Source organism: Vitis riparia, unplaced genomic scaffold (assembly GCF_004353265.1).
Source record: "Vitis riparia cultivar Riparia Gloire de Montpellier isolate 1030 unplaced genomic scaffold, EGFV_Vit.rip_1.0 scaffold548_pilon_pilon, whole genome shotgun sequence".
Classification (NCBI taxonomy): Eukaryota; Viridiplantae; Streptophyta; class Magnoliopsida; order Vitales; family Vitaceae; genus Vitis; species Vitis riparia.
The window spans coordinates 85001-217782 of record NW_023269700.1 but is presented as its reverse complement, the minus strand read 5'-3'; the positions used below and the strand labels follow the sequence as shown (position 1 = coordinate 217782).

At 34.8% G+C, this 132782-nt stretch overlaps 3 protein-coding genes and 2 long non-coding RNA genes across 27 annotated transcripts; 4 read left to right on the top strand and 1 right to left on the bottom strand.

Moving 5' to 3' along the window:
• Positions 1 to 144: 144 nt before the first annotated feature.
• On the bottom strand, positions 145 to 40308 carry LOC117910041 (chromosome transmission fidelity protein 18 homolog). 4 transcript variants are annotated; one of them, XM_034824093.1, is made up of 16 exons: positions 40252 to 40308; positions 33886 to 33947; positions 32474 to 32611; positions 32068 to 32341; positions 16348 to 16421; positions 16019 to 16086; positions 15148 to 15216; positions 14958 to 15058; positions 14791 to 14872; positions 14593 to 14671; positions 14420 to 14507; positions 14186 to 14339; positions 2913 to 3104; positions 2773 to 2832; positions 605 to 897; positions 145 to 310 (listed from the first exon to the last, which is right to left on the bottom strand). In XM_034824093.1, exons 4-16 carry the CDS (start codon positions 32085 to 32087, stop codon positions 160 to 162), a joined length of 1431 nt encoding a protein of 476 aa, XP_034679984.1. In that variant the 5' UTR covers positions 32088 to 32341; positions 32474 to 32611; positions 33886 to 33947; positions 40252 to 40308; the 3' UTR covers positions 145 to 159. The 4 variants fall into 4 exon arrangements, with proteins under 4 accessions (XP_034679984.1, XP_034679985.1, XP_034679986.1 ...); XM_034824096.1 differs by lacking the exon at positions 145 to 310 and having other exon boundaries at positions 791 to 872; XM_034824094.1 differs by lacking the exons at positions 16348 to 16421; positions 32068 to 32341; positions 32474 to 32611; positions 33886 to 33947; positions 40252 to 40308 and having other exon boundaries at positions 15949 to 16020.
• Positions 40309 to 56563: 16255 nt separating this feature from the next.
• On the top strand, positions 56564 to 57481 carry LOC117910042. The gene is made up of 2 exons (XR_004650536.1): positions 56564 to 57131; positions 57287 to 57481. It is a non-coding gene; the product is annotated as an uncharacterized LOC117910042 (long non-coding RNA).
• Positions 57482 to 58355: 874 nt separating this feature from the next.
• Positions 58356 to 65183, top strand: LOC117910039. Of its 9 annotated transcripts, none has more exons than XR_004650533.1 (10): positions 58356 to 58421; positions 58976 to 59010; positions 59106 to 59230; positions 60717 to 60836; positions 60922 to 61002; positions 62671 to 63064; positions 63854 to 63975; positions 64055 to 64114; positions 64224 to 64454; positions 64763 to 64999. XR_004650533.1 is itself a non-coding variant. In XM_034824091.1 (5 exons), the coding sequence occupies exons 1-5, from the start codon at positions 58762 to 58764 to the stop codon at positions 62394 to 62396; spliced, it is 306 nt and encodes a 101-aa protein (XP_034679982.1). In that variant the 5' UTR covers positions 58475 to 58761; the 3' UTR covers positions 62397 to 62493. The 9 variants fall into 9 exon arrangements, 2 of the variants coding, with proteins under 2 accessions (XP_034679982.1, XP_034679981.1); XR_004650530.1 differs by having other exon boundaries at positions 58357 to 58421; positions 58894 to 59010; positions 64763 to 65001; XR_004650531.1 differs by lacking the exon at positions 58356 to 58421 and adding an exon at positions 58681 to 58822 and having other exon boundaries at positions 58894 to 59010; positions 64763 to 65001.
• A 123-nt stretch (positions 65184 to 65306) lies between these two features.
• LOC117910038 (probable LRR receptor-like serine/threonine-protein kinase At1g53420) lies at positions 65307 to 88568 on the top strand. Of its 12 annotated transcripts, XM_034824088.1 has the most exons (14): positions 79415 to 80016; positions 80489 to 80605; positions 80701 to 80825; positions 83453 to 83521; positions 84068 to 84133; positions 84698 to 84733; positions 84847 to 84887; positions 85390 to 85457; positions 85534 to 85729; positions 86765 to 86871; positions 86955 to 87151; positions 88107 to 88203; positions 88306 to 88412; positions 88496 to 88568. In XM_034824088.1, exons 3-10 carry the CDS (start codon positions 80782 to 80784, stop codon positions 86776 to 86778), a joined length of 534 nt encoding a protein of 177 aa, XP_034679979.1. In that variant the 5' UTR covers positions 79415 to 80016; positions 80489 to 80605; positions 80701 to 80781; the 3' UTR covers positions 86779 to 86871; positions 86955 to 87151; positions 88107 to 88203; positions 88306 to 88412; positions 88496 to 88568. The 12 variants fall into 12 exon arrangements, 1 of the variants encoding a protein (XP_034679979.1); XR_004650524.1 differs by lacking the exons at positions 83453 to 83521; positions 84068 to 84133; positions 84698 to 84733; ... (6 more) ...; positions 88306 to 88412; positions 88496 to 88568 and adding exons at positions 65307 to 75061; positions 75584 to 75645; positions 77485 to 77581; ... (1 more) ...; positions 78249 to 78983; positions 82225 to 82284 and having other exon boundaries at positions 79982 to 80016; XR_004650522.1 differs by lacking the exons at positions 83453 to 83521; positions 84068 to 84133; positions 84698 to 84733; ... (6 more) ...; positions 88306 to 88412; positions 88496 to 88568 and adding exons at positions 65307 to 75061; positions 75214 to 75645; positions 77485 to 77581; ... (1 more) ...; positions 78249 to 78983; positions 82225 to 82284 and having other exon boundaries at positions 79982 to 80016.
• Positions 88569 to 90738: 2170 nt separating this feature from the next.
• Positions 90739 to 122797, top strand: LOC117910040. The gene is made up of 4 exons (XR_004650535.1): positions 90739 to 90775; positions 92611 to 92702; positions 118826 to 118935; positions 122540 to 122797. It is a non-coding gene; the product is annotated as an uncharacterized LOC117910040 (long non-coding RNA).
• Positions 122798 to 132782: the final 9985 nt, after the last annotated feature.

Here is a 132782-nt window from a genome sequence, read left to right as displayed (position 1 = left end):
TCCAGTACCTAAGGAAGTATCACTTGGATACTATCAGCATCTAACAACTCACTTCCAGTGCAAAAACTGTTTATTCTCAGAATATTTTGCTCAGTACCCTTTTTTGGTCATTTTAAAATGCACATAATTTTGAAAAATAAATAAAAAATAAAAACCTAACTACTTAAAGGTAATGATTAAATCGAAGGACCATGAACAGTTATTTACCTCCTTAAACTTAAATAGCAGAGGACGTGAATCTCTCTCCAGTGTTACTGGCTCTTGGATGAGGTTAGTAGTTTGAGAACCTTTGCTGCTCAACTTTTTGAACCTGGATCGGAATGAATAAGAAAAATCAGGAACCAAAAGGGATTATCTGAAACAAATTACATTACCATGAAATCTTGCTTAATATTCAACCTGGCATGGAACATCTCTTTTTTTAAGGAAACAAAAATCAAATCTCAAAGCACAAAAATAGACATGAGCAAAATCAATATTGATAAAAGTTATCATGATGACATGATCGTAAAGTTAACATTCAAGTTGACTTTCAATTCCAACTCACTAATAACAGTGGCAATCGGGTATGAAAACAAAAATGATCTCAAGAACAAGATAATACCTATCAAAGAAAGTAGAGCCCCTAGGAGGCTTCTTCACATCTCTAGAAGATTTTAGTTTTACACTGGCTTCTGCACTTCCACTAGAACCAGAGGCTGACGAAACGATGGAAGTACTGGCCTTACTCTTTGCTGTTTCTATGTTGTTCTCAGCACATCCAGCTGCATGACTAACATTGCCAGATTGAGCTCGGCTCTTTTCCTCCGTTGTCATTGCCCAGTTCTCTCTGCGTTTTCCATCAGTTGAATGCATAGTTTTGCTCATGCTTCCTTGCAAAAATTTTTTCTTTTCTATCTGAAATACAGAATTTGATTTGAGGTGAAATTCCAGTTTGCAAGCAGCTAAGGAGAGCAGACATGCCAATGACAGGTTTGCATACAGCAGATACATCAAACAATTATAATTATTATAATTATTTCATTTGAGGTGAATTCCAGCATGGAAACATAGATTTTCTTTTTTCCTTTTATTTTCTTCTGCTACATGGAACTGAATCTAGCAGCTTCCTCATCCCCACACCAAATCCTTGCCATAATTACAATAATTTAGAAGCATGTATGTTATAATATAAATGCCCAATAGACGATAACAAAGGATATCGAAGTAGAATGAGGAAAACTTTGAGAAACATTTGTTTATATTTGATATGGTTACCAAGGGTGCCTATGGCATTTCAAACAGAGCATGAAATAATACCACATAAAACCCAGCAAGCAAGGCAGTCCAAGCTACTAAAGCAGACAAGCTAAGAAGGCTACATAAAGCTCATTGAAACAGTCAAGATACTTTGCTAATACTAATGAAGGGAAAGAAAGGAAGCCAATGGATGGCTGGTCAAGCAAAGTTGAACATAACAGCACTAGCTGAAGAAAGGAAAGACAAAAGAGACAGATCCACAACAGCTAGTGGAGTAAGAAGAAGAGAGACATTTACTTAACTACCATCAAAGAATCTACTTAACCATGATAACCTAAATCCAAAGCTGATTTCAAAAGGTTAACTTTTTTGCTCTTTACCTTAAAGTAAAGCTTGAAAGTAAACAAAAAAAATCTGTAAACAAAAGAGTAGGTTGCATTACTGCTATAGCCAATTATTGACCCTCCTTGGGCCCCTTTCTTTAGCGAACTAGTGAACCAGTGCTCCACCCCACTAAGTCTGCAAAATATCTATTTCTCACTGTCTTTGGCAGAGCAGCCATGTTTTATGAGCCCTAGGAGTTCTTGGTGGTTTAAGGATCTGTATTACAACCGTAAGTGTTTGGTAGGTTCTATTGTTTTTAAATTTCTAGAATTCAGGCTCTTGCAAGAGCCTTTGTTTGAGATAAGAAAACAGCAGGAACACAAACCACAAAATAAAGGATCTCCTAATATGCTTCTAGTTGCAGTTTCATTGAAGAGAAACTGGTGCCTCAATGTGTATCTTTATAAGAAACTCAAGGAATATGCACTTAGACAGCTTTAAGAGCTCAAGGCCATTGAAGTCCAACACTCAAAGTGATCCCATCCCTTGACATTTAGGTAAGGTTTTATGCCAAAATTTCACACATTGAAATTTGCATCAGAAAACCTGTCAAAATATTCAAAAATCTTATGTACCAAGGACATTGACACAGGTATGGTGTCTGACATGGATATCAATCTCAAGTAACTGAAACATAGTATCCTCCCCCACACTCATCCAACAAGCACACACATCAAGTGCTGAGCTTAAAAGGAAAAAAAAAAAAAAGCTAATGAGACTGCCCTTATTGATGTTTAATGCATTTGGCTTCCCATCATTCTTGAGGTTTTCTTTCAAACCAAGGCATGTTGTAACATATATTAGAAACCTACAATTTTAACCATATTGTAAGGTGTCAATGGTACAACATTATGAATTTGTTACAGAAAGTTTCTATTTGGGAATAAAATTACATATAAAGAAAAAAAGCATAAAGCATTTATATTTTGTTTTCACTCATCTCATTGCATAAACTGTTCAAAAAGAACTCCTTACAATTTTCCTTATGAAAAGATAGAAGGCTTTTCTCTTTTTCCTTACAGCCCAAACCAAGCCCCTTACAGACCAAGATATCTTTGTTTTCCCCAAGCCAACTTACTTTGACTTAAGGAGATGAAACTATTAAATATGATCAACAAGAACCCCAGCTTCAAGAAATTAATTACTCACCTCATGCATCAAAAGCTGTTTGACAGCTACACCAAGAGCATAATGACCCAAACTAAATCCCTGTTCAATGCCAAAGTAAAGACATTAGGACAAGATAATGAATGTCATTAAAACCATGAAGATTAAACAACGACTCAAACCTTGAAGGTGACAAAGTCAGCAATTGGGGGATCAAAGGAAAGTGACAAGCCATCTGAAGCTGCTTCATGTAGCTGGGTACCAGGTAGAGGATCAGATTTCATGTTCTTGTATGTTATTGAATAGGACACCATAGCATTAATTAACTGAGCTAGGTCATTCCTTTCTCTTTCTGATAGTAAGTGCAATGCCACCTGAAAATTAATCAAACCGTTTTAGAAATCATAATGAAAAGCAAACCCACATTTGTCACTGCAAAATGAGAGAGATATGCTATCCTTGTAATAAAAAAATTAGAAAAAGTAATTTTAGCTGCTTGTCCTTAAACAGAGGATAATACAACTGCTTCTGTAAGCCAATCAGCTAAAAGAACCGATGCTACTGACAACAGTCTCTTCTAAAAATTCATGGTTTATCAATTCAAGTTCAAAATATGATCAGCATTTCATAGTTCTCAGCACTGTTCTTCAGAATCTCTGTAACTGTACAGGTTTCTGAAATATGACAAATGCCAGGGTCTTCAGCATCACAACACAATACCATACTTAACAACTTACATGTGTATCTGCATTTTTTACAAAAAGACATCAAATTGATCTATTGTTTTCATCACAACAACCAAGGGCATAGCAGCTGATATTGACAAATACATCAAGATCTTAAGGAAGGTATATTCATTTTCAGAAATCCATGTCAAACAGGGCAATAAACTTGAGGAAGTTCTAACAGAATGTGAAATAATTTCAATGGAAGTCAAAAGCATGATAAAAAAAAATGTAGATATTAAACACCCAAATGACCATCATCTCCAGATTCTCTTCAATTGTTTAGCCAGAATCTCACCAAGTATCCATTGCTCAGCAGATAATGGCATGTCCTTTAAGGAATGAGCAACTTTTGATATTAAAATATGCAAAAAAAAACTAGTGTCAGTGGGACTAGAACAGTATGTCAACCAACCATAAAAAACAGGCCATATTTTTATGCAATACTGAATCTTCAAAAGCTACCCCTCCTTTCAACTTAACCTTCACCACCATTTTTCTGACAGTTTGAACTGATCGAACAGGCTCTAGGCACTTCCCAACCCAAATTGAAAAATTAGTTCTATTAGTCTAAAACACGAAAGAAGATTTTTAGAACATAGCTGATGAAAACTCTCCAATTTGCTGAAGTGTTTGAAGAACTTGTAAATCCTTTGGAATTTCTCTCTGTGGACAATATCGTGTTAAAGATTCCCTGCATTCATATGTCCATATGGAAATACCTATCAAAAAATATTTCCGTATGGAAATAGGTTCTATAGTTGAGTTAGGAAGATCATTATAGACACTCTTAGGTCATGAAAAAAAAAAGTCATGAGATGATTTGATGAGATAAGACAGATATTACTGAGAAAAAGGAGACACATAGAGAATGGAAACATGGATTTATTTCATGACTAATAGAAAAAGTGAATAATGTATGCTGTTTAGAAACCTTTCTTCTCTAAGATGCTCCCATGTACCAAAAAGAATAAATAAAAAAAGTTAAACAAAATAAATCCATTTTTTAAATATATAAAATTCACAAAGAAATATTTTCATCCCTGATATTTTGATTTTGGTCAGAAAGCTAAATGCCTCATGTCTATGTCAGGAAATACTACTGTCTGTATCCACAGTCATTACTTCAATGCCAAATACAAAATTAGTTTCACTCAAGAACTTCTTAAATTAATCATTAGAAATTTTAATAGTTTGTATAGGAAAGTATTAATGATTTTGAAAGGAATGACATAAAAGCTTTAATAATATATGTAGAATAGTCACAAGCTAACAATAAATTTCCTCAAAAAACTTAAGATTTCTTCAAATCTCTTAAAATGGTTCCACTTTGTGTGTTACCAAAAAAGAGGGGGAGAAAGAAACATGTTCTGATTAGGGAATCATAAAATGGTTGCATTTTCTGTTACATTTTATTCTTTCCTTCAAAAAAGAAATCAGTTTGTTAGGGAATCATATTTGGAACCCAGCACTTAGACCAAGAGAACACTAAAAAAAACGAGCTCTAAATCAAGCAGGACAAACTGTAGACGTTCCAACCACAATTCATATTGAATATGGATCCAAGAAAGATTATGATGCATGAGTTAGAAAAGAACTAGATAGCAGACAAAAATGCAAAGATGAAATTAGGTTTCATAAGAATATAATAATTCACAAAACTTAAGTCCAAAACTAAATGAAATAACAGCATGAAGTTAATCAAGAGCGTCACCACTAAATAGATTAACAAGATTGTGTTCATGGATCACATGGAAGATTACTAGTAGAGATAATGATTAAGTTAAACCTAATTATATTATTTTATATGCCAAAATGTATTAATAAGGTCAATTTGAATAGTATAGGATAACATCCTATCCAATAAATTGGTGGAAAGAGGCAATCTCTATCTGATTGTTTTTTACCTGATTGGTTTAACCTCCTATATTTATAGTTGTTGTACTTTCAATAAAACACATGAAAAGCTCTACCCATATATGCTATTAGAGCAGGATAAGAGTAAATATTTTATTCAGTTGCTAAAATCTTCATCTGTCTCTTGCTCCAATGCCAACTCTTCCTCCTCTATTATTGTTCAACGTATTTTTTCCATTCTTCCCAATATCACACCAACACGATTCCCACCAAGCTTGGACATAATATCTATCACCTATGGCTTTTCAAAATTTTGCCACAACTTTGTACCATTGAGCTTCTTTGTTGTGTTGATAACTTGATAGATCTCTTCCATGCCCTCTTAAGTTGCTACTAAACTCCACCTTGAATCCCAAATTCACTCATTGGCAATGCTAAGATCAACTTCTCTATTGGCTACTATTCTCCCTCTCCAAAAAGTCCATCCTGAAGTCATTGGATGTAATACCCTCAACAAGTTTGGACTAGTCTAGAAACCTCTTTCCTATTACACTCCCATGCATGCATTCTCCAATTGCTCATGGACTTATACAATTTCAAAAAGAAAGGTTTTGAGCTTGTCAATAAGTACTTCACTCATCAACTAGCATTTGTCAATTATACTTTCTTTGATGAATCTTTCTTCTTTATATTCATAATGGTCTTTCTTTTGAAAGCAAACCATTCAAAACTTCAATCTCAACCCAGGTTAAAACTAGCATCCTACCAATTTACCTCCTTTCTCTATTAAATAAGGAATTTCGCATCAACTAGGATTTTCAAAGTGATCTTATTACTTCTACCAATATTGCTAATCCACCAATCATCAACAATCCAACACTCTAGTGGTTAGCCTTCTTCTCATGGTCACCCTTCTTCTTGAGGTCAACCTTCTTCAGATGATGCTCAAAGGTCATGGCAATGATCATAACTCTAATGACCCTTGCATACTTTGCAAGTGTGCATCCACAAGGTATATAGCCCCCCAATGTCACAACCAATTTAACGAGTCAATATACCCCATCACTAGCAATATTGCTCACTTCTTTAGGTACACATTGTCACAACCTGCTCAAAATGACCCTCGTTTAAGCTTATATAAGAGAGTAGGAAGTTTTTGGAACCACCTAGAGATGTCCACACATCTCTACACGAGGATGGAAGACAACGGAAGTGTGTGGAGAAATCTAAAGTGTTCCAGAGATGTCTTGTACTACATAGGATTTGTATAGGTTATTCTAGAGAATTCTAGAGATGTAAGGAACCTTCGAGGGTTCCAGAGAGTTCTTTGGGTGCTTATAAATAGAGGATTGCCTCTTAGCCAAGGCACCAAACACTTGAGAGAAATCTAGCCTTGTAAAGCATTTTAGTGCAATATAAGTTCCATTCTTCCAAAAGTCTCCAAGTGTTGCTTCCTTCATGTCCCTAGCTTCCGAGTTGTGTGCATTACTTAGCATAGCTAACTAAGTATGTGGGGAAAGCTAACTTAGCAACAAGTGGCTTGTGTTGTCTAAGTGTCGCACGTGTGCTTAGGAAAGGCCTAAGTCCATGACAAGTGGTATCAGAGTACGGTTATGAAGTGGGCATTGCAACAAGAAAAGAAAGCATATCGATTAAGACTTGTAAGGTCAGGGGTAGAGGGGGAGAAGGGGAAAAAATCTCCCATTTGTTGTTCGTCGATGATACCCTGATTTTCTGCAAGGCCAACGAGGACCAAGTGACTTTTTTGAGCTGGACACTTATGTGGTTTGAGGCAATATAAGGGTTGAAAGTTAATTTAGATAAAAATGAGCTGATCCCAGTGGGAAATGTTGAGAATGTGGAGGAGTTAGCTTCCGAGCTTGGTTGTAAGGTGGGTAGTTTACCCTCCACTTACTTAGGGATGTCGTTGGGTGCTCCTTTCAAGTCTGTGGCAGTTTGGGATGGAGTGGAGGAGAGATTCTGTAAGAGATTGGCTATGTGGAAACGCCAATATATCTCCAAGGGAGGGAGAATTACTTTGATTAGAAGCACACTATCCAACTTACCTATTTACTTCATGTCTATTCTACAAATGCCAAGGGGGTCAAATTAAGGTTGGAGAAGATTTAGAGAGATTTTTTGTGAGGAGGTGGGGCCCTAGACCGGAGACCTCACTTAGTAAGATGGGCAATAGTGCGTCTTGATAAGATAAAAGGGGGATTGGGGGTTAAGAGCCTTTCTACGCTTAATAAGGGCCTCCTTTGCAAATGGAGTTGGCACTTTCGATTGGGAGGCATCTTGGGGCAAAGTTCTAACCTTGGACCAAGTTAAAAAGAGAGGTCGGGCCTTAGCAAATAGATGTTATCTTTGTCAAGCGGAAGAGGAATCCATTGACCATCTCCTTCTTCATTGTGAGAAGAAAAGGGCAGTGTGGGAGTTGTTTTTCACTCTTTTTAGAGTGTCTTGGGTGTTTTTGTCTTCGGTTAGGGAAACCCTATTGGGTTGGAACGGTTTCTTTAAGTTAGTTTGGAGAGCGGGTCCCGTTTGCATTTTTTGGATAGTTTGGAAGACAAAGAATAAAATTGCCTTTAAAGATGAGGTGTTGTCCATCCAAAGGTTGAAAACTTCTTTTCTTAACTCACTTTGGTTGGAGACTAAATTGTTTACAAAAGATGGTCCATCGACTTTTTTGGAACTTTTAGATTGGGTGGGTCCACATTAAGGGAGGGGTTGTTTTTTGTATATCTTTGTGAACAGGTTTTTGTTTTCTCTTGTAAGGGGGTGAGTTTTACTTCTCTTTACTGTACATTTTGAGTCGCTATTTTAGCGTCTCCCGTAATACAATACTTATCTTATCAAAAAAAGACTTGTAAGGAGTGTAGACTGTAGGAAATTAGAGGAGAAATTGATGTTTCTATAAAATTGATAAAAAAAAAATGAAATACAACCAAGGCCTAAATAAATAGAAATTGAAAGTCGGTTCAAATTGGAATCTAACCAGATTTCTTTCCTACTTCTACGCTACTAACTTTGAAAGACTCAAAGTTTACAATTATTCAAATTTGGATGATAATAATTGAAATTGAATAAACTTTAAACTAAAAACAAGATAATCTCTTAAAAGATTATTCAAATGGAGACAATGTGGGATCATCTCCAGATTTGATTTTCCACATAGACCTTTTTCCAAAAAATAAAATTGAGCTCAATTAGAAAGAATGAGAAGGATGGATTAGGTTAAAAGGAAACCAAGCTTGGCAAGTTCTCTATCAAATGTTTTTGCATTTCCTTAGCCCAAGGAAGAATTGAGCCATTCCCCACAAGCATAGTGTGAAACCAATGAATACCAACAAAGGTGGATTTCTTCGTAAGGAAAGTTGTTTGGGGAAGGATTTTAACATTTGATCAACTCAGAAGAAATTGATGGATTATAAGGAATAGACATTACCATTACCCCTCTAAAAGGGAAAAAGAGTCGGTTGATCACATGCTTCTTCACCGTTCTTAAGCGAGAATCATGTGGGAGTGGTCTTTCCTTTGTTTGGAGTGACATAGGTAATGCACTCCTTGTAAAAGGAATCTCTTGAGTAAGCATGGTTCCTTTATGGGAAGAAACAGAAGAAAATTGGAAGGTTGCTCTTTTGTGCCTATTTTGGGCGTTATGGAATGAAAGAAATAGGTTATTTGAAGATGCAAAATGGTTAGTTCAAGCAATCAAATTTTTCCATTATGTATCTTTTTGATTGGGCCAAAGTGTACTTAGATGATTGTTCTATGACATGAAAGTATTTGTAGATTGGTTGAGTTCCAAGGAAAGAGATGTTATTTTTGTTGTCTCTTATATACATTGTGTACTCTGCTTGGGGGTCCTTTTACCTGGAGTGGAGGGGTGAACAATCAATCATTGTCAAGGCTAAATCGCTTTTTGGTAAATGAGTGGGACTACCATTTTAGCGGGTCAAGGTAGTGTGTCCTCTCGAGACCTGTGTCTGACCATTTCCCAATTCTTTTAGATGGAGGGGTCTAAGAAGAGGCCCCTCCCCTTTCAGATTTGAGAATATGTGGCTAAAAGTGGAGGGTTTTAAGGATATTATGAAGTCTTGGTGGGAGGAGGACAACTTTAGTGGCTCTTCAAGTTTTATTTTGGCGGAAAAATTAAAGGTCTTGAAGTTTAAATTGAAGGAGTGGAATAGAGATATTTTTGGAAGGGTTGAATTCAAGAAGGATTTGGCTCTGAATCAGGTGGAATTTTGGGATGCTAAGGAGAAGACTAGCAAACTATCTTTGGAGGAGTTGGAAGCTAGAAAGAAGCGAGGGAGAATATAAAAATGGGTTTTGCTAGAAGAGAAAACTTGGAGGCAAAAATCTAGGAAAGTGTGGCTGAAAGAGGATGACAGAAATATGGGTTTCTTTCACAAGATAGTCAATGCTCACAGAAGAAAGAATAATGTGGACAAAATTAGGATTAATGGTGTTTAGCTTTCGGAGGAGACTGAAATCAAGGAAGGGGTGGTCAATGCTTTTCAATCTTTGCTGTCCAACCCGAGGGACTGGTGTCCTCCTTTATCCGGGCTGCAGTGTGAGACTTTGGAGAATTTGGATGCTTTTGCTTTGGAGGTGCCGTTCACGAAAGAGGAGGAAGAGGAGGTGCTTGGTGCGCTGCTGGGATGTAGTGGGGACAAAGCTCTGGGGCCTAATGGCTTCTCTATGGCTTTCTGGCAGTTTGCTTGGGACTTTGTGAAAGATGATATGATGAGTTTTTTAAGGGAATTCTATGAATATGGTAAATTTGTTAAAAGTCTAAATGCAAATTTTCTGGTTTTAATCCCAAAAAAAGCGGGGGCTGAAGATTTAAGGGATTTTAGGCCTATAGGTTTGTTGGGAAGTCTGTACAAGCGGTTGGCCAAGGTTTTAGCCAATAGGCTAAAAAAGGTGGTTGGAAAGGTGGTCTCTAAGGCCCAAGGGGCTTTTGTGAAGGGAAGACAAATCCTAAATGCAGTGTTGATAGCTAATGAAGCCATTGATTCGATCCTGAAGAATAATGAGAATGGTATTTTGTGCAAACTTGACATAAAGAAGGCATACGACAATGTGGACTGGTCTTTTCTTCTCACAGTTATGCATAAAATGGGTTTTAGGGAGAAATGGATTAGGTAGATCATGTGATGCATTTCCAATGCAAGCTTTTCTATGCTGGTTAATAGCACCTATACTGGTTTCTTTCAAAGTTGAAGGGGATTGAGGCAGGGCGATCCACTTTCGCCTTATTTATTTGTGATTGCTATGGAAGTGTTTAGTTGTTTTCTTAAAAGGGTTGTGGATGGAGGTTTTCTGTCGGCTTGTATGGTGAAGGGTACGAGTGAAGAAGGGGTTCGGATTTCTCATTTGTTGTTTGTAGATGATACCTTGGTGTTCTGTCAAGCTTCTCAAGATCATTTGACCTATCTTAGTTGGTTACTTATGTGGTTTGAGGTCATGTCGAGGTTGAGAATAAACTTGGAAAAGAGTGAACTATTCCATAGGTAGGGTGGAGAATATTGATGATCTTGCTTTGGATTTTGGTTGTAGAGTGGGTAGCCTACCGTCCACTTATTTGGGCCTTCCTTTGAGTGCTCCGTTTAAGTCAGTGTCAGTGTGGGATGGAGTGGAAGAGCGGTTCCGTAGAAGGTTGGCTATGTGGAAGAGACAATACATATCCAAGAGAGGGAGGGCGACTCTAATTTGAAGCACTTTGTCGAATTTACCCATTTATTTTATGTCCTTGTTGCGCTTGCCAAGCTCAGTTAGACGGAGACTAGAGCAAATTCAAAAGGATTTCCTTTTAAGAGGTGGTAATTTGGAGCGAAAGCCACATTAGTAATATGGGAGTTAGTGTGCTTAAGTAAGGAGAAAGGGGGTTTAGGGGTCAAATGTCTATCCAATCTCAGTAAGGCTCTTCTTTGTAAATGGAATTGGCGTTTCGCAAATGAGAGAGAGGCCTTGTGGAATCAAGTAATTAGAGGGAAGTATGGGGAAGAAAGAGGGGGATGGTGCTCTCGGGAAGTGAGAGAGGTGCATGGTGTGGGCTTTGGAAAGGAATAAGGATGGATTGGGATTTTGTGGGCTCTAGGATTTTATTCCTTATAGGTAATGGGCGGAGGGTGAATTTTGGAGGGATAGATGGTGCGAGGATTCCACTTTGTGTGTGTCATTCCCTTCTTTGTTTGCTTTGTCTGTTGATAAGGAAGCATGGGTGGCCAATATTTGGGACCCCTTGGCTCAGGGGGGTTGGGGGGGTTGGAATCCCTATTTTTCAAGAGCCTTCAATGATTGGGAGGTGGAGGAGGCAGAAAGATTCTTGGAGCGGCTTCATGGGAAGAGAGTGCATAGAGATGTGGATGATATGGTGTTTTGGACCGAAACAAAGAGTGGAAAGTTCTCGGTCAAGTCCCTATACCTTGCTCTAGAAGTAGGTTGCCCTTCTTTGTTTCCTTCTAGTTGCATTTGGAATGTGTGGGGTGCAACATAAGATTAGCTTTTTTGCGTGGGAGGCTACGTGGGGCAAAGCCTTAACCCTGGATCGTATTCAAAAAAGAGGATGGGCCTTGGGAAATAAATGTTTTATGTGCCTTGAGAAAGAGGAGACCATAGACCATCTTCTTCTACATTGTACAAAAACAAGGGTCTTATGGGATTTGCTCTTTAGTTTGTTTGGGCTGTCATGGGTGCTGCCTTCATCAGTTAGAGAGACTCTCCTTAGTTGGCATGGTTCTTTTGTGGGCAAAAAGCGCAAAAAGGTGTGGAGAGCAGCTCGTCTTTACATTTTTTGGATGGTTTGGAAGGCGAGAAATAGATTGGCCTTCAAAGATGATGTGTTGTCAATCCCGAGACTCAAATACTCTTTTGTTCTTTCTCTTTGGTCAGAGGCCTAGTTGTATTTAGTTGATTGCCCTCTAACTATAGTTAGTTTTATTGATTGGTTGGGTTCTAGCTAAGGTTGTTTGTCGGGCCAACTGGGTGTTTCTCTTCTTTTTTGGCCGTTTTGGTGGTGGGTGTATAGGTATTGTATACCGTGAGTCGCTTTTTTGGCGCCTCTTTTTATATTAGATCTTTTCTTACCTATCAAAAAAAGAAAAAACATTGTGTACTTTGGTGTGTCACTTTTCAAGTGCTTTTAATATATTTTCTTGTCTACCTATCAGAAAAAAGGCAGAACAAAACCAAGTACTAGGAATATATAAGGTAACAAAATAACAATCAATTAGATCCCTAAAATTAAGGAATTCACATATTTCTAACATCAATTCCTTTTTCCATGTAGAAAAACTAAAGTATGAGCCCAAGCAACATAATTAACACCATTAAATTTTTAAATGTTGACTTTGGTATTCCATCATACCTGAGAAGGTATTACTTATCATTAGCCATGAAAAATTTTAAATTTTAAGGGATCCAAACACTTTGAAGCATAAAAAGTTGAACTCCCTTTCATCCTAAATATCAAAAACAATTTGAACTAAACCAAGCACACCACTACTAATCAACCCTCAATAGTCCAGAAACAGAATATTATAAACCTTCTTAGACCAAAAGAGAACATTCCCAAATGCACAAAAAAATAAATAAATAAACATATAATAAAATAACTAATAAAATAAATTAGGAAATCAGCAGGACCAACTTGAACTAAAAACATCCGTCCAAACAGTGCTAAATTTCAAATCCAAGAATAAGGGCCAAAATATCGAAAATAAAAAATAAAAAAATCAAAATTTCAATCAAATAACCTCAAAACCAGTTCCAAAACATCAGTTATCAGAAATATAACAGATCGGCCTGCAAATTTCCACTCAAGATGATGATATCAACATGACACCATCATGTTGCAAGCATGCTGACAGGTTTTTTTTTTTCTAATTCCTTTAATTGTCTTGAAAATCTAGGGGAAATACTATGATCGTGCACTAATACCATGTTGAAACTATAAGTTTGTGATTCTAGCGTTTGGACAAATGAGGGAAAAGAGAAGAAAGAAGAGATGGAAGAGGTTTAGGCTTTTGTCTTGTTAACTCCCCCATGCCTTTCCACCTATTTATGCTATTGAGTCTAAAAAGAGAAAATCACAACACCCTAATATGATATTGCAATAACATACTCTAACATGTAGCAATTCTCTGGAGATTATACAATATATTTTGTCCAACTCATCATTTCATGGTCCTATTGCAAACAATGGTCAATGGCTCGCGGAAGTGCAGAATCTCAATGCCATGCATATGCTGATGTAACCGCAATACTTAGCTATAATGTATACTTGTGGATTTGCCTGTTCCCTAACCGCAATGTGCAAATTTTTGGTGATAATGTTGGAGCCACATATCTAACAGCAAATCTTGTTTTCCTTAGCCCATGAAACAATCGAAGTTGCATAGCACATGAAACAATTGAAGTTGCATGTCACTTTTTTCTAGATAAAGCTACCAAGAACACACTTCAAGTTCAGTATCCCTGGACTTAGGATCAAACAGTTGACATTCTCACAAGCTATCGTAAACCACACATCTCACTGATCCTTCACAACAAAATAATTATTTATCTATTGCCACTTACTTGCAAGGGCATATTGGAGATGACGTTTTAGTTTAAACCTAAAAACCTTTTCTCACATACATCAAATTTTATTGATAAGATCAGTATGAAAAAGAGAATCTCTATTCATTTTCTTTTACCTTTTATAACAAAACATATGCAAATTTTCAACACCGGTTACCTCATGTGTTTACTATATTTCTAGTATTTATGCATGTATGTGTCATAATGTCAAAATTTTTATGAGAGAAATTTAAGCTCAGCTGAACCTATAGAAAAAGATAGAAGAAATGTGAGTAAATTACCGGTCTTAGAGTTGGTGGTGATAGAATATGCAATAATGGAGAAACCGAATCTTCTACAAAAGATTTAATAGACAAATGCCTTGAAATATATGGTGCAATTTTGTTGTGCCAAGACCTCAAAATATCCCTCTTTTCCATGAATGTCGTTCGGTATCTGAATGTTTGTATTAAGATAGGGTAGTAAGAAATAATAATCCTTCCATGAATGACATCAGGTTCTAGTCTTGGACATACCTCATAAAAGACTTCGGCCATTCAATAATTGGTTTTTGAACTTGGGCTATTAAACGATGTAAACTAATTGCAGTAAGAGGCTGATAAACTGCAGAAAAGAACAAATGGGAAATGGTTTAAAATTATCATCAAACATTGGAAAGTCAAAGTTGACAGCTACTACAATCATTTACCATTAAGGGACATCTGCTGTGTACCCATAACATATTGGTGCACTAGATCAGAAATGCCAAGAGTGTTTAAGCACTTGACCTTCAAGCCCACATGATTCAATAGTCAATTGCCTTGTGATAACAGATTTACTTGATGCCCTAAGATTAAATATAATTATATGAAGTATACATCTGCAGTAGAATGTGCTTGAGGCTTACTGTCTTCTGCATTATTGGGTCATGATAATGAAGCTGGAAAATATTTTCATGGATGCCCTCCAAAATTAAATCATAGTCACCACTGCAGTCATTGAACACTAAAAGATAAATGAGCCATCCCTCGAAAAATGATAAGAAAGCTATGTTCACTAGAATTTACAACCTACCGATTAGATATGAGAGGGTACAGAAAGTCAAATCCATTGGACATACCACTGTAGCAATTATCAGATCTTTTTGCTCGCTTCATTTTTCTGTTCTGAAAAATCTAAAAACAGTCCTCAAAGGTAAGAATGCTGGAAATGAATGCCAAAGTAGTAAAGATGCAGAGTGCTTGATACTTTCACTTTAAGTTACCTCTTTCCAGATATCAAAGATGCTTCTAGACATGTCCTTTTGACCTACCACTTGGGAACTGATCTCAAACTGACACCATGAAAAGCATATTAATAAATCAAGTTGGCATGATATCACATAAAGAGAAGAAACATGGATTAGAAATTCTCTAGAAATATGACTACTGCCACTCACACATCATTGGTTTCTTCCTGTGAAATGGATTACTCCATTCCTGGAAGCCCTAAACTAAAAGCAAGATGGTAGCTGAACAGGCATTCTCAAAGGTGAATGACCAACAGCAGGACCAGGATTCTTAGGTAAACTTTTACAACGAAAGCCTTCTGAATAAATATGGCCTTTAAATGGTTGCAATTGATTTGAGGATGTCAAAGGGAGCCTTTCAGAAAGTCACAAAATTTTGTTGAAGACAATTTGTAACAGTAGAGATACACAAATCTCTTTAAATGGGTAGTAAAATTCAACCAAGCATGCATTTATTAATAAGGCATAACCCCTGTGCTAAACATGTCCTCATTCCAATTTAACTGAGATTCTATAATGTAACTGAAGTCACACTGTATTTTTTTTTTTCCCTCTTTCTTTACACGTATAAGCCAGGGTATTCCCACATGAAATAAAAAGATAATAATTGATGAGAACAACTAGGGTAGAGGTGTAGCAGTTTCTTTATACTCCATGCTTCAACTCTAGAAAGTGATTCCATTCCTCCATGGCTAAGTTATGTGTCTCAACCCGCAAATCACCAGCAAATAAATTAGTACATCTATTTTAACTGAAAAATGGAGACTTTTTCCAGACCTTCTATTTCATCTGGGAGATTAGTTGAATAATGAATATTTCACAAGACCACAGCAGCATCATTTCTTACCACATTGAGGGCTTGATTCTTCTTGTTGAGAAACTGTAGTGTGTTCAAGCACGAACGGATGTCACATTCTGGAAAATAGAAACAAAGTTCTACAGAAATTAAACAAAATTCACAATGCAGATAGGAAAAAGATAATGTAAAACAAACATATGAAGAAGCAATCCTAATTTTTAGAATCACAAATACAACATTTCCAACACCAAAGGGAAGGTTAAAAATCTCAGAATAACCCATCAAGCATATAAAATGTCAATGTTTTGGCCATATCAATACCTTGATTGGCTAAATCAGATAATAGAAACCCAGAATGGAAGTAGATACTAACTCACCAGTATACTCTGCAAGTGCAGCAAGTGCCGTGGAATTTGTCTTTAGGCCTTCCATATTACATATATATTTGAGTCTAAAACACCATTTCTCAACAAATCAAAATTGATAGTAAGAATGAGAAATAGACAACACTAAAAACACATAGATTATGGAGTATGAGCTAATACCAAGATGGTTTGCCTAACTCATATTGGTATTAACCAGATCTGATTTAGATTTACAGTATATATAAAATAAGAAGAAAGAAGAGATAGAGAGAGAGAGAGAGCATGCCTCAAGCAAGTTGTCAATACTTAAAGGCCATAATACTTTATGCAAATACCAGTATTATCCACTAACGCATTACTAATGCATGGCAAAACCAAACAAATATTGGGAGCACTAGATAATTTGTGAGCAGCAATAGAAATCAAATCAACTCATCAATGATTTAACCCCAAGTGCCTGAAGTAAGTAAGTAAGATTCTATTCCCCCCCCCCCCCCCCAAAAAAAAAAAAAAAACAATTACAAAAGAAAAGAAATCGAATAATAGAATTCTTTGAGAGAATTGAACATCACTCTTTCAGAATGATCTCCTATCTTCAAATAAAAAATTAGTTAAGACCAAAAAAAGAACAAAAAGACAAGATGCTTGTGATAATGAAGGAAAGTCAATTCAGTTTTTAAAATCAGATGCCACACATAAGAAAATATTCTGATAAGAGCTAGTCCCCAAAGGTGTAGCTCAGCCATAGTGCCCTCTGGCAATGAACCAGAGGTCCTGAATTCGAACCTCCCAAATATTTAGATGGTGTAGAGCAAAGGGGTGAGCCAATGTCACCCAAAGTTTATTCACCAGCAGTCAAGATAAATGTCTTGCCATCAGGGTGGATTCCCCGTTATTAAAGAAAATAACAACTAATATTTGTTATTTAAATATTATATGTTAGCGTGATTATATTGGAAAACCGAAACTGATATGGAAAGAAATAACTTTGTAAAGCTGTAAATTATTTATTAGTTGTCAATCTTTGTATTTTTAGGAAAGTAATTATCAGGAGTTATTTATTAGTTGTCAATCTTTGTATTTTTAGGAAAGTAATTGTTAGGAGTTATTCTTTCCTTTTAATCAGTGATTTAGTTTCCTAATTTGAAGGATTTGTATATGCTGTAAACTCTATAAAAGAATAATCTCAATGAAAGAAAACTATTCCCATGAAACCCTATTCTTCAACTTGGTATCAGAGCTAGCAATTTGCTTGCCGAAATCCTCCTTCTTCCTCTCTTTCAATCCCTGTTCTCTGAAACCATGTCGGATATTTCAAACAAGTCCACTACTATTCCTCAACCTTCTCTGAACAATCCTATCATCACTGATTCTTCAAAAATCAGTCCTACCACCTCGGAATCTCACTCTGTCCAAATCACCACGATTCGCTTGAATGGTGACCACTTTCTGAGATGGTCTCAATCAGTTTGAATGTACATCAGAGGACGTGGAAAGATGGGCTACTTGACGAGTGAAAAAAAGGCTCCTGCAGTGGATGATCCGAACTATGCTATATGGGATGCTGAGAATTCCATGGTGATGACATGGCTTGTGAATTCTATGGAAGAAGACATTAGCTCTAATTACATGTGCTATCCAACAGCACAAGAGCTTTGGGAGAATGTAAATCAAATGTATTCTGATTTAGGGAATCAACCACAGATCTTTGAATTAACCCTCAAACTTGGTGAGATACAACAAGGGGAGGACAACGTCACAAAGTACTTCAACTCCTTGAAGCGGATCTGGCAAGACCTTGACCTCTTCAACACCTATGAGTAGAAATCTGCCGATGATGGACTTCATCATAAGAAGACCATGGAAGACAATCGGATCTTCAAGTTCTTGGCTGGCCTTAATGTCGAGTTTGATGAGGTAAGGGGGAGAAACATTGGAAGACAACCCCTGCCTTCAATTGGTGAAGTTTTATTAGAAGTTAGAAGAGAAGAGAGTCGGAGGAATGTGATGCTGGGCAAGAAGGGACCTGGAGTTGCTATTGAAGGTTCAACCTTGGTTACCACGGGTGGAGGTTGTAATAAAGCTGCTGCGTTTCAACGCAAATCAGATGAAAGACCACGGATTTGGTGTGATTTTTGCAACAAACCTCGCCATACTCGTGAGAACTGTTGGAAAATCCATGGGAAACCTGCAAATTGGAAAGGAAAAATAGGTGACAAACTAGGCCGAACCATTATTCCTACTGCTAATGAGGCTGAGACCAGCCCCTTCACCACTGAGCAAATGGAGCATCTTCTTGCACTGCTGAAATCCAACTTGACATCCGGTACTTCTAGTGTTTCTTTGGCACACACAGGTAATGAATTATATGTTCTATCTTGTCGTTTTAAATCTACTCCATGGATAATCAATTCTGGAGCATCCGACCACATGACCAATTCCTCAAACATGTTTGAATCCTATTCACCGTGTCCTGGAAATAAAAAGGTTCGGATGGCTGATGGTAATTTCTCACCTATTGCAGGAAAAGGTCTAATAAAAATCTCTGAGGGAATAGATCTTAAATCTATTCTCCATGTTCCTAAACTTACTTGTAATCTCTTGTCTGTTAGCAAATTATCTAGAGATTCTAATTATTGTGTTATCTTCTATGAATCCCATTGTATTTTTCAGGACCAGAGCTCGGGGAAGAAGATTGGCAGTGCTAGGATGATCAATGGTCTCTATTATTTCGAGGATAATTTACCTAGTAATAAAATTGCTCAAGGACTAAGTAGTATTAGTTCTCTTTCTATTCATGATCAAATAATGGTTTGGCATTGCAGATTAGGTCATCCTAGTTTTTCTTATTTAAAACATTTATTTCCAATGTTATTTCAAAAGGTTGATCCTTTATCATTTCAATGTGAAGTTGTTTATTGGCAAAGAGCCAACGAAAAACTTACATTCCAAAACCCTACCATGCATCAAAACCATTTTATCTTTTTCACAGTGATGTTTAGGGACTTTCAAAAGTAACCACAATTTCAGGAAAAAAATGGTTTGTGACCTTTATAGACGACCATACACGTATTTGTTGGGTATATTTAATGAGGGAAAAATCTGAAGTCAAAAGGATTTTTAAAGAATTTTGCAGAATGATTGAAAACCAATTTCAAACAAAAATCAGTATTTTGAGATCTGATAATGGGACTGAGTACTTTATTAAAGTTTTGGAAACCTTTTCAAACGAGAAAGGAATTTTACATCAATCCTCGTGTTCTGATACCCCTGGACAGAATGGAATAGCTGAACGTAAAAATAAACACTTGTTAGAAGTAGCACGAGCTATGATGTTTTACATGAATATTCCAAAATAGTTATGGGGGGATGCCATACTAACTGCTTCATATCTAATCAACAGGATGCCTACAAAAATTTTGTAATAAACCACTCCTTTAGAGTGCTTGAAAAAGGTATTTCCAGAATCTCGAATAAATTCTGAATTACCCTTGAAAATATTTGGTTGCACTGCATATGTACACATTCCAAAAAGCTCAACATCTAAGTTAGACCCAAGAGCAGAAAAATGTGTTTTTGTAGGATATACTCCTAATAAAAAGGGTTACAAATGTTTTAATCCCCTTACAAAACATTTTTACACAACTATGGATGTTTCCTTTATGGAAAATGTCCCATATTTTACCAAAAATTTACTTCAGGGGGAGAAATTAGTGGAACCAAATTTTTGGGAAATTGTTGAACCTTTGCCTAGTGTAATTCTTGATATCTCTCTTGAAAAAGAAAATAAGGAAACTAAGCCTACTGAATCCGAATCTAAAATTGGTCTGTCAGAAAAAGAAATACTATGAATGAAAAAAAAATAGAAACAATCTTGAGTCTGTGGTTTATTCAAGGAAAAAAACCCCTGGAAGAAGTAAAGACCAGTCGATCATCCCAGCACATGGTCAACCGAAAGCCCTGGGCAATGGCTCTCTAAATGTCTCAGGTAACCCTCCTTCTATTCCTACTCATATACATGCTTCTTCTTCTTCTGTTACTGATCTAAGTTTACCATCACACTTTGGTCCAAGTCCAAAAATATCTGCACCCGAACCTGGTTTAGGATCAGCCCCAATTGTTCCTGCACAGGACCTTGACCTTAATCTCCCTATTGCTCTTAGAAAGGGAACCCGAGCCTGCACTAAACATCCCATTGCCAAATATATCTCCTATAGTAACCTTTCTAACAACTATAGAGCATTCACTACAAATATTTCAAAACTTGTGATACCTAGAAATATTCAAGAAGCACTAGATGAACTGGGTTGGAAATTGGCAGTGTTTGAGAAAATGAATGCCTTAAAAAAGAATGGCACTTGGGAGGTTGTAGATTTACCAAGGGAAAAAAAAAAGTTATAGGGTGCAAATGGGTGTTTACAATAAAGAGTAAAGCAGATGGAAGTGTTGAGAGATACAAAGCCAGACTTGTGGCAAAGGGTTTTACTCAAACCTATGGGATAGACTACCAAGAGACTTTTGCCCCCGTAGCTAAAATAAACTCGATTAGAGTTTTGTTGTCTCTTGCAGTAAATTCCAATTGGCCTTTACACCAATTGGATGTTAAAAATGTCTTTCTTAATGGAGACCTAGAGGAGGAAGTGTTCATGAGTCCTCCACCAGGTTTTGAAGAAAGTTATGCAGACAAAAAGAGAAGGCCCTTGGAGTTTGAGGAAGGGGATTGGGTGTTTGTAAAAGTGTCCCCTCGAAGAGGCATATTTCGATTTGGGAAGAAAGGGAAGTTAGCCCCTAGGTTTGTGGGACCATTTCAGATTGATAAGAGAGTTGGCCCGGTGGCATACAAGTTAATTTTGCCTCAACAGTTGTCCCTTGTGCATGATGTTTTCCATGTGTCGATGCTAAGGAAGTGTACTCCAGATCCAACTTGGGTAGTGGACTTGCAAGATGTTTAGATTAGTGAAGATACTTCTTATGTGGAGGAATCTTTACGAATTCTGGAAGTTGGAGAGCATAGGTTCAGGAACAAGGTGATTCCTGCAGTCAAAGTGTAGTGGCAACACCATGAGATAGAAGAAGCCACTTGGGAACCTGAGGAAAAAATGAGACGACACTATCCGCAACTCTTCTACGAATTTTAAGGTAAGCTAGTTTAAATTTCGGGACGAAATTTCTTTGAGGGGGGTAGGATGTAATGACCGGGTATTTTATGCCACGTTAGCATTTTTAGTTTGAAAAGTCTTATTTTGTGTGATGGTTGAAAAGTCAAAAAGAAAAGTGTTTGGAGAACACGTGTCAATTTCGGATTGGTGAATTTCGTTTTATTGTGTTGGTCAATTAAACGAATTGAAATTTTATGTCATGTCAGCCTTAGGGTAGAAAATTTCTTAGGATTTTAGAAATTGAAATTTTTCGGAAAATTAAAAAACAAAAATGAATTAATTAAAAAAAATTAATTATAATTAATTAAGAAAAATTAAATTAAATTGATGAATAATAAAATTGAGAAAAATTAGTTTTAGATTGGTGTTAATAAATAAATTGTGTGTTAAAAAAAATGAAAAAAAAATGAATTGGAAATCAAATAAAACAATTAGAATAAAGAAAAGAAAATAAAATAAAAGAAATAAAATAAAAATATTCATTGGGCTTTGAATATTGGCCGTTTAAGGTAATGGGTTGTAAAAGAAAAAAAAATAATAATAATGGAGTTGGGCTTTTGGTTTTGGGCTTAAGTGGGTGATGTCTTAAAAAAATATATATATATATGAAATGGATTGGGCTTAGATATGGATTGGGCTTAGATATGAGCTGGTGGTAGGAAGCCTTTGTTGTTAAAAAAAAACAAAAGGAAAAGGGGGAGAATTAGAAACTGGCAGCACGCGGGGAGAGAGAGAGAAGGGCACTGTGCAGAAATTTGGTCACTCGCCGGATCTTTGACCGGCTGTTTGGACGGCCAAACGACCTTCGTTTCAGCCCAAATTCAGAGGAAGTGCTCTATTCGACTAGAGGAACAAGTCTACGGTGGCTGATTTCATTTTTAACGGTCAACTTCTCAGATTTGTGGTAAAGGAAAACTAACCTTAAAACTCAAATTTAATGTATTTTTCATTGGAAAAAAATTATAAATCTGATAATTATGAGTTAATTAGGTAATTTTGATGTTGTGTGAATTTTCTGGAATGATTTGGGATTTTTTCTGGATTTTTTTGTAATTTCCGGAATTCTTTGTAATTAATAAATAATTATTTTAAGTTGTTAAAAATTGCTAGAAATGTAGGAAAATTCCGGAATTAGGGCAAGATTTCAAATCTAGTGATATATGAATTTTTGAAAATTGATTGGAATATTTGCGGTAATTTTATTGTGGAAAATTAGTTATTTTCAAATATTGGGAATTATTAAAATTATTGAAAAATTCTGAAATTGTGATATAAATTCAAGTATATTGATGTTGAATTTCTGAAAATTTGTTGGTGTATTTTTGGGAATTTTAAGGTGGAAATTTTATTTTATTGGGTTATTGAGAATGTTGGAATTATTGGAATGGTAGAAATTATTGAGGAATTTTGGAGTTTGTGGCATTCACTTGCATCATGGTTGTATGGAAAAAAAATTGTGAAAAGTGTATGAAATGGAAAAAAATAAAATAGGGATGAAAAGTGAAAGCCCGTGTGAGGCGAATTAAGAAGGGAGAGAGATCTCTAGGGTGAAAGACCCAAAAGTTTACCCCGGGAAGACTCCAAATGGGGAGTATATTTGAGTGTGGACGCGTATCCTTCGGTGAAAGCCCGAGAACGATAGTGCATTGTATGATTGTGTGTCACACGTTTATATGCATTCATTTAATGAGTGGATGTTGTGGAATTAAGTATAGTGTTGTATGTTAAATTGTGTGACTTGATTTATATTGGTGAATTGTTGCGTTTGGGTTCTTAAAATATAGTAATCCCTCATTAACCCTTTGGGTGTTAGGCACCCTACTGAGCAATGTGGAAATGTTCACCCCTTCCTTTTTATATATTTTTAGATGCAGATATTACTCCTGAGGATCCACAGATGGGACAGGGAGAACTTCAGGATGCCCCTGGAGCGGTTTAGAGGAAAAGTTTTATTTTTTTATTGTGTTGTGGTATTGAGACCTTGTAATAAGTGAATTATGGATAATGTAATAAGACCTTAGTTTGATTAAGGGGATTTTTATGAAATTTTATTTTGGGATGCAATGATGTTTATTAAATCTTGATGTGTTTAAGTAAGGTTTAAAATATTGTTAGTTGGTGAGAACCCTAGTGGGACTTATATGAAAAAAAAAATTCAAAGTGTTTTAGTTGACTGCCAACATGGAATAGGAGAAGAAACCCTTAGGGTCAAACCTTTGACCTGGGGTCACGGGCCAAATTTTGGGTCGTCCGGAATTTGGGTTATGACAAGTTCACATGTTGCCAGAGTCATAGCTCGATACTCGGCTTCAGCACTAGATCCGGCCACTACATCTTGTTTCTTACTCTTGCAGGATATTAGGTTACCTCCAATAAAAACACAATACCCGAAAGTGGAACATCTATCTGTGGGTGAGCCAACCCAATCTGCATCTGTGTAACCAACAACCTGGGTATAACCTCTGTTCTCGTACAACACACCTTGGCCTGGTCTGCTTTTGATATATCGAAGAATGCGGATTACAACATCCCAATGGCTATCACATGGTGACTGTAGGAATTGACTAACAACACTCACAGGAAAAGAAATGTCTGGACGAGTAATGGTGAGGTAGTTCAGCTTACCTACAAGTCGCCGATATCTCCCAGGATCTCCTAAAGGCTCCCCCTATCCTAGTATAAGTTTGACATTTGAATTCATAAGAGTGTCTACCGGTTTACAGTCTAACATACCGGTTTCTTCCAAGATGTCTAAAGCATACTTCCTTTGGGAAAGAACCACACCAGAACTGGATTGAGCTATCTCAATCCCTAAGAAATACTTGAGTTTCCCCAAATCTTTAATCTGAAAGTGGGTGGAAAGGTGTTGCTTTAGTTTCTGAATACCATTCTTATCACTGCCTGTAATGACGATGTCGTCCACATAAACTACCAGATAAATACACTGCCCTGAAGAGTTATGATGATAGAAAACAGAATGGTCTGCTGTACTGCGGAACATGCCAAACTCCTGAACAACAGAACTAAAACGGCTAAACCATGCTCGAGGAGATTGTTTCAAGCCATATAAAGAACAGTGTAACCTGCACACTAAACCAGACTCCCCCTAAGCAACAAAACCAGATGGTTGCTCCATATAAACTTCCTCAGCAAGATCCCCATGAAGGAAAGCATTTTTAATATCTAACTGATAAAAAGGCCAAGAACGCATAATAGCCATGGAGAGCAATAGACGAACAGAAGCTATCTTGGCCACAGGAGAGAAAGTGTCACCATAATCAGAACCATAAACCTGAGTATAGCCTTTAGCAACTAAGCGGGCCTTAAGGCGATCAACCTGACCATCAGGGCCAACCTTAACTGTGTAGACCCAACGACAACCAACTGTAGATTTACTAGAGGGTAAAACAACAAGATCCCAAGTGTCATTGGAGTGTAAAGCAGTCATTTCATCTACCATTGCCTAGCGGCAGCCTGGATGGAAAAGAGCCTCAGGGGTGCTCTTGGGAAGAGAGACAAAAGATATAGTAGAAACAAATGCAGAATAAGGTGAAGATAATCGATGGTAACTCAAAAAATTGTAAATGGGATGAGGATTACGAGTCGATCGATTACCTTTCCGAAGAGCAATGGGTAAGTCAACAGAAGGAGGCAAAGCCGGGGCAGGAGAAGCCAAAGGGATAGGAAGTGAGTCAACAGGTACCTCGGTCAAAGAAGGAGGAACAGCGACACGATGACGGCGATGATAAACCTAAAATGGGCGAAAGGCACTGCATCAAGTGGGGAGATAATGGGAAGGGGTAAGACTTCAAAAACAGGAAGAGACTCAGAGGTGGAGAAGAATGGTGAGTCCTCAAAGAAAGTGACATCAGCGGAGAGAAAGTAGCCATGAGTCTCAGAGGAATAACAACGATAACCCTTTTGAAGTCTGGAATATCCCAAGAAGATGCATTTTGTGGTTTTGGCAGAAAGTTTGTCCTATCTTGGAGTGAGAATATGAACAAAGCAAGTACAACCAAAAACACGAGGAGGAAGGAAATAAAGTGGTTAGTCAAGGAAAAGAAGAGAATGAGGAATCCGATCATGTAATATAGATGAGGGCATACGATTAATCAAATAACATGCTGTAAGAACAGCATCCCCCCAAAAACGAAAAGGAACATTACTATGGAGAAGGAGAGTACGAGCTGTCTCAACAAGATGTCGATTCTTACATTCAGCTACCCCATTTTGTTAAGGAGTATGAGCACAAAAAGACTAATGAAGGATCCCATGTTGGGACATAAATGAAGTAAATGGTACAAAAAAATATTCCCTGACATTGTCACTGCGTAACACACGAATAGAAATATTGAACTAGGTTTGGATTTCAGCATAAAATTTCTGGAAAATAAAGAATAACTCAGCTTGATTTTTTATTAAAAATAACTAAGTACATCGAGAATAGTCATCAATGAAAGTGACAAAATACTGAAATCCTAAAGTAGACGCGGTCCGACAAGGACCCCAAACATCAGTGTGGACAAGTTCAAAAGGAGACTTTGCCCGATTATTCAAACGCTTTGGGAACGAGACACGAGTATGTTTCCCAAGCTGACAAGACTCACACGCAAGCGACGACAAAGATGAAAAACGAGGGACCATTTTCTGGAACTTGGATAGACTAGGGTGGCCTAGGCGACTGTGGATGAGGAGGGGAACATCAGTGGAAATGCAAACTGCAGGAGTTGAAGGCGAGGTGAGGTGATAGAGGCCTTAAGACTCACGTCCTATGCCAATCGTCTTCCCCGTACTCCGGTCCTGCAAGGTCACAAATTTATCAGAAAAAGTGATACAACAATTAAGAGTGCGAGTTATTTTGCTGATGGAAATAAGATTAAAAGAACACTCAGGGGCGTAAAGGATAGAATGGAGAGGTAGGGAAGGGAGAGGCTGAGTTAAACCAAAACCTTTAGCCATAGTTTGGGAACCATTAGCTAAAGTAACAGTAGGTAAGGCAGAGGTAGTAGTAATAGAAGAGAAAAGATCCTTATTACCAGATATGTGATCGGAAGCGCCAGAATCTAGAATCCAAGGTCCAAGAGAAGATGTGTGGGTAAGACAAGTAGAAGCATTACCAGTCTGTGCATCAGAAGCAACAGAAGCTGACTTGGTGGCCTGATAGCGGAGATAGTCATCATACTCATTGTCAGTGAGGGAAATACCCTGAGATGTGGAGGAACTGAGAGGCTAAGGCGGCTGAGGATCAGATGACTGGGCCACCTGGGCAGTGCGGGGAGGCCGCCCATGTAACTAATAACACCAATCACGAGTGTGGCCAAGCTTATTGCAATAGGTGCAATGAGGACGTTGGCCTCTACCTCGGTTACCACTGCGTCCTCCTCGAGAGTTAGTTTGAGAAACTAACATAGAAGAATCTGAAGTGTTATCAGATGGCAAAGTTTGAGTGGAGGAGATACGGAGGAGGCGAGCAAACACATTATCCAAGGATGGAACGGAGGAACTGCCAAGAATCTGATCGCAGACGATCTCAAGATCTGGACAGAAGCCAATAAGCGTAAAAACCATGAAGAACTTGTCAATCTGTGTTCGTTGATCCCCAACATCAGTAGAAAGAGGCAATTTGGCCAATATAAGTAGATAAATCCATGTCTTGTTGTCTGACATTGACAATAGAAGAAGCCACCTTATAAAGACGTTGGATATCATTCGTGTATAGCCCTTTTGCCTGATTCCAAAATTTAAAGCATGTTTTGTAGGCCCGAAGATGAAGTAGAATCTTAGGATCAACTGATTGCCATAACACACTACATAAATGTGCATCTATCTTCCTCCATTGTACTCTATCAACCTCAGGGATATTCACCTCCTGCGTAACAAGGTGACCCTCATAACCTTGACCCATAAACCAAAGCTCCACAGAGATAGACCAGGACAAATAATTTTCACTGCCAACCAATTTCTCCAAAGTAATCATAGGAGATCAAGATATGACAGAGGAAAAAATGGAACTTTTAGTAGTCATATCTACTTATCTGGAGAACGAAATATGTTTGGATCCAACAGAGCCCTAATACGACTTCAAATCGCGGCTGAAAGAAGAAAAAAAAACTGAGGATCCGCGGTTGTGAGAGACCAAATAGTAAAGAAAAACAAATGTGGCACTACTGAAAGGGTAGAAGAACACTTCCTAAGACACGTGTAGGGCTTGGGGTGGAGAGGAGGTCACCGGAGGTCGCCGGAAAGACTATTTAGAGGGCCGGCGGAAACAAAAAAACCCCAAAAAATGCACTTGTAGGGCTCGGAAGGGACAAGCACAGATGGAGGGTGGCTAGACGACATCAGGTGAGGCTGGAGGTGGAAGCGTGTGGCCGGAAAGTGCTCACGCACCCTCACTCGCCGGCGCGTGAGGTTAAGGACGTCGGAGAAGAAACGCGCGTGGCTGGCGCGTGGATGAGAATCTCCCTCTAGTGCTTTGACAAAACTTGAAGATCTCCTCCTTGCGCACCTGATGGTATGGTCGGTGTCGGAAAAGGACGTCGCCGGAAAAAGTCGCCGGCGGTGAGGGTTTTATGACGGCGAGAAGGTTGATCGGAAAGCTTTAGGAGATGGGAAAGGTGACCGGAATAAAACACGGTCACTGAAAAGTTTCCCGGAATTGATTCATGGATAAACCGGAAATAATTAGGTTTTTTTTTTCTCCCTAGGCTCTGATACCATGTGAAAAGAGAGAAAAGGGAGAATCTTTAATTTTTGTTATTAAAAAACTGTTAATAATACACATTGGACTTGGGTATATATATACATGTTAGTGGGACCCACAATACAATAAGGAAATAAAAGGAAAAGTAAATAACTGAAATAACTATACACTATCTAACACTAACAATTTCCTTTTGTTATACAAGATGTCATCTTCAATGGCATTACAGAAATGCAACTGGATTTCCTTTAGTCAGGGTATAGGGACAGAAAGAGAGATCATCTTATTAGATGAATCCAAGTGTTCAAGACTAAGGAAGTAGGAGGGTTGGGGTTCAAAAGAATATCTTTAAGGAATAAGACCCTCTTAGGAAAGTGCCTTTGAAGGTATCCTAGGGAGAGCAAAGCTCTTAGGCACATAGTTATCTTGAGAATCTAAGGAACAAATCCAAATGGTTAGGATGCAAAAATTGTAGTTATGTGGTCACATCATCGCCCTTGGAAGTCCATTGCTCAAGTTTGCTAGGAATTCTACAATCACCCTTTTTTGATAGGTAATGAGACAAAGATCCTTTTTTTATTTTAGAGTTATGGCACAATCTATTCAAACCAGCCAAATTGAATTGGGTTCCTCTTAGAAGTATTAGTGACATGTTGACCATTCCCTTTAGTGGTTTAGGAAATACTACTAGAAGCAAAGTTTTATGACAAATCGCTTGTCTTACATTGATTTTGATAGTATGGCGAGAAAGAAATACAAGAATTCTTGAGGATAGGTGGAGAACTTTAGAGATGATATGGGTTTTAGTCTATTTCTATTCATCTTTTTAGGTCTCCACTATTACAGTTTTTAAGGGCATTCACTTCCACATTATTCAATTTGATTGAATTTTGATATATAAATTAAAAGCGTTAAAATAGCAATGTTGAGTTGTTTTTATGTCTATTGGAGTGTAATTCTTTTCCTCTATTTCTTATTTGTTTTTGTAATTTAGGGAAGGATTTCTGATCCTTCTTTTGTAATATCATATTTTTTGTGAATTATGGTTTTGTTCCCAATTAAAAATAAAATAAGAACCAAACAAATAAAAATAAATAAATAAACTTGCTAAAAAGGTGATCTTTTATGATTTGATCAAATCCAATCACTTGGAAAACCATAGAAGTAAGGAAATAAACCACCCGGTTTCGTGCATCTGATTGTCAATTCAACCTTGTGCTTAAGAACAAAAGAATATTCATGTAAACAAGAAATTCATTTTTCATGTCAATGATTTAAATTCTTTTAAGAGTTTGGTGCTTCATGATCTAAATATAAAACAAAATCTTTATAAATAAGATAAAATTGCCAATAAAGAAGTGTTTGTACCAACACATAGAATTCCTCGTTATAAATTGAATATTGTAGGCATATGTGAGAATAATTGTATATATTGATTTGAGGAAAAATTGTATATCTATAGGCAGCTATACGATGAGGAAAAAAATGGAAAAACTCCTAAAAATCTGTCCCAAAACTCATGGAAATTTTAATTCTAACTTCATAATTTAAATTGTTATATACAACTATTGACTATCTATTAAGAGGTTCATGCAACTATTGACTATCCTATTGAGAGGTTCAATACTAGCCACTTGAAACTTCATCCATAGGTTTGTGTCATGTGAAAACCTAGTAGACAGATGATTAGCCTTGTGTTTATTCAATGCCCTAGCACCTTACTCTTTGGCAAAGACTTCTTTAATAAATCGCCATATATTGTGTGGCTCCTAGTGAGATTCAAAGGATGTTAAAGATCCATTTCAAGGTTTGGCTATAGTAGAAAGAAGTGTGTCCTATGGTTCAATGCTATATTGACTATTATGTGGATAAAATAGACAAGAATAATTGAAACAACTTTCCTTAATAGTATAACTTCCCAAGATCATTAATGTGATAGGTGTGTTTTATTAAACTCCCTAGGTTCTAACCATGCTTTGAAATATCGATAAATATGGATATATCGGTACTTGGATTTTACGGATATATCGGAAATATCAGAGAAATATCAGTGGATATTTTGACAAAAATATAAGTAAGGCGAAAATTATTCAAAATTCATGGAAATATTTGGAGAAACTCCAAAAATGATCAAATAAATAAAAATACACATGTTAAAGTTATTTTCTAAGTATAATTGACATAGGTGTAGCTAAACAAAAAAATATCAGATCAGTATTAATAATTTATTATTTATTTAATCAAATTATTTTTAATTTATAAAATATTAGAATTTAATTATTATTTTTCTATATTTTCGTATTTTTAGAATAATTTATATTTTTAATATTTTAAAATAAAAACATTCAAAATTAAATAAAATTAAAAAGATAAATATAAAAAAAATTTAAAGTGAAGTGATAGTAATTTTTTAAAATAGGATTAATGAGATAAATGATGATACATCTAATATTAAAACTATAATTTATTTAATTCAAATGCATTCAATAATGTAAAATAAATGATGATGCATATATGATTTTTTAATATTTATATTTTTTAATATTTATATTTTTTTATATTAATGATCATATAAATGATATTAAAATACTTGTTAAGAAATTTATAATGGTGGTTTTATATATTTATTAATTAATTAAATAAAAATTTTAAATAGAACAATAAGAATTTATTTATTTATTTTTTAATAATAAACTTTAACATATTTATTATCTACATATATTAACAAGAAGAAGTTGGCCCAACCGCCCAGCGGTAACTAGGCTTGAACCTAAGCCTTTTGGCCTAGGCTTGAATCTTGGCAGTAGCGGCAACAGGGCAAAAATATTTGAAATTTGACTGGTTTGACGCGCTAAGCCCACCAACTCCATGTTTACCAAAGTTTGACTTCCCGAAAAATCAGCAAAAAGCCAATAAATGCCGATATTTTGACAAAATTCTAGAAAAATCGATCAAACGACTTTCGATATTGAATATAGCGTCGGCCTCACCCGATAAGCAAAATTTCGCCGATATTTTGGTGAAAAATCGCGACATTTCAAACCATGGTTCTAACAAGGAGTTTTAAGGCGTTCACAATGAGGAGTATATCGTTAGATTCACTTGTTGTTTGTAATTTTACAAATACAAATGCTGCATTCATTGATATATGGAGGTTTCCTTCCCTAGCATCTTTTAAGCTAAATCTTGCCAATAGTTTGCTAGGGCATCTTGGTCAAACGGGGATTGGCCATATGTTTAAAAACCATTTCAAATGACAATATCTTAGCCCTCTCAAAACCAGCTAGTAGAGACTTGGCTATTGAGGTAAAGATTTGATCTCCTGTAGAGGCCATAAAGGGGGGAAAGGTTTAGGCTTACAATGTTTTTTGGATTGAAGGTAACTCCACTATCATGATCCAAGGACAACAAAGAAAAATGCCTCATTTGGAGATATGCCCATTTAATAAAGGAGACACCACATTATTCTAGAGAATTCTAGCGGAATATAAGCAAAGAGGAGTATCATAATTAATACACAAATTTCCTAGCCATGAGAGGGCATCTACTTCAAAAGTCCTTTAAGGTCATTTAGCATGTGTATAGAGCTACTATACTATGATTACTTATCTTTCAATTTAATGTCATGAAAGACACATCCTTTCTTTTCCAAGTCCTTACTATTCCAGAATTAATTTTTTGTTGCTTCTTACCAATATATGGAGTGCATTAGTTAGACATTTTAAAATTAAAAGATTAGCAAATTTCAAACAAAAGTGTATCTGCATGCAAATTATTTGAAGTGAAAGGCAAACTAAACATCTATCAACTACAAAAAAGAAATAAATAAATAAATAAATAATTGTTTTATGAAATAAGTACACAACAAACCTTTTGTTCTGGAGGACCATACCCCTGACTTTTTATTCCACAACTCCTGAAGGCCTTTCAAATTCCCATTTTCTTGATCCAAATTATTAGAGTATCTGGAGTTTCCATCACTCAATCGCTGTCCTTTATTCTTCCTAAGAAAGCTCATACTAGAGGGCCTTTGATGTTGAGCAATGGAAGAATGTCGTCTCAAAGCAAACAAGACCTCCTCCGTCGTGCTCCTAATTTCAGATCCAAAAACACAGGAATCCCACTGTTTCAACCACAAGAGGACCTACAGAACAACAATACAAGGTTAATTAATCATGAAAAAAATCAAACAAACAGAAACTCCAAATGTAAATAAGCCTTCTAAGGTTTTGGCTTTGTAGGAACTTCAAACTAATACTATGAACAATATGTTCACCTCACGATTTGTCTGTTCATCACTGAGAAGCTCTGTAAATGAACTTGGAGCATATTTATCCACCCAAAGCTGTTCATTGACCACTTGTGTTTCAGGGAGGATTGCATCATTCTGCAATTCAGAACTTGCTTGCAAAGCCTAAGCATGACAACAATATTCATAAGAAACATTATAATGTGTAGAAAATATTTTCTAAAAGGGAAACAACTTCAATGTTCCTACCCCTAAAAATTAATATTGTACATCACATAGCATGATAAAATTTAAGATAATTTCTAACTTTATATATGAATTGAGACAAGGGTTAATTTTTGGATTTCTTTAGTGAAAATTTGGTGGTTCATATGGCCTTTTGCATAAAACTTCATAAGATCTTCTAATAATAAAAGTCATCAGAGAGTCCCAGTTATGCAGCAGACACTTCAAAAGGAGTTGCGCTAGCTTGAGCACAATACTCTCAAACATGTTTCAGACATTTCTCAGATGTGTCCAAAATTTTGAATAATTTTTTCATGGCCTAAATAAATCAAACATTCAATGGAAAAGTATAAGGTATTTCCTAAATAAAGAAAAATAATATAGTTTGGAAGAGAGACTACTGAAGAGGAGTAATACACTACCAAATTCCCCAAGCTTTTTCTTCCTGGTAATGCAATTGTGAGTTTGGAAATTTAAATAAATTTACTAATATTTGTATTATTATATAAAATATAGAAATAGTATCTTTTTTTCTAATAGTTAAATAAGAATCACAATAATATATTTTTCATGTATAAGTCCTTCAAAATTTATCATGTCATAAATTGATGTCATATTGGACTTGTGTCTCATGTCCAAATCCTATTCAAACTTAACCTCTTCCAAGGGTGATGTACTCATGTCTCATGTCTATGTCCATGCTATATAGTATCAAAATTAACCACTTCCAAGGTTCTCAATTACCAGAAGAGCTTCAAGGCCCCAATGGATCATTCTGGTTTTATCAAGTAGCTGCCATCCACTAAATTTTCTTAGGACCCTCATAGGATTCAAATCATAAGATGATGTGTTACCCATATAGACAAAATGGAAGCTTCTATATTGGTAACCTGATTTTGTGAAACAGTGATATGAACAAAAGCAGTTCATGAATCTGATCAGAACAAAAAAACAAGAATAAATTGATATTCTGCAATAAAGGTGACCAGTTAGGAAAGCTTCGATGCTACTTACAGCATATTAATGAATTTTTTATACACAAAACCAAGTGATTTTCTTTAATTCATCAAGTTAAATATCTGTTCACTAAAAGAAAAGAAAAAAGAGCATTGACATCAAACATGAATTATTACAAGTTGTTTTCACAAATAGAACACTAAATAATACCATTGCCCAAAAAAAAAAAAAAAAAACCAAGAAAAAAAACGATATACCTTTGTGAAAGCATCTTGTTCCACTCTTTGCATTAGAACACTAATGGGTTCCAAAATAAGACCTGTAAAGTGGATAGATTGGGAAAAGATCAAAGGCCTGGAATCAACTAATTCAAATATTAATTTTGTGCAAAAATAATATCATATACAAATGAATAAGGATGCCCACAAAATCTTGGAATTATACAAAATGAGCAATGTCACAAGGACTCAATCTGTGAAAAAAATGCCCTTGACTCGCATTCATGGCAGGTAGAGTACCACAGAAATCACTCCATGTAACAGATAAAAGAAAACAGAACTGTAACACATCAAGATCTAGTCAAAGTCTTTTGACATTTTGATCGATCAAGTTGGAGGTAGGGTGCTGGCAAGATCACAAAGAGGATCAAAGGATTCTCAGAGTGGATTAAGTTTGGAGCTAAGCATTTGTCTTTGTTGCTGCAAGGGGTGAAGTATGTTGTCAGGATGTAAATCTGAATAGCTTCAGAAAGGCCTAGACAGACAGGAGGAAGAAGTTTCAACTTGGAGCTCAGGAGCAATGTAGCTGGCACATTCTCCTCATGTGTTATGTTTGCTCAGTGGAGGCAAAGAGATTTTCCCTTGTGTTCCCAAAAGGAAGGAGAGTATTAAGGGGGTGGGTGGTGCTAGCCAGAAAGTTAAGAGCCCTTGATGTAGAGCTTCCCCTTGGATTTTTTGAGGTACTCAAAGCCAACAATTCCCTTGCTCCAGGTTGTATAGCCAAGAGCATCAAAGAAGGAACACCTTTTAGTAATGCAGTAAAAGATGGTTGGAGGGGTGTGGGCAAGGTTGTGTGGTTTCAATTTGGAGGTTTGGATTTTTTCAACAAAATGCAGGCCATAAATCAATGTTTAGTGGGAAAATGGGGTAAGGTCTCAGGTGAGACACTATTTCTTCCATCCTGAAAGTCTTGGGTTAAGTATAATTGGAGAATGAGAGTGGATATCCATCTTGCCTTCATAGGTGGCTTTCCTATTTTATTTGAGTTTGGATTTAGTTATGAAGTCAAAAGGTCCTTAGAAAAGAGTGACAATGTTCAAGAGGAAGAGGCTATTGTAAAAAAAAAAGGGTTCTAAAGGTTGGCTAACTTAGGGAAGGAGATAAGGTGGCTGAATCTTAGGTGATGATTATGGGTCTTCCTTTGTTTTTGTGGCACAGAGGCTTTTTTAAGCAATTAGGTGAAGCTTGTGGAGGCTTCATAGTTGTAGATGAAGACACTGCAGTGCGCTGAAATTTATAGTGGGAGAGGTAGTAGTAAAAACAGATGGAAGGAAGGTCCCAAGAAGTTTGCAAGTTATGGTAGGAAAGCTTTACTTCGCCATTCAACTGTGGTGGGAGATTCCACCATGGATGTTGGTGGTGAAGCCGCTCAAGCTTAGGTAGGGGCTGGAGGTTGGAGGTTGGAGGTTGGAGAGGACTTGGACGGTGCTTTACACATCGCAGCGAGACTAGGGTTGGTGGACCATATGCAAACAAACATGGGGATGTTTGCATGTCACCCCATGAAATGAAGGGGGTTGCATTAGGTATAGGCGTGGATGGAGGCTTTTAGGCACTATGGATGTGTGTTGTGTTTCTTTTAAAGGGGAAGGTCTAGGCCTAATGGAGATGATTGGCCCTTTAGCATTACGAGAGCCTTATGCAATCTCTCATCAGGCTAAAACCATGAGCTCTAGCAATCATGAGGGTTTCGAAGGTTCATTACTCTCTGACATGATTGTGAGTGTCAAGGATGATCTCAAACCCACGGTTGAGAAGAGATTTCTAGTTAAGGTTGTGTTGTTGACTCCTATGGATGTAATCCTAGTGAAGGAGGCCTCCTACTTCCCAAGTAAGCTTCCTTACTCCATACTCTATTAGGGCACGGGCATTCTCTCCTTTTTCAATCTCAAATGGCAATCTTCCAATGGAAAAGACAATAGGAGTATGGTTCACTGGGATAACCCTCTTAATGGGTCTTTTCCAAAGGCTGAAAATTTAATGGTTGGAACTTTCTGCTTTATTCTGAAAAATGGAATGATGGTGGAGATGTTAGCAAGCACTATGAGAGGTGGTTGTAGTGATCAAGAAGAAGGATTCATTGAGGAGCCTTCCTCATTATGTGATTCCCCTCCATGTAGAGCGAGCCAAATCTTCAACTGCTCCACGGATACCTTCAAAAATTAGCAACTTTCAACATATTTGAGGGAATGTCAATTGAGGATCTTAAGGAAGAAAATAATGGCTTCTTAAAAGGGTTGGAGAACAGAAAGAGGAGCAAAGATTTAAGTCGAGTAATAAAAAAGAATTTGGCACTTGGATCCAGATTTAAGAGGAGACTTCGCAAAGTGGAGTGCTCCATTAACCATAATTCAGCTTCAAGAAAAGGGAGGAGGAATAGAAGCTATTTAGAGATATGCAAAGTTTAGTGAAGAAGATTTGAATCCTTTTGTCCTCTTTGCATCTTGAGAAGGAAATCCAAAGCCTCGAGTGCTCAGTCAATTATAATAGTGTTTCAACCACAGTAAAAGGAAAGGGGAGAGGGGTGCGGAGTTAGTGGCAGGGGTCTCTGTTGACCACTAGTGGTTCGACTAGGGGTTCTTTGTTCATTCTAGGTAAGGTTTTTTATGTTTTTCTCTTTTTTGGTTTTTCGCTAAGGGGTTTCCAGCCCTTGTTGGAGCTAGGTGTTGGTGGGACGGTGGGTTTTAATCTTTCTCTCTTCTTTTATTGCTTGCCTATAGGTCATATTTGTATACTCCGTGTGTACTTTGTTGCACCTTTTTGCAAGCGTTTTTAATATATTTTGCTTATTTACCTATCAAAAAGAAAATATTTGAATCCTTTTGTGAAAGATTTGAAAGTCATATTAATGATATAGAAAAGTGGAAAGTAGCAAAGGTTTTGATCACATTGTAGAGGGTAAACCTAGTTCATCTAGAAGAGACCAAGGTGTAATAAATGTCGAGTTAATTGGTGAGGAATTTAGGAGTACATAGAATATAAATTGGGGTAATGTGGAGGCCAGAGGGCAAGTAGGGGGTATTTTAGTTTTTTTGGGACAATAAGGTCATGAAGCTTCTGGAGGTAGAAATGGGGTGCCTTCTCTTTCATGTTGGTTTAAGAACTGCAAGGATAATTTTATTTAGATGCTTTTAGGAGTGTATAGGTCAATTCATAATGGAGAGAGAGAGAGAGAGGATCTATGGTCAAAATTGGGAGATATTAGAGCATTGTGGAGCAACCCTTGTTGCATTGGAAGGGATCTTAATGTTTGTCAAATTCCTAGGGGAAAGAAGAAATTTGAAGATCATAGATGAGCTTCAATTGAGGGATCGTCCCCTTGCGGCGGGTCCTTTTACTTAGTGTGGTGATCTAAATATTCATCCTTTTCTAGACTGGATAGCTACCTTGATTCAAAAGAGTGGGAAAGTCACTTCAATTGTTTGACCCAAAGTGTGTTGCCTAAACTTGTTTTTGATCCTGCTCCTATTTTATTGATGAAAGAGAGATGAGGAAGGGCAAAATGCCTTTTGGGTTTGAAAATATGAAGCTAAATGTAGAAGGTTTTAAAGACCTAGTTAGAAATTGGTGGGAAGGCTACAATGTTAATGGCTCTTATAGCCACATTTTAGCTAGCAAACTAAAGGCTTTGAAGCAGGATCCACAAGTCTAGAATAGAGAGGTGGTAGGGAATTTGTCTACTAATAAAGTTGCAACTCTCAACAAGATTGGTTTCGGGGATGCAAAAACAAAGGAGACCGCCCTTTCAATGGAGGAAAGTGAGGTTAAGAGGGGATAATGGAGGAGTTCAGAATGTAGGTAGTAATACAATAGATCTCCTAGAGGTAGAAACCACGAGAATTATGGCTAAAAGAAAGAGAAAAAAAATTCTAAAGTTCTTCCACAAAATGTCAAATTCCCATAGAAGGACTTATTTGGTTACAATTAAAGTGAACTTTAAGCGGGAGGAGAGCTTCAAAGAAGGCCTTATTTGATGAATTAGTTGATAGTCCATATGGAGAAAAAAGGTGAAGGCTTAGGCATCAAAAATTTGTCTATTCTAAACAAGGCCTTCCTTGGAAAATGGTGTTAGAGATTGCAACTAAGAATAATCCCTTTGGAAGCAAGTCATTATAGGGAAGAGTGGGGAGGAAGAGGACGGATGGTGCTCGAGAGCATCGAAGGAAAGGATATGGGGTGGAGTTGTGGAAGGCTATTAAGAGCAAGTGAGAGGAGTTTCATAATAAGATTGGGTATAGGGTGGGAAACGGTAGGAGGGTAAAATTTTGGAAGGATAGATGGTACAACAATGATTCCCTAGAAGAGGCTTTTCCTAAGTTGTTCTCTATGGTCCCTGCTAAAGATGTACAATTGACTAATTTGTGGGAGTAGAGTAGGTAGAGAGGTTGTTGGAATCCCTTGTTTACAAGACAAAACATCGACTAAGAGTGAGGAGAGGTGTAGGTTTTTTAAGAGATTGCAAGGGCAAATAATTAGAAGGGATGTAGAGGATATCATAATTTAGTTGGATATCAAAGAGTGGCAAATTTATAGTTAAATCGCTTTATTCCTTAAGAAATCATAGAATGGAGGCATTTCCATCTGGCATTATATGGACCATGGGTTCCAATGATAGTTGACTTTTTTGTTTGGAAGCTTTATGGGGAACATTCTAACTTCAAATCAACTCAAAAGGAGGGGTTCACAGTTGTCAAGTAAGTGTTATTTGTGTAAAGTAAAGGAAGAAACGATGGACCATATCCTCCTTCATTGTTCCAAAGCAGTCATGCTTTGGCAATTAATTTATGCTCTATTAGGTGTTCAGTAAGTGGTGATCTCCTTAGTTCAAGATGTCCTTCTAAGCTGGCACATACCCTTTGTAGGAAAACAGTGTGGAGAGCAGCTCCTTTATATTGATTTTTGGAGTAGAGAAATAAGAGAGCTTTCGAGAACACTAAAAATGCAGATCGAGCAATTAAACAACTATTTATGTACAATTTTTTAGAATAGGTTAGGGTACACACAAGAGACAGCTCTTTGTCAATGATCAACGCTATCGATAGTTGAACTCTAAGAGTCTAAGTAAGGCAAGGGTGTTGTTTTTTGTGTTTCCCTCTACCATGTTTCACCTTAGCTCTTGAATACACCATGTATACTTTTGTGTGCCCTTTTGATAAGCACTTTTAATACAATTGATCCTTACCTATCAAAAAGACCATGCCAAATTGTTGCAAATTTCTTTCATTTAGAACATCTGATAACTTGGTACCTTCTTTCCAAAAGAATAAACATAAAAGAAATCCAAAAAGAGTATTCATTCTATCATGTCCCTAAATTGTCTTGCATTCAAAGGAACAACACTTATAACCATAACGTTCGAATGCTAGTTAGTGAATTCAAGACATGTGTCAAGGCAAATCTCAAGAAACACTCATAACACCATAAACCTAATTTGCAAGAGTCATGTGGGGCATAGCTTAATACACAAGGATCACTTCATGACTGACTGCAGATTCGACATAATTTTCAGAAATAAGTCTCTCACAACATAATAAAAATATCAAAATCATACTAAACTCAATTCAGTGAAACCTTAGTCCTAACAATTAGGGGTGTTAGGTAAATCCTATTTTGCCACTTGCCCCTACTTGAGGTAATATCCTCCCTTTAAAATCATGTGACCTTCTCAAAATTCCAGTTTGTCAACCCTTGAAGCCAAAATTCCAGTTTGTTAACACTTGAAGCTGGAACTTGGTTGTCTGGACAAATGTGATGAAACTATTTTGATACACTTCAGGTCAAGCTATAACCTAAACTTCCAAACAAAATAGAAATATGATTATTTGGTTTGCTAGTGACTAATATACTTTGGCTGGAGGTTCCTCGATAAAAATCTAATCAAAAATCAGAGTTCAAGCTAATATTTCACAGAAATAATAAAAAGAAGAACAACGATGAATTCTTCAACAAATTAATATGATAGGGCAAATGCAGTTCCCTTCTATATCATCAACATCCAAGCAATTATGGCAGTGATTCCACAATTGAACTTCATTTGGTTGCCAAGAAGATGAGGAAAATAAAAGGAAAAAGAAAGGAAAATAAAAAGGTAAAACTCAAAACACCACTTTCAACTAAACAATTGCCGCATTGAACTAAGTGGAGCTCTGGTGATTATGTTGTTTTTCAGGATCCAGACATAGCAAAATTAAAGACATGTTTGGTTCTGTTACCAGAAAACGGTTTCAAAAACCAAAATTGTGTTGTGGTCAGTTGATAAATACGCCTAGAATTCATAGATTGCATTTACTGTTCTTTTCCTCCATTCTCTCGGTAACCAAACAGCTACCACAAAACTAGACTCACCCTTGGTGCGTCCCTCTAAATCAAGTTTCTTCAACCTCCCGTCGCTCCCAGTCGCGCAATCTTCAAGTAAACCCTGTCGCCACCTGGTCCAGTCACCGGAATACAATCACCGTCAATCTCTGACGCGTATCGCGAAACGATTCTCTCCTCATCAACAACCATAGGCTCCAAATCACCGTCACTGTCCTGTGGCAGCGAGTACCGCAGCCAATCTTCCTCAGCTCCGGTCTCAGACAGATCAGCTTTGCTACGCTTTCCAAATCGGGGGCATCTGGTCCGTCGGATAGGGGGCGTTTCTGGCCATTGGCTTGAGGTTGTGAGAGTGGTGAAGGAGTTCAGGGAGCTTTCTTTTCTTCTTCAGGGTAGGGTTCTGGGGTTCTTGGTCTTCGTAGTCTTCGAGGTCTTGGGGAGGTGAGAATTGGCTTCCAGCCATTCGAGCTCTTCTGGAGGGAATGTACATGTTGGCGTCCATTGATGGGTGAAGGTGGGCAGGAGAATGGTTGCAGAGAAGTGATTGAGATTCTGGCACTCGTTTGGCGGAAAGTGAAGAGAAAGCGACAAAGCCGGGTTAAGTGGATTGGTGGTACTCAAGGGAAGGAGAAAAATAAATGTTTAAGAGAAATAATTTTCTTGCATTTGATTTTATTATGAAAAATAGGGGAGAAAATCTAGTATAATTAAAATTATTATTAGTTAATATATTTCAAAATATTAATCTTTATAAAAAATAAAATAAATATCTTAGTGACTTTAAAATTATTCTAGCATTTTCTGTTTTACTATTTTTTTTCTCCTCCATTTTTCTCTATCATTTTTTTGATAATCAAATATAGTCTATAAGGGTATTTAATAAATTAATCTAATCACTCCATAACTTAATTTAAATTCATTAATTAGATATATTTAATCAAATAATTTAATATTATAAATGAATTTTAAGTAATAAGTCAAAAAAATTAACTTATTTTTAATCTTTTTTTTTTTTTTTGCATCATTTAATAATATATGGTAATGGTATATTTTACAAGTATAGTTCTACATCTACTACATATCTTTTATAATATATGTTCATAATTATCTCATATATTTATCATACTGTAAATAGATGTTTAACAAATAAAGTTATTATTTAAGCTTAATAAAAATAAATACGAGTTAAAATTAATGAAGATAAATATTAATTAAAATCAGTGAAGATAAATATATTAATTAGATTATTTATATTAAAATTTAAATTAACTTTATTAAACAACCTTAAATCTTAAAGTTTAAAATAAATAATAAGTTTTAAATAATAGTTTAAGAATAATTTAATTTAAAGTCAACTTAACTTATCAAGTAATAAGTATTAAATTTTACAAAACACCCTTTTAAGTGGTTAAAATTTTAATACCAAAATTATAGGTGCTCAATTTTATAAATAAAAAGTGTTTTGTATTATTTTAATTCAAAGTAGTAAATTTAATTTGAATATTCGATAATAGAAATAATGAAAGTTCGTTTTATTATTTACAAATTTAAGAAATATTTGGTAAACTTAATACTTATTACTTAATGACTTAAGTTGACTTTAAGTTAAATCATACTTCAGTCATTGATTTAAAACTTATTACTTTAAGTATCAAGGTTGTTTGATAAAATTAATTTAAAATTCATTATAAATCATCAAATTGATATATTTATTCTCATAAATTATTATTTGGGTAAAGGAGATCAAATAACAATGGAGGTCATGAAGTAGCAAAAGAGATTATAAGAAATTATGACAAATGATGGTAAAAAAGTAAAATAAAGATGTAAATTTAAAAATGAGTTAATTGTTTTTACTTATTACTTAAAGTTGTTTTGTTGAATTTCTTTTTCAATGATGTACTTTTTTTTTATACTTATCAACAAGATAAAAAAAAATTGAATTTAAAACAGAATAGGCACATCATGGAGGTAATGGAGTAGCAAAAGAGATTATGAGAAATTATGACAAATGATGGTAAAAAAGTAAAATAAAAAAAAAAAATTAAAAAAAATAAAAATGAGATAAATAGTAAAAAAAAAAGAAAATTATACAAATGATGTAAAGTAAAATAAAGATGTAAATTTAAAAATGAGTTAATTGTTTTTACTTATTACCTAAAATTGTTTTTTACTTTAAGTTATTTTACCAAATATACTTAATTTACTTAACAACTTAAATTAAGTCATTAAGTCACTTTGAGTTATTAAATTGGTTTACTAAACACACATTTAATTTCATACTTATCATATGCTATTCATAAATTTTTAAACATTGTGCATAATATTTCATGGAAATAAAATTATATTGTTTAAGTGAAATGGATAAATTTTTATCAATAATAAAATTTTACATATCATCGTTAAAATTAATATATATAATTAATGATTATATTTTAGCCATCATTTATTTGGAAAGACTATATATTTATTAGTAAATTTTTCATGAAGAAAATAATTGGTATGAAACACTCATGCGGCACTTCATTTTCACTTTAAAATTTTAGCTATAAGAATAAAATTAAGTAAAAAGAGTTTTTATTTATAGTTTAAATTATATTTTATGGACCCCGCATTTCGGCTCATGCGCTTCTACTAGATGGCGAGCTCGATTTTTATTTTGAAAATGATTTTATTGATTAGAAAATGACTTGGAGTCACCACTTATTTTTTTATTTTTTTAAAGGGTAAACAAAATAAGAAAGAAAACTATAAGTGTGACTCCTTATTTTGGAAAAAGTGGTATGTGAAAAACCGGATCGAGTTCGAGGGTCAGGCTACTTATCGGAAAGGTACGATAACGATTGTAGCACCCTCTAAGTCCCTAAAGTTGGGTCTCTACTAATAAAATGAAGTTGACATGACAATTGATGGATGAATCAATGAATACCCTAAATGATCATGCACATATGAGAATTAGAACATGCAGAGAGAATGACCAAGACGCGAGTAAATACATACCTTGGCAATGAACCACCATGCACTATCAAGAAATGGGGTTAGTGCACAATTAATGAATACAAAATATAGCTCGTGTGTCACTAAACAGATAAAGAACCATCAACAGCACACATGACATTCATTTCAAATTCACTTTTATTTTGGTGAAAATTTATTTGATGTTGGGTCCCCACCAAAGCCCAATTTATTTTGCATGGATCAATTCTCATAACTCCATTATTTGTAATTACGGGATTTGATTTCTTGCTTATTTTAAAATATTTTTTAAAAAGGGATGGAGAGTTGTGAATTAAATCATTTGGAAATCAGGTTATTCAGAAAAAATAGTTTCAAATGCATGCATGCAGATATGGACTGTGAAAATAAGCCAAGGTAAGTGACTGTGCATGGCCCTGTAAGGATGGGACCTGCATTTTGTGATGCATACTCAATGGCTTCTCACTATAATCATAAAGTGCATAACTCACAATGATAGAATTCCATCTTACTATGGTCTTCTCTGGCATCTAATCATAGACTCACTAAACATCTCCAATGCTCCCACATTTACCATACATGTTCATTAGTGCTCAAGCCATAAAGCATCTCCATCTACATTGGTCTTCAAAGAATAAGAGTGTAACTGTTCTCTAGCAAAACTGAGCCTCAATTCAGAAGATACCTGAACCATGGCTACAAATGTCTAAAACCCAACATTAGAAGATTCTTGTCATGTCGTTAGAAACAACCACAAAGCCTTGAAACAATCTCCAACATTCGCAAGTCTCCCAATTGTCATTAACTTAACAACCAGAAAATATGAAAATTCATTAACTTAAGAATACCAAAATATATTCTAAACCAAAAATAAAAAAACATAAAATACATAAAAGAAATTAAATAAATAATCCCCATGGCCTTAGGGATTTTGTTGCATATTTGGTAACTAAAACTTGGATAAAATCCAAATTACCAAAATAGTCCTACAACCAAAGATAGGGTTAGTGAAAAAAGAAAAACCCAACATGCCCAATTGCCATTAAAAAAAAAAGGGCCCAAAAAGAGGCTAAAAAATTGAGCCCAATCAACAAAAAACAATTTGGTCCAAACTCAATCTTATAATTGCACGCCCTTTGCGTAACCTTACTTCAATCAACCATATCTCCCTCGTTTCAACTTTCAATTGAAATCCGTTTGAAGCACTGGATTTCTGACTTCCTAAGATTCAAAATCATATTTGATTTGCCCTAAAAAGATTATAGGATGTAGCCCCGATTTTGAGTTGAAGTCAATGTCGCTGTCATGCTCTTTGCACAACCTTGATTCAATTGGTTATAACTCTCTCGTTTCAACTCCGAAATATGATCCATTTGAAGCGTTGGATTCATGATTTCCTAGGCTCCAAAACCATAAGTGGTTTGACCCAAGAAAATCATGGGATGTCATTCCAATTTTAAGTTAAAAATGACAAAACTATGCTGCCAATGATCTAAAAGCAAGAACTTACAAGATTCTTTATTTTCCCTTAAATCACCATACGAACTCATGAAAGAAACTCCAAGAAGCCTTCTTTTCTCTTTTCCAGCAAGGAAATGTGCGCGAACACTCTGTGATGCTTTGCACTACTTCCATACTCTCCATAGGTTACAAAGAATGATAAAAAAAAAAAAAAAATGAATTTTTACAACAAAATCCTATACTCCAAAGTTTTAGAGTTTACATATCATTCTAAGATAAAAGCGGGATTTTTACAAAATAACAAAAATCATATGCCTCTTATAAGGCTTACAACCCATATAGGAAAAGTAAACAACAATCTAAATAATTATTACATCCCAATAAAAGTAATCACAATTATAGCCATCATATTATAATAAGATCATAATAAAGAACGCACATTAATTATCCTCGGGGCCATGGGATAAACAAAAACCCTGCAAAACCAAGTTAACACACCCTACAATGGTTCTAGCACGATTACTAACCTATGGCTCTTATACCAGGATGGGAAAAACCTGAATCTCTCTATTTCCAAAGTCCGAATTGGGTTAGGAACATGCATAACTATCCTACGCTTTTTCTAAATCCTATGCACAACGGAAAAATAACATTTTTATACTTTACAAGGATTCAAAAAGTTCTTACAAACCATACCTTATATTTGGATGTTCTCGAATCAAATCCACATGGTGAAAATGAAGATCGAAATCGTAAAAGTCTCGTAAACCCAAAGTCTTCTTCTTGATGACTTGAACCTTGATCTTGGCACACTAGAGGGAGGGGGAAGAAGAGGGTGGAGACAATGGCTCTCTATCTCTCTGGATGGTGGAAGACAAAAGCTATAGAAACTCTAACCCCAATGGGGTATTTACAGGGTTCCTATGTGGGCTTAAGTAGCTTGAGCCCACATGGGCTTGGGTCACTTAATTTAGCCCAAATGGGTTCTAATTGATTAATTAACTAAACTTTAGTATCCTATGTAAATAACAATGAGACAGCAAGTGCTCATGTCCTTGACCTACTATTCATTGTGTCCGGTCTCCCTATGAATTGGTATTTGTAGTTTAATAAAGTGAAAGCTATCAACCTTTCAAGACTACCTCTATTATCCTTAAGTTATAGATCCTTCTATTGTGTGTTCAATTGATATATCTTAGCTCTCAAAGAACCTATGTCAAGTTCCACTTAAGAAACTACTATGGCCATAGTTTCCATGAACACACCTCCTTAGGATCACTCAAAGGGACACACTGTCTCAATCCCAAAAGATATCAAGGTGTATCTATTAAGAATACCTATTGCTACCGATTTCCATCAACAATGACCCAATCCATAAGGAATATATAATCAACTTATGGTCTCACCCGTAAGACAAAGTCATTGCTAACTTTAGCACAAGTTCAATATTCTCTCAAGTTTGACAGACAACACAATGAAGCAACTTAGTGAGGTCATGACTCCTTGATAGCCTTAAGTTATAACTCACCATAGGCATTGTCCAATGTGCAACCATACATACTAGTGCACTCATCATGGAAACCCATCCCAAAAGCCAAGACCAACCATCCCTCTAAATAGGAGGTGGTGCACTACAACCTTTAAAGGGTTGCCTAGGCTCATGACCCGACTATGAACAAGTCATCTATTTGCAAGGAACCCATGACTTAGATCTTCTGTGCAACTGCAAATGCACCTAAGTCACGTACAATGAAAAATGTGCAGACAAGAATGCTCATAAAGTATAATACATTGAATAAGGATAGATAAAAGTGAAATTGGAACATCATTAAATAAATAATGAATTCCAAAGTTATTACATCATGTCATGCTTTTAAGGGCTCTATCCTAACAAGAAGGCCCCTATTCTTTACTATTGATTTATTAGGTTTTATTTAACTTCTATTATGATTGGTTAATTTGCATACATCTATATTCCTCTCAAGCTTTGCTTTGTACCTTGGTATGACTACATGAATATGTTATTTTTCATGATTTCACAAGCCATCAAGCAAAACCTCCAACTATCCTATTTTTCTTTCACGACATTATTTTATCTCTCATACCATTTTACCTTTGGTATAGTTTTCTATATGTGTGCAGGTTACAAGGTTAGAAGATAAGTACTAAAAAGTGATGCAAAGCATTCCCTTAGTTTAGTTTTAATTGAGCATTAATGTGTGTTATGTAAACTCCAATATGAGAGTTTAGGTTGGTTTATGTAATGACATTTTGTCACAAAATTCCCAAAGGGGGAGATTTTTAGGACATTGACTCTTGTTTATATGTTGGAAATTTTGTTTCTTGTAATGTTTGTCTATAGAAGTCTTTTTAGATAATGAATTGATTTCCATTAAAGATCAAGGGTTTGTGTTCGTCTAACCAGGAAGTCACAAGTATGTTTAAAAAGGTTTTGCTTGTGACATATTAGGCTCTTTTGAGGTATAAAAAGGTTCAATATCATTTTTCGACTTAAAATGTATTAAAATGTTTTTTCAAAAGAAGTAGGGGTTGCTCAAGCGATTAAGCTCACTCAAGTAGACCACTTAAGTGATGTAAGTCCGCTCAAGCACACTTGATAGTCCTACCTAGTTTAGAAACGAATTTTGGATTAATTTCACTCAAACTCTATCTGGAAACTTAAGATACTGAAATTCTTTGTGGTATTCACCTATAAATACCTCATTATAACCCCTTAAGGGTTAGAGATCTTGGAGATTGGAGATATATTGTTGAAAGACCTTTCATTCCTTAAATACGATCTCTTTAAGAAAGCTTAAAGTGTCATACTATTTCTGATCTCTCATCCAAGGATTTGATATTGGAATATTGGGTTGAAGACCATCATCCCTTTAGAGTGGTTGAAGGATTCATTAGGGAGCAACATGAAGTTGTTGCGTCGTGGACGTGAATCAAGTTGTAAGTACTGGAGAGTAAGTCCTTAAAGTAAAGAGACTAGGTAAATTTGTTCAACTTGATTTTGAATAGTGGATATGTAAGCTTTGTAAGAATCCACATTTCTGTTATACCATTGATTTGATGACATTATAATAGGGATTGGTTTATTTTTGTTAAAGTTATATATGCCTTTTTGACTCGTAGATGGTTAATAGATGAAATTTGCTTTAATTTTAAAAGAAAATGAATTTAAATCTATAAAGATATTTGGTTAAATTAATATAAAGCCTACAATAATTTTCATAAAAATAAAAATTTTTACTAATAATTTCACATCAATAAAAAATAAAAATATACTATAAATTTTTTTATGATATGATAAATAATTCCATTTGTAAGTTATAATAAACCAAAGAAAAGTCTTGTAAATATTGTCACCCACTATGGACAACATTTTGTATGCATCCCTACTTCATGGAAGATTTAGACTATGAGAAAAGTATTCCTTTGAGAAAATTGGTTTCTATTTATTAAGGTTTGGAGTCTTTATTTAATTTTAAAGTAAAAATAAAATAAGAAAGAAAATCATATGTGACTTCATAAAGTATTAAACAAGTGTATTAATGAAAAATAGATCTAAGAGTTAGCATACTTAATGAAAAGGTTCAGGAGTACTCCGTTAAACGATGAATAACTATGGTCTTTACTAAACAAGTAATTTTTTTTCATATTTTATTAATTTATTGATGAATACCAAAAGTAGTGACACTCAAGTAATAGACAAAAGATGTATATGATAACATGATGAAGGCCGAGATATACACGCATGGACAAAATCAAATAAATGACAATATGAACCATCATGAACCTAATGAAATTCAAATTCAAATTTGGTTTCAAAACTAAAAATGTGCAAACAAGGCCCAAAAAATTGACCCAAGGTTGGCTAGGATATTGTGGATGAATTGCATTGAAATCAACACTAGGGGCTAAAGTGTCAAAATTTTAAATCCGTAGGGAGGTCGATACGACAAAGTGGAGTATCAAATTATGCATTGACACGATTTGAAACCTTAATGTGGATCCTTTATTGATTTCATTTTGATATTGAATTGTGAACAATAGAGAAAATCAATTATTGAGAGACAACCTCAAATTTGATATGAAATTATATAACAAAGTATAACATTGAGATCTAGCAAACCCAAGGAAAAGGATAGTGATTGTAATATATTCCCCCTAAAAATTTATTTACATATTTAGCATCTTATCATTTCTAAGGCTTTTCAAAAGGTAACACCATATAAAAATGATATCAAACCTTATTTTAATATGCTTTGCTCTCAGTTATAATTTAATTATCTCATATAAGAGTATAGATAAGATGACGCTTTAGGTTATGTACCTTGTACGCTAACTTCGTATCTTGAATTTTAACCTAAGTATGAGAAATTTGATAGTTTTGAAAATTTCCTAATTTAAAAAAAAAAACCAAATTGTATTTCTTGCTTTCAATTTAGTATATCTAAATTGAAAAATGACATTTTCCTACTTTTGAGTATATATATACTTTTTTTTATATATATATAATTTCCTCAAAACTTTTCATTTTATAATTAAAATTGAAAAAAAAAATTTTGATTTACATGAAATTAATTTTTAGGAGTATTTGTATTGAATTAATATATATGGGGCAATTCATTACTTATGCTATAAACTTGAAGTAAGTGGAAAAATAAGTAAATGTAAGACGTGGATATTTACTTAAATATTTACAATGTAAACAACTAAGCTAGCTGAGTAACATATATGTGGTTTGTGTATGATGAGTTCTATGTGCTCTTGAGAGTAATGTGTGCTAAGGTTAGGCATGATTGTAATACAACAAATTTACTATCAAGGAGGCAAATGTAATTTTAAAAAGAAATAAAATAAATGGAAATAGAATGATCATTTTCCATTAAAAACCTAATTATAAATAGCTTATTCATGATTTTTCTATACAAAAATCCCTAGAAAGAGAATGTACGGTTTTGGAGAACAATCTTTCTAGGTAAGATCTAAATTTTGTAAATAGTATTTTAGTTTCATTAAATAGTTTTAAATAATTTGAATGTTCATTTAAAAATCAAAATCTAGACTAGATGTTGTTTGAATTATTTTTTTTATTTATAAAAAATAGAAATATATATACAAAAGTGGACTTATTCATGGAGACAATAAAATTCCAAATATTCAAATGAGTAGATCCATGTATATATATATAAAGAAAATTGGAAATCCTCTAATAAATAAACCGAAAAGAAGATAAGGACAACTAGTTAAATGATTAACTTCGCTGTGAGATGGAAGAATGAGACTAGGGTCTAAGGCTTGGCCTTGGTTCGTAATATGAAAATAGAATGGCTACATGCTGCATGGGATACAAGAATTTAAATGTTGAGTTCCTGCTTGATTTTGTGCAAAAAGAGAATATGCAAAACATGTTATAAAGAGTGCATCTTGTATTAAACTTTGTAACTATTAGTTAACAAAATATGTTTTGTTTCACAAAAGAAACTTGTACTACATTAATTTACATATACCAAAATCCCATGGTTCACTACGGGTAGCCCATACTACAAGTGTACCTAACAAATATATATATTACATCATTCCTAAAAAAAGATTTGGTCTTTAATACAAGGGCAAAGCCTCAAAACACTATCAATGCGAGCAAACAACATCCAATCATAGTAAAGCAATGCTCAAGCATTATTTCCCGCATAGGTCTTCTAACCTACATTTAAAGATGGAAGGGATAGGGTGAGTTCACAACTCAGTAGGAAAGTTTATAACCATCATAAGCATACCCTTAAAAACTTTGAATTAAACATGTAATAGCATGCATGATAAACATTTTATAACCATTAACAAATATGCAATCATGTCAAACATGTATGCATGTGTTTGTTGGTTTCATCTTTACTTTACCTTGTCCATCCTTTCACAACTGATAAACTGTTCACCCCCACCAATCTATATATCATATATCAATGCTCCACAAGATACATGATCAATATAATAATGACTATTTTGGGACATCACCAAAGGGCAAGTCATACCCCGTGCCTTTTGTGACTCATACCCAAGGGCAGGACCAACCCTGTGTCTTTAGGGACAAAAACCCAAGGGCAGGACCAATCCCATACACCCACATCGGAGTGTCTTCCTCGAGGGCTTTAGGGACTTTCACCCAAGGACCCACGATCCCACATAAATAATATATCAAAGGATAATGCCTGTAGCATCGCACAAATACTTCCCACCAATCAATTCTTTGAATATCATCTGTGATTATTCCATATCCTTTTGTCAATGCAACTCAATGTAACATTTCAACACAATAAACCGAGATGCAATGACACATTAAAACATTTTATGAAATTATAGAAATGACATGAAATTTCCAATAAATCTTTCAAGGAAAGAAATCAGATACACCATGGGTTAGCATAAAATTCCCTACCTTACACAAACTTTCCTTCTATGATTCTTCTATGTAGGCGATCTTTACCTATTACAAGGAATTGAAATGAAACACATAATTTAGACTTCCGAATGATGAAAATTTATACAATTTAGTGTTGCTAATTTTTAATTCTAATGTTCCCTAATCTACATGCCTACAGGATTTTAAATCAAATTTGAATTGAATTAAACAATATTTATAATGCATATTAATATTCTCTAATTAATTACCAAACACTAATTGTTATGATTTTCTTAAATTTAGATTGAACCTACGACGATATCCCAATGATAGGAAACCAAAGGAACAAATAACAAACTTAGATAAGACCCAGGATAACGTCCTAGTGATAAGGATCCAAAGGAACGAATAATGAACTTAGATTACACCTATGATGGTGTCCCAATAATGAGAAGCCAATGGAACATAGAATAAATTTAGATAAGAGTCCAAAGGAAAATTGAATTAAGTTAGATACAACGTAGGATAGTACCACAATGATAAGAGTCTAAAGAAATAAAGAATAACATTAGATTGAACCTAGGATGGTGTCTCAATAATTAGAAACCAAATGAAAAAATAATTAACTTAGATGTAGCCTATGATAGCATCCCAATGATAAAAGTCCAAAGAAACAAAGAATAAACTTAGAACTTAGGATGGTGTCCCAATGATGAATAACCAAAGGAACAAACAATAAACTTAGATAGATAAACTTAGATGGTGTCCCTTGTAGAATTGAGTAGAAAAACTTATCTTGGTTGATGAAAATATCTCTACATCATTCTCAATGAGTAGATTGTTATCTACCTACAAGATCTTAGAGCACTACCACACTTCCCTTCACCTTCTTGTACACACAAGACCACTTGTTATGAAAATATATGGTTACATCATATAGATGTTAATATCAAGATAAAAGTTTAAGAACACTATCTTGACATCTTATTGCAATATCTCATAAATGAGATACACCACAATGGATAGGAGTACTCTAATGGATTTGATTATAACTACTGGTGAAAAGGTTTCCTATATTCAAAACGATGTTTCAAACTATAAACTTTAGCTACAACCTAACCACTTAAATCTCAACCTTTCCATCTACTCCTTTGTTCATTTTGTAGACCAACTTCCACTTATGGGTTTTATCCCTTTGGGTGCTTCTACAAGAACCCAGACTACATTAAAATTACAACGATTCTAACTATCATTCATAGCTCCTTGTCGAGTTATGAGCACCAACACACTCATTGCTTCATCATAATATATAGAGTATAAACCTCCCACTATGATGAAGTACTTATGTATTGGAAGTAATAGTAATGTCGTATCTCTATACCTTTGGATCTATAGTATCTTGTGCATAGTGAAACTATCTTCTAATGTTTTTTATTCTATATCAATGTTTGTCTTATTACATATCATACAATCTTTATCAAAAAAACAAAAAACCGTTTTTAAAAATTCCGAACACTGTTTGACCGTTGTTCTTAGGAAACGATTTTTAAAAACAAAGTGAAATAAAGAATAGTTTTTAGAGAACAAGTAAAAATTGTTTTCACCGGTTTTTAAAAATAGTAGTAAAACACATAAAATTTTAGAAAAATAATAAAAAGAAATAAAATTGAATATGATCCCATTCCCTTTCTCTTTTTACGATATAATACTGATATAAAAAATTTTAAAATATGATTTTCCTTTATATTACATGTATTTTTCTATTTTTTTAATTTCTTTAAAATTTTTCATTGCACAAATAAATTTCAAATCAAATTATACTTGATACATAAAATTTATTAATTTTTAAAAATAATTTAAAACTCAAAAACCAATTTAATTAATATTAAGAAGGAACTCAATAATATTAATAAGCTATAGACCAAAATTTATTTTAAAAGTATGAGTTAGGTTTTAATAAAACATCATAAAACTCTTTCTTGTTCTTTAGTTTAAGAACATTTTTTAAAAATTAGAGCCTGTTTAGCGGAGTTTTTAAAAACAACTTTTTGCTTTTTAGAAACATAAAAGTGTTTTTAAAAATTCATAATACCATTTAATTATTGTTCTCTGATTCTAATTTTTAAAATCAAAGTGAAATAGATAATAAATTTTAAATAGCAAGTAAAAGTTGTTTTCATCGATTTTTAAAACTAATAGAAAAACACACATTCTATTATTTCTTCTACATAGAATCATTATTTTTCAAATTTTTTTTGTTAGGTAAATTAACTTCAAATTAAATAAGACTTAATATGTTAGATTTGTTAACAAGTCTATTAATTTTTAAAAATAATTTAAAACTTAAATAATAAACTCATTAATATCATAAATTTATAAATAAAAATTGGTTTAAAACAACTTTATTGTTTCTCTTCGATATAAAATTATTATTTTATGATTTTTTTTTTCAATAGGCAGATGAACTTCAAATTAAATAAGACTTCATATATTGGATTCATTAACAACTCTAATAATTTTTTAAAATAATTTAAAACTCAAATAATAAACTTATTAAAACCATAAATTTATGAATAAAAATTGGTTTATAATGACTCTATTATTTATTTTATGCACATAATTATTGTTTTATAATTTTTTTTTCACTAGAAAAATGAACTTCAAATCAAATGGTACTTTTTATTGAATTTATTAATGAGTTTAATTTTTTTTTTGAAATAATTTGCAACTCAAAAATAAATCTATTCATTGAAAAAAAAACATATATATCATGAGTCATAACTTTACTATTTAACCTATACACACAACTATTCTTTTTAAAATATTCTCACTAGGTAAATAGGTTATAAATTAAGTAAGACATGATTAATAATTTTAATTATTTAATAAATCATTTAATTTTAAGAATGATTTGTAATAAAAATATTGGCCCAATTAGTTGTAGATTAAATCAAAACATTGTAGAATATTATGTTCAAAATTGAATATTAAATGTGCGCATATGTAATAAAAAACTTGCTCATTTATATGTTAAAAAAGTAAAACTTTATTCATTATTCATTTTAAATAAAATACTATTGACAATTAGTATTATTCATTTTAACAAAAATAAAATAAAAAATACAAAGATGTTAATATCCTTATGTTTCTAATATATAATAAAATAGTATATTTTCTACTAAAAATATTATTTATGGTTTTATTATAATATTAGTATTTATATTTTACTAAAAACAATCTATTTTTTTAATATATTTATAAGTACAAAATTATTTTCATTTTCAATAAGACTTCAATTAAATTTAATTAATTAATATTATATAAAATTAATTTAATTTATTTTTACAAAATGAAAAAAAAATATATATATATATATATATATATATATATATATATATTTATAAATATTTATCCAAACAAGTCTTTTTGTTTTTTATTTTTAAAATCGTTTTATAAAAATAACTTGCCAAATACCCTTATTTTTATAATTTTTTTATTTTATTTTTTAACTTAAAAACGGTTTTTAAAAACAAGCATGAGAAATCATGGTTGAATATTAAAATTATTTTTATCTTTTAGTAATCTTTATATCACTAGAATAAAAAAATTGTTTTATAATTAAAAAAAAATTATTTATCTTTAATTTATAGATAATTGTAGATTTAATTTTTATTTTGTTAACATGACTTAACTTGAATTTGATTTTATATTATTAAAAAATAAATTTATAAATGAGTTTTTTTTTTGTTTAAAAAACTGTTTTTTTGTTTTAAAAAACTGTTTTTTTGTTTAAAAAACTGTTTTTTTGTTTAAAAAAACTGTTTTTTTTGTTTAAAAAAACTAAAGCATCTTCTCAAATACTTTTATTTTAAAAAAATTTAGAGTTTATTTGGCAGTGATGTTCAAAAGTGTTTCTACCTTTAAAAACACTTTTAAGTGTTTTTGGGATGAAAATAAGGTGTTTGGCAAATTTTTAAAAACACTTTTGAAAATCCGGAAAAACACTTAAAGTGATTTTTAGAGAATCACTTGACAGGTGTTTTTTTTTTTTTAAAACACTTCAAAAATTTTGAAATATTCCAAAAATGCCCCCAAGTGATTCCCAATACCTTCCTTTCCCTTTCACTCATACCTCTCTCCTTCATTCTCTTCATCCATCGCTCTCTATCCGAGATCGCATAGTAGGAAGACCCTCTGTTCAGCCAGAAAATCGAATCGTTTGGATTCAAGATTCTATGCCCAATTCGGATTGCAAATTATTCTACCCCAGCCTCTATCTACTCGAGTTCTTGAGAATTAACATTGATGAAAGCATAGGTCGCCCTATGTTGCTGTCAATTCCGAATGAGAATGCATATTTGAACCGTGTGGTTAAGCCTATTTACGACCTTTGTGTTGAGGTCGAGGGAAGCATAATGGGAACAACAATTTCAATTGAGAAGAGCAACGGTCCCATTTATGCATGTTGTAATAGGTCAGTTTTTCCGCTCATAATATCAGTATTCAAATCCTTGGTCTATGGAGGAAGATCATTTGATTTTCAGGAGTTGAAATCAGCAATACACCAAGTGTTCTCAGTTCCCACTGTGTTTGCATCCACCAAGTGTTCGATAATTGGTCCATGAGAAGCCAAAGTAGAAGGAGGAGTTCATCGTAGAATGGGATATGACAAACAACAAGAATACATGAAGCCATTCAAAGTGGAAGACGATATATACTCAATCTGCTATAAGTTGGGGTTCTATTGTGTGGGTTTTGGGCAATCATGTATTGTTTTATTTGAAAATTATCTTTTGTTCAATGTTTATTTTTTATTTATTGATTTAGATGTTTTTTTGTAAATATTTTTTAAAATTTTATTATAATGATAAAAAATTATTAATTTTAATTAGAAAAGTTTTTTTTGAGAAATTAATAGGTAATCATATATGATTTTATTTTCAAAATTATCTTTTATTAAATGTTCTTTTTTTAGTGATTTAGAAATTTTTTTAAAATATTTTTAAAATTTTATTATAGTGAAAAATTATTAATTTTAAACTAATATATAATCAAATAATTTGTTATATCATGATCAATATTTTTTTATTAATCCAATTCCTTTTGTAAATTTTTTTCAAAATTTTATTTAAATAAAAAATTAATTTTTAGTTTTTTTTTAACAATATATATATACATATATATATATATATATATATATATGTATTCTTTTGAAAAGTTTTTTATTTATCATACTATTTTCTTTTTGTAACTAAAACGGACTTGTAGTTATGACTTTTTTTCTCACTAATTTAGACTATCTTTAAATTAAAAATTACCTTGTGTTCAAGTTTAAAAAAATATGGCTAAATAGACCTTGAAAATAAATAAACTAGGACAAATGAAATTAATTATTGGGACATAAAAATATTATATAAATTCTGGTTAAGTGAAGCCGATGTTCTGATATAGATATACCATACTCATTGTTTAGTCTCGAGACTTTCCTCTCTTTCACCTCTTTTTCTTCTTCTCTTCTCTTTTATGCACCTTACTGTCGTCACGATCTCACCTTCTCGTTCCAAACAAATTTTTTCCCCTGCTAGCTTAGAAAGTGAAAGAAACTGGAGGTAGGAAGACGAGGCTTTTGTGTCTCATCTATGGTGGCGTCCCCCCGAAGTGGAATCTAGGGCGCGGCGGAAAGAAGGGGAAGTGAAAGGCGGAGGACTTTTGAGTTTTATTGGCCGAGAGGCTAGGGCACGGTGTGATTTGGTTCGATCTCGGTGTGGAAGCTCGGGGAATCAACTTATTGCGTAGTGGTTTTGTGGTTGTGGGATTTTGGAAACCTTAGATTTGGGTCAGGGTTGTGTGGTTGGCTGATTAAGCTAGGGGCGGGGCTGCCCTTGCGATTGACTGGGTTTTCATGCTGTCAAAACCACTGCCTTGGGATCGGAAGGACTTCTTCAAGGAGAGGAGAGGAAGCACGAGAGGTCGGAGTCTTTAAGTTTGCTGCAAGATAGAGGACTCACATCAGGGTTCTTGGGAGTTTGCTCGCCGGAATCGGCAGACTTGCGCCGTCCTACAGGTGAGTTGAATCCCACCGGGTTCTTGATGATGTCGGTTTTGCTTTAAACCAAGAAAAATAGTCGGGTTCTTGGAAAATTTGGTCTCCGAGCCCTTTTGTTTTTTATGATTTGTTCCTTTTTGGTTTTTAATTTTGAATTTATTCTCTCACGGAAGAAGCACGAGAGGTCTGAGTCTTTAGGTTAGCTGCAAGATAGAGGGACTCGCATCAGGTTCTTGGGAGTTTGCTCGCCGGGATCGGTAGACTTTCGCCCCCTACAGGTGAGTTATGAATCCGGGTTCTTGATGATTGTGATGAAATTCGTAGGTTTTGGTTTAAACCAAGAATAATAATAAGGTTCTTAGAAAATTGGATCCGAGTCCTTTTGTTTTTATTTTTTATGATTTGTTCTTTTTTGGTTTTTAATTTTTAATTTTTAATTTATTCTCTCCACGGGTCTGATTCTTTGTTTTGGGGAATTAGTTTTTGAGATGATTCTTTCATGGTTATTGTAGATCTGTTTTTTTTAGTCCATTCGTTTGTTAATGTGCTGTTTAGTTGTGCAGAAATTGTAATTAAAAAAACAGATAGTTTTTTAATCTTTTTAAGTCAAATAAAACTACCTGTAAGAAAGTTCTGGGTTTTGAATTTTTGAAGTTTCATCGTGTTCTTTGGTATTTTGATTTACCATGAACTTTTTTTACCTATCAAAAAAAAAAAAAAAGGCTGGGCTAGAAATTCATAGTCATCAACTTGCTCAAATCCATGATAGAAAACCCTATCAAAGCTAAGGTAAAAATCCTCTCCCTTCTCATCCTACCATTCATCAATTCAATTATTATAATGATTTTTTTCATGAATAAATGAACAGAAACAGATAAGTAGCAATTTTTAGTGAAAGATAACCTTGAAAATGGAAGTTTCTGAATCTAGGCTTTGGACAAAAACTGTATCACCATGATCTCTTCTCTCTTTTGAACTTAAAGGTCTAAATCATGCATAGACTGTTATGTGCGACATATTTTTATGGTGCCAAAAACCTTTATCTTCCAAGAATTAGTGCATAACTATCATGAAATTCAGCCAAATAGAGTATGACTTAATCCACCTGAAAATTCTAGAACTAGAGCTTTGTTTTGTCATTGAGGCATTTTCTAATTCATTATTGAAAATTTTACATTATTATTTATTAGTACAGTATCAACTATCACACAAACTTGTATTTGTCACTTAGAAGGTTTGAAACCTCTAATTGGTGATACACTCCTTGTTGCAGGGACACTTTTCTTTGCCATGAGCAATGTTGGTGAGGTGGGTAAATATCAATACACTTGAATATGATTGTCACATCATTTAGGGGCTTTTGACTCTGGAAGATTTCTGATTAATGTCAATAAATTTTTTCTTTTTCTTTTGAAACAATATGCCCCTTGAAGACTTGCTTTGAATAAATAAGATTTTAACTTGTTTAGCATTGTCTGTTGTTGTCTTATTATATTAGAGAGAAAAAAAAATTACACCTTGATTCCCTTATTCTCCTTTTCAATTCTATCTAGTCAACAACCTAAACAATTTATCATCTTTGAAAACTTGAAGACCTTCTACTTCTAGCTTTATCTTGCAGAAGGATAATGATTCCTGATCTATCTGAATGAGGTTTAACACCAAGAACCAGATTAGGCCTTGGACAACTCAGATGGAAATTAAATCTTGTCTGCATCACTGCTCCATCTCCAAATTGACTTGAGCTTTTCTTATTTACTGACATTCTATTTTTGTACAGATTTATATACACTGGATCTGTAGAAATTATATTGGATATTGCACAAGATCTCCTCATAGCTACTGATCAGTATCTCTTGCAGGGATAAAGCGTCCCTGTGAGTGTACCATTGCCCATGTGAGTTAAGGAACTCGATTTTTTGGATATGAATTCCTTTACTGCTTTGAATCAGATTGTGGACACCTGGTGACTCTTTTATTTTTATTTTCAAGGATATATCACTGGAAAATGTTTCAAGAATGCATGAGCTTTCAGAAGCCTTCCATGCTATTTCCTTAAGACACACATGCCTCTTGTCTATCTTGGAGCAGTTTAGTAAACTGAGTTCTAGGGCCGGGTATGTGATGCTCTCTCTCTCTCTATATATCTATTTATAACTGCCATTTCTACTAATAGCTTACTAAGGAAGAAGTTGGAAATACTTTTGGAGTTGTGGGAAGTCTCAATGGAGGCAATTGCCTAGAAGCCTAAATATTTGTCTTACAAAAATCTTTAGCTAGCTTTTGATATATGAATTAATATAATTCAATACAAATGATTCACATGTGTACTATTCCCCACTCTAAATGAATACCCAACTAACTGAAGCAAAAGGAGGATAGCGCAATGCAAGAAAAAAAAACTATTTTTAAGTTCATTGGTCATTTTAGCTCAACATTGGTCTATCACTGGTAGAAACATGCCTCCGAAAATCATGATTTTCCATTGTTAAAAAAAGCCTAACCCACATAATTCGAGGCTATAATACAACTGACATTTGATTCTTGATCTCTAGCTAAATATATTGTACAAAAAGTGGTAGAAAATAAGGCTGCAGGTTATACATGCTTCATCATGTACTAGAAAATAAGGCACTAGTAACATATTGATACACTCTGCTCAATTTCTTTTTGTTTTTTTAAAATAGATACTTCTATTTTTATTTTTATTGTTATCATGAAATGTAGGTTATTTACTTTTTAACTTTGGGTATAAATATACAAAAGGAAATCTATAAGTTGTACCTAATCTTACAGAACTGTAATTTAACTAATACATCATTATTGGGATTGTCTTAATTTTCTGTTTTTTTTCCTTTCTCTGTTTGAGAACAAGGCTAAAGGTCATTCTGTCCATGATCTTGCTGAGATAGTTGCCCACCTATCTTCATACTTGAAGCATGCTTGACCTAAGTCACATGGAAAAAAATCAGGACAATAAACCTGGATTCTAACACTTCCTCAGTCCAATAAAAAATGAGAGCTTCTCTAATTGGCTCTATCATGTTACTCTACATGCCAATAAAGTTTCTGCTTTCCCTTTTGATTAGTTACAGAAAATAATAATAATAATAATAATAATAATAATAATAATAATAAAATTAATTGTAGGGATGGTTCTATCATTGAATCTTTCTGGTTCCAGCTAAACACGTACCACAACTACCATGGATTTAGAAAACCATTAGGATTGGAGAGGTGGCAGAGCTGCCTCCTTCAACATTATTCCCAGCAGCATTGGTGCTGCAAAGGTATTAAAAGGACCTGTATCCATGGATTCAAAACCAATCTTTTGGGTTGTCATGAGCCACATTCAGTTGATGCACTGCAGCCGAATCTATGATTCTGTCTTCTCTAGTTGATTTTCTTTGCTGGGAAAGGCAAAGGAATTATTCTGCAAATACCACATTCTAATAGAATGGATGTAGAGCATATGGAAGGGTGGGATTTAATTATATTGTTGATCAAAATATAAATGTCTTTCTTCTTATAAAGATTAATATTTTTTTCCAACAACCAAGGGTGTTTTATTTTTCTTTTTTCCTTAATTCATATCAATCCCAGTTGAAAGGCACGATGAGTACAGAAGAAACTCAAATTTTATAAAGGAATTCATTTTCCTTGGTGGATGTTTTCCTTCATTCATTAGAGTAACAATGGCCATACTGTTGCATCAAGACACTGGTAAAAGCTAATACAATGATTTGGAATTAATCATCTTTCTTCCACTTTCTGAAAAAATTAATCTAAGAGAGTTGTGTAAATGCAGTGTGGAGCATCTGGAAAACATAAGAATACATTATCACCAGACACTCAAACGTTGGAGGAAAAATTTCTTGGACAATGAGAGGTAAGAAGCATAAACTCTGCACCAAAAGATGTATTATGTGCAGCAACTAGTTGAATCAAGAAGCCTTCCTCTTCCAGTAAACAGGTTTTTTGGGATATATATTTCCAAAATGAAATATTTGATTAAAAGGATTTTGAGCACATGCCCTTGGAAGAAGACAAATCAAAACCTAGCATCAGACATTATTTTCAAGTTATTTCATATTTATAGCTTGTTGGGTATTATAAATGAAAATGGTTTTGCCAGAAACATTTTTGTTTCCAAAAAGGGAAATGTTGGAGCAGTTGAAACTAATTCTGGGGGCAACTTTTGTGTGTTGCGCAGAAAAATTATAGAGCTTGGAGTTTACTTTATATATAAATTTTATGTTTTTCAGTTTTTGCATGTCAGATGAGAATGGATCTGATTTAATTATTTTTTAGGAGGGTTGTTTCCATTCTATGAGCTTCCTATGTACATTTTATATATCCTTAATATGGCGGGGTGTGATTATTTTATTGATCAAAGAGAGACAGTAGGTGTGCACATATTAAGGTATACGTAAACTTTATCAAGTTGATGCTGTTGATTTTCTCTACTTCTTTCCAGAAACTAATACCAAATTATAGAAAGAGTTGGAAAATCATGGTTGGGATAGCGGACACTAAAGCCAAGGAACTTGGATGTAGGCCTTTTGTTGAAATGGAATGAACTTACTTGTTATTTATTATTTGTTGTTTGTAGAAACATCTGTTGTAGCATGCACAGTGTGTAATTACTTGAGCTTAGATGAACCTCAAATTGCTGGGTAGAGAGACCCATCTCTTTTAATGGATGACCGACCTGATCTGAACAGGTTAGGGATGACTAAGACCATTCCTCCTTTATGTCCTCTTAACTCCCTAACATTTGAACTGGGTGTGAGGGGAGGGATTCACCGACAATTTAAGACCTCTCTGCAATGAGAAACCCATTGAACAGCTATAGTTTTATTGTGAAGATACTGAATGGAAGAACCTCGGGAGATGAGAAATTTCCATAATCAACATATAATCTAGTAACTTCACAATAGTTTCATTAGAAGTTATGTTTTATGCCTAGAATTTGTTTCATTCCTACAACATCAGACCTGCCAGTGGATATTTAGAGGCTTTTCTCCACTTAATTGTCTTTTGATTTGTGAATATGTGCAGTGTTTTGAAGCATAAGGATGTATAATGAATTCCTTAACCTTCAATTTGTGTTCAAAATATTAGGGCTAGTAGCTTTACTATCCAACTACCATCCAAGATATTCAAATTGCTGGTCAATGTTAATTATTTATCTCTGGTTTTTCATTTTAGTGTACATAGAGAATTTAACAGGTTTCTTGGCAACTATTTGTCTGATTTGCAATATTGCTGAAATGCAGATAATTATTTGTTGCTGAAGGAAACTTTTGGTGCTTTCCCAGTTTTACAAGAGCAGATACTTATTTGTTGTAGGAAATTTTGGCTCTTTCTTGTTTTAGCAGAAAATGCAAGTTTCTCAATCTTGGTTATGTAGTTCTCTGAGATTTCTAGTATTTTTTATTTGATTGGAGTTTCTTTATTTATTTAAAGAAGTGTTAGAAGCTTTTTTTATATTGTTTTCCATTCAAGTTCAAAGTTAGATGGAATCATTGAGTTTTTTTTTTTTAAATGTTTTCAGATACAAATCAAAATTCTTAGGGTTCGAAGGGGATTTGCTGGTCCAGTTGGGGCTGGCTTCTTTAATTTCATCACGGCTCTAAGGAAAGAAATCCGTATCATAGTAAGAAGGGGCAAAGAAGATGCACAAGCTTTTCCTAAGTTCTTGATTGCGTCCCCTTCATTTCACGGTGGTCGAGGTGCCCTTCCTTCTGCTGGTGGTCATCCAGCTGACTTGACTTTCCTTGCTGGTGGCAGGCACTGAGTTTGCGTTTTGGATTGATTTCTTTTGGTTTATTGTTGTTTTACGAGAATTTTCTACTTAAGCATGGTAGTCAAGCAGCTCAAAGATGATAATTTTCTGTTGAAGTGTGCTACACCTGATCAGGCTAAATGTCCTCAGTTCTCTTTTGGAAGTTAGTATCAGTTAAATTTATGCTCTAGCTTGTTTTTAATTTTGTTGTTAATCAGTGAAACTACTTGCTGCTTGATGTTTCTTGATTGCTATGGTTTATTTACCAGAATTGGAGAGTTTTACAAGTTTCATTTACTTTACCTTGTTGTATCTGTAAAAATGTTTGCTTGAGCATACAATGGTTCAAGCTTGTATGTTGAACGTAGCCTTTTGAACTAGACACTTACTGGGTTGCTAAACATTTATCCAAAAAAAAAAAAAAAAACATAATATGTTGCTAAAATTCTTATGCATTATTTACAACCATCAAAAAGAGAAAAACCTTAAGCATTATTTATGCTTATTAGATGGTACTTTTTCTTTTGCTTTCAAACTTAAATTATAGTCCAGTACCTGGATGAAAAGGGATTTACCTGACAAACACACATGATTCCTTTTAGAATTATGAGTGTGCAAAGTTGTTGGTATCCAGGTCTTGATTGCTTTTCAGAATCCTGGTCCTGATAAATCTCTTATAGATTATATATTCCGTTATCGTTTCCTATCAAAAAAAAAATAAATCTCTTATAGATTCTAATGGAGTCAAGAAAAAATTGGTAAAATTGGGGTTGATCCTAAATTTTAGGACAGCCTGTGCTAGTCAACCAAAAATTTTGATTTTAACAATCTTTTGGAAAACATGTTCATTCTTTGGTTGAAGTCTGCTGGAAATTTCAGTTCATTCTTTGGTTCTTTTAAGTTTTAGAAAAACTACCTTCATTTTTCCCCTGAAATTTTTAATGTTCCTCAGGTATTCAAATTCCTCTTTACTGCTTTGCTAGCCAGTCTCTTGATGATAGTGGTCCCTTTTGAAGGTTTTCATGCATCCCAGATGATGAACCAAGTACATTGGAGTCTCTTCTTCTTGCTCAAGTATTGGACTAGTGTGAGTTTTTTTACTTCTTTAACTCTGGCCCCAGTTTTTCTATGATATTTTTGTGTTGCTTTACAGTGGGAAGACAGAATGTGGAAAGGCATTTACAGATATGATGTGACAACATCAGAAATTAAGGTTGTTATTTGTTACTTAGCTTCCTACTTCTTGTAACGAACTCTGGTGTGTTTTCTTAATTTTCCTACTGATCACCCAAAAAACTCAAGGTCTGAAACACTTTAAGCAGATCATTGGTGGAAGGAGAAAGTTTCTTGCTCAGTTGAATGAAGAATGGAATATGGATCATTTATCAGACCCTGATGAGAATGAAGTCTGCTGGCGAGGGGATTCTTTCATATTTAACTGGGTAAAACATCATGAGTAGTTGCTCTTCTGTGTTGCAAGTGGTGAAAAGGCAATCCCTGAGTTGATTCCTACAGCTCCTGTGCCTAATGCTTCCATATTAGTACTTAGTAATGTAAGCTGAAAAAGTTTTATTTAAATTTATGTTTTTTTAATCATAGGTGGTAATTATTGTTTGTATTGGAATATCACGACGCATGCTGGACATGTTTGATAGTTTTCCTGTTACAATCATTTTAAGATTTTTAAGCTATTAAACTGTTTTCTCCAAATTTGTAATTTCCTAATTTTCTGGATATTCCATCATAAACATTGATTACCATCTATGATGCAAAGTTTGTTGAACTGCTCATTCATACATATTTGGCATGCATAATTATTTTCAAGGATAACAAGAGATTGATGCTTTTTCTGAAATACAAGGTGACCCCTGTTGAATATGGTCATGTCTTCCTGGTTCCTCATGGCTTTACCAGCATCTCCCAGTTTATGGATGCAAGATCTTTAGAAATGGTGACCAGGGTTGCTATGGAAGTAAATAATCGTTCTTTCCGAGTGTTCTATGACTGCTCTATGCCTAGTGCTTCTCTATATTTCCAGGTACCAACCCGCTAATCTTAATGCCTTCCCCACTTTGTTCTAGACATATATTGATAGCAATCCGTATTTAATGTTGGAACTTGCTAGATTACTATAGAAAAACATAAATCTTATTGTTTTATTTGTTGTGGAGATATGAGGAAGGATAGGTTTGTTAAGTTGGGCAAACCTCTTACACTGATTGTCTAAATGAACTTGAGGTTTGAAATGGATGGCCATAATATATTCAGCTGATCCCTTATTCGCTTCAATGAATCTTGAACTTTGTTCCATTTTCATTTCCTTTTGGAAGGGGGGAGGGGGGTGGGTTGGGTGTTGCAGTGGGGTTTGTTGGGGCTGAAGGCAGGAGACATTGTGGCGGTTTGTATCAGGGTGGTGTATAGGTATCTTTTAGGTGTCACTTAAGGTCTGTGGGGTTTTGGAGTTCCTTTTTCTTTGTGAATTTTGATAGTTTGTATGGCAGGGTGGTATTAGACATGTTTTGGGTGTCATTTGGGTTCCTCTGAAGTTTTGGAGTTCCTTCATTTCTTATGAATTTTGATTGTCTGAACCAAACAAGATTTGTTTTCTACTTTATTTTTTATTTTTTTTTTGTTTGGTTGGGGTATGGGCAACCGTTAGGTGTCAGTGGGGGTATGTGGAGTTCTGGGTTTCCTTTGTTTCTTATGAATTTTGGTAGTTGGAATTGAAGAAGACTAGGTTTTAGGAGTTAGATAAAGGCAATTCCACAATTTCCTTAGGAAGGAATGCTCTAATGCCTTCATTATCTAGGAAAACTTCTCAGTCGAAGGCGACTTGGCCATATCTCAGAAACAGCAAGGTCCTTGGACATGGGACATTGAGCTGTGCAAAATTTTCAATCTTTCCTCTGGGTTGGGTTTTTCTATTATGTTGATCCCTCACTTGGCCAACAGAACTGTGGATAGGCTTGCTAAGTGAGTTGCTCGATTGTTAGAGATGTTTGTAAGGGAATTTCCACCTCCCTGAACTTTGTATTTTGGTTGAGAGTTGGCTTTTAGTTATTTTTAGTGTTTCTAGGTTTCCTCCTTCTGGTGTTTCAGTTCTGTTCTGTTAATTTAGTATATTTGATTCCTCTGATTTTCTTTCTTGAAGGATGAACAATCCTTCATGGTCTTTTTGTTCATGAACCAATGAGTTTTATTGTTTCTGATAGCTAAATTTTGTCCCCATTGGGACTTGAACCTGGAACCTCCCACAAACCCTCCCCATCCCTTTACCATTTGAGCCAGGCCTTAAGAGCAAAACCAATTTGGAACAAGCTGATATCAGGAATATTAAGGACCTTTATTAGAAATAAAGAATGGGCTATGTTACCTTATTGTGGGACTCTACATTACCTGCTTTCATTAAATATTGACATGATGAAAGGATCATGTAGAATTCACTTTGCAACCACCATATCCAAAATAGCTATACCACCCCATATGGATTCTGCCTGGCTTCAATTATTGGGAGGAAGCTTGATATATTGTACATTGGCTCAACTAAATTCAGCCAGGATGACCATCTTGAACTGATCAACCTAGACCTTGGATCAATTTGAAATTAGATTTTTCTGTAACCCTTTGAATTTATCTCCAAAGACACCAAAGGTTTATTAATCTCAAACCAAGGGTGTAACACTGTCTTAATTATTTACTTACCTCAAAATATATTTTAATTTTATATATCTTGAAGTTTAACTTAAGTGTTTGTTTGCTAATCCTTAGATCAAGAATGATTCTCCCTAACCAACATTTCAGACACCCAGTAGTTATTTCTTATAACAAGATTTTGAGGTTGATAAACTTCTTCTAATGTCCAAGCACGTGTGAAATGCCCAAAAAATTAGACTTCCAGTAAATCCAAAGATCTCCCAGAAAGAGATCAATCATAAAACCTCTCTACCAAGAAATTAGCATCCTACATCAATCAGATTATATTAAAGGATACAAGGTGAGGAAATCTAAAACAATCTTACCTCTAGATCTATGATTTACTAAGGAGAAGAGAATGCAAAAACTCCTCTACCTCCAGCCCCATCCCTAGGCATCTTCTTTTCTTGTCCTTCCTTCTCGCCTGAGCTTTGGACCATTTTGAAGGATAAGAGGCTTAATAAAAATTAATATCATCCCTTCTTATTTTCTTGGAAAAAGACTTAGATGTCTTCCTTATTAAATTATAAAAATCTTGAGCCTAAAATAGTCCAAAAGTTACTTGCCTTACCCCTAACAATGCCCAAACTAAGTTAAGAGCCCCTTCTAAGCCCATTGCAAAATAATTCAAAGTCCAATTTATTTAAGCCAAAACTCAAAAATATCTAAAACAAATTAATCTAAATGACTTGCTTTGGTAATAATTAAATAAAACCAAATAATAAAAAGACAAGAATATAATTTGATAAGAGAAACAGAATATCCAAAGAAAAATCTGATCAGAGTAACAAGTTATGGCAACTGTTCTCTTTACTGGGCATTTTGGTTGGTTGCTCCTAGAGGCATTGAACTGACTGGTTATCAATTTTTACTTTAGGAGGAGGGGAGGACTATTCGGAGGGAGAGCTGTGTGTTTGGGGTGATGGGTAGGTATATACTGGGCACTATGTAGGTTATCTAGCTCAAGGGGAATTCCAAGAGTTTTAAGAGAGGAGTCATTTGTTATCTCGAGTCTCTTTGATTATCTGTTACTGGTGTCCATCAGTATTATATGTTCTAGCCACAGGAGGGTGGTAAGATATGTATATGGGTTCCTCTTTCAAAAGGAAGGCTCAAGCTCAACTTTATTTGTTTTCCTTGGATAAATCTGTGCAGATGAGTATCAGTGGCCTTTGACTGGATCTAGAGGTGGGATCATCTAGTCTTTTTTTTTTTTGATAGACAAAGAGAACCATTAGATTAAAAAAACGCCAGAAAATAGGGGGCGCTCCCTAAGTACACAGGCGGTATACAAAGAAGGCCCAAAACAAGGCAACAAGAGAAAAATAAAGTCTAATAAGGATTAGCTAAACAACAACCCTATCACCCAACAAATTCCGAAAAGAGAGATAGTCCAAGTCCAAGTCCACAAATTGTTGAGACCATTCAAGCAGGGACCGAAGAAAAAGTTTCCTCAAGCTCGTATTTGTCATCTCTTCCTCTCAGAAGGTTCTTCGATTTCGCTCTCCCCAAATACACCAAAACAGACAAATAGGTGCCATTTTCCAAACTACACTCCTTTTCTTCCCCATGCCTTTCATTTTCCACTCAAGAAGCAAATTTCTCACGGAATTCGGGAGCACCCACACCACCCCAAACGAAGAAAACAACAAGTTCCAAAGATCCCTTGTCTTACCACAATGAATTAGGATGTGGTTCGCCGTTTCCTCATTTTCTTTGCACAGGTTGCATCTATTAGCCATAGACCAACCCCTCCTCATTAGCATATCTATAGTGGAAATTTTACCCCAAACTGCTTCCCAAGCAAAAAAAACGAGTTCTTAAAGGGGCATACAAACCCCACACCTCCTTTTCTGGAAATAAAGGGCTATTGTCTTCCTTCAAAGACCTATAATAAAGGGATCATCTAGTCTTTCTCAAAGCCAGCTAGGTAAGGTCTAGATTAGGGCTGAGATTGTATCTTTATTAAAGCCCTAGAAGAGGCAAAATTGAGGAACATATTTGCTTTTTATTTTGCTTATATAGCCTTGACAAGAGTCAAGGGCCACTTAGATGCTCAAGAATGTTTGAAGTTGCCCGGGAGCTGCATGGATAATTGTTGGTGGAGGGGGATTTAATGACAGTGTTATTCTCAGAGTACCATGGTAAGTGAGATGGGGGCCATGGAGATATAACATTGGGTGAGAGGGATTTTGGATTTGTCTAGTGATTGTTTGTTCTCCCATCTTAGAGATATACTTTGGCAAATCAAGAAGCCGATGTGCTGGCCAAGAGAGGAGGGTCCACTTCTATTGCTTTTGTTGGCAATTTATTTTCCCCTTAAGATTTTCTGGATTCTCATTTTCAATTCAGGGGTGTAAATCGGTTTTACTTTGTAATCTGTGGGCGTGGACCAGGGGGTTTTTTGTTTCTGGTCCCACTTCCGTTGTAGATTTTGTTAATTGGCTAGGCCATGGGTAAAGGTTTTTTCTTTTTTTTCTTTGTATACCTCCTGTATACGTTGGGGTGCTTCCTTGAAGTGCCTCTTTTTATTAATATATTTCTCTTTATTCATCAAAAAAAAAAAAAAATCAACAAGCCAGTATGTTGGTCAAGAGAGGAGTGTCCACTTCTATTTCTCTTGTTGACAATTTCTTACCCCCTTAAGATTTCTGGAATCTCATTCTTCTGTCTGTACTTTTGTACATTTTCCTACTTTTAAGGACATCTCGTCGTTGCTTGTAACGGACTTCCATCAGGGCTTTGCGATTTTGAAACTCATATTATGAACTTCCATATTTGGGAAATTGTAAGTAAAGAACCATTGCTAAGTTATTCTAAGAGTGTTATACCTTAATAAAGTAGGTTACATTAGTTTTGCAGTTTGGTTCAAATGGGTAGGCTTATGGTGAAGCCTAAAGTCTTTAATGCATAGACCTTTTTTTATTATTCTTTTTTATTTTTATTTTATTAAACTTTGTGAAAAAACAAGGGAAATAAATAGGCTCTTGCTCTAACTGATTAGCAAGGACTTCTCCTAAAAACTAGGGATATAGATAACTCTAGAGAATAATCCAAAAAAAAATAAAAAATAAAAGAGTCCTAATCCAAGCCGACCTTTATTTTGAATGCCTAACAGATAAAGTACTAACTAATAGATAAGATAAAAACTCATAATTTCTAACTAACAGATAAGATAAAAAAAAACTCTTAATTATCTACACTCCCCCTCAAGTTGGGCAAAAAATATTCAGCATGCCCAGCTTGCCAACCATATTCTCGAAGTTGCTTTTAGACATACCTCAACTTGCTCTTTTGTAGGCATGTAAGAAATGTCTAAGACTCTACTCTCGATCTTAATCGGATTTCATGAAATTTCTAAAGCTGCATTGTTGTCACTAAAAAACTGCATTGGCTGGTGAACTCCTATTTTCAGCTCTTCCAACATTCGTTTAATCCACAAACCTTCATAGATTCTGTGAGCAATTGCACGAAACTCGGCTTCAAGACTACTTCTAGCCACCACACTTTGCTTTTTACTTCTCCACGTTACTAAATTTCCCTAAACATAGGAACAATACCCAATAGATGAACATCGACTGCTGTCTCTCATGCCATTGCAGAATTGGGGGTTCGCAAAAACTTTTACAAATTTGTGCAAGAGCCGGCAGATCATCCACTCTTCTCTGAAGCAAAGAAGGTTAACATTTCAAAGTAGCGTCAAATGCCTAGGTTTGTAGAAAAAAATGAATTAGAAGATGATTGCCTAGCAGAAGCAGCCCTTAGCGTGATTCTAGCGTATGCTCAGTTCCTACACACTACTCTACTCTCTAGGCTTAACCTGTCTTTTCCTTCCCCTCCACTCCCCCTCCATAAAGAATCTGTTAGTCTTGGTTTCGAAGTGAATGAAAGGTTTTTATTAGCAGCACGAGTCCACGAATGAGGCTATGACATAGTCAGTTTCATTATGAAAAGGGTGATAACGCTCTGTCACAACGGTGCGTGCTGTGCCAAATCCCCTAGTTTTCCTGCCAAGAGTTTTCATATTCATAAGCAGGTACCATACCAGCAGAAGACATCTTAGTAAGCTGAATCGGCTGTCTTTGAAGTGCTTTAAGGAGGTGAAGTTGTTATTGGGAGTTGGATGTGGGACTTCGAGGAGTTTGGGGGAACTCCCCCAAGCAAATGTAGCTGAACCAACCCGAAGATGAATGGAGGGTTCCAAACCTCCTCATCAAACAGGGCTTGATATGCTATCCATTGGGGTGGTCCTCCGTGACTCACTCAAGTGAAGAGAGAGAAGATAGGGTAGGTTGCTCTGAAGGTAGGATAACAAAAGAGAGGCTACTTATGGATTTACATTAACATGAACGGGACCCTAGCGAGGCCCTCTCTCTAAAAGGACGTAAGCCCCTTTATTTAGAGAGAGGGGCGAGCCAAAGAGCTCGGCTTTACTGAAGAAGAAGGGGCGGAGTCTCAACTACCACACAACCCTAGTTGTTGTCCATACCACAACCTCAGGTACTTCTCTCTTATTCCTCTTTCTTCTCTTCTTGATTATTTTCTTTTCCTCTCTCATTTATCGACTTCTTTATTCCTTAGAGCCGCATCGCTTTAGTTTTAGAATGTGTCTGCCTCATCATCCTCACAACCGTCCCTCTTCTCTATAGCGAATGTCTCTCATCTTGTCTCGATCAAGCTTGATCGAGGGAACTACCTCCTTTGGCGTAGTCAGTTTCTACCGATTCTTCACAGTCAATCATAGGTTTCTTCCTCTCGGATAAAACCCTGATTTACAATCAGCCTGCTGCCTCTCTACGCCCACTAAGATCTGCGATCAGCCTGCAGTTGATCGTAGAGCACCCTGATTTACAATCAGCCTGATCGTAGAGCACTTCTGATCTTCAATCAGCCTGATCTACGACCACCCTCCTGCGGATTAAAGAAAGGAGGAAAAAAGAGATGTTAATTAATCAAAGGTCCAACTGATCACCGCCTTTGTCTTGTAAATATGCAGTTACGAAGAATCCAGCCAAAGTAATAGGAATTAGACCTAACACGATTCCAAATAGAAAAACTTCAATCATTTCGATTTGTTTGAAAGGGGAAAAACGAGAGGGCGTTAAGCACCTAAATAAACATCCGAATCGCCCATGAATCTCAATGACCAAGAATTGGCAATTGACGCGGGAAGGCAGTATTCCATACCTGGAATCTCACAGAAACATTTATTTTTATGAATTGTTCATTCAATGAATTTCGAATAAGTCGTATCTTGCTCAGACCAATAAAAAGAGCTGGGGTTATAGTTGAAGCCGCCAGTAGAAAACCGAAATAACTAGTTATAGTAAGCATGAAGAAGCTAAATGAGATACGTTATTTATATATATATAAATAATAATAAAGTTTTTTAAAAACTTACCTAAGTTTCCATTTTTGCAAGATACGAGGATAAGAAAAAATACCAATTGACAGTTTTTGATTCATCAGTCATTATCCTTATAGAAGGCACTCACAAAGATAGAGTTACAGAGGTAGAAAAAAAAAAAATGGATTCATCATCTGTTACATCTACCCATCCCGTGATTCCGAATCAACAGACCCAATTTCCGAGATATGGCAACTCTTTTATAAAGTAATAGTAATAAGAACTGTGTCGTGTAACTTCATTCACAAATGAAACTCCGGAAAAGCAAAATGGAAAATAATTTTTTTTTTCAAATTTATTTTCTTTTTCAATTGTATCAAATCCATTTTCTATTTTGGAACGAACAACGACCAACTAAGACTTTGACTTGACTTTAACTCATTAGATTCAGTAGTAGGTTCATTAATTGCACATAATATCTCGAATGAGAAGAAATTATCGCACGATCGCTCGAAGAAATCAAACCTTTATTTCGGTCTAACTCGATTCTAAGACTACTAATTCCTATGTTCTTTTCCTTTTAGGTTCTCTTTTATTTCAATATTAGGGAGTCCCACCCTTGTAGCTAGGTCAAGAAAAAACCTTTGGATCTAATACAGCAATGCTTGCATCACGAATATTGATTGTTCCAATTATTTTATTGTTTGTTCTGTTTCTTTCATCGAAGACTATCTACTAGAATACTTGTTATTGTACGACCAACCAATTCCTTAAAATGAAAGGATTCGAACAAAAAGAAAAAAACCTTTTCTACAACCATGAAAAGGGGCTTTCTAGATTTCGCATCTAATTGAATTGTGGGAATATGAGAATCTCTTTGATATTATTAGCTCTATAATCCACCCATCTTCCCCAGTCCCTGAAAGCCCATCCTCTTAAGATCTACGAGCAACCTGATTTACAATCAGCCTGCTTAAGATCTACGAGCAACCTAGCCCTCTTTCTCAACTCGAGTCTTAAGTTCAGCGGCTTTCATCGTTGACGAACACCTGCGCTAATAAGACAAAACAAAGAAGTGGGGAGTCTATGCCTTGAATGAATCAGTAACAACGGATTAGTGGAATGAGGGATCAAGAGACGGATAGGGGGGGGGGAATGGCCTATCAATCATTGGTGACCTTCCCTTGAACCGGTCACGGAGCTCTCAACTGAGTTGTTTAGGTTCTGGAATTCCATCTCTAGTTGGGGGTTTCGGTTCGAAGGTTCTAAAATGTGGTGCGGGTTCATCTCTCTCGACCAGTTCAGGTTCAAGGGAAGGGTGATCGAGGGGACCCAGACTTTAGATCTCTTCTCTATGGCGGGAGGTTGATTTCGTATCAAGAGTGTGTTGGGGAGGCCAGGGAAGACGGATTGGATCGAGAGGCGATGCCTATGCTCTTTATCGAGAGGATTCCCATCATTTGCAGTCTCCGGTGAAGGAGACAAGGGCGAGGCACCGAACATGTTCTATCCTCAACCTCCATCCGTCATTAGTAATCTCAATCCGCTTTTCCTATTCACTAGTACACTGCGCGCTACAACTAGCAGCCCCTTGTATAGTAAGGGAAAACGCTAGCGCGCTAGCTAGCTACAACTAGTTAGAACCCCTACTTTATGGGATATTTGAAGAAGCCTGCTGAAAAACAGAAGCGCGCTAGCGCGCAACGGCTGAAAAGCCAGCAACTTGTTAGGAGTAGGTTTTGGCTTGCCCCTTTCAACTTATTAGTAAGATAGGTGCTTAACGCCCTATACAAGACAAGGGGCTGCTTGCTGCTCGCCCTTATAGGGGCTTATGCACTCCACTCGCTACCTACTCCAAACTCATTTGCCAAAACTCTCTTCAACTTCTCCAGTCCGTCTATGTCATCCCCTGTAAGTATAATATCATCTACATACACGATTAGCATAACTATTTTTCCATCAACCGAATGTTTGTAGAACATAGTGTGATCAGCATATCCTTGACTATATCCGTATCTTCTTAGCACTTGGGAGAACCGTCCGAACCAAGCCCTTGGGGACTGCTTTAGACCATAAAGAGATTTGTTTTACTTACACACCTTTTTGTTACCTTGGTCATCAAAGAATCCGGGTGGAAGTTCCATATACACTTCCTCAATAAGCTCTCCGTTCAAGAAGGCATTCTTGATGTCAAGTTGATAAAGTGGCCAATCAAAGTTGACTGCCAAAGAAAGAGGGATCCTTATTGAATTTAGTTTTGCTACTGGAGCAAACGTTTCAGAATAATCAATTCCGAAAGTTTGGGTGAATCCTTTCGCTACAAGCCTGGCCTTGTATCTTTCAACCTTCCCATCCGGGTTATATTTCACCGTAAATACCCATTTGCAGCCCACTGGATGTTTACCACCTGGTAAATCAACAATTTTCCATGTATTATTTTTCTGCAAGGATTTCATTTCCTCCATATCAGCTTCCCTCCATTTTGTGTTTTTCAAGGCTTCATGTATATTCCTTGGCATTGTTTCTTTATAGGAAATATGGGTAACAAATGCTTGCAATGAGGTTGACAGCCTGTGGTATGAGACAAAGTTTGAGATTGGGTGTTGGGTACACAATCTTACTCCCTTTTGAAGCGCTATTGGCTTGTTTAAGTTGTCACCTGTTTCCTCGCAAGTTTCACCTTGAACATCAAGTGGACTGTTGCTGTCAGATTCTGGTTCTATCTCCAGTTCAGACTTTTGGCAAGTTTCACCTTGAACATCAAGTGGATTGTTGCTGTCAGATTTTGGTTCAATCTCCAGTTCAGACTTTTGTTCAACTCATGATGTGTTGAGCTCTATTTGTTGAGAAGGCTGTTGTCGAGAATAGACACAGAGCTGTTGTTTTGGTGGTTCCATTCCTTTTTTTTTTTCAGCTGCTTCAGTAGGATAAGGAATGGGACCCGCTGTCGCCTGGGACATACACAGCACACAGTGCAAGACTTCTTCCATTGTCTAGAGTATATTCCTGCATTTCATTCAGATGGATTGAACAATTCATGTCAACAAGGCATATAAATGTTGTTGTCGTTTCCTTTTGCTTCTTTTTGGATAGACTACTGGCATGTAGCCATTTTCTTAGGTATGTACAAGTTTTCGATCCCTTAAGACCAGCTTTTATGTATGCAAAACTGTTTATCTCGGACATAGTGATGAATTTATAGTTCCTTTAATATGCATCCTTGTATTGCTTTGACATAGTATATCTTGTCACAAGTTAATTTTCTTTCATAGGATAGTATCTACATCTCAGTCTTCAGACTAGGGAAGAGACGCTGTCTTGCGTGGATGGCGCTTGCAAGGGTGGGTCGTCACATTTTCTGTACATATTAACCATATTTTGTGGTTTTAATCTGTTTTTCTTCTTATTGAAACTTGTATGAGTATCATTTAATATCTTTGATGCAGTGTTTTTCTATGTTGAAGAGCAAGATGCATTTGATGTGTATTCCATAATCAATGGCTTCTCTAGTCTTACCCTTTCTTGTAAAATGTAAAGTAGATGTTGTATAGTCTTAGGTCCAATCTCAGTGTTCTTCCAAATCCGAATTCTCTTTTTTGAGTTTCTGACAATCATGTTGATGATGTACTAATTCTTGATCAGGTGGCCTTGCATCGAAATGCTTTTAAAATCTATACTTTTTTTTTCCCAACAACAACCCCAAGGTACTCTTCCATTTTATGTGCATGTGTGTCTTATTTATTTATTTATTTGATAAGTATGTGCATGTGTGTCATATTGGGAAGTTGCTACTAATTTATGAAAGTGTTCTTGTAATGGATTTAGGCAGTACTAGTTGTAGGAAGAAACAACCTATACACTCTTGGAATTGGAAACAACAGAGGGGTTAGATACTCAACTCCATGAGACCATATGGAAATTACTTATTTTTTGTTGTAAATCAAGTTGGGTGAGTAGTTGGATTTGTTTTAATTTTATTTTGCATGTTTATCTTTGTAGGTTTAATTTACATCTCTTGTACACTATGGTTAAGAACACAATACTGTTAAAAGATTGAAAGACAAAAGATGCTCTCTGTGATTTAATGGGGACATGTGCTACCAAATACCACTATATGGTGCAATCATGTGTTGTTGGTAGTTTGGTTGGTTCTCCTATCATAGAGGTTGGAAGGACAAACCAAAAAGACTATGTGAAGGACAAAGTTGGGGCTATAAATATCAGACGTTGCTTTCTTGTGGAGCTCGTTGATAGATTTGCAAAGTTGATTTTAGCCAACACAGGTTGTCCTGTATTTTCTTAGGACTAGTCCACTTATGAAGGCGTGGAGAATGTGTTTGTTACCATATATATCAAGAAAAGTTTGTTTTCTTTTATTATCCTACATATTCATGGCATCTAAACAAGTGGGGTAAATCTTTTGGTTCATGATTTATATTCAGTTTTCTTATCAATGGTGTTTTTTCCCATCAACAATTGATAAAACCCTCAAATATTCTCAACTATGAGAAATGGGAAGAAAAGCAAAAATAAAAAATTAAAATTAATAATCAATTGAACATTTGAGTAATCCATTGTTTTTTTTTATATTATTTTTTAATAATTTTTATTTGATACCTGGTGAACAAACTCTCTCTTGTGCACCAAATTCAACTATCTTGTGTATTTGAGTTAAGTTTTCACTTTCCAAGTTAGATTCAAATATCTATTTTATTCTCATTAGTCATTTTTCTAAGTAAAGATATTGACATTAGTTATTTTGTATATTTTAACCATTTTTTTTTTTTAGGATTTTAATCTTTTTTTCTTTTTATGCAAATAGATGTATTATTTGATCTCTCTTGGAAAGAGCTTTTCTGTCTCGAAGAGTAAGACGTGTTTGATCATGTATGTTCATTAATCAAAGGTTTCTCTAGTCTCACATTATCTTGTAAATTAAATCTTGGGGAGAGTCCTAGGCCCAATCTGAGCGTTCTTCCAAAGGTGGATTCTCCATCTCGAGTTACTTACGATCTGTTGATAATGTACTGATCCTTGATTGGGTAGCCTCACATTGGATTGCTTTTAAAACCTATACTTTTTTGCTTCTCAATATTGTCCTCATTCTGGGGTCTAATATTGGTTTCAACAACTCCAAGGTTGCTTGAACTACATGCTTGAATTGGATGCATTACTCTTACAAGTTTTCTAAAGAGCGAAAGAAAAACCTATTGTCTAATAATGAGACCCTGATATTTGGCATTCTGAAAAGCTTAATCACCGGTTTTTGGCTGCCAGATAACTTATGGTATGCGGTTACTGATAATGTTATTGATTTTATTTATGCAATTCATCCAACTATTGAAACCTTAGTTGTTGACTTGAGGAAAATGTCTCTTAGTTGCAAAATTACATTGAAAGTGGTACCATGCGTCCTTTCAACTGTTCTTGTAACAAAACTTAGTAGATATTTATTCATTATGTTCCATGTTGCTATTAACCAATTGACGCATATGGTGTCATGTATCCAAATAGAAATCTTAATTGACAGTTTTGGTTGCCAGGAAACATAATGGTATGCTGCTGCTGATAATGTTATTGCTGCTATTTATGCTACTCATCCAACTCCTATGGAGAAATATGGAAGTTGTGGTTGAAAAGGTTTGCAATAGGTTTGGTGGAGTCACATGTATTGTTTATACTATTGTTTTAATTCTATTTTCATCTATCATGTGCTAATATGACAACTTATTACCATGTCAGGTTTTAATGCATGACTTCATTATAAGATATAATGTCATGGCACCTACGCTTGGACTAGTCTCTTATTTACCCATATTGGAGACATACTTCATTAATAACCTAGCAAGGTATTAAGTTGTTCTTGCATTACCTCATTTACAGTTTATTTTTTTATTAATTGGTGTATTTTTTTTCACACTAACGAAAACCAGAGTAAAATTTTGAAACAAATAAACAAAATACTCTTAGTCATGACTCTTTTTCTCTCTAATTTTGAAACGATCTTTAAAAACAAAATTTAAAAATTACCATGTGTCCCAGTTTAAAAAAACATGGCTAAATAGGCCTTGAAAATAAATAGACTAGGACAAATGAAATTAATTATTGGGACATGAAAATATTATATAAATTCTGGTTAAATGAAGCTGATGATCTGATATAGATATACCATTCTCATTCTTTAGTCCTGAGACTTTCCTCTCTTTCACCTCTTTTCTTCTCCTCTTCTCTTTTATGTACCTTATTGTCGTCACGATCTCACCTTCTCGTTCCAAACAAAAACAAATTTTTTCCCCTGGTAGCGTAGAAAGTGAAAGAAATTGGAGGTAGGAAGACGAGGCTTTTGTGTCTCATCTATGGTGGCGTCTCCCCGAAGTGGAATCTAGGGCCGGCGGAAAGAAGGGGAAGTGAAAGGCGGAGGACTTTTGAGTTTTATTGGTCAAGAGGCTAGGGCACGGTGTGATTTGGTTTGATCTCGGTGTGGAAGCTCGGGGAATCAGCTTAGTGCGTAGTGGTTTTGTGGTTGTGGGATTTTGGAAACCTTAGATTTGGGTTAGGGTTGTGTGGTTGGTTGATTAAGCTAGGGGCGGGGCTGCCCATGCAATTGACTGGGTTTTCATGCCGTCAAAACCACTTCCTTGGGATCGGAAGGACTTCTTCAAGGAGAGGAGAGGAAGCATGAGAGGTCGGAGTCTTTAAGTTTGCTGCAAGATAGAGGACTCGCATTAGGGTTCTTGGGAGTTTGCTCGCAGGAATCGGCAGACTTGCGCCGTCCTACAGGTAAGTTGAATCCCACCGGGTTCTTGATGATGTCGGTTTTGCTTTAAACCAAGAAAAATAGTCGGGTTCTTGGAAAATTTGGTCTCCGAGCCCTTTTGCTTTGTATGATTTGTTCCTTTTTGGTTTTTAATTTTGAATTTATTCTGTCCACGGAAGAAGCACGAGAGGTCAGAGTCTTTAGGTTTGCTGCAAGATAAAGAAACTCGCATCAGGTTCTTGGGAGTTTGCTCGCCGGGATCGGTAGACTTTCGCCCCCCTACAGGTGAGTTATGAATCCAGGTTCTTGATGATTGTGATGAAATTCGTAGGTTTTGGTTTAAACCAAGAATAATAATAGGGTTGTTAGAAAATTTAGTCCGAGTCCTTTTGTTTTATTTTTTTTTATTTTTTATGATTTGTTCTTTTTTGGTTTTTAATTTTTAATTTATTCTTTCCACGGGTCTGATTTTTTGTTTTGGGGAATTAGTTTTTGATGATGATTCTTTCATGGTTATTGTAGATTTGTGTTTTTTAGTCCATTCGTTTGTTAATGTGCTGTTTAGTTGTGCAGAAATTGTAATTAAAAAAACAGATTGTTTTTTATCTTTTTAAGTCAAATAAAACTACCTGTAAGAAAGTTGTAGGTTTTGAATTTTTGAAGTTTCATCGTGTTCTTTGGTATTTTGATTTACCATGAACTTTTCTTACCTATCAAAAAAAAAAAAAGGCTGGGCTAGAAATTCATAGACATCAACTTGCTCGAATCCATGATAGAAAACCCTATCAAAGCTAAAGGTAAAAATCCTCTCCCTTCTCATCCTACCATTCATCAATTCAATTATTATAATGATTTTTTTCATGAATAAATGAACAGAAACAGATAAGTAGCAATTTTTAGTGAAAGATAACCTTGAAAATGGAAGTTTCTGAATCTAGGCTTTGGACAAAAACAGTATCACCATGATCTCTTCTCTCTTTTGAACTTAAAGGTCTAAAGCATGCATATAGACTGTTATGTGCGACATATTTTTATGGTGCCAAAGACCTTTATCTTCCAAGAATTAGTGCATAACTATCATGAAATTCAGCAAAATAGAGTATGGCTTAATCCACCTGAAAATTCTAGAACTAGAGCTTTGTTTTGTCATTGAGGCATTTTCTAATTCATTACTGAAAATTTTACATTATTATTTATTAGCAGAGTATCAACTATCACACAAACTTGTATTTGTCTCTTAGAAGGTTTGAAACCTCTAATTGGTGATACACTCCTTGTTGCAGGGACACTTTTCTTTGCCATGAGCAATGTTGGTGAGGTGGGTAAATATCAATACACTTGAATATGATTGTCACATCATTTGGGGGCTTTTGACTCTGGAAGATTTCTGATTAATGTCAATAAATTTTTTCTTTTTCTTTTGAAACAATATGCCCCTTGAAGACTTGCTTTGAATAAATAAGATTTTAACTTGTTTAGCATTGTCTATTGTTGTCTTATTACATTAGAGAGAAGAAAAAATTACACCTTGATTCCATTATTCTCCTTTTCAATTCTATCTAGTCAACATCCTAAACAATTTATCATCTTTGAAAACTTGAAGACCTTCTACTTCTAGCTTTATCTTGCAGAAGGACAATGATTCTTGATCTATCTGAATGAGGTTTAACACCAAGAACCAGATTAGGCCTTGGACAACTCAGATGGAAATTAAATCTTGTCTGCATCATTGCTCCATCTCCAAATTGACTTGAGCTTTTCTTATTTACTGACATTCTATTTTTGTACAGATTTATATACACTGGATCTGTAGAAATTATATTGGATATTGCACAAGATCTCCTCATAGCTACTGATCAGTATCTCTTGCAGGGATAAAGCGTCCCTGTGAGTGTACCATTGCCCATGTGAGTTAAGGAGCTCGATTTTTTGGATATGAATTCCTTTACTGCTTTGAATCAGATTGTGGACACCTGGTGACTCTTTTATTTTTATTTTCAAGGATATATCACTGGAAAATGTTTCAAGAATGCATGAGCTTTCATAAGCCTTCCATGCTATTTCCTTAAGACACACATGCCTCATGTCTATCTTGGAGCAGTTTAGTAAACTGAGTTCTAGGGCCGGGTATGTGATGCTCTCTCTCTCTCTCTCTCAATCTATTTATATCTGCCATTTCTACTAATAGCTTACTAAGGAAGAAGTTGGAAATACTTTTGGAGTTGTGGGAAGTCTCAATGGAGGCAATTGCCTGGTTGTCCACTCTAAATGAATACCCAACTAACCGAAGCAAAAGGAGGATAGCGCAATGCAAGAAAAAAAAAACTATTTTTAAGTTCAGTGGTCATTTTAGCTCAACATTGGTCTATCACTGGTAGAAACATGCCTCCGGAAATCATGATTTTCCATTGTTAAAAAAAGCCTAACCCACATAATTCGAGGCTATAATACAACTGACATTTGAGTCTTGATCTCTAGCTAAATATATTGTATAGAAAGTGGTAGAAAATAAGGCTGCAGGTTGCTTTCAGAAAATTGGCTGCAGGTTATACATGCTTCATCATGTACTAGAAAAATAAGGCACTAGTAACATATTGATACACTTTGCTCAATTTCTTTTTGTTTTTTTAAAATAGATACTTCTATTTTTATTTTTGTTGTTATCATGAAATGTAGGTTATTTACTTTTTGACTTTGGGTATAAATATACAAAAGGAAATCTATAAGTTGTACCTAATCTTACAGAACTGTAATTTAACTAATACATCATTATTGGGATTGTTTTAATTTTCTGTTTTTTTTCCTTTCTCTGTTTGAGAACAAGGCTGAAGGTCATTCTGTCCATGATCTTGCTGAGATAGTTGCCCACCTATCTTCATACTTGAAGCATGCTTGACCTAAGTCATCTGGAAAAAAATCAGGACAATAAACCTGGATTCTAACACTTCCTCAGTCCAATAAAAACTGAGAGCTTCTCTAATTGGCTCTATCATGTTACTCTGCATGCCAATAAAGTTTCTGCTTTCCCTTTTGATTAGTTACACAAAAATAATAATAATAAAATTAATTGTAGGGATGGTTCTATCACTGAATCTTTCTGGTTCCAGCTAAACACGTACCACAACTACCATGGATTTAGAAAACCATTAGGATTGGAGAGGTGGTAGAGCTGCCTCCTTCAACATTATTCCCAGCAGCACTGGTGCTGCAAAGGTATTAAAAGGATCTGTATCCATGGATTCAAAACCAATCTTTTGGGTTGTCATGAGCCACATTCAGTTGATGCTCTACAGCCGAATCTATGATTCTGTCTTCTCTAGTTGATTTTCTTTGCTGGGAAAGGCAAAGTAATTATTCTGCAAATACCACATTCTAATAGAATGGATGTAGAGCATATGGAAGGGTGGGATTTAATTATATTGTTGATCAAAATATAAATGTCTTTCTTCTTATAAAGATTAATATTTTTTTCCAACAACCAAGGGTGTTTTATTTTTCTTTTTTCCTTAATTCATATCAATCCCAGTTGAAAGGCACGATGAGTACAGAAGAAACTCAAATTTTATAAAGGAATTCATTTTCCTTGGTGGATGTTTCCTTCATCATTAGAGTAACAATGGCCATACTGTTGCATCAAGACACTGGTAAAAGCTAATACAATGATTTGGAATTAATCATCTTTCTTCCACTTTCTGAAAAAATTAATCTAAGAGAGTTGTGTAAATGCAGTATATTACTGACAAGAGTAGCATTTTGCCATTTTTTTTCTGATGGGATTCTATGCAGAAGAATTAGTGACTTAAATGGAGAGGGTTCCACTTTTCCACCCCTAAGAAGCATGAAAAGAATGTACAGGTTGTAAGTGGTATTTATGATTAAAAAAAATGCTCTAAAGCAAAGTAATTCACACTCTCTAGCACTAGTACTTACATGGACTTAGTTTATGTTGCAGGATGTTGAGGGGTTGTAATATCTCAGGACCAATCCCCCACATATATAGTAGAGATGACAGAATTGAGATTTTTGTAACTCTACCATGCATTTCTTTTCCTCTTTCTTTTTCTTTTATGGCAAATTTGTTGTCCCTAAATGGTTGGAGTAGTGGATTATGTCAAGTATCATTAGCTTTCTACAGTAAGAACTTGTATTGTGGGCTACCATGTAAGGGGCTTCCTCTTCTTGTTCCTTCCCTTTACCCTTGACCTTTAATCATTAAGGCAAATTGTGCCTTTTTTTTTCTACATTTTTATTTTTACATATGAAGGTAGAAAAAGTACGAAAGACAAATATTTTACAATATGGGCCAAAGCTATATTGGGAGACTGTATGTTGATGGAAATTACCAGCTCCTTTGGGTCTAAACTATATTTTTATCTTTTGACTCCTTAGTTGGAAGCTCTTTTTTCTCTGTCCCTTTTGCGAAGGGATCCTTTCTCTTGTAATTCATCCCCCCCTTATTGAATTTGTTGGGTGGTTTTCTGTGCCAAATACTTTTGTGAGATTAAATTGGCCCTCAAATGATAATATACACACCCTGACTTTATTATTATTAAGAATGGGGATAAATGGCTGATTAGGGGTCAGTAATTTATGTCTATCAATGAGTATGCCTCTTTTCTTTACCCCTCTATCTTCAGACTAATGACCTTTTATCTCTTGAGATTTATATTGCACCAAATTCAATTAAGCCATCATTTGGCTGAACTTCTAATTTGGTGCTTTATTATGACATTTGTACCGTTGTTTTCTCACAGAGATCTCAGCTTCAACAAGTTGAACAGAGAGATTCCAAATCTTGATGGCCTAACAAACGTGGAGGTCATGTAAGAAACAGAACTTAGGACATGTGTAATTGTAATGCATAGAAGTCTTCCCTATCTATGTTGTGTCTATCATAAAAATTGATAGAGGGGTTAAAACTATACACTATTAGTTCATTCTTATAATTGTTCTGGGGTCATACATTTGCCTGGTTATGAGTAGCAGGTATACTCACTTGCCCCCAGCTATATGGGTTATGGAGGTGGTCACAAGTCTGGTGCATTAAGAGACTGCATCACTTGGGGCAAGGCTTTCAATACCTATGGGGATTACCCTTGTGAAATTTCAATTTTTCTCCATCTTCTCCTGCAGAACATTTTGAGATAATAACAAAAGTTGCATTAGTGGTCTAGTGGTAAAATAGTACCCTGCCATGGTTCATAACTAGTTTAATTCCTGTCAGTGCATTATTATTTAATAGTTCTTTCTACATCTACATTCATTTTCTTTAATAGGTCTTTCTACATCTACATTCATTATTATTTGTGCTCCCATGTTCTGTTACGTTGGAAAGCTCTAACAATAAACCATTTTTGCGTGCTGATTAGGTGTCTGATAGGCAACCGGCTTAATGGAAATATTCCAGATGGAATCAAGGGAAGGCAGAGCCGCACGTATGTTTTTCATCCAGCATCTTGAGTTAATTTTGCTTGAGATTTGATGTCCATCTTTTGTTATCTATTACCTTTGTTTTTATCTACCCAACCATACATAGGTAAGGTTGTACACATGCATACACATGAACTCCCTTGTACGAACACATTCATCTCGGACCTCTATGGAGTTTGATTGCTGATTCTATTCTTGCTATTTGCATCCCTCTATCTGCAATGGGTCAAAGAAATGTTCTCATTAGAAAAGCTCCTAACTACTTGTTAGCTATTAGTTGCAAATTAGATTAAATTCCGCATACAATCTTCTTTAGCACTTATAACTTATACAATTCTTTCATAGTGTTTTGTATATTAGCTTTCCATGGATATATTGTTTAAGATCATTATGTTTTGTAGTGAAATAGATCTTTCTTACAGTAACTTCTCTGAGCAATCTGCACTACCTTCTTGTCGAGATAGCTTGCAAGAACTATTTCTTAGTAAACTAAACCTTGTCAAGCTTTAGGCGCAGTTTTTCTTTCATTCACTGTCTACATTAAATTATCTTCTTTTTTGTTTCATTAGGAACTTGTTCAGAAGCTTTTTTGAGGAGGGGAACTTGTAAGCTTTTTACTTTATAATTTGTGTGTGAAGGGAAGCAATTTGTATATGTTTTATCTTGCACAACATTGATTCTTTTCTTTCTTTTTTGGACCAATGCTACATTAATTCAGAGAACTTGGTGGGTGCCTGGAAAACTATCCTTGTCAAAAAGGTGAGTACATAAAATGTGAGGTGAATTTCTCAGTTATTTTATCCTAGATGATTGGGACTTATCTTTGGTATTGAAATGAAATTATATCATCTCATCAAGGACATAAAATTTAGTTTTATTTATTTATATATTTATATATTTATTTATGTTTAATATAACCGATCACCGTCTATAACTTTTCTGTTTTCTTAAGATTGTTATTCATTGCATATAAATTGTGGTGGAGAGAAATCTACTGTTGGAAATGTTGTTTATGAAGGGGATCAATATGAAGGAGGTGCATCAAAATTTCATCCTATGATTGATTATTGGGGATTTAGTAGCACTGGACACTTCTGGGATCATAACAAAACCATAAATGATTACATAGCACAAAATGTATCCGTACTTGGAATGAACCACTCTGGGTTGTACACCAGAGCACGACTTTCTCCTCTATCTTTTACTTACTATGGGCGTTACTTAGTAGATGGGAACTATACAGTAAAAATTCACTTTGCAGAGATAATTATCAGAGGCAATAAATCCTTTCATAGCCTTGGCAGACAGATTTTTAATGTTTATATTCAGGTACTCATAATAGGAAAAATTAGATTGGTGCTTGGTTTGTTATAGAAGGTTAGTTGATTTAATTAGTTAATTGCAGGGAAAGTTGGAATCAGAGGATTTTGATATTGTACAAGCAGCACAAGGGGTTGAAAAGGTAGTTGTAAAAGAATTTAAAGCAGTTGTGAAGAATAAAACTTTAGAGGTCCGCTTTCATTGGGCTGGCAAGGGGACAACAGCTATACCAAGCAGAGGAACTTATGGTCTTCTCATATCAGCTATTTCTGTGGAATCTGGTGAGTTTAGGCCTTATTCATTCCTAGTGAAATATCAGTCTTTCTCTTTCATAGTTAAGTTGGATGTGCCTTTTTGTTGCCCAACTTGTTCTGCTATGACAAATAACTATAAAGTTATTCTGTTAAATTATGAAATCAATAGTTTTGTAACCTCAGACAGTTATTTAACAACTTCATGAAAACCAGCTCAATTCCTCTATTTTATTTTATTTTTCTAACCAATTTACTCCCTGATATCTGCAATGCTAAAGAAATCTTTTTATAGAAAACATCAATTGAATGGAATTGTGTGCTAAGCATAGCATTCAAGTTAACACTGTTGTTTTTATTTTTGATATATTTCAAGCCTCTTTCTAATGGCAAAAAGAAGATACTCATTGCAGTTCTAGTTTCAGTATTGGTTTTCATTTTCACAATTTTGGGCCTTATTTTCTGGAAATGTTACTTTGGACAGAGAACATCAAGTGAACAAGGTAATGTAAATCTATGACACAAGCTTTGGTGTGACCATGTGAGAAGGATAATAAATAAGTATGTTTCCCAACTATTGCAGGAAGTAGGAAGAATTTGTGGCAACTTGAATATAATTATAAGTAGTCGATAGACTCAAACTGGCCATGACCTAAATAAAAAATAATCATCTGGAAAACATAAGAATATTATCACCAGACACTCAAACGTTGGAGGAAAAATTTCTTGGACAATGAGAGGTAAGAAGCATAAACTCTACACCAAAAGATGTATTATGTGCAACAACTAGTTGAATCAAGAAGCCTTCCTCTTCCAGTAAACAGGTTTTTTGGGATATATATTACCAAAATGAAATATTTGATTAAAAGGATTTTGAGCACATGCCCTTGGAAGAAGACAAATCAAAACCTAGCATCAGACATTATTTTCAAGTTATTTCATATTTATAGCTTGTTGGGTATTATAAATGAAAAGGTTTGCAATAGGTTTGGTGGAGTCACATGTATTGTTTTAATTCTATTTTCATCTATCATGTGCTAATATGGCAACTTATTATCATGTCAGGTTTTAATGCATGACTTCATTATAAGATATAATGTCATGGCACCTACGCTTGGACTAGTCTCTTATTTACCCATATTGGAGACATACTTCATTAATAACCTAGCAAGGTATTAAGTTGTTCTTGCATTACCTCATTTGCAGTTTATTTTTTTAATAATTGGTGTATTTTTTTCACACTAACGAAAACCAGTGTAAGGAGTTTGCAACTGGAGCTCAAGTCTCGCATTGAGGAGTTTGAGAAGCTTGACAAATTCCATATGGAACAAATGGAAGAAGAGGTTACCGCAAGAAATGCCCACATACATCAACAGAAAGTTGGTAGTTTGGAATGTTTTATGGTAGCTAAGAGCAGTGCAGAAGAATTTTCAAAAACTAATATTGTTGAAGGTATGTGCATTAGTCCTTTGCTTCGCTTGATTTGATATGCACTTTGATTCTATAGTTGCTTGATCTATTCCTTGTGTCTTCTTGAAAATTTATTCACTTTCCAAGTTAGGTTCAAATATCTATTTTATTCTCATTAGTCATTTTTCTAAGTAAAGATATTGACATTAGTTATTTTGTATATTTTAACCATTTTTTTTTTTTTAGGATTTTAATCTTTTTTTCTTCTTATGCAAATAGATGTATTATTTGATCTCTCTTGGAAAGAGCTTTTCTGTCTCGAAGAGTAAGACGTGTTTGATCATGTATGTTCATTAATCAAAGGTTTCTCTAGTCTCACTATCTTGTAAATTAAATCTTGGGGAGAGTCCTAGGCCCAATCTGAGCGTTCTTCCAAAGGTGGATACTCCATCTCGAGTTACTTACGATTTGTTGATAATGTACTGATCCTTGATTGGGTAGCCTCACATTGGATTGCTTTTAAAACCTATACTTTTTTGCTTCTCAATATTGTCCTCATTCTGGGGTCTAATATTCGTTTCAAAACTCCAAGGTTGCTTGAACTGCATGCTTGAATCGGATGCATTACTCTTACAAGTTTTCTAAAGAGCGAAAGAAAAACCTATTGTCTAATAATGAGACCCTGATATTTGGCATTTTGAAAAGCTTAATCACCGGTTTTTGGCTGCTAGATAACTTATGGTATGCGGTTACTGATAATGTTATTGATTTTATTTATGCAATTCATCCAACTATTGAAACCTTAGTTGTTGACGTGAGGAAAATGTCTCTTGGTTGCAAAATTACATTGAAAGTGTTACCATGCGTCCTTTCAACTGTTCTTGTAACAAAACTTAGTAGATATTTATTCATTATGTTCCATGTTGCTATTAACCAATTGACGCATATGGTGTCATGTATCCAAATAGAAATCTTAATTGATGGTTTTGGCTGCCAGGAAACATAATGGTATGCTGCTGCTGATAATGTTATTGTTGCTATTTATGCTACTTATCCAACTCCTATGGAGAAATATGGAAGTTGTGGTTGAAAAGGTTTGCAATAGGTTTGGTGGAGTCACATGTATTGTTTATATTATTGTTTTAATTCTATTTTCATCTATCATGTGCTAATATGACAACTTATTATCATGTCAGGTTTTAATGCATGACTTCATTATAAGATATAATGTCATGGCACCTACGCTTGGACTAGTCTCTTATTTACCCATATTGGAGACATACTTCATTAATAACCTAGCAAGGTATTAAGTTGTTCTTGCATTACCTCATTTGCAATTTATTTTTTTAATAATTGGTGTATTTTTTTCACGCTAACGAAAACCAGAGTAAGGAGTTTGCAACTGGAACTCAAGTCTCGCATTGAGGAGTTTGAGAAGCTTGACAAATTCCATATGGAACAAATAGAAGAAGAGGTTACTGCAAGAAATGCCCACATACATCAACAAAAAGTTGGTAGCTTGGAATGTTTTATGGTAGCTAAGAGCAGTGGAGAAGAATTTTCAAAAACTGATATTGTTGAAGGTATGTGCATTAGTCCTTTGCTTCACTTGATTTGATATGCACTTTGATTCTATAGTTGCTTGATCTGTTCCTTGTGTCTTCTTGAAAATTTATTCACTTTCCAAGTTAGATTCAAATATCTATTTTATTCTCATTAGTCATTTTTCTAGTAATATTTATTTATTATAATATTGAAATTTCTATTTATAAAAGTTTATAGTAAAATATAAACAATTTATTTAGGAGGCGTTGGGATATACTTCTCAAAGAAAACAATTTTTTTTTTCTCTTTTGGGTCCTTGGGCTATTTAAGATGAGGTTAAAAAAATAATTGGAGGGTCCAACTAAAAATACAAGCCCATTGGGTCCTTTCATTTCAACAAACAAAAGACTGAAAATGCCCAACTAAAATGCAAGTCCATTGGGTACTTTCATTCCCTTGGTTGGATGCCTATTATGAAGAATTTAATTCTTAGCCCAACCTGGTCCAGATATTTTTAAGGGGTTCAGGTTCGAGCTTCGTTTTTATTTGAGGTGAGGCTCAAAATTCAAGTTGGGCAAGCCAATGGCCGAATTTAGGTTAAAAATAAATTTGGCGTAACCTGGGTATATGGTGATTAAATTTTTAGCTTAAATATCAATTACAATACTTTAACTTAAACAAATTGAAGGGAAAAAAAAAATAAAAAAAAACCCAATTTGTCCCATATTAAATTTTCAAAAAATTATTTATGTTTTAAATTATTATTTAATATAAAAAAATAATTAAAAACACCTAAGATTTATTCTAAAAATAATAATTTATTTTTAAAACAAAATTTTAAAAATAATAATTAAAAACATTTTATATATTTTTTAAATAATTTTTAGAAACACAAGTAGGAATTGTTTCCATCTTTTTTTTTTTAAATAAAAATAAAAATATGGGTATGTTTGATTATGTTTTTTAAAACTTGTTTTTAAGGTAAAGAATAAAAAATAGTTTTTAAAAGCAATTTTCAGAAAATATGCCAAACGGGTCGTAAGATTGCTTAATTTGGGTTCTTCTAAAAAAGATGAAAAATATTAAAATTTGGTTTTTAAATAATATAAAGATTTATTTAACTATAGGTTAAATTTCTTATTAAAATAAAAAAATTATTTAAAATTTTAATATTCTTATTCTGGTGAATATGTTACAATGATAAATACTTAGATATTATTTTTCAAACTTATGGTAATTTTAAATAACAATTAACCAAATTCCTTAAACTACTTTCTAATTAAATTTCCCTTTAATTAATTAAATTTCCCTTCAATTTGTAACTGTTGTCGTTATAGTGTGGGGCATAGCCTTGAGATTTACTTGTATTCTTAGGTTTTTTTTAATAGAGACTATTTGTTCCATGTCAAGTCATGTTTTCATGATTTTGAATTCATTATGGTTTTGGGCTGATCATTCTTTTGGTTTCTGCATGAAATAATATGATGTGGGATATGAGATTAACATCTAATAGTAACTGATATTTCTTTTTTACTTTTCTGCCTTAATATGAATCATTTTTTCCCGGCGCATGGATATGAGCATATTTTGTTTGATTTGAAGATACTTGATTTATAAGTACTTCTACAAAAGAATTGTATGTCATTCACTATAATAAATTAAACTTAAGTATTTGTTATTATGAAGATTGAGTTGTTAAGTGTTATTTGTACAACTTGTTTGGTTACCTATATTGACAGTTGTGACCTTATTTATGTGGGATTGTAGTTCAATTGGTCAGTGCAATGCCTTTGCAAGGCAGAAGCTGCGGGTTCAAGCCCCGTCAATCCCAACTAGACTAATGATAGGGTTGTGGGTCAAATGTTTTAGGAGTCATCCTCTTTTCATAATGTTCTTTTTTCTCTTTTACGTTACTTCGCTCAATTGCATTCTTATCTTACTAGATAATGTATTTGGGTTGTTCGAAATTTTCTTTTATTTATTTATTTTCCTTTTTTTCTCATAGGTTGGCTTGATTTATTGTACTTGACTTTGTACCTAGGTTTGAGTTATGAAAATCATGTATGTGGCAGTTTGTGGTTAAGAAATCATTGAGAGTCGTCTTATTGAATCATTGATATGGTAAAAAAACTCTTCACTTATGCCATTGTATTTTAAGCAGTTTGTGTTGTAGAATTGCTTTGTCTTTGATGGTAGATTTGTGTCACTTTCAAAAAATTTTCATCCCTACACAATCATTGTTGTATACCCTGTGCAACAAGAAAGAAATGATGTGTTTATATTTTTTTGTTGATAGTTGTTGTGATTCACACAATAATGAGTTACACTATGTGGTTGGGTTCAATAAGGGTGTTGGAAGTCTTAAAATGTGATTGCATTAAGTTTGCTTTGTTTGTTAACCTAAAACCCATGTTAGTTATTGGCGATTTAGGTCAATTTCCAACTGTAGCTTGGTGTCTTACTCTATAAGGAATAGAAAGAGGCGAACAAGGGTCCCACTAGGATTTCCCTTATGTAAACTGCATGCTTTAATTAATATTTAAATCGGCTATTAACAAAAGAAGAGGAAAAAAGGAAGCACTAAATCACAGTGGTAGAGCCAACTCTATTTTAGTAATCCACTACAAAAGTTGTTTGTTTCTTATTATTTTTGTGGTTTTCTTAAGAAATAATATAATGTGGAATGTGGGGTTTAATAAGTTCAAAGCTACGGCAATGACAAGAAGTGTGTGTTTTTTCTTCCCTGCCTTAATATGTAAATCAACTTATGCTTTTGTTGTTAGAGCAATTGGTTTAATCAATGTTGTTTTTAACAACCTATTTGGTACTTATATAAGATTGACATTTCTCTTGTTCTGCCCCTTAAGACAAGTAATCTCTATCTCCCTTTCATGATGGTGATGAACTTGTTAGATTTTCCCTTAGGTAGTATATAAGTTTTGGAGTTTGAATTTCTAGATAAATTTGAAAGATGAATTTCTGTATTAGTTTTTTGAAGTGCTTTGTATGCTAGTTTGGTTAAAAATTCATGTTAGATTCTTTTTTAAAGTTCATTGAATGCTAGTTTAGTTAAAAATTCATCTTAAGTTATTTTCTAAAGTTCTTTGAATGCTACCTTAGTTAAAAATTCATGATGTTTGATTATTTACCTTTGAGAGCTTGTTATTCTTTAGAAAAAACTTAATTGATTTTTGAGTCAAAATTTCTTTTACAAAAAAAGATCTTTTCTCCATCATGAATGAAAAGGTAGCCAAAAAGAAGGTCTAAGTTGATTTTTCCTTTCTTTTCAAATTGTTTTAAGTTATGAATAAAAAATCCCAACTTTTAGGTCTTTTGTTCGGAATTTCTTAATTTTCTTAGTTCCTTTTTTTCTCATCCTAAAATCAATTTTTTTTTAAAATAATTTAAATTATTTTCAAAAGGATTTGAATCATTTTCAAAAGTATTTGAATCATTTAAGGACTTTAAAAGAAATTTTGTTTTAGGTTTAGGGCAAAAATCTCACTTTCTTTTAAAAACATGCAACTCATTTCATACAAGTTGCATTCTCTTTTTGGTTTTCCAAAAACTTTGTTTTTATTTCGCATAAGTTTGAACTTGTGCCCCCAAACTAATGGGAATGTCCTTGGCCTTGGTAATCTTTTTCACTTGAGGTTGAGGATGTATGGGTTATGGAATATTGAATGAAGATTTGACACAACCCTACATAAAAGATATTTTAAAATTTATCCTTGCTACCAGTTTCAACTTAGCTAATGACCTTTTAGTTTGAAAATTTGTTTTAATTATTTTTGGAGTGTATTAAATTTTTTTTTCCACAATTGTGTGATGTTACTCACTTCTTGAAATTGATTCTAGAATGTTATTTGCATCGAAAAAGCTTTTCCCAAAGTTGATTTATTTAGTTGGTTATATACCTTGTATAGCTGATGTCTTTGTAAGTTCATGCCATGCAGATATTATGCTCTCGTAATTGCTTGTCATCATCTTTTATCCTAGCTTCTCCATTTGTATTGAAAGTGCATTGCGTTAAAGATATGCTCTTCAGGTACACTCTCCACCATTCACTTCTTTTTAGTTACATATGAAATGTTTTGTGTGAACCATACCATGTTTGATATTGGCGTTGAGTGCCTTGATGTTTGTTTGATTTTTGCTGATGAGATGCATGCTATATATTTTGTTGTTTGAATTAACTTCAGTATCTTGTAATAGCACTTTAAATTGCAGTCCAGGTACGCATCTTACTCTTCCTTTATGGTCTAACTTGAATCATTTGTTTAGCATGCTTAATATGTTATTGGAATTTAAGTAATCATCATTAGTCTTCCTTGATTCCCTCTATTAATCACTTAATTGTCTTACTTCCCTCAACTTAAGTAACCTGATTATTGGACCTAGACTTGGGTTTATTATTTCAAAGGCATGTTTTTTCAAAAGTTTAAGGTGTCATTTTTCTTAGGGTTTTAATTTCTTATAATATTTTCCCTATAAAAAAATAAAAATAAGTGGCATGAGAACTCCAAATTTTAATAAAATATCAAATTTTCACAAATAAAAAATGAGTCTCGTTGTCGAGTGGGGACGCAAGTGAGAAATGCAAGTCCATAGTAACCCCCTTCCTGGACTTTGTTTATGGCACCTTCTTTCATTCAGTTTCATTAGAGTACCCCCCATCCTTAACATTGTTTAGGGCACCCCCTTTTCCTTGAGGTTTTTTTTTTGGGCATCCCCCATAGTTTGTTTAGGACATCTCCCTTTCCTTTAGTTTGTTTAACTCATTCCCCTTCATTAAGTTTGTTTAGCATCACCCTTTCCTTTAGTTTATTTAGGTCATTTCCCTTTATTAGGGCATCCACCTTCCTTTAATTTGTTTAAGGCATCTCCTTTCTTGGAGTTTCCATAAGTCATCCTATTCCTTTGAGTTAAATTAGGGAATCACCCTTCCTTTATTTTCTTAGGTCATCTGTCACACCCCGGTTTTTGTTATTCTTCAAACTAAACAATTAATACTCAAATAAAGTATAAGAGCTCTCAAAAATTTAAATGCTGAGTTTCTACTTGATTTTGTGCAAAAAGAGGATACTCAAAACTTGTTATAAAGAGTACATCTTGTATTAAACTTTATTACTATAGTTAATAAAATATGTTTTGTTTCACAAAAGAAACTTGTACTACATTAATTTACATATACCAAAACCCCATTGTTCACTACGGGTAGCCCATACTACAAGTGTGTACCTGACAAATATATATATTACATCATTCCTATAAAAAGATTCAGTCTTTGATACAAAAGGCAAGACCTCAAAAGACTTTCAATGCGAACAAATAGCATCCAATCACAGTAAAGCATTGCTCAAGCATTATTTCCTGCATAGGTCTTCTGACCTGCATCCAGAGGTGGAAGGGATAAGGTGAGTTTAAACTTAGTAGGAACGTTTATAACCATCCTAAGCATACCCTTAAAAACCTTGAATTAAATGTTTAATAACATGCATGATAAACATTTTATAACCATTAACAAATGTGTAATCATGTCAAACATGTATGCATGTGTTTTTGCTAGTTTCATCTTTGTTTTTCCTCATCCATCCTTTCACAACCGATAAATTGCTAACCCCCACCAATCTACACATCAGATATCGGTGCTCCACAAGATACTCGATTAATATAATAATGACTATTCTGGGACATCACCCAAGGTCAAGTCATACCTCGTGTCTTTTGGGACTCATACCAAGGGCAGGACCAATCCTGTGTCTTTAGGGACTAAAACCCAAGGGCCCCCATACATCCACATCGGAGTGTCTTCCTTGAGGGCTTTAGGGACTTTCACCCAAGGACCCACGGTCCCATATAAACAATATATCAAATGATAATACCTGTAGCATCATATAAACACTTCCCACCAATCAATTCTCTGAATATCATCCTGTGATAATTCCATATCCTTCGTGCAATGCAACCACACATTAAAATGACATTTCTACAACATAGAACCATGAATCTTCATACCAATATACATTCCAATATCATGGTAACATTTTAATGCAATAAACCGAGATGCAATGACACATTAAAATATTTTATGAAATCATAAAAATAACATGAAATTCCAACAAATGATTCAAGGAAAGAAATCAGATACACCATAGAATAGCATAAAATTCCCTACCTTACATGAGTTTCCTTTTTGTGTTTATTTTATGTAGGTGATCTTTGCCTATTACGAGGAACTGAAATGACACAACATAATTTAGGTTTTCTAACCATTAAAATTTATTCAATTAAAACTTATGAAATTTTCCTTTCTTACTAATTTTTTACAACTTACTATTGTTAAATTTTTTTTAATGCTCATATTCCCCAATTAATTACCAAACACTAATTCTTGTGATTTTCTTAAAGCCTAGCCTATTAACAAATCCCAAGTGTCCAAACAACCTAACTAATTACATGTTTGCTAATTTTTTTTTTCAGTCAAACCAAATTAAACAAAGATTCATGCTGATTTTACCATTAATAAAATACTTAAGCTAAAATACTTTCATCTTTAATTAATTGTGATTTTTAACTAAAACGGGTTTATAGCTAATTATACTCAACTTTTACACAAATTTTACTGTTAATTCTTTTCAGCATGCCATTAGGAACCAAAATAAATGAAAATTACAAAATTGAACAACTTGCTTACCTCAAATCTACACTTTCTCTCTCTAGATCCTCTCTCTAACCCAAGTTGCTGCAGGTGAACTGGTGCAAAACGAGCTGTAGCCGCTTTTAAAGGGGTCTCCATGCAACCAAGCACGAGGTGGTAGGCCACATGGCTACCACCAATCCACCCAAGTATGAGGTGGCATTCCACTAACTTCAATTTCCCAATTTTGCACTTTAGTCCTTTAAGTTATAAAAAATAAAACCCATAATTGCCCATTAGCCCTTTAGGTTTTCATAACCCTAATCAATCCCTAAGAACCTAATAAGCATGCTTAGGTCATTAACTAATCTCAATTAACCTTAATCAAACTTTAATTCATAATTAAATAGGATTAACACTAAACTAGTTTTAATATTTAATTAAGCACGTTTAAAGTTAAGTACTAAGATAATCATTATCGCCTATTTAATTCATTAGTACTAAATGTTACATCATCCCTCTTCATGGAGTTTTTTTTTTTTTTCAATTCATCCTTATTTCCTAATTTTGTTTATGACATCACCTTTCCTAGAGTTTCTTTAAGGCATCCCCTACCCTTAGTTTGTTTAGGTCATCCCATTTCCTTGATTATTATTAGGGAATCTCCCTTCGTTGACTTTGTTTAGGACATCCCTTTTTTTTTTACTTTTTTTTTAGCATCCCCCTTCCTTGAGTTTTTATAGGGCATCCATTTTCCCCGAGTGTTATCATGACACCCCCCCTTCCTTTAGTTTGCCTGGGCCATGGGGTTCCTTTAGTTTTCTTAGTGCATCACCCTTCCTTCACATTCTTAGGTCATTCCTCTTCATGGAGATTGTTTAGTTCATTCCCCTTCCTAGAGTTTGTGTAGAGCATTCGCCTTAGTTGAATTTGTTTAAAGCCATCCCTACTAAGTGTTTATTCAGTGCACTCCCACTTCTTTAAGTTTTATAGGGCATCCACCTTCTTAGAGTTTTTTAAGGACATCTCGTGTCCTTGAATTTGTTTATGGCATAGAGTTTCATTAAGGCATCCTTTCCTTTAGTTCTTGTGGGGAATCCCCTCCTTCCTTGATTTTCTCTTGGACATCCCCTTTCCTTTAGTTTGTTTAAAGTATTGTCATTCCATGAATTTGTTTAGGGCATTCCCCTTCCTTTAGTTTGTTTAGGGCATCCCTATTTCTTGAGTTACATTAGGGCATCTCCCTTTCTTGAGTTTCTTAGGTTAATCTTCTTCATGGAGACTGTTTAGTTCATTCCCTTTCTTGGACTTTGTGTAGAGCATCCCCTTTCCTTAAGTTTGTTTAGGACATCCCCTTTTCAATAGTTGATTTAGTGCACTCCCACTTTCTTGAGTTTTATAGGGCATGCACCTCCTATAGTTTGTTCAACACCTCCCATTTTCTATATATTTTTAGCGCATCTCTCTTCATTGAGTTTGTCTAGGGAATCCCCTTTCTTGGAGTTTGTCTATGACAATTACTTTCCATCACTATTATTAGCACATCCCCCTTTCATTAGTTTTCTACGACGTCCCCCTACCCCTTGAGTTGGTTTATGGTATACCCTCTTGGAGTTTGTTTAGGACATCTTCCTTTCTCCAATTTGTTTAGGATATATTCCTTCAGTGACTTTGTTTAGGGCATCTCCCATACTCAAGTCTTATAATGGCATTCCCCTTCCTTCACTTAGTTATGGCATCCCACTTGGGCATCCCCCTTCCTTGACTTTGTTTATGGGATCCGCCTTACTTTAGTTTGTTTAAGGCATTCCCCATCCTTGAGTATGTTTAGGGAATCCCCCTTCATTGAGTGTTACTAGGGCATCTCCCTTCCTAAACTGTTATTAAGGAATCCCCCATCCATTAGTTTGTTTAGGGCATCCTCGTTCCTTGAGTTTCTTAGGGCACCCCTTTCCCTTGAGTTACTTTAGGGCTTCACTTTCCTTAAGTTTCTTAGTCTCTTTTCATGAAGATTGTTTAATTCATTCTCCTTTTTGGAGTTTGTGTAAAGGATCCCCCTTGCTTCAAGTTTGTGGCACCCCCCTTCGAAGAGTTGATTTAGTGCACTCCCACTTCCTTAAGATTCATAGTGCATCTGCCTCTTGGAGTTTGTTAAGCCCCTCCCTTTTTTTGAGAATTTTTTTTTTTGGCACATCTCCCTTTGTTGAGTTTGTCTAGGGCATTTCCCTTCTTAGAGTTTGTTTACGGCGTCCGCTTTCCCCGAGTTTTAATAGGCCATCCCCCTTCCTTTAGTTTGTTTATGCATCCATGTTCCTTGAGTTTCCTTAGGCCACCCCACTCCCTTGAGTTACATTAGGGCGTCACCCTTGCTTTAGTTTCTTAGGTCATTCTTTTTCATGGAAATTTTGTAATTCATTCCCTTTCCAAGAGTTTGTTTAGAGCATCCCCCTTCCTTGAGTTTGTTAATGACATCCCCTTCCCAAATTTTGTTAAGAGAATCCCCCTTCTTTGAGTTTCATTAGCGCATCTTCATTGAGTCTTGTTAGCACATCACTTCTTTGAGTTTGTTTACAACATTCTCCCTCCATATCTTTGTTTAAGGCATCCCCTTTCCTTGAGTCTTATTAAGACGTCCCACTATCCCTTAGTTTCTTTATAGAATATCTATTCCTCAAGTTTGTTTAGTGTTTGTGCCCTCTTCCTTGAGAATTTTTTTAGTGCATCCCCTTTCCTAGAGTTTGTTTAGGGCAACCTAATTCTTAGAGTTACTTATGGCATCTCTTCATTTGATTATGTTTAAGGGAACCCCCATCCTTGAGTCTTCTTAGGGCATTCCCCTTCCATGAAGTTCCTAATGGCAATGCCTTTTTTTGAGTTGTTTTAGGGCATCCTCCGTCGTTGAGTTTGTATAGGGCAACCTCATATTTTTTGTTTCTTTAATGCATGGACCTTCTTCGAGTTCATTTAGGGAATGTGATTTCATCGAGTCTTATTAAGGCATCTTTTTCCATTATTTTGTTTAAAGCGTCCCCCTTCATTCAGTTAATTTATGGCATCCACCTTCCTAATCTATGTTTAGATCATCCCATTTCTTCAATGTTATTAAGGCATCTCCTCCTACCCATCCCATAGTTTCTTTGTAGCTATTCCTTGCATTTGTTTAGGTTATGCCCACATCCTTGAGTATGTTTAGTACATCCCCCTTTCTTGAGTTTGTTTAAGGGTATGCCCTATTCCTTGAGTATGTCCTTAAGTTTGTTTAGGGTATTCCCCTTCATTGAGTTTATTTAGGGCATCCTCTTTCCTTGAGTGTTATAAGGGTATTCCCATTCCTCTATTTTTTTTCTTTTAAGGATATTCATGTTCATTGGGCTATCAAACTACCTTGATTTACTTAGTCCATCACCCTTCTTTAAGTTTCTTAGGTCATCCATCTTCATGAAGATTTTTAATTCAATCCCTTTCCTAGAGTTTATTTAGACCAACCAACTTCCTTCAATTTTGTTAGGGCATACCCTTTCCTAGGGATTATTTAGTAGACTCCCACTTCCTTTAGTGTAGTAGGGCATCCCCATCTAGTAGTTTGTTTAGCGCAACTCCATTTCTTGAGGTTTTTTAGCACAACTGATTTGGATGGGATTGGGCATCCCCCTTGGTAGCGTTTGTTTGTGGCATGCCCTTTCTATGAGTCTTATTAGTGAATCCCCCTTCTTAATATTCATTTACAACGTTCTTCATCCATTGGCTTTTTAAGGGCCGCTTACTCGAATTTGCTTAGAGCATCCCCCTTCCTTGACTTTGTTTAGAGAATTCCCTTCATCAAGTTTATTAAGGGCATCCTTTAGGGCATCCCACTTCCTTAAGTTGGTTTAGGGTATCCTTCGTCCTTCACCCCATAATCAGGATGGCATCCTATGTTCCTATCTAAACATAATCATTTGTTCTCGAGATTCCTCATCATTGAAACGCCATTCATTGTTCTATTCATTTTCATTCTTAGTTTGTTTAGTTTCACATCGTTGAGATGTCATCCTAGGTTCTAAGCTAATTCGTTTGTCTTTTGATTGCTCATTATTGGACCATAATTCTTGGTTCTATCTCTGTTCATTGTTAGTTCCTTTAGTTACCCCGTCATTGGGTTACTATCCTAGTTTTAATATGAGTTTATTCGTTTGTTCCCTCTTATTTCTCATCACTAGGACGTCATCCTAGGTTCTATCTATATCCAATTTGAGTTAATTTTGTATCCGATCATTTGCATACCATCCTAGGTTCTACCTAAGCTTAGTTGGTTGTTTGTTCTGTTTCTCATCATTGTGACGTCATCTTAGTTTCTATCTAGGTTTGTTCTTAGTTCCTTTGGGTTCTAAACATTTGGATGCAATCCTAGGTTCGACCTATGTTCATTGTTCATTCCTTTGGTTTCCTACCATTGTGAACTACCTAAGCTTATTCGTATGTTCATTTGTTTCTCATTTCCAAACATTTGGATGCAGTCCTAGGTTTAGCCTATGTTCATTGTTTGTTCCTTTGGTTTCCTATCATTGTGAACTATCTAAGCTTATTTGTATGTTCCTTTGGTTTCTCATAATTAGGACGCCGTCCTAGGTTCTGTCATTGGTCATTCTAACTTCCTAAGGTTTTCCTAAGCTTATTTCTTTGTTCTTTTAGTTTCTCATCATTGAGATATCATCCTAGGTTCTATCTGTGCTTAATTTTAGTTCATTTGGTTTCAAATTTTTGGGCATCCCACTTCCTTGAGTCTTATTAAGACATCCCATTGTCCCTTAGTTTCTTTATAGAATATCTATTCCTTGAGTTTGTTTAGTGTTTGTGCCCTCTTCCTTTGGAATTTTTTTGGTGCATCCCCCTTCCTAGAGTTTGTTTAGGACAACCCGATTCTTAGAGTTACTTATGGCATCACCATTTGATTATGTTTAAGGCAACCCCCATTCTTGAGTCTTATTAGCGTGTGCTAGGGCATGGGTGTTTTGTATCCATTGAGCAAAGATGGGTTGTACTTGTATAGCAGTATTTGAAAACATATCTTGAGGATGCCCTAAAGTGCATATCATATTGCCTAGGATAATGAGCATAAGAGCTAAAGGGCTATTATTGTATCAGCCCTCCGATAGGTTATGCTAGTTTTTTCCCCTTTCCTTTGTCCAAAGGACCCAAAGGGCCCGAAGCACCTTAACAAAGGGTAGAACCTGAGAAACCTTGAAGTAGAATACCTGATACAGAGTGGAACTCCCTAGAAAGACTTAAGGTTGAAGACCGAAGCAGAAGTGATACACACCTTCCATGAGTTTCCTAACGGCAACGCCTTCTTTTAAATTTGTTTAGGGCATCCTCCATCGTAGAGTTTATTTAGGGCAACCTCATCTTTTGTGTTTCTTTAATGCATGAACCTTCCTTTAGTTCATTTAGGGAATGTGATTTAATCGAATCTTATGAAGGCATCTTTTTCCATTATTTTGTTTAAAACATCCCCCTTCATTCAATTAATTTATGGCATCCACCTTCCTTATCTATGTTTAGATCATCCCCTTTTCTTCAATGTTTGGATTGGGCATCCCCCTTGCTAGAGTTTGTTTGTGGCATGCCCTTTCTATGACACTTATTAGTGAATCCCCCTTTTTAATGTTCATTTTTGACGTTCTTCTTCCATTGGCTTTTTTCATGGGCATCCCGCTTACTCAAATTTGCTTAGAGAATCCCTCTTCCTTGACTTTGTTTAGAGAATTGCCTTCATCAAGTTTATTAAGGGAATCGTTTAGGGCATCCCTCTTCCTTAAGTTTGTTTAGGGTATCCATCGTCCTTCACCCCATAATCATTTGTTCTGGAGATTTCTCATCATTGGAACGCCATTCATAGTTCTATTAATTTTCATTCTTAGTTTGTTTAGTTTCACATCATTGAGATGCCATCCTATGTTCTCTCTAAGCTAATTCGTTTGTTCTTTTGATTGCTCATCATTGGACCATAATTTTTGGCTCTATCTCTGTTTATTCTTAGTTCCTTTAGTTACCTCGTCATTGGGTTACTATCTTGGTTTTAAACGAGTTTATTTGTTTGTTCCCTCTTATTTCTCATCACTAGATGTCATCATAGGTTCTATCTATATCCAATTTGAGTTAATTTTGTGTTCGATCGTCTGTATACCATCATAGGTTCTACCTAAGCTTAGTTGATTGTTTGTTATGTTTCTCATCATTATGATGTCATCCTAGTTTCTATCTCGGTTTGTTCTTAGTGCCTTTGGGTTCTAAACATTTTGATCCAATCTTAGGTTCAGCACATGTTCATTGTTCATTTCTTTGGTTTCCCATCATTTTGAGTTATCTATGGTTATTCGTATTTTCGTTTTATTTCTCATAATGAGCATTCCATCCTATGAGTTTGTTTAAGTGTATGCACTATTCCTTGAGTATCTTCAAGGCATCCTCCTTCCTTGAGTTGTTTTCGGGCATCCTCTTTCCTCTAGAGTTATAAGGGTTTGTCCATTCCTCTATGTTTTTAGGACATTTATGTTCATTGGGCTATCAAACTACCTTGATTTACTTTAGTCCATCACCCTTCCTTCAGTTTCTTAGGTCATCGATCTTCATGGAGATTTTTAACTCATTCCCTTTCCTAAGAGTTTTTTTAGACCAACAACCTTCCTTCAATTCTTTTAGGGATACCCTTTCCAAGGGCTTTCTAAGAAGACTCCCACTTCCTTAGTGTAGTAGGGCATCTCCATCCAGTAGTTTGCTTATCACAGCCACGTTTGTTAGGATTAGGCATCCCCCTTGGTAGACTTTCTTTGTGGCATGCCCTTTCTATGAGTCTTATTAGTGACTACCCCTTCTTAATGTTCATTTACAACATTCTTCTTCCATTGGCTTTTTAAGGGCATTCGGCTTACTCGAATTTGCTTAGAGCATCTCCCTTCCTTGACTTTGTTAAGAGAATTCCATCATTAAGTTTATTTAGGGCATCCCACTTCCTTAGGTTTGTGAATTATCGAAGCTTATTCGTATGTTCCTTTTGTTTCTCATCACTAGAACACCTTCCTATGAAGTTGTTTAAGGGTACACCCCATTCCTTTAGTATGTTGAGGATATCCTTCTTCCTTGAGGTTCTTTCGGGCATCCCCTGCCTTGAGTTTGTTTAGGGTATTGCCCTTCATTGAGTTTATTTAGGGCATCCTCTTTCCTTGAGTGTTATTAGGGTATTCCCATTCCTCTATTTTTTTTTTAAGAAAATTGCTGTTCATTGGGCTATCAAACTTTCTTGATAAAGTCCATCATCTTTCCTTGAATTTCTTAGGTCATCCATTTTCATGGAGATTTTTAATTCATTTCCTTTCCTAGAGTTTGTTTAGGCCAACCAACTTCCTTCAATTCCTTGAGGGCATACCCTTTCCTAGGGATTATTAAGCAGACTCCCAATTCCTTTAGTTTGGCCAGGGCATACCCATCTAGTAGTTTGTTTAGCGCAACTCCATTTTTTGAGGATTTTTTTAGCACAAACACTTTTGTTGGGATTGGCAATCGCCTTAGTAGAGTTTGTTTGTGGCATCCCCTTTTATTACTAAATCTGCCTTCCTAAGGTTCATTTAAGATGATGTTCTTCCATTGGTTTCTTAAGGGCATCCCGCTTGCTTGAATTTGCATAGCGCATCCCCTTTCTTTGACTTTGTTTAGAGAATTCCCCTCATTAATTTCATTAAGGGGATCATTTAGGGCATCCCACTTAAGTTTTTTTAGGGTATCCCTCATCCTTCACCCTATAATCAGAATGTCATCCTTAGTTCTATTTAAACATAATTATTTGTTCCAGAGATTGCTCATCATTGGAATGCCATTCATAGTTCTATTCATTTTCATTCTTAGTTTGTTTAGTTTCACGTCATTGCGATGCCATCCTAGGTTCTATCTATATCTAATTTGAGGTAATTTTGTGTCCGATCGTCTGCATACCATCGTAGGTTCTTCCTAAGCTTAGTTGGTTGCTTGTTATGTTTCTCATCATTGTGATGTCATGCTAGTTTCTATAAACGTTTGATCTTAGTCCCTTTTGGTTCCAAACAGTTGATGGAGTCCTAGGTTCGGCCTATGTTCATTGTTCGTTCGTTTGGTTTCCCTCCATTGTGAATTATTAAAGCTTTTTCGTATGTTCCTTTTGTTTCTCATCATTAGAACAACATCCTATGAATTTGTTTAAGGGTACACCCTATTCCTTTAGTATGTTGAGGACATGCTCCTTCCTTGAGTTGTTTTCGGGCATCCTCTTCCTTGAGTTTGTTTTGGGTATTCCTTTTCATTGAGTTTATTTAGGGCATCCTCTTTCCTCGAGTGTTATTAGGGTATGCCTATTCCTCTATTTTTTAAGAACATTCCTGTTCATTGGGCTATCAAACTACCTTGATTTACTTTAGTCCATCATGTTTCCTTGAGTTTCTTAGGTCATCCATCTTCATGGATATTTTTAATTCATTCCCTATCCTAGAGTTTGTTTAGGCCAACTTAGTTCCCTCAATTCTTTGAGGGCATACACCTTCCTAGGGATTACTTAGCAAAATCCCACCTCCTTTACAGTAGGGCATCCCTATCCAGTCGTTTCTTTAGCGCAACTCCATTTCTTGATTTTTTTTTTTAGCACAACTTTTTTTGGGATTGGCAATCGTCCTTAGTAGAGTTTGTTTGTGGCGTGCCCTTTCTTTGAATCTTATTAGTTAATCCTCCTTCTTAAAGTACATTTATGTTTTGTTCGTCCATTGGTTTTTTAAGGGCATCCCGCTTGCTTGAATTTTCTTAGTGCATCCCCCTTCCTTGACTTTGTTTAGAGAACTCCCCTGATTAAGTTTATTATGGGGATCATTTAGGGCATCCCACTTCCTTTCGTTTTTTTAGGGTATCCCTCGTCCTTCAACCCCTAATCAGAATGTCATCCTAAGCTGTATTTAAATAGAATCATTTGTTCCTGAGATTGCTCATCATTGGAATGCCATTCATAGTTCTATTCATTTTCATTCTTATTTTGTTTAGTTTCACATCATTTAGATGCCATCCTAAGTTCTATCTATATCCAATTTGAGTTAATTTTGTGTCCGATTGTGTGCATACCATCCTGGGTTCTACCTAAGCTTTGTTGGTTGTTTGTTATGTTTGTTCTTAGTCCCTTTGGGTTCCAAAGTTTTCGATGGAGTCCTAGGTTTGGCCTATGTTCGTTGTGTTTGTTTGGTTTCCCTCCATTGGGAATTATCGAAGCTTATTCGTACGTTCCTTTTGTTTCTCATCATTAGAACACCATCCTATGAATTTGTTTAAGGGTACACCCTATTCCTTTTGTTTGTTGAGGATATCCTCCTTCCTTAAGTTGCTTTCAGGCATCCCTTTCCTCGAGTTTGTTTAGGGTATTCCTGTTCATTGAGTTTATTTAGGGCATCCTCTTTCCTCGAGTGTTATTAGGGTATTCCCATTACTCTATTTTTTTTTTAGAATATTCCATTCCATTGGGCTATCAAACTACCTTGATTTACTTTAGTCCCTCATCTTTCCTTGAGTTTCTTAGGTCATCCTTCTTCGTGGAGATTTTTAATTCATTCCCTTTCCTAGAGTTTGTTTAGGCCAACCAACCTCTTTCAATTTTTATAGGGCATACCCTTTCCTAGGGATTACTTAGAAGACTCCCACATCCTTTAGTGTAGTAGGGCATCCCTATCCAGTTGTTTCTTTAGCGCAACTCCATTTCTTGATGTTGTTTTAGAACAACCACTTTTGTTGGGATTGGCCATCGTCCTTAGTAGAGTTTGTTTGTGGCATGCCCTTTTATTAGTGAATCCGCCTTCTTAAATTTCATTTACGATGATGTTCTTCCATTTGTTTTTGAAGGGCATCCCGCTTACCTTAATTTGCTGAGTGCATCCCCCTTCCTTGACTTTGTTTAGAGAATTCCCCTCATTAAGTTGATTAAGGGGATCGTTTAGGGCATCCCACTTCCCTAAGTTTTTTTAGGTTATCCCTTGTCCTTCACCCCAAAATCAGGATGTCATCCTAAGTTCTATCTAAACATAATAATTTGTTCTAGAGATTGCTCATCATTCGAACGCCATTAATAGTTGATGCGAATCTCAATCGACACGATTTGAGACTCAAGAAAGAGTATTGGAATAATTGCCCAAGAAAGCTAAAATACAGATTTTTTATAGAACCTTGACCCAACGTTTATAAGTGAAATGCGAACCAAAAGTATAAGTAACAGACCTTGACCCAATGATTATAATGGAATCACAAACCGAAAGTATAAGGTTTGAACGCCACAAGGAAGAATCCCTGATAAGTTCACAGTTTTTGAAGAACCAAATGAAGAGCAAAGCCTCACATTTTCTGATTTTTTTATTCAATAAAAATTATCCCCTATTACAATGAGTGCGTGCTATTTATATGTGATGAAAAAAACTTACTAAATATTAAAACCCTAAACTAAAAAAGGTACTAAATATTAAAACCCTAAATAAAGGTTGATTTGGTCTGAAATTAGCAGATCCAAAATAGGAAAATAGCTAAAAAAAAATGTTCTAAATAATATAAGCCTAAAATTAAGGTAGATTTGGCCTGAATTTAGAAGCTCTAGAATAGGAAATAACTGATATGAAGTTGGAAAGTCAATCAGTCATTAATCCATGCCATAAATCATGCCCAATCAAGCCAGATTAGCCCTCAATAGCTTGGATTAAATTTATTACACCTTCATCTTCCTTGGGGCCAAACTTGGAATGTCCTGCGTTATAATCAGCCCAAATCTCTTGAATTAGCCCATTAAGTGCTTCTTTGATCTTCTTAGATCTTGCTTTAGTAATAGGCCCAACTGGAACATGCAATGGATCCTTGAATGCTTGTTTATTCTCATCAATAGTTCTATTCATTTTCATTCTTAGTTTGTTTGTTTCACATCATGTAGATGCCATCCTAGGTTCTATCTATATACAATTTGAGTTAATTTTGTGTCCGATCATCTCCATACCATCTAGATTCTACCTAAGCTTACTTGGTTGTTTGTTGTGTTTCTCATCATTGTGATGTCATCCTAGTTTCTATAAAGGTTTGTTCTTAGTCCCCTTGGGTTTCAAATAATTCGATGGAGTCCTAGGTTCGACCTATGTTCATTGTTCGTTCATTTGGTTTCCCTCCATTGTTAATTATCGAAGCTTATTTGTATGTTCCTTTTGTTTCTCTTCATTAGAACACCATCCTATGTATTTGTTTAAGGGTACACCCTATTCCTTTAGTATGTTGAGGACATCCTCCTTCCTTGAGTTTGTTTAGGGTATTCCCCTTCATTGAGTTTATTTAGGGCATCCTCTTTCCTAGAGTGTTATTAGGGTATTCCCATTCCTTTATTTTTTTTTAGAACATTCCTGTTCATTGGGCTCTCAAACTACCTTGATTTACTTTACTCCCTCATCTTTCCTTGAGTTTCTTAGGTCATCCATCTATATGGAGATTTTTAATTCATTCCCTTTCCTAGAGTTTGTTTAGGCCAACCAACTTCCTTCAATTCCTTGAGGGCATATCCTTTCCTAGGGATTACTTACCAGACTACCACTTCCTTTAGTGTAGTAGGGCATCCCTATCCAGTAGTTTATTTAGCGCAACTCTATTTCTTGATGTATTTTTAGCACAACCACTTTTGTTGGGATTGGCCATTGTCCTTAGTAGAGTTTGTTTGTGGCATGTCCTTTCTATAAGTCTTATTAGTGAATACGTCACACCCCAATTTTTTTTTTTATTCTTCAAACTAAACAATTGATACTCAAATACAGTATAAGTGCTCTCAAAAAATTAAATGTTGAGTTCTTGCTTTATTTTGTGCAAAAAGAGAATATAGTTAACAAAATATAGTTCGTTTCTTAAAATAAACTTATACTATGTTAATTTACATATATCAAAACCTCATTGTTCACTACGGGTAGCCCTTACTACAAGTGTACTTGACAAGTACATATATTAGATCATTCCTACAAAGAGATTCAGTATTTAATAGAAAGGCAAAACCTCAAAAGACTTTCGATTGAGCAAACAACATCCAATCTCAGTAAAGCATTGCTCAAGCATTATTTTTTGCGTAGGTCTTCTGACCTGCATCTAAAGGTGGAAGGGATAGGGTGAGTTCACAACTCAGTAGGAAAGTTTATAACAATCCAAAGCATACCCTTATAAACCTTGAATTAAACGTTTAAAAGAATGGATGATAAACATTTTATGATTGTTAACAAATGTGTAATCATGACAAACATGTATGCATGTGTTTGCTACTTTGATCCTTGCTTTTCTCCATCCCTCCTTTCACAAGTGATAAACTGCTGACTCCCAACAATCTACACATCAAATATCCATGTTCAATAAGATAGTCGATCAATATAATGACTATTCTGGGACATCACCCAAGGGACAGTCATACCCCGTGTCTTTTGGGACTTATACCCAAGGGCAGGACCAACCCCGTGTCTTTAAGGACTAAAACCCAGGGGGAGGACCAACCCCATACACCCACATTGGAGTGTCTTCCTCGAGGGCTTTAAGGACTTTCACCCAAAGACCCACGATCCCACATAGACACTTCCCACCAACCAATTCAATGAATATCATCCGTGATTATTCCATTTCCTTCTTGCCATGCAACCATACCATAGACCATTTCCACAACACAGAACCATGTATCTCCACACCAATATGCGTTCCAATCTCAATGTAACATTTCAACACAATAAACCAAGATGCAATGACATATAAAACATTTAATGAAATCATAGAAATGACATGAAATTTCCAATAAATGTTTCAAGGAAAGAAATCAGATACACTATGGGATAGCATAAAATTCCCTACCTTACACCGACTTCCTTTTTGTGTTTTTTCTAACTAGGCGATCTTTGCTTATTACAAGGGACTGAAATGAAACAACATCATTAAGATTTCCTAACCGTGAAAATTTATACAGTTTACTACTGCTAATTTTTAATTCTCTCATTCTCTAATCTATAGACCTATAGGTTTTCTAATCAAATTTGAATTGAATTAAACAATATTTACAATGCATATTAATTTCCCTAATTACTTATCAAACACTAATTGTTTTGATTTTTTTAAAGCCTAACCCATTGACAAATCAGAAGTGACCTAATAATCTAATTAATCACATGTCTACTAATCTATTTTTCAATCAAAACAGATTAAACGAAGATTTATGCTTATCTTACCATTAATAAAACACTTAAGTTAAAATACTTTAATCCTTAATAAATTGTGATTTTTAATTAAAACATGTTTATACCATTAGGAATCAAAATAAACGAAAATTGCAAAATTAAACAACTTGCTTACCTCAAATCTACACTTTCTCTCTCTTGAGTCTCTCTCTAACCCAAGTTGCTGCAGGTGAAATGGTGGAAAACGAGTTGCACCCTTATAAAGGGGTCTCCATGAAACCAAGCACGAGGTGACAGCCCACATGGCTGCCACCAATAAGTAGGAGGTGGCATTCCACTAACTCCAATTTCCCAATTTTGCACTTTAGTCCTCCAATTTATAAAAAATAAAACCCATAATTGCCCATTAGTCCTTTAGGTTTTCATAACCCTAATTAGCCCCTAAGAACCTAATAAACATGATTAAGTCATTAACTAATCCCACTTAACCTTAATCAAACTTTAATTCATAATCAAACAAGATTAGCACTAAACTAGTTTTCACATCTGATTAAGCATGCTTAATGTTAAGTACAAAGATAATCATTATTGCCTATTTAATTCATTAGTACTAGGTTGTATAGAATCCCCCCTTCTTAATGTTCATTTACGACATTTTTCTTCCATTGGCTTTTTAATGGCATCCCTTACTCGAATTTACTTAGAGTATTCCCGCTACCTTCACTTTGTTTAGATAATTCCCTTCATTAAGTTTATTAAGGCCATTGTTTAGGCCATCCCACTTCCTTAAGTTTGTTAAGGGTATCCCTCGTCCTTCACCCCATAATCAGGACGTCATCCTAAGTTCTATCTAAACATAATAATTTGTTCCTGAGATTGCTCATCATTGGAATGCCATTCATAGTTCTATTTATTTTCATTCTTAGTTTGTAATTTCACATCTTATAGATGCCATCCTAGGTTTTATCTATATCCAATTTGAGTTAATTTTTTGTCTGATCGTTAGCATACCATCCTAGGTTCTACATAAGCTTAGTTGGTTGTGTGTTACGTTTCTAAACATTGTATTGTCATCCTAGTTTCTATAAAGGATTGTTCTTAGTCCCTTTGGGTTCCAAACAATTCGATGGAGTTCTAGGTTCGGCCTATGTTCATTGTTCGTTCGTTTGGTTTCCCTCCATAGTGAATTATCGAATCTTATTCATATGTTCATTTTTTTTCTCATCATTAGAACACCATCCTATGAATTTGTGTAAGGGTACACCCTATTCCTTTAGTATGTTGAGGACATCCTCCTTCCTTGAGTTGTTTTTAGGCATCCCCTTCCTTGAGTTTGTTTAGGGTACTCCCCTTCATTGAGTTTGTTTAGGGTACTCCCCTTCATTGAGTTTGTTTAGGGTACTCCCCTTCATTGAGTTTATTTAGGGCATCCACTTTCCGCAAGTGTTATTAGGGGATTCCCATTCCTCTATTTTTTTTTTAGAACATTCTTGTTCATTGGGCTATCAAACTACCTTGATTTACTTTAGTCCATCATCTTTCCTTGAGTTTCTTAGGTCATCCATCTTCATGGAGATTTTTAATTCATTCCCTTTCCTAGAATTTGTTTAGGCCAACAAACTTTCTTCAATTCTTTGAGGGCATACCCTTCCTAGGGATTGCTTAGCAGACTCCCACCTCCTTTAGTGTAGTAGGGCATCCCTATCCAGTAGTTTCTTTAGCGCAACTCCATTTCTTGATGTTTTTTTAGCACAACCACTGTTGTTGGGATTGGCCATCCTCTTTAGTAGAGTTTGTTTGTGGCATACCCTTTCTTTGAGTCTTATTAGTGAATCCGCCTTCTTAAAGTACATTTACGATGTTGTTCTTCCATTGGCTTTTTAAGGGCATCCCGCTTGCTTGAATTTTCTTAGTGCATCCCCCTTCCTTGACTTTGTTTAGAGAATTCCCCTCATTAAGTTTATTAAGGGGATTGTTTTGGGCATCCCACTTCTTGAAATTTGTTCAGGGTATCCCTCGTCCTTCACCCCATAATCAGGATGTCATCCTAGGTTCTATCTAAACATGATAATTTGTTCTCGAGATTGCACATCATTGGAATGCCATTCATTCTTCTATTCATTTTCATTCTTTTTTTGTTTAGTTTCACATCATTGAGATGCCATGCTAGGTTCTATCTATATCCAATTTTAGTTAATCTTGTGTTCGATCGTTTGAATACCATCCTAGGTTCTACCTAAGCTTAGTTGGTTGTTTGTTATGTTTCTCATCATTGTGATGTCGTCCTAGTTTCTATAAAGTTTTGTTCTTAGTCCCTTTGGGTTCCAAACAATTCGATGGAGGCCTAGGTTTGGCCTATGTTCATTGTTTGTTCCTTTGGTTTCCCCTCATTGTGAATTATCGAAGCTTATTTATATGTTCCTTTTGTTTCTCATCATTAGAACACCATCCTATGAATTTGTTAAAGGGGACACCCTATTCCTTTAGTATGTTGAGGACATCCCCTTCCTTAAGTTTGTTTAGGATATTCCTCTTCATTGAGTTTATTTAGGGCATCCTCTTTCCTGGAGTGTTATTAGGGGATTCCTGTTCATTGGGCTATCAAACTACCTTGATTTACTTTAGTCCATCATCTTTCCTTGAGTTTCTTAGGTCATCCATCTTCATGGAGAGTTTTAATTCATTCCCTTTCCTAGAGTTTGTTTAGGCCAACCAACTTCCTTCAATTCTTTGAGCGCATACCTTTACCTAGGGATTACTTAGCATACTCCCACTTCCTTTAGTGTAGTAGGGCATCCCCATCCGGTAGTTTCTTTAGCGCAACTCCATTTCTTGATATTGTTTTAGCACAACCACTTTTGTTGGGCTTGGCCATCATCCTTAGTAGAGTTTGTTTGTTGCATGCCCTTTCTTTGAGTCTTATTAGTGAATGCGCCGCCTTAAATTTCGTTTACAATGTTGTTCTTCTATTGGTTTTGTAAAGGCATCCCGCTTGCTTGAATTTGCTTAGTGCATCCCCCTTCCTTGACTTTGTTTAGAGAATTCCCCTCATTAAGTTTATTAAGGGGATTGTTTAGGGCATCCCACTTCTTGAAATTTGTTCAGGGTATCCCTCGTCCTTCACCCCATAATTAGGATGTCATCCTAGGGTCTATCTAAACATGATAATTTGTTCTCGAGATTGCTCATCATTGGAATGCCATTCATTCTTCTATTCATTTTCATTCTTAGTTTGTTTAGCTTCTATGTATATCAAATTTGAGTAAATTTTGTGTCCGATCGTTTGCATACCGTCCTAGGTTCTACCTAAGCTTAGTTGGTTGTTTGTTATGTTTCTCATCATTGTGATGTCGTCCTAGTTTCTATAAAGGTTTGTTCTTAGTCCCTTTGAGTTCCAAACAATTTGATGGAGTCCTAGGTTCGGCCTATGTTCATTGTTCGTTCTTTTTGTTTCCCTCCATTGTGAATTATCGAAGCTTATTCGTCTGTTCATTTTGTTTCTTATCATTAGAACACCATCCTAAGAATTTTTTTATGGGTACACCGTATTCCTTTAGTATGTTAAGGACATCCTCCTTCCTTTAGTTGTTTTCGGGCATCCCCTTCCTTGAGTTTGTTTAGGGTATTCCCCTGTCAGTGAATAATTTGTCCAATTCATAGATCGAATTTGAATAGACGATTTTTGAATCATCTGATTATTGATTATCGAATCCTTTTGTTTTTGAGTTTCACTAGATTCATATACTTCTCTCAATCCAAATAATAGAGTTGGATTTATTTTTAAGAGTTCTTTTATTATTTTTTTTATATTTATAAATAGAACACTTTTGATAACCCATTTTTTTGTTTCTTTTGAGACCCTTAAAAATATAAACAATTTTGTTCGTTCTTTTAAAACTGTTAGAACTAGAAAACACTTGTTTTTAAATTTTCTAATTCTTTTTTCAAGTTCTTTCAAAATGGGTTTAAAAAAGGAAGGTCGTTTTCGGGGAGAACCAAAAGGCAGATCAGTTTCTTTAGGGCATCCTCTTTCCTCGAGTGTAAGTAGTGTATTCCCATTCCTCTATTTTTTTAGAACATTCCTGTTCATTGGGTTGTCAAACTACCTTGATTTACTTTAGTCCATCATCTTTCCTTGAGTTTCTTAGGTCATCATTCTTCATGGAGATTTTTAATTCATTCCCTTTCCTAGAGTTTGTTTAGGCCAACCAACTTCCTTCAATTCTTTGAGGGCAAACCCTTTCCTAGGAATTACTTAGTAGACTCCCACTTTCTTTAGTGTAGTAGGGCATCCCTATCCACTAGTTTCTTTACTGCAACTCTATTTCTTGATGTTTTTTTAGCACAACCACTTTTGTTGGGATTGGCCATCGTCCTTAGTAGAGTTTGTTTCTGGCATGCCCTTTCTTTGAGTCTTATTAGTGAATCCGCCTTCTTAAAGTTCATTTACAATGTTGTTCCTCCATTGGTTTTTTAAGGGCATCCCGCTTGCTTGAATTTTCTTAGTGCATCCCCCTTCCTTGACTTTCTTTAGAGAATTCCCCTCATTAAGGGGATCGTTTAGGGTATCCCACTTCCATAAGTTTTTTTAGGGTATCCCTCGTCCTTCACCCCCATAATCAGGATGTCATCCTATGCTCTATCTATAAAGAATCATTTGTTCCCGAGATTGCTTATCATTGGCATGCCATTCTTAGTTTGTTTAGTTTCACATCATTGAGAAGCCATCCTAGGTTCTATCTAAGCTAATTCGTTTTTTTCTTTTGATTGCTCATCATTCGACCATAATTCTTGGTTGTATCTCTGTTCATTCTTAGGTCTTTAAGTTACCCGTCATTGGGTTACTATCCTAGTTTTAATCTAAGTTCATTCGTTTATTCCTTTGATTTCTCATAACTCGAACATCATCCTAAGTTCTGTCTATATCCAATATGACTTAATTTTTTTGTCTGATCGTCTGGATACCATCCTAGGTTCTACCTAAGCTTAGTCAGTTGTTTGTTATGTTTCTCATCATTGGGATGTCATTTCTATCAGGGTTTGTTCTTAGTTCCTTTGGGTTCCAAACATTTGGATACAATTCTAGGTTCAGCCTATGTTCGTTGTTTGTTCCTTTGGTTTCCCATCATTGTGTACTATCTAAGCTTATTCGTCTATTCCTTTTGTTTCTCATAAGTAGGACGCCATTCTATGAATTTGTTTAAGGGTATGCATTATTCCTTGATTATGTTCAGGACGTCCTCGTTCCTTAAGTTGTTTTCGGGCATCCCCTACGTTGAATTTGTTTACGGTGTTCCCGTTTTTGGGTATCCTCTTTCCTCGAGTGTTATTAGGGTATTCCCATTCCTCAATTTTTTTAGAACATTCTTGTTCATTGGGCTATGAAACTACCTTGATTTACTATTGTCTATCACCCTTCTTTCAGTTTCTTAGGTCACCCATCTTCATGGAGATTTGTAATTCATTCGCTTTCCTAGAGTTTGTTCAGATCAACAACCCTCCTTCAATTCTTTTAGGGCATACCCTTTCCTAGAGATTACTTAGAAAGCTCCCACTTCCGTTAATGTAGTAGGGCATCCCCATCCAATAATTTGTTTAGCGCAACTCCATTTCTTGACCTTTTTTAGCACAACTGCTTTTGTTTGGATTCGTCATCCCCCTTTAGTGTAGTAGGGCATCCCCATGTAGTAGTTTGTTTAGCGCAACTCCATTTCTTGAGGTTTTTTAGCACAACTGATTTTGATGGGATTGGGCATCCCCCTTGGTAGCGTTTGTTTGTGGTATGCCCTTTCTATGAGTCTTACTAGTGAATCCACTTTCTTAAAGTTCATATATGACGTTCTTCTTCCATTGGCTTTTTAAGGGCATCCCACTTACTCGAATTTGCTTAGAGCAACACCCTTCCTTGACTTTGACTAGAGAATTCCCTTCATTAAGTTTATTAAGGGAATCGTTTAGGGCATCCCACTTCCTTAAGTTTGTTTAGGGTATCCCTCATCCTTCACCTCATAATCAGGATGTCATTCTAGGTTCTATCTAAACATAATCAATTGTTCCTGATATTGCACATCATTGGAATGCGATTCATAGTTCAATTCATTTTCATTCTTGGTTTGTTTAGTTTCACATCATTGAGATTCTATTCTTGGTGTTATCTAAGTTAATTCGTTTGTTCTTTGGATTGCTCACCATTGGACCATAATTCTTGGTTCTATCTCTATTCATTCTTAGTTCCTTTAGTTACCCATCATTGGGTTACTATCCTAGTTTTAATGTAGGTTTAGTTGTTTCATCCTCTTTTTTCTCATCACTAGGATGTTATCCTAGGTTCTATTTATATCCAATTTGAGTTAAATTTGTGTTCGATCCTCTACATACCATCCTAGGTTCTAACTAAGCTTAGTTGTTTGTTTGTTATATTTCTTATCATTGTGATGTCATCCTAGTTTCCATCTAGGTTTTTTCTTGGCTCCTTTGGGTTCCAAGCATTTGGATGCAATCCTAGGTTTGGCCAATAATCATTGTCCGCTCCTTTGGTGCCCATCATAGTGAACTATCTAAGCCTATTCGTATGTTCCTTTGGTTTCTCATAATTAGGAAGCCATCCTATGAGTTTGTTTAAGGGTATGCCGTATTCGTTAAGTATGTTTAGGACATCCTCCTTCCTTGGTTGTTTGTTGGGCATCCCATTCCCTAAGTTTGTTCAGGGTATTCCCCTTGATTGAGTTTCTTTAAGGTATTCTCTTTCCTCGATTGTTGTTAGGGTATTCACTTTCCTCTATTTTTTTAGGACATGTTTGTTCACTTGGCTACAAACTACCTTGATTTAGTTTAGTCCATCGCCCTTCCTTCATTTTCTTCGGTCATCCATCTTCATGGAGATTTTTAATTCATTCCCTTTCCTAGAGTTTGTTTAGACCAACTTCCTTCAATTCTTTTAGGGCATACCCTTCCCTAGGGATTACTTGGTTGTTTGTTATTGTTCTCATCATTGTGATGTCATCCTAGGTTCGGCCTATGTTCATTGTTCGTTCCTTTGGTTTCTCATAATCAGGACTCCATCCTATGAGTTTGTTTAAGGATAAGCCCTATTCCTTGAGTTTCATTTCGAGCATCCTCTTTCCTCGAGTGTTATTAGGGTACTCCCATTCCTCTATTTTTTTTAGGACATTCCTATTCATTGGGTTCTCAAACTACCTTGATTTAGTTTTAGTCTATCGCCCTTCCTTCAGTTTCATAGGCCATCCATCTTCCTGGAGATTTTCAATTCATTCCCTTTCTTAGAGTTTGTTTAGACCACCCAACTTCCTTCAATTCTTTCAGGGCATACCCTCCTTCCCTAGGGATTACTTAGCAGACTCCCACTTCCTTTAGTGTAGTAGGGCATCCCCATGCATTAGTTTCTTTAGCGCAACTCCATTTCTTGAGGGTTTTTTGCACAACCGTTTTTCTTTTGTTTGGGGCATGCCCTTTCTATAAGTCTTATTAGTGAATCCCCCTTCTTAATGTTCATTTACGACGTTCTTCTTCCATTGGCTCTTTTAAGGGCATTCCGCTTGGTCGAATTTGCTTAGAGCATCCTTCATTTACTTTGTGAAGAGAATTCCCTTCATTAAGTTTATTAAGGGCATCGTTTAGGCCATCCCACTTCCTTAAGTGTTTTTAGGGTATCCTTCGTCCTTCACCCCATAATCAGGATGTCATCCTAGGTTCTGTCTAAACATAATCATTTGTTCTCGAGATTGCTCATCATTGCAATGCCGTTCATAGTTTTATTCATTTTCATTCTTAGTTGATTTAGTTTCACATCATTGAGTTGCCATCCTAGGTTCTATTGAAGCTAATTCATTTGTTCTTTTGATTGCTCATCTTTGGACCATAATTCTTGCTTCTGTCTTCTTTTCATTCTTAGTTCCTTTAGTTACCCGTGATTGGGTTACTATCCTAGTTTTAATCTAAGTTTATTGGTTTGTTCCTCTGATTTCTGATCACTAGGATGTGATCCTAGGTTCTATCTATATCCAATTTGAGTTAACTTTGTGTCCGATCGTCTGCACACCATCCTAGGTTCTACCCAAGCTTAGTTGGTTGTTTGTTATTGTTCTCATCATCGTGATGCCATCCTAGGTTCTATTGAAGCTAATTCATTTTTTCTTTTGATTGCTCATCTTTGGACCATAATTCTTGGTTCTATCTTCTTTTCATTCTTAGTTCCTTTAGTTACCCATGATTGGGTTACTATCCTAGTTTTAATCTAAGTTTATTTGTTTGTTCCTCTGATTTCTGATCACTAGGACGTCATCCTAGGTTCTATCTATATCCAAGTTGAGTTAACTTTGTGTCCAATCGTCTGCATACCATCCTAGGTTCTACCCAAGCTTAGTTGGTTGTTTGTTATTGTTCTCATCATCGTGATGTCATCCTAGGTTCTCATCATCATGATGTCAACGACAATTTCAGCATATGAACTCATGAATCCAAGGAAGGAAACTCTTGTCACACCCTGGTTTTTGTTGTTCTTCAAACTAAACAATTGATACTCAAATACAGTATAATTGCTCTAAAAAATTTAAATGTTGAGTTCCTGCTTGATTTTGTGCAAAAAGAGGATACGTAAAACTTGTTATAAAGAGTACATCCTGTATTAAACTTTGTGACTATTAGTTAACAAAATATGTTTTGTTTCACAAAAGAAACTTGTACTACATTAATTTACGTATACCAAAACCCAATTATTCACTACGGGTAGCCCATACTACAAGTGTACATGGCAAGGTCTCAAAAGACTTTCAATGTGGGCAAACAACATCAAAGCATTGCTCAAGCATTATTTCCTGCATAGTTCTTTTGACTTGTATTTGGAGGTGGGAGGGATAGGGTGACTTCACAACTCAGTAAGAAAGTTTATAACCATCTTAAGCATACCCTTTAAAAACCTTGAATTAAACGTTTAATAGCATGCATGATAAACATTTTATAACCATTAACTGATAAATTGATAACTCCCACCAATCTACACATCAGATATCAATGCTCCATAAGAATACCCGATCAATATAATACTGACTATTCTGGGACCTCACCCAAGGGCAAGTCATACCCTGTGTCTTTTGCAACTCATACCCAAGGGCAGGACCAACCCCATACACCCACATCGAAGTGTCTTCCTCGAGGGCTTTAGGGACTTTTGGCCAAGGACCCACATAAATAATATATCATAATATAATGCTTTTAGCATCGCATAAGTACTTCCACCAATCAATTCTCTGAATATCATCTATGATTATTCCATATCCTTTTGTTAATGCAACCACACCATGAAGCATTTCCACAACACTGAACCATGAATCTTCATACAAATATGCGTTCTAATTTCAATGTAACATTTCAACACAATAAATCGAGACGCACCCTTGGATAGTATAACATTCCCTACCTTACACCGGTTTCCTTTTTGTGTTTCTTCTATTATGAGGAAATAAAATGAAACAACATAATTTAGGTTTTCCTAACCATTAAAATTTATTCTCTTAAATCTTATGAAATTTTCCTTTCTTACTAATTTTTAACAACTTATTGTTATTTTTTTTAAAAAAAAATTCACATATTCCCCAATGAATAATCCAAACAATAATTCTTTTGATTTTCTTAAAGCCTATCCTATTAACAAATCACATGTTTACTAATGTATTTTTCAATCAAACAAAATTAAATAAAGATTCATGCCCATCTTACCATTATTAAATACTTAAGCTAAAATACTTTAAACTTTAATTAATTGTGATTTTTTTTTAACTAAAACGTGGTTATAGCTAATTACACTAAACTTTTACACAAATTTTACCATTAATTCTTTTCAGCATACCATTAGGAACCAAAATAAACAAAAATTAAAAAAATAAACAACTTGCTTACCTCAAATCTACAATTTCTCTCTCTACATCCTCTCTAACCCAAATTGCTGTAGGTGAACTGGTGCAAAATGAGCTGTAGCCCCTTTTAAAGGGGTCTCTAAGTAGCCAAGCACGAGGTGGCCTGTAGGAACTGGCATTCCACAAACTCCAATTTCCCAATTTTGCACTTTAGTCCTTCAAGTTATCATAAATAAAACCCATAGTTGCCAATTAGTCCTTTAGGTTTTCATAACCCTAATCAGCCCCTAAGAACCTAATAAGCATGCTTAAGTCATTAACCAATCCCACTTAACCTTAATCAAAGTTTAATTCATAATTAAACAAGATTAGCACTAAACTAGTTTTAACATCTAATTAATCATGCTTAAAGTTATGTACTAAGATAATCACTATTGCCTATTTAATTCATTGGTACTAGTTGTTACAACTTTAGACAAGGGAAGCCTGGACAGAAGCTAGAGCAAGGACAACAAGGGAGATTTTATGCATTGGGGTCACAAAATACAGAGTCAAATGCCTTAGTGGAAGGTATGATCTTATGTTTTAGCACCTGGGCACATGTTTTATTTGATCTTTGAGCTACTCACTCTTTTATTTCTGCATCACCCCTCCATGCTAGACATAGAATTTGTTCCCCTTCATTATTCATTATGTGTTGAGACTCCTATGGGTGGTAAGGTGGAAACCGAGTGGGTGTGTAATGCTTGTGTACTTTATATTGGGGATCTTGAAGTTACAATATACCTGGTTCTTCTTGATATTTCATCCTTTGATGTAATTGTGGGGATGGATTGGCTAGACTGGCATCATGCTGTATTAGATTGTTATTTGAAGAAAGTAACATTCTAAATCTCTTCTGGTTCATATTTAAGTTTCTATGGTGACAAAAGGCTTACATTTATTCCATTAGTTCGAAACCTAGATGACAAGTGGTCAAGAAAGGATGGTTTACACTATTTTCTTTTTAATATGTTGGGAGAAGGCAAAAAAAAAAAGATAACTATAGATTGCATTCCAATGTTTTGTGAATTTGCTGATGCTTTTCCAAAAGAATTGCCATGTTTACCTCCTTATAGAGAGATGGATTTTTGTAGTACCTAGTACTAATGAATTAAATAGGCAATGATGATTATCTTACTACTTAACTTTAAGAATGCTTAATTAGATGTTAAAACTAGTTTAGTGCTGATCCTGTTTAATTATGAATTAAACTCCCTCCTAAGATGTCCCCTCCTCATAACATCTCCTTGGTCCCTTGGGCCAATCTATAGTCCCACTATACCACTCTTGTTTTCTGGGTTGTTGCTGGGGATGAGTCACTTTCTGGGGCTTGAAATCTTGTTCCCATTTTTCTGAACCACCAAACCTAGAATTTCTGCTTCTCAACCTTTGAGCTTCATCCATTTCCCTTTCTATAACAAGAGCCCTTGCCACAACCTCACTGTAAGTACGGAGCATGAAGGGAGCCACCTGTGCTCTAATGTTCAATCTCAACCCCTCTTGGATGTTCAGCTCACATTTGTTCATTTGCCACCACATTCTGAGCATATCTAGATAATTGTGTAAACTTTGCAGCATATTCAGTCACTGTCATGTTCCTTTGAACCAAGTGTATAAATTAAGCTCTTTTTTGTCTTCTAACGTCCTCTGGAAAGTATTTAGACAAAAGCAGCTCCTCAAATTGATCATACATATCCCACCAGTTGTTTGCTTCATCTCTCAACATGAAGGAAGCTAAAGATACTCTCCCTTCCTCAGGCACTACCATTACATCCAGTATTTTCTTTATTTCTTTCATCCAATTCTCAGCTTCAAGAAAATTCCCAAATTAAGCTCACATTCTGGAATTAAAAACCAACAACTGGACATATTGCAGGTCTTCCCTCATTTACATTACCATGAGATATTGGAGATGGTCTAATTGTTCATCTAGGCCTTGTGGTTAGTATGTTCCTTGCTCTAGGCATTGTCTTAAAGAATTATACAAGGATTAGATTATCAATACATCACCTTAGGCTATTCATTAAATCAAGCATGTTTAAACAATACAATCAAACCACTAATAGGCACAGTAATGGATTCTCAATGATCAAGAATTGAAACAAGCAACATGATCACAATTATCATAAATAGGCATATTCACACCAATACAACAAGGAATGTCATCAACACAACAAAAACACAAACCTAATATTCATCATTTAACCTTTCACTTAATATCAATATATCATACTCAATAAAACAATGTCACAATAATAATGACTCTAGTGCACCTATTGGGCTCCCCACCTATCGCCCACAATAGGGATCTAATCCCTTATGCTCTGATACCAAGCTGTCACACCTCAAATTTTTTGTTATTCTTCAAACATAACAATTGATACTAAAATACAGTATAAGTGCTCTTAAAAAATTAAATGTTGAGTTACTTGATTTTTTTTGCAAAAAGAGGATATGCAAAATCTGTTATAAATAGTACATCCTATATTAAACTTTGTAACTTGTAGTTAACAAAATATGGTTCGTTAAAATAAACATGTTTATAGCTAATTAAGTTAAAATACTTTAATCCTTAATTAATTGTTATTTTTAATCAAAACTTGTTTATAGCTAATTAAACTATACTTTTACACAAATTTTACCGTTAATTTGTTTAAGCATACGATTAGGAACCAAAATAAACGAAAATTACAAAATTAAACAACTTGCTTACCTCAAATCTACACTTTCTCTCTCTAGATTTTCTCTCTAACCCAAGTTGCTGTAGGTGAAATGGTGGAAAACGAGCTGCAACCCCTTATAAATGGGTCTCCATGAAACCAAGCACAAGGTGGCAGCCCACATGGTTGCCACCAATCCAGCCAAGTTGGAGGTGGCATTCCACTAACTCCAATTTCCCAATTTTGCACTTTAGTCCTTCAAGTTATCTAAAATAAAACCGACAATTGCCCTCCTTTAGGTTTTCATAACCTTAATCTACCCCTAAGAACCTAATAAGCATGCTTAAGTCATTAACTACTCCCACTTAACCTTAATCAAATTTTAATTCATAATTAAACAATATTAGCATTAAACTAGTTTTAACATCTAATTAAGCATGCTTAAATTTAAGTACTAAGATAATCATTATTGCCTATTTAATTCATTAGTACTAGGTGTTACATGTTATGCTTTAAGAAAATCAAAACAATTAGTGTTTGGTAATTAATATGCATTGTAAATATTGTTTAATTCAATTCAAATTTGATTTGAAGACATGTAGGTATATAGATTAGAGAATATGAGAATTAAAAATTAGCAACAGTAAACTGTATAAATTTTAATGGTTAGGAAACCTAAATTATGTTGTTTCATTTCAGTTCCTCATAATAGGCAAAGATCGCCTTCTTAGAAGAAACACAAAAAGGAAGTCGGTGTAAGGTTGGGAATTTTATGCTATTCTATGGTGTATCTGATTTCTTTCCTTGATTTCATAAAATGTTTTAATGTGTCATTGCATCTCGGTTTATTGCATTAAAAAGTTACCATGATATTGGAACATATATTGGTATGAAGATTCATGGTTCTATGTGTTGAAATGGTTCATGGTGTGGTTGCATTGCAAGAGGGATATGGAATTATCACAGATGATATTCAGAGAATTGATTGGTGGAAAGTGTTTATGTGATGCTACAGGCATTATCATTTGATATATTGTTTATGTGGGACCGTGGGTCCTTGGGTGAAAGTCCGTAAAGCCCTTGAGGAAGACACTTCGATGTGGGTGTATGAGGCTGGTCCTGCCCTTGGGTTTTAGTCCCTAAAGACACGGGGTTGGTCCTACCCCTTGGGTGATGTCCTAGAATAGTCATTATTATATTGATCGAGTATCTTGTGGAGCATTGATATCTGATGTGTAGATTGTTGGGGTTCAGCAATTTATCAATTGTGTACGGATGGATGGGGAAAAGCAAGGATGAAACCAGCAAACACATGCGTACATGTTTGACGTGATTACACATTTGTTAATGGTTATAAAATGTTTATCATCCATGCTTTTAAAGGTTTAATTCAAGGTTTTTAAGGGTATGCTTTAGATTGTTATAAAGTTTCCTATTGAGTTGTGAACTCACCCTATCCCTTCCACATTTAGATGCAGGCTAGGAAACCTATGCAGGAAATAATGCTTGAGCAATGCTTTATGGTGATTGGATGTTGTTTGCTCAATTGAAAGTCTTTTGAGGCTTTGTCTTTGTATTAAAGGCTGAATCTTTTTGTAGGAATGATGTAATATATATAATTATCGAGTACACTTGTAGTAAGGGCTACCTGTAGTGAACAAGGGGGTTTTGATATATGTAAATTAACGTAGTATAAGTTTCTTTTAAGAAACGAACCATATTTTATTAACTAAGACTTACAAAGTTTAATACAGGTTGTACTCCTTTATAATAGGTTTTGCATATCCTCTTTTTGCACAAAATCAAGCAAGAACTCAATATTTAATTTTTTTGAGAGCACTTATACTATATTTGAGTATCAATTATTTAGTTTGAAGAATAACAAAAAAACTGGGGTGTGAAAAATTCTCTAAACAAATTCAAGGAAGGGGGATGCTCTAAGAAAATGAGTAAGCAAGATGCCCTTAAAAAAGCCTATGGAAGAAAAATGTCGTAAATGAACATTAAGAAAGGGGATTTACTAATAGGACTGGAAGGGGCATGCCACAAACAAACTCTACCAAGGGGGATGCCCAATCCCAACAAAAGCGGTTGTGCTAGAAAACCTCAAGAAATGGAGTTCCACTAAACAAACTATTGGATGGGGATGCCTCGTACACTAAAGAAAGTGGGAGTCTGCTAAGTAATCCCTAGAAAAGGGTATGCTCTAAAAGAATTGAACGAAGGTTGTTGGTCTAAACAGACTCTAGGAAAGGGAATGAATTAAAAATCTCCATGAAGATGGATTGTAATACCTAGCACCAATGAATTAAATGGGCAATAATGATTATATTAGAACTAAACTTTAAACGTGCTTAATTAGATGTTAAAACTAGCTTAGTGTTAATCTTGTTTAATTATGAATTAAACTTTGATTGAGGATAAGTGAGATTAGTTAATGACTTAACCATGCCTATTAGGTTGTTAGGGGCTGATTATAGTTATGAAAACCTAAAGGATTAATGGGTTTAATTTTTGATAACTTGAAGTGCAAAATTGAGGCGTTGGAGTTAGTGGCAACAATGTGGCCTGCCACCTCCTACTTGGCTACATGGAGAGACGATCTAGAGAGAGAATGTGTAGATTTGAAGTAAGCAAGTTGTTTAATTTAGTAAATTTAATTTATTTTGGTTCCTAATGGTATGTTGAAACAAATTAACGCTAAAATTTGTGTACAAGTTGAGTTTAATTGCTATAAACATGTTTTAGCTAAAAATCACAAGTAATCAACAATAAAAGTATTTTAGCTTAAGTATTTTATTAATGATGAGATTAGCATAAATATTTTTTTTTAATTTGGTTTAATTAAAAAATAGATTAAGGGATTTGCACTATTACAAATTTAAGTGGTTTCCATAGTACATCCAGCTTATACTACTTAAGAAATAGCAAAAACCAAAAGAATTATTAGCCCAAAACCATAATGAATTCATAATCATGAAAATGTTATCATGACTTGGCATGGAACAAATAGTCTCTATTCAAAACCTACAAATATAAGTAAATTTCAAGGCTATGGCCCACACCATAATGACAACAATTACAAATTGAAAGGATTTGCACCATTACAAATCGAAGTGATATCCATAGTGCATCCAACTTATACTACTTAATAAGAAATTGCAGAAACCAAAAGAATTATCAACACAAAACCATAATGAATTAAAATCATCAAAATGCTTCAATGACTTGGCATGGAACAAATAGTCCCTATGCATATAATGGAACTAAAAATATTGGTGGTTACAGAATTTACCAATGGCTAAATCTTCTGTTGAGATTATTTTCCTCCACTTGCCTCTTACCATAATTAAATGACAAATTCCTTTAATGTTGACGCATCTTGAAGGTCTGGTGAACATTCCTGCTTGCAGAGTAACATGAAAGAGGACTGTAGTTTCAGGTTCTAGAATCATAGGATGGTGGCCGTGGATTTCTTAATAAGTAAAAAATCACCACAGGGATCTCTATAGGCTAATTGCTTGGAGTGTGGCATTTTGAAGGACATACTGAGATAGGTGATAACAACTTCCAAGGGTTCATGGGATTATGAGAAGTGGATGTTAAAAGGATGTAGCACCAAATTCATGAAGTACATTTGTTTTTCTGGCTTATCATTTTAACCAACAGAATTAGCTCTCTTGTGCCATGAACTTAAGATGACTAAATGGAAGGTGGTTTTTTATTGTCCAATTTATAAAATGAGTGAGATTTATCATTCAAATGAGGGCATGATCTCAACCTCCATTACAATATATGGAATGATTTATCATTCAAATGAAAAAAATACCGGTACACATCATAGGTGCTTGAGTACACATAATTAATTTTCTAAAAAAATGAAAAATCTAAAGAAATTATAATTCCTCATGGAAACCATTCTCAGGACCACTTCTTTGAAGGGAAATACTGGCCACCTATAATCAAACACTTGAATGTTGGCTAAGTCAAGCTGCCCCACAAGCTAGTCTGCATGTCGTCTGTTGTCTACTTGAGTGACAACCAAGCCTTCACATGATCTCTCATCAAACCTTGGTCCATCAGCTTGCATGCTGAATAGGCACTCGTGGGTGCAAAGCATCATCCAATGCGGCCTTGGTACCACATCATCCAAGTCAAGATGCTGACACACAACCCTATCCCTACCCCCCAATCCAATCTAAAGCAAATGGGAAAAAGAAGTAGCTAGTTACTCCCATACACACCCCTCCTTTGCGCTTCCAGAAGCTCAAATCATAGACCATTGCTCCAATAAATTCAATACTCCTTTCCATAACCCTATCCCTCCAACCCAAAAGAAGGGAGGAAAGAAGCAACCACTGACTACTTCCATACGCTATTCAATACAAATCGTCCTGCATAAATTAGGCTCAGCCACAAATTTTTTATTGCCTAACAAGAGGAATGTGTAGCCATGGAAATAGAAAAAGAATTATACACGTGTGTACACATATAATACATGGGTGCACACAATAAATGTAATGCATGTCAAGTGTAACTACAAAATGGAAGACGAATATATTGATGTGTTAGCTAAAATTCTATTGTGGCATTTCATAAAAGCAAGATTTCCACCAGTGCATTTCATAAAATGCAAAATTTCCACTGTTGCAGTTCATAGAAGCAAAATTTTAATTGTTGCATTTCATAAAAAAAAACACATTGCTTCTTCATGTTGTTACCTGGATCTGAGGGCCTTTTTCCTAGCAAGGGATTTCTTGTCATTAGGGGATTTTTTGCTGTGACCAGCAAAGTTGGATCGCAGAGAATTGGTTGCAACATTAAAAGATTTTGTTCCCATTGTCAACATCTTCAAAGATATTTTCCGGAGGTAATCAGACTGAATTAGAAGTAAAAATAAAAATATATCAATTCATCAAATTATTAATGACAAAGTAAGATAAGATAGTATCAAGTTTTGCACTTTAATCTTTTACACTAAGGATAGATATAAAAAATGCTCATAGGTCTTGAGGAATGGTTGAGTAAATACTAGCATGATGGATATACCTAGTTTGTGGCAGCAGAATAAATCTTTTCCGCAAACCTTTCAACAATTTTCCTTAGCTCATGCAGTCCCTCTGGTCCAGAAATAGGAAGATGTCTCTTCAATGTGTCCATGCTAGACATGAAAAAACATTAAATTGTAATGGATTATTCTTATGCAATCATTGGTTCAAAAAAAAAAAATTAAATAGGAAATCATGTTAGTTGTGCACTGACCATGTCACATAAATTTCCAACCATAAAACAATATTGCATGAAACAGGAATTTAGAGTAAATAGAAAATTTTTATTAAGGAAAGGAAAGGAAAGGAACTAACATCCCATAATAAGAGGGGGTTTGAGGGTAAGACAACCAGAAAGCTTGTATATTTATAGGATTCCATGCTTACATCCCTTCTTTTGAACAAGTCAAACACAAAAGATTGTCTCTTGCAATTTACTGCACATTCTAATACCTTTTTTCTAGTTCCTGTTTTTCAATGATCATATTTGAACTTCCTCATGTATTGATTTCTAATGTATCTAACATGCTCACAAAAACTTATTATTTCTTGCCTAGCTTGAACTCCCAAATACAAGAATCAATGAAATTCAATTATATTCCCCTAAACAATTCATGGAATGCGAACTTACATTTCATTTAGACCAAGGATTACAACAAGTTCTTTGGTCACTATACTTATTTCTTGCCAATAGGAGAAATCGGTTTGGAGCTTAGAGACCAAGAATATTTGATTTTGTATTTCCCTTTAGAATCCCATAAAGAAATATAATCTATTTTTCATTAATAAGATAAGGCATTTCCCTTTAGAAATGGGTAATAATGATCCACATCTTAAATTGGATTTTGGAATGGTTGTAGATAAATACATAAATCTTTTATTTTTTTTATTTTTTGGAGAGATGCTGGATGTACTTTGCACTACAATAGATACTTAGAGAAGATGGTTTTAACTTAAACCTCAAGTGCTATTTTTTTTTTTAACACTTGATTACTTTTCATTTATCATTTTTTTTCAATGTTCATAATCGTGTTGACTATTACAAAAATCACGTTATAATAAAATAAAATTATTTTTTGCCATTAAATTAACAAACCCTATTTTGAAGTTTTTGGCAAAGTTACAAGATGTTTGATTTATATCTCACTTTAAATAAAAATAAAATAAAATTACATACTAGTAAGTGTCTACGTGCACATAAGGTTATGACTATGTCTGTAATATATATACTAGTAAGTGCTTCCATAGCACATAAGTATATGACTATATCCAAATAGAAATACCCGAGTTTGTAAAATACAACATTTTTTATTTTAACAAATAAACTTTTCTACTTAAATTTAATAAAGTTAAGGTAATTTTAACTTAAATTCATTAAGATTTTGTATTTCCCTTTAGAATCCCATAAAGAAATATAATCTATTTTTCATTAATAAGATAAGGCATTTCCCTTTAGAAATGGGTAATAAAATCTAATTTATTTTTCATTAGTAGTAGGATAAGATTAAAAAAAAAAATACGGAAATAAACTCAATAACTCACACTTCAAATAGTTTAAGTGCAAAATTTGTTAAACAAAATTTCTAAGCCCAAAAGAGAGGTGTTAAATACACCATTTAGAATTTCTACTATAAATGGGATATGTCATTGTCATAAAAAATAAATAAAAAATAAAAAAATAAAAAATAAATATTAATGTGCATCCCTCTTTATAATGGCGCGCGGTCTACCATATGAAATTACTTATTATTAGTAGAAAGAAAAGGGTTACCAAATTCATAAATAACAATATAATCTTTAGCCAGGGAGGGTTTAAAAAAATCCTAATGGACATTTTGGATATTGGATATCAACCTTCAAATTATTTCAAAAGATAATAATTTTCACATCATAGAAAACTACCATATGCGCAACTTAGAAAGGGCTTCAAACAACAATATATTAAGTTGACATCATAGAAAACAATGAACCACAAATGCTTAGACCAACTCAACGATGATATGGATTGTTTTCTCCTTGTTACATTTGTACATACATGAGCCCCGGACCTGCCTAGGACAAGCACTGTTTAGCGTTTTGTGTTTCTAGGTACTATAGACAATTGGATAAGCAAACTTCAAATAAAGTTTTAATAACAATGGATGGGGAGATAGCTTGCTAAAAAAATTCAACAAGGCACAAGGAACAGATCAAGCGACTACAAAGAATCATAGAGAATATGGAATCAAACAAAGGATTAATGCTTCTACGTTCAACAATATCGACTTCTTGACATTCTTTTGCATTGGTCTTGGCTACCATAAAACTTTCCAAGCTACCAACTTTTTGTTTATTTACTTAGGCATTTATTGCAGTAACCTCTTGTTCCATGTGGAATTCATTAAGCTTCCTCAATAACTCCTAAATGCAAGACTTCAACTCTAGTTTTGTGAACCTCCTACTCTAGTTTTAGTCAGGGAAGTAACAAAAGGTTCAGAATTCATCCCGAGCTCCACTAGGCCAAACTTGCCCTTTGATAAGTAATATGCACAAAAGAAATATATATCAAAACTTAGGATATTAAAAAAACACTTTAAATAAAAAATTAAGTATAACTATTTTATAATTAAATGAAAAATTTTCATTTAATTGATTAGTAAAAATGTATCATAATTTTATTCATAGTGTTTTTAATATTATTAATATATTAAAAATTTATACATTTATCATCATTTATTTTATAAGATATCATAATTTTCATATTAAGTAGATTTTAAAATTAAACATATTATAATCACATATCACAATATTTTATATAATTTAATAATCAATGTACACTTATCAAATTTATATTTTTTATTAACATGTACAATATTATATATATATATATATTCGAAAAAAATAACTTTAAAATGTCTATTATGTTTTTAATTTCATTTCTAAGAGTTTTATTTTATATTTTTATAAGTTTTGATCAATTTTAGGTCTACGGATATTGTGTCAAAATATCCACCAAATATATATTATAATCAAATATCACAATATAATGATAAAAGAATATTTAATATAATTTAATAATCAATATACACTTATCAAATTTATATTTTTTTTACTGACACGTATAATATTATATATATATATACATTAATTTATTCAGCAAAATAACTTTAAAATGTCTATTATACTTTTAGTTTCATTTCTAAAAGTTTTATTTTATATTTTTCTAAGTTTTTGGTCAATTTTAGGTCTACCGATATTTTATGTCAAAATATCTACTGATATATCTCCGATATATCCATAAAATCGAAGTACCGATATATCAGTGATTACCGATATTTTCATCCTTGGTTTTAGTTAGTGTGAAAAAACACACATTGTTAAAGATTTATTGCCAATGTGGTAAAGCAAGAACAATAAATTAATATCCCACATGTTGTTGCAGCACCAACTAGTACCAGAATGACTAGGTAGAATACAGTGACAATCTCCTTGTTCTTTAAAAACGTGCTAATGCAGCAAGAAGTATACCCTTATGGGAGATCAAATCAAAGGAAGTGTATAAAATCAAAATGGTAGAGATTTGTAGTATCTCGCTTAAATAATGAATGTAGTTTTCGACTGGCTAGAAAGCAAACCGAGAATGATTTTTTTGACAAGAAGAATTAGAGCAAAAACCTCTTGGGTATAGCCAATGATATTGCATCTATGTGTGCAGGAATGTCCAAGACACCAATGCACAAAACAATATATGTAGTACCTAAGTAGAATTAAAAAGAAAAATGAAATTCAAATTTGAAATATCACTATGGCAAAAAAAATAATAACAATATTTTCACCTTTGCAAAGGACAATGAAAAATTACATCTAACCTAAAATACTCAATGAAGTACGTTTCCAATATGAGTATATTAGGAAATAAAACCAGTTCAAACATACACAATGTTAAAAGAAATGCAAGGAGCCCTCATTTTATATCTTATAACGAATACGTGTAAAAACTTGACATGATAAAAAGATGCATACTAGAACATGATAGAATGAAAATATAATTGAAATAATAGTATAAAGAACACCTAAGACTCCACCTAAATCTACTGGAAATCTATTTTCCAAAGATATCTAGAAGAAAATTACTTACAATATTCATTCAACATTAGAATACAATTTAATTTCTACAAAGCTTTGATTGGAAAGGTGTATAGCGGCCAATCAAGTTCTTCTCAGTAGAAACACCAAAAATAGCTTCCTTCGGACACATGACTCCATATACATCAATTTGTTGAAGGTCACTCAACTTCTTCTATTGCTCTAAGGCTGCTTGAAAAAAAGCTATATGAAGTTGTGGCTTATAAGAGTTATGCTGCAACATCATGAAAAATAAATTCAATGCAGATTTTCTTACCATTACATTCTTATCGTCCAACCTCCCTGCTGCAACTACAACAACCTCATTTTGCATGCAAATTAAAATAGAATGTTGTCAAAAGAGTTCCTCAAAACTTGAAGAACCTTACTTTTAGTATAATAAGCTGAAACATCTCGACATCGCTCTAGCAATATTTCCAAAATGGCTTGCTTAGTTTGAAGCTGAATAGATTTTGAACTCAATTTACCCTCAATGATGAGAAACAAAAACAACAAAGAAATAAGCTCAAATGGAAACTAGGATGGCATCCCATTGATGGAAAACCTTAGGAAGTTAGAATGACCAATGATAGAACCTAGGATGGCGTCCTAATTATGAGAAACCAAAGGAACGAACAATGGACATAGGTCAAACCTAGGATTGCATCCAAATGTGTGGAACCCAAAGGGACTAAGAACAAACCTAGATTGTCACACCTCGATTTTTTTTTTTTTTTAAACTGAACAATTGATACTCAAATATAGTATATGTAATACCTAGCACCAATGAATTAAATAGACAATAATGGTATGCTGAAACAAATTAACGGTAAAATTTGTGTAAAAGTTGAGTGTTATTAGCTATAAACATGTTTTAGTTAACAATCATAATTAATTAGGGATTAAAGTATTTTAGATTAAGTATTTTATTAATGGTAAGATCAACATAAATCTTATTTAACTGAAAAATATATTAGTGAACATGTGATTAATTAGGTTATTTGGACACTTGGGATTTGTTAATAGGTTAGACTTTAAGAAAATCAAAACAATTAGTGTTTGGTAATTAATTAGAGAATTTTATAATTAAAATATTAGCAACAGTAAATTATATAAATCTTCATCGTTAGGAAGTCTAAATTATGTGTTTCATTTCAATTCATTGTAATAGGTAAAGATCGTCTGCATAAAAGAATCACAATGGGAAAGTTCATGTAAGGTAGGGAATATTATAACATCCCATGGTGTATCCGATTTCTCTCCTTGAAACATTTATTTGAAATTTCATGTCATTTCTATGATTTCATAAAATGTTTTAAAATGTCACTGTATCTTGGTTTATTGTGCTGAAATATTACGTTGAGATTGGAACATATATTGGTATGAAGATTCATGGTTCTATGTTGTGGAAAATGGTTCATGGTGTGGTTGCATGGTTTTGTGTTGTAGAATTATCAAATATGATATTCAGATAATTGATTGGTGGGAAGTGTTTATGTGATGCTACAAGCATCATCTTTTGATATATTGTTTATGTGGGACCGCGGGTCATTGGGTGAAAGTCCCTAAAGCCCTCGAGGGTGTATAGGATTGATCTTGCCCTTAGGTTTAACTCCCTAAAGACACGGGGTTGGTCCTACCCCTGGGTTTTAGTCCCTAAAGACACAAGGTTGGTCCTACCCCTGGGTTTTAGTCCCTAAAGACACAGGGTTGGTCCTACCCTTGGGTATGAGTCCTAAAAGACACGGGTATGACTTGCCCTTGGGTGATGTCCATAAATAGTCATTATTATATTAACCGAGTATCTTGTGGAGCATTGATATCTAATATATAAATTGGTGGGGATGAGCAGTTTATAAGTTCTGAAAGGATGGACGAGGAAAAGCAAAGATGAAACCAGCAAACACATGCATACATGTTTGACATGATTACATATTTGTTAATGGTTATAAAATGTTTATCATGCATTCTATTACATGTTTAATTAAAAGTTTTTAAGGGTATGCTTAGGATGGTTATAAACTTTCCTACTGAGTTGTGAACCCACCCTATCCCTTCCACCTTTAAATGCAGGTAAGAAAACCTATGTAGGAAATAATGCTTAAGCATTGCTTTACTGTGATTGGATGTTGTTTACTCGCATTGATAGTGTTTTGAGGCTTTGCCTTTGTATTAAAGACTGAATCTTTTTGTATGAATGATGTTATATATATATTTGTTAGGTGCACTTGTAGTATGGGCTACCTATAGTGAACCATGGCGTTTTCGCATATGTAAATTAATGTAGTACAAGTTTCTTTAGTCAAACGAAACATATTTTGTTAACTAATAGTTACGAAGTTTAATATAAGATGCACTCTTTATAATAGGTTTTGCATATCCTCCTTTTTCACAAAATCAAGAAGGAACTCAGCATTTAAATTTTGGTATCCCCATATCCTTGAGAGCATTTATACTGTATTTGAGAATCAATTGTTCAGTTTAAGAAAAAAAAAAATCGGTGAGTGACAATATAAGTGCTTTCAAAGAGATACAAAAATTTAAATGCTAAGTACCTTCTTGA

Excerpts from the sequence above, each read along its gene's own strand:
- LOC117910041 (XM_034824093.1), bottom strand. The coding sequence starts at position 32,087 with ATGGTCCTCCAGAACAAAAG. Across the intron at positions 14,672-14,790 it reads ACCCAATAATGCAGAAGACA|GTCAAGTGCTTAAACACTCT; the intron begins GTAAGCCTCAAG and ends GTGGGCTTGAAG. Across the intron at positions 3,105-14,185 it reads CACCACCAACTCTAAGACCG|GTGGCATTGCACTTACTATC; the intron begins GTAATTTACTCA and ends ATTAATTTTCAG.
- LOC117910039 (XM_034824090.1), top strand. The coding sequence starts at position 58,762 with ATGAGGTTTAACACCAAGAACCAGATTAGGCCTTGGACAACTCAGATG. Across the intron at positions 59,231-60,921 it reads AAACTGAGTTCTAGGGCCGG|TGTGGAGCATCTGGAAAACA; the intron begins GTATGTGATGCT and ends GTGTAAATGCAG. Across the intron at positions 61,003-61,424 it reads AATTTCTTGGACAATGAGAG|GAGGGTTGTTTCCATTCTAT; the intron begins GTAAGAAGCATA and ends ATTATTTTTTAG.
- LOC117910038 (XM_034824088.1), top strand. The coding sequence starts at position 80,782 with ATGTCTATCTTGGAGCAGTTTAGTAAACTGAGTTCTAGGGCCGG. Across the intron at positions 83,522-84,067 it reads CTAACAAACGTGGAGGTCAT|GTGTCTGATAGGCAACCGGC; the intron begins GTAAGAAACAGA and ends CGTGCTGATTAG. Across the intron at positions 84,888-85,389 it reads AAACTATCCTTGTCAAAAAG|AGATAATTATCAGAGGCAAT; the intron begins GTGAGTACATAA and ends TTCACTTTGCAG.